This window comes from Marmota flaviventris, chromosome 11 (assembly GCF_047511675.1).
Source record: "Marmota flaviventris isolate mMarFla1 chromosome 11, mMarFla1.hap1, whole genome shotgun sequence".
NCBI classification, from domain to species: Eukaryota; Metazoa; Chordata; class Mammalia; order Rodentia; family Sciuridae; genus Marmota; species Marmota flaviventris.
The window spans coordinates 27309872-27454050 of NC_092508.1; the positions used below are offsets into that span (position 1 = coordinate 27309872).

Genomic DNA, 144179 nt, shown 5'->3' on the forward strand with positions numbered 1-144179 from the left:
CATTTTGTAAGATTGGGGAATATGGCAAACAGTTTCCTCTTGCCATGTCTACTCAACAGTGTTGACACACATTTTTTATGTTTAGACTGGTTCATTCACATCAAATATTAGGCTATATTTCATAATTTACACAGTTGGATTTACTTGTCACATGTCATGCTGAATTGCCTTTTGGAGAACTGCAGGCTATCTATTTCTTCTGAACACCATAATTTTTCATTGTGATATGTATATTTATGCTGTGCCCCGCATGTGTTCATGCTATTCTATTAGAATAAAGAATAAGGAAAGTGGCATTTTAAATAAAAGAATGATTCATTAAATACATCTATCTATTTACATATGAAATTCATAAATATATAGCTACATGATGACATTTTCTTAGGTATCCAGGGAAAATTAAATAATACTTGAGGGAAATAAAGTGTAGTTAATTAGGTGCATGTATTCATTTTCCCACTTGGCAATGGTTAGGGTTGATGTGAAATACTTGTTTTGCCATTCTGAATGGCTGAATTAAATGAACTTTGTTATATCTGAGCCACATTCTCAGAAAGAGCCCTTCCCTGAGGGCATCTCCTCCAGCTTTACCCTCTAGAGAATCAACCTATTAATTTTCTTCAAAGCAGCAAACTACATCTGAAATTACCTCATCGCAGCACACTGCATTTGCTTACTGTCTCACTGTCTTTGCTCAGAGAATACAACTATCTGAAAACAAAGTCCTATCTTGTTCACTACTTTAATCCCAGCTCCTTGAACACAGCCTGGCACATGTTACATATCTGTTGAACAAATAAATTCCTCAAACTGTGACATATTTTTATATCAATACCCTTTTTGGCTGCAAATATCAGGAAAACTGCAACTAATAAGAGAGAGAAGTTTACTGGCTTCATCATTTAAATATATATATATATATATATATATATATATATATATATATATATATATATATACACATATATATATATATATATATAATGGAAGGATTCATACCCCAAACAATGTCAACGGATGCATGTATCAGCTTTGCCTCCTCAGGGATGGCTCCATTGTCAAGCTCTGTTTGGTGACAGCTCCAGGAACATATCCTGACAATTAGTCCAGGAGAGAGCTACTCTATTGTTCTGTGGTCATACACTCACCACTAGCCCAGTAATTGACCAGAGAGAAAGAGTAAGTTCACCTGCGAATTACAAGTGGCCCAATCCCACCCAAACTGCACAGCTGAGAACGGAGCACAAGTGATTTTCCAAAGTAGATTTAGACTATTGTTACCATGAGAAGGGACAGGTGCTGTGTAGTAAACATAAGATGCCCTCTACAGTATCTTTCTTCTAATCCTTTAATTGCCATCAATCACAGCTTGATCCAAACCTATCCTTAGCTTCTTAGCTAAGGATAAAGCACTTCTTAGATTTACAAAATTCAAATATATCTGATCAGAATAAGGAAACAGAAAGACCTGCAATGGCTGTGTTATTTAATATTCCTTCACTGTTATGAATATTTCTACAGCTTCTAAGGGCTGGTTCCTATTCTTCCTGAATGCCTCCAAAGTCAGGGAGAGGACCACCCCGACCCAGGCTCATTCCAGTCTTTAACAGCCTCAGACCAGACTTTTTTCTTTAAACTGAAACCTAGTAGCTAATACTTAGGAAAGTCTCAGTGGTATAGCCTGCAGAGCTCTGGAGGGAGGCCGGCTCAGTGAGTAGGGAAGGTCACTACTGGAGTTATCAGCAGGCCAGAGCCATAGCAGAGAGTCTCCCCTCGAAGGTAATGTTCTTTCTGTCATCTCCCATTCTTGGGTGCCTTAACTTAAACAATATTTCTAGCCAAATTTTCCCAGTTGGAGAGTTTTGCTTTATTGATTAAGGAAATCTTTATTGTAAAGACTACTTTACATCTCTCTGCCTCAATTTTCTTATTTGTAAAATAGGGATAATAATGATATTTACCACATAAAGTTGTAACAAGAATTAAGTGTTTTGTGTACACATATATACTCAAATAATGTATATGTAATTAAAATATGCACTGTGTGGGCTAACTAGTATCACAAACTGATTTATCCATACAGAGGCCATCACAGACATTTTGTAGGAAAATAGGAATTGGTTTTTTGCATGGGTCATTTCAAAAGTAAGGAAGATTCCCAGTCAGCTCACACATGGTGAATACTAGTAATTCAAAAGATTGTTTCAGTAGAGTTATTATTGCTCCTAAGGTGAATAAATAGACTTTCTAAATCATAGTTTTTGTACCCAATGAGCTTATCATCTGATAATACCAGATACCAGAAACTCAATTAGCAAATTTGTCCCACAAGAGATAATCAGGTCTAGGCTGAAACTTCAGTTATTGAATAGCATTATTACTGAGTTATGACAAAATTCTGAAAAACCAAGTGTAAAAGTTGAGCAGTCTTGTAAAGGCTCAATTCTTGTTAGTGTGTAGCTGTTCTCTTCAATAAAGAGTAGTCTGCTGGCCCAAAGCAGGGGTGTGGACACAGTGAATGTGTACAGTGTCTATGGACACATAGCACCATATTAAGATAGTAACTAAGTAACACCTTCATGTTTACTTATTGTCAAATAAGCTAAAAGGCTCCTGTCTGTATTTTATTCACAATATTAATAGGAATATGGATAAATGCCCTCCAAGAAGGATTATAATGAAGAACTTCACAGTCATATCAGGGCTTTTGTCATTTCAGATCTCTGAGGAAATGTCTCTCTACAAGTAGTAACCATTTACAAAGGAACTGAAACCAAAATCCTGGCAGCACCCACCTCTCTCCTGTGCTCCAGAATATCTAGACACCTTTAAGATCAGAACACCAGAACTTTCTACAGGCATCTCAAGTTCAACATGCCCCAAACCAAATCACCAGCTTTTCCTTAGTTATTCTACCTTCCTCCATGTTTCAAACACCTTCTCCTATCTACTCCAACTGCCTTTCTTGTAATTGACTATCCTAATTGCTGTGGCATCCTAACAGCTTTCCTCACTTCTATTTAAATCTTTTCTAGCTCATTCTTAGCCAGCTTGAGAGTTATTCAAAAGTGCATCTTACACCAGAAGCGACATGCACACCTGTAATCCCAGGGTCTCAGGAGGATGAGGCAGGAGTTCAAAGTTCAAAGTTCAAAATTGCAAGTTCAAAGCCACCCTCAGCAATTTAATGAAGATCTGAGCAACTTAGCAAGACCCTGACTCAAAATTTTAAATAATAATAATAATAAAAGGGCTGGAGATGTGGTTTAGTGATTAGGTGCCCCTAGGTTTAATCCCTGGTACTAAAAAAAAAAAAAAAAAAAAGTGCATATCATCTTTCAGTGTCCAGTCCCACATGTAAGAAGCTTTTCCCACTCTGTGTTATCAGGTAAAACACTGACCGGAAAATCAACAATTTTCTTAGATCTGTAAGAGAAGTGAGGTCACAGGGCAAACCATAGTCCCAAACTGGGACAGATAGCTTTAATCAATAGATGAATATGTGTATGAAAATTATAATAGAAGGAGAACAAAGGAATGATTGTGACTATTCTTTCACAAAGGGAATTACATAATAGGGATTTCACTTTAGAAACTGATACCCTCTTGGGGCTGGAACTGTGGCTCAGTGGTAGAGCACTCCCCTAGCATGTGTGAGGCACTGGGTTCAAACCTCTGCACCACATAAAGATAAAAAAAGGTACTGTCCATCAACAACTAAAAAATAAAGATATTAAAAAGAAGAAGAAGAAGAAGAAAAGAAACTGATACCTTCTCAAAAGGAAAGTGTCAAAAAGGAAATATTCAGAGAGGCGAGTGTTAGATGCCTGATGATTTTACAGTTGATACAGCAAAGCCCCAGGCCTGCAATTAGACTATTACACCTATATTTATTTCCTAAATTTATACCTAAATTGCTTTTAAAAATTTAAATAGACTTTTTATTTTGGAATAGTTTTGGATTCACAGAAAAGTTCCAAGGATAATACAGGATTTCTGTACACCTGACATATGGTTTCTCCACTGTTAACATCTTACAATATCAGGGCTCAAATACCAACAATGGCACAGTGCTACCAATTAAACTCCAGACTGTATTTGGATTTACCAGCTGTAACATTAATCTCTTTCTGTCTCATGAGTACACACTGAATTTAGTAATCACATCTCCCCAGTCTCTTCCGACCTGTGAAAGCTCCTCAGTCTCCCTCTTTTTTCATAACCTTGACAGTCTTGAGGAGCACTGGCCAAGAATCCTGTAAACTGTCCCTCAATCTAGGTTTTCTTTTTAAAGGGAAAAAACACTTGGTTAAATAGTTCTATTTTAAGTAGTCATTTTCCTTGTGTGCAAAAAGAAAGAGAGAGAGAGAGAGAAAAGAAACCTGTGAAAATCTTCTTGGTTTATTCTGCCATGTTCAGACTCCAAAAAAAGATACAGCAAGATTATGTCACATGGTGCATGTGCTGATTTTTTTTTTTTTTTTTTGATGCATGTACTGATTTTCAAGAGTTCTTAGAGTTGGTGAAGCATTCTCTCCAAGTTATTCCAGCTTTGAAAACATTAAGTGCCCTAATAGTCAATTAAAATGGAGTTGAAAGGGAATATCTCCAGTGCCCCTTAAATTAAGCTAAACTGGGGTGGCTTTCCTGCTCAGATTAGCATTTTTCTGGGGCACAGTTCTCTTTTGCCATGCTTTGGGGTGCTCAATGTGAGCCTGCTATACATTCTAATGATGTGAATAAAAGTAATGCAAACTCATAGTTTCAAGTACAAATTTGTTTTCCTATTTAGCTATTTAAATCTTAATTAAATGAGCTACATAAACTGCTAAACTAAAATGTGGCTTTAAAAGAGATTAGAATTCTAAGGAGGAGCTGAAATTAAATGTTAATTGCATTAATTTAAGACTCATTGGGAATTAAGAATGTTTATTCCTTTTACCTGGCTTCTGCACCACTTATAGATACTTCCATTGCTCTGGGTAGTTTTGATAATAGTGAATAAGTGGAAATCAACAAAAACGGCTATGTTTGAATGCAATAGAGGGGAGGAAAGATGGCTGTGCAGTCATTTTGCAAAAATATGTGGGCAAATTTCTCATGTTCTTGTGAGGCAACTTAAGAAGAGGATATAGATCTTTATGTCTAATTATAGACTTTGGATGCGATTAAAAGGAAAATTTAGATTCAAAAGTTATTTTTTGTTCTGATAGACATAAAATACTGGGAGGTAAAAATGCTTTTATTCCAAACTATCATCGTGTTTTTATTGTTTTTCATATTCCCATAATTATTGGTAATCCTACCATTAACATAGTTTAAACTAATTCTTATTTATTCCCTTTTTGACCTGGCTTACTATTAGGCATTGATAAATAAAGTAAAACAGACCACATGAGTGAAAGATCAGGGGCCTTGGAATCAAACAGAACTAGGTTCAGACCCTAACTCAGTCACTTTGATCTGGAGCAAATCACCTAATTGTTTCTACATCTTTAAAATGAGAATAACAACACCATAGTGTGTCACAATGATTATAGGTAGCCCTAACTTGATGGTTCAACTAACAATACATTAGACTCTATGATGGTTGGAAAACAAACGTATATAACTATGCTGTTTTTCATTTTCAGTACAGTATTCAAAAAATTACATGAGGTATTCAAGAGTCTATAATAAAGTAGGATTTGTGTTAGAAGATTTTGCCCAATTACAGGAAAATGTAAGTATTCTGGACATATTTAAGGTATGCTAGGCTAAGCTATGCTCTTCCAGTGGGTGAAGTGTATTAAATGTATTTTCAACTTGTAAAAGGTATACCAGAACGTGACCTCATTGTAAATTGAGGAGCATTGTACATGATAAAATATACCAAAAACACTATGCTCGATTCTTCAAAGAAGGCAGGTGTACATTAATAGCTTATCTACATTATTCCTAAGCACCTTTATGAGGCCATCTTTGTAGCCTAGAATTTCTCTAGATGCACAGGAAAGAGCTTTCCTGAAAACCTGATTCCCTGCAAACCAATGTCTTAGAAGGCCTAAGACTGGAGAAACAGCCAGAGCAGATCTAAAGAGAGAAAAGATGAATATCCAACCCATAAAACAAGATGTTTAAAACTCTAGAGGAAAAGAGAATGCCTTCTACAGATTTTGAACAAAATCAACAATATAAATATTTATACTTCCAAGATAAAACAATTGTTGATACACAGAGGTTACAAATGACAGACTAGATAGCTTTTTTCCTTGTAAATGCAGCACATAACTTACCACGAGGACTGGCAAAATAATTGATCTCCATGAAGTAACCCAGCAAATAACAGTAATACAGCCTAAATCTAATAAACCACTGGAATTCTTTCCATACTAGAAACTGACATGAATCTGTGTAATAGTTTTCTATGTCTGCCATAACAAACTTCCACAAACTTGGTACCTTGAAACAACACAGATTTTGATTTTAAAGTTCTATAGACTAGAAGTCCACTGGAGTCTCACTGGAATATGTCAGCAGGGCTGTCTTCCTTTTTCAAGGCTCAAAGAGAGAATCCGTTTCTTTGTCTTGTCCAGCTTCTACAGGCTACTGTCTTTCCTTCCTTGGGGTACCTTCTTCCATCTTCCAAGGCAGCAACAAGAGTCAGAGACCTTACATCACATAAGTCTGCTTCCTCTTCTGCCTTTCTTTCCACTTGAAAGGACTTTTGTGACTAAATTGGACTTGCCCACATAATCTAGGATAATCTCCTTATTCTAAAGTCAACTGACAAGCAATTCTTAAGTCCACTTGCAAACTTTATCTGCCTTTGCCATAGAACCTAACACAATCATAGCCTCTGACGATTAGGATGTGGGCATCTTTAAGGGCCACACAAAGATGCCTATGGCAATATCTAAGAGAGATCATTTCTGGGTTATGTAATATTAATCCCTGAGTGTAACATTATGCATCTCACTCTTATTCACTTTTTCCAAAAGTTTGAAAACTTTTTTTGGGGGTTTGTTTGTTTGTTTGTGACAAACTTAAAACATGCAAACCAAAGGTATTTCCATGTTATTTAACCAGAGTAAAGTTATATGACCAAAACTTTTTCTGTTTATACATTGGGCAATAAAAATTGGTTATCTCTAGTGTATAGTATTAATGTCTCTGTCAATAAGTCATACAAGATTATCATCACAAACTCCTGTAACCTATCCTACCATTTAAATCTCTTGCATCTAGAACTTGCTATATTTCCAGAAAGAAAAATATATGTCACATTAGCATTAAGTACCTTGGTGTCATGACTTAGAAAGTGAAGATTCAAATAATGTGGTTGGGATCTGAAGTATGAATATAGAAATTGTGATGGGTTTTCCTCTTACTGGGCTCATTTAAACAGAGCATTGATATTTAAAGCTTCAATTCAAGAGCATTACATCTAAAACTATCTGGTTACTTGATTTTATTAGAAAAAAATAAAAACTACATAGGCTACCACTCCTCAAGAATATTTTTGAAAACCATTGCTTATTTCTATGCAAGTTCATCATCTACATTAAGAGACACATGTCAAATGTGTCCAAAGCCCAGGAATGTAATGGAAATAAATAGACAAGTCTAAGTAAACACTGGGCAAATGTGGGCCTTGCCCTGTCTGAAGAGGCTGCTAGCCAATTCTAACCTCCACTCTCAGGAGATCCTCTGGCACTTTAATTGTTCAGAGATTATGTGATATCATACAAATTTTAGATGTTGGCAACTAAATAATATGTTTTCAAACTTCTTGGATGAGCAAATAAAGCATAGGTATGAAGCAAAGTTACCTTATGGGCCAGTAGTTTGTGACTTTGCATCTAGATCAGCCACTTGTTTGTAACTGCCCAGTATTTTACCTGATGAAAAGGCTGACTATTTGAATACAAGCACCTTGAAAACCTGGACAGATAAGTGCACACTTAGACGAGACAAAGAGCCCTCACAACTCAGGGGTTCTTTGTTCCTAGAGGGAATAAGTTGTACCTCATTCTCTATTGTAGCCTCAGCACAGAGCAGAGTATCTGTCGATTCTAAGTGTTTCTTGAATCAGTGAATAAATAAAATTGAAGAGAACTTGGAAAGTCTGAAGGTTCTACTCACAGCTGTTAAAAATGTAAAGAAGTAGTGATCTAGCTTTAGAATTTGGAATTGACTCAGAAGCAATAACTTGGTATTTTCCTTATCAACAAAATATATCTATTACAATTCCTTAAAATACTGCAATGACCATTGAGGACTTTTATAGTATAAAGAGACAAAAAATAATAATTTGAAATGATAATAAACAATTACCTAATCTTACTATCTATACAAAATGTTCATGTTAGAAAATATTTTAATATATGACTTCTCTTATTAATCAGAACATTTCTTGGAAGTAGACTAATACTATCTTCTTTTATTTTTGTGGGTGCTGGGGATTGAACTCAGGGGCACGCAACCACTGAGCCACATCCCCAGCCCTATTTTGTATTTTATTTAGAGACAGGGTCTCACTGAGTTGCTTAGCGCCTCACAGTTGCTGAGACTGGCTTTGAACTCATGATCCTCCTGCCTCACTCAGCCTCCCAAGCTGCTGGGATTACAGACATGCTCCACTGCACCTGGCTCTATCTTCATTTTTTTAAAAAATGGTGAAATTGAATTATAAAAGAAGTTAGGCAGTTTTATAAAAACTTGCAGAAAATTATCAAAGAACTGAAGTTAATCTCTGACTCAGCTCATGACGGTTTCCTCCTGACTAGGGTGTGACAACATAGAATTGAATCAGATGAATTAAATACCCACAATAGCACCTTCATAAACAGGAAGGGAAGTAAATGATCTATACTATAGAACAGAGAATGAAGAAGGAAAATGCATGGAAAAGAAGTAGAGTATTTTCAAAAAGGTATGTAGACATCAGAGCACCTCGTTCATTATGACATTATTGCAAATTGGTTAAATCATTCCATAGAACAGATGAGACATTCTGTTGCAACTGTGTCATTTTGCCTGGGTATATGTTGCTCTGTGATCCTTTTCATTTCCTATATGTGTTTCATGAGGGGACAGAAATTTCATGAGGGAACAGAAGCTAAAAATATATTACAAGTTCCTATAACACTCTCTACCCAGAAGGGATTTGTTGAATTATTTGGTTGGCCAATGAGCTACATATATATTGGTGACAGTATAGCACAATGGCTATAAGCACCTGAGACTTAAAGTGAATGAATCTGTGTCAATGACTAGTTAGGTAACTCCGGGCAAGTTGCTCTACTCTGTGAGTCTTCTGTGGAAATGATGACAGTGGTAAGACTTATTCCTAAGTTTGTAGTGAAGATCAACCAGGTTGAAGTTGTAAAAACCTAACAGAATGTCTGCTTCATGGCATGCGCTCCAAAAAATATTTTCATAACTTCCATGCTTATTGACATTTCAAGCTCGGTAAAGCACAAGAGCTAAATACTAATGACTGCAGATCTGGAGAAGAAAAGTTTGGTTAGTTCTCAAAAATACTGTGAGAGGATGAAAAGAAATTTTTTAAAGGGACCCAAAATGCATTTTTAAAACAAACTTTTAATTTATCCAAAATGCCATCTGTAATAGAACAAAAAATAAAAAGATATAGATGCAGTGTAATTTACTAACATAAGTGAGTACAAACAAAACCAGTTTGCAGATCCAAGCTTACAGATGAGCAAAACACTTGATATGTTGTGGTTTACAAAGAAAGAGGAGGGAAGACCTGAGGTTTGGCTGGTCATGAGGAGCATATTCAAAAGAAGGGATATATGAAATATTCTTTTTTGAAATATTTCCCTTGTTTCTAGGAAAGAATCTATCATTACTGTTATAAATTTATTATTTGATCCATGTCCAGCCAACTAAATTTCCAGTGCATACATGTTCTTAGATCTTTAATCTTTCAACATGCATTTTTCAGATCCTAGCTGCTCCCATGCACAGGCAGAACGAATGTAATGACAGAAGTACAATAAAGTGAGAAAGAGAAAAGAGAGTATTAATTTCTCACAAGGAAAATAATGATACACATCAAATGATCTCTATCATATTTAGGGTGATATTTATGAGAGAAAGCTAGTGCTAAGCAATTGAAACCTTTTATATGCAAACGTAGCAGAAAAATGAACGACTACAGGGCAAGTACCACACATTAATTTAGAAAAGAATTTGATGCCAAAATAAAGTAACTACCTCCCTGGCACTTCATCTTTTGCGCCCATAGGAGACACCTCACAGAGCCTGAAAGCATTAAGTAACACCTTAACCCTGAACCTTTCAGCCCAGGCTCAGGCAGAGGAATTTTGTTAGGGGTTGTACCAGGGATCTAACTCAGGGGCACTCGACCACTGAACCACATCCCCAGACCTATTCTGTATTTTATATAGCGAAAGGGTCTCACTGAGTTCCTTAGCAAGCCTCCCTTTTTTGAGGTTGACCTTGAACTCATGATCCTCCTGCATCAGCCTCCTGAGCTGCTGGGATTATAGGTGTGCACCACCATGCCCAGCTGCCACAATCATTGACTCAGAAAACATCCTTGGTTTCTCCTTGGCGTACTTCTGTGACTAGACTAAATTCCATTGGTCTGGAAGACTCCGCTGGAATATCATCTCCCTGCCTCTCAATACCTTCCTTAGTCTCCTCTTGGATGCAGTGTGGCAGGCAGTCCTGGTCCGAGTTACTCCACACATAGCCGGGTAAAGTTACATGGCTGTCAGGCTGTTGGGTGGCTGTCTTGGCCGTTTTGCCAGAGAGGAGCACCAGGCGAGTGCTGGCAGCCACCTGGGAATGGCTGCTGGTGCTATGAGTCACAGTGGTGAGCACGGAGCCGTATCTGTGGCTGCCACATGGTGGCGTCCTTTTCCAGTCCATGGACAGATTCCACCGACTCCACATCTTCTTCACCTCACCCTGAACCTGAACGACAGGAAACATGTATCAGAAACAAGAGAACCTGCAGTCTTGTTACAAGGATGTATGACTTGATTTCAATTATAATAATCATTATCGAGCTTCCTCTATGCACCTGGGACTTTAGAGATACATTCCCTCTCAACCACAAAATAATGTTCAAGAGGGCTGGTGTTGTAGCTCAGGGGTAGAGCGCTTGCCTAGCATGTGGGACACTGGGTTCAATCCTCAGCACCACATAAAAACAAAATAGAAGTATTGTGTCCATCTACGACTTTAAAAAAATACTTTTAAAAAGATACAATGTTATTTAAAAAAAATCTTCAGAATAGGGGCTATTTTTGGAGATGAGCAAACTGAGGCATAGGGAGAAATAAAGGGACTTGTCCAAGACTAGTATTTAACTAGTAGTTGCAATGCAGCTAATAGAAGTATCTGATTTGGAGAGGAAAGCAGACTTTTGTCTGGAAGAGAAATAAGCTACAAATAGTGACATTGAGGACTGCAGAACCCTTTGCACTTGGCTACTCCATTCAAACCCCTGACCAAACTCTTGTGACTTCTAGCAGCACAGAGTAGACCCTATGGATGATCACATCCCTGCTTAAAGTGCCTGCCTGAAAAAGCTTAATGCTGCCAGAAGATTTGTCCTGGTAAATACACCAGATAACAGTTCCCTGACCTCTTAGAACATTTACTAACAAGGGCTCACAGTTGTAAATATCCTGGCCTCTCAGAAGCCTCTCTCTGAAGGACCTGAGAACCACTCCTTCAAGTTCAAATCATCAAGAAGGATAAGGCCTCTGTCTCCCAGTCTCTGTGGGAGGATAAAACCCTGCCTTTGAGAACTGCAGCCAGCAGGCACAGCTGGCCTATCACATCCACACTGGCCAACTTTATACTTTTTCATCCTCTGACTCTACTGAGCTCCTGAGCACCCCTTTCCTCATTCTCCTTTTAAAATGCTCCTGCCCTAATTAGATGGAGTTCAGATCTTTCCCCTACTCTCAGTAGTTACTGAGTAAAATCTGTTTCCACCACTTTAATGACTGACGACTGAGGAATGGCAGGGAGGTCCTCAGCTTGGAGTGGAACTGCCACGCTAGCAATCTATAGGCAAAATGAAGAAAGAAAAATGAGGAAAGAAGGACATTCCATGGAAAAGCAGTCACTGCAAACACATTTCCAAGAAGGCAGGGCTTTTGTTTCCATTTCTGCTACTGAAGATTCAATTGTCCTGCTACTGCCCATTTCCAGAGGAGCTTACTTGCAAGTTCTAAGGGAAGCAGTAGAAACGTGGTAAGTTGACATCACCTAAATCAACAAGCTCCTCTCTGTTCATCGTGGCAAAAAATAAGCACCTGATTTACTCGCCCTTCCTGCAAAATGAGGTAAAAATGGTACAGAAGTAAATCAGGGAATTAATGAATTGTTACTTAAGAGACTGACCTAGCATCCCACAATGTCCAAACCCCAGATGTGGTCAGAAGCATTAGCTGATCTATAGCAATTGGAAATATCTTTGCACTTCTGAAACTTGCAGCAAGTTGCAAATTTGAAAGAAGAAAGGTAGCAACTCATCCAACATGTTAAAAGTGAAAAGGTGAAATCTATCATTCAATGTGCTGACATCTCCCTGGTCAACTCCCAGCTCGTAGTTTTTTAAAAAAAAAATATTGAAGTATTTTAATGGATGTGCCCACGAAAACTTATATTTGAATTTTTGATAGAACTTGAAATGGAGTATGTTTCGGTATTTACTGGAATTTGAAGTTCACTGTCGATGCAAATATCAATCTACATTTCAACAAGTTGCTTTTAATATGAGGGTTTGCAACTGAGTTGTCATTTCAAAGTGCTTAGAAAAGGAATACCGTAGTTAATTTACATCACTGCTTATCTTCTTGAAAGAATATATGATTAAATCGCCTTCATTCTCCCTATCCATCTGTCTTGTAAATCTTGGGAATCCTCCAAAGAGATTCAGCTCACATTGTGATGACCATTTATATGCTGCTCTGGTTTGAATGTATTGCCCCAACTTAGGTTGCACATTTAATCTTCAAGAGAACAGTTTTTCTGAGGTGGGGCCTAGTAGAGATGTTTAGGTCCTGAAGGCTCCACCCTCATGAATAGATGAATGCCAGTTAGGAAAGAACTTGAGGTTTTAAGTTTTATCTTTCTCAGTGCAATCTCTCTTGTCCCATTTCCTTCCACTGCAATGATGCAGCAAGAACACCTCTGCCAGAGGCGGGCCCCCAACTTGGACTGTCCAGCTTTTAGAACTGTAAGAAATTTCTGTTCTTTTTAAATGATGCACTCTCAGGTATTCTGTTATAGCAACATACAATGGACTAAAGTACAAGCTTATCTGGGGCTAGTTCTGTTGACTTTTAGGGGTTCCTTCAGACCTACCTCTCCATTGCAGTAACAGTAGATGATGGACACAAAGAAACCCTGCAGAACAAAGACACTGTTAGCCCACTGACAACTCAATTACTTTTTCTTAATGTTTCCAAACCCTTACATTTACACTAAATTTGTTACGATTCTCTCCTTGGTGTTCACTAACTGAGTGGAATAACTAACTGAATACAATGCTCCAAGACAGCAAAAATCTGATTTCTTTTCTTTTTTTTTTGGGGGGGGGGGTACTAGGATTTAACCCAGAGGTACTTAACTGCTGAGCTACGATCTCCCCAGCCCATTTTTTATTCTTATTCTTTTTATTTTGAGATAGGGACTTGCTAATTTGTTTAAGGCCTCGCTAAGTTGCTGAGGCTGACTTTGAACTTGCAATCCTCCTGCCTCAGTCTCCCAAGTCACTGGGATTACAGGCATGCACCACCACACTCAGCTACAACTGATTGCTATTAACTAGTTTCATCTATATTGCCACTCAAGGAGCACATCTTCCCATCCCCAGGTTGGTAAAAGATATGTATAGACTATGAATGCTAGAAACCAGAGACATAAAATAGTATATGATAAGACTAAAAAGAATCTGTTCATTTACTCAAAAATATCTATTGAGCTTATACAGTGTGTTAGGATTGGCTCAGCAAGACAATGCAAATATAAACAAAACAGTTCTGGAAAAGAAGAAACATGGATAAAACACAAACAAATAACCATATGAGGAAAAAAAGATGATAAGCATTTGCAGGTAATATAAATGGTGTTAGAGAGACCAATAGGTATAGCAGATGAGGAACCAATATATAACTGAAGACGTGACATCTAAGTTGGTTTGAATGATAAGAACAAGAAGCCAGCTGTATGAAGCCTTCCAGGCAAAAAGAACAGCAAGTGTGCGCCTCTTGAGGAACAGAAGTGTGGCAATGATAGCACACTGGGGTGCCTACAACATCCTGGGCTACCTCATACCATCTCCATCCAGGCAGGACTGTGGATGCCAGAAAATGGCATTTCAACTTTAAATATGTGGATATTCCTGGCAAGTTAAGTACCATGGTCAAATTTATATATTTCAAGATTCTTCAGACTATTACGTATAGACTAGACTCAAGGAGGTAGGAGGTGGCAAGGTGAAGAGTAATCAGCGCAAGGGATCATGGCCATCCTATTTCAAAGGAGATAAAACATGTAGTGGCAAGCTTTTCCTCTTTTTTTTCCCTTTTAAACCTCCCCATCCCCTTTTTTCACTTTTCCCTGCCAGAGCCTTCTTTGGCTTCCCTTTATTTTCCACACACAAAAGCTCTGCAGGAGTTACATATTTTATAACAATATACTTGCTTATCTTGCTGCCTAGGCTTGTTCCTGTGAGAAACAGCTCCAGGGCTGCTTCTGCTGGGGTCAGGGAATTAACCAGACCTCTAGGATGGAAAACCACAAGTGCCATTGAACACTGTGCCCTGAAGGCCTCAGAAGACAGCACTTCAAAGTGATGGGTGGAGGAGGAGGTTGCATGGGAGCAGGAAAAGTGAAGGATAAGACCCGAGTGACTAGATGGCCCCCTTTACCTGGAAGGAGTTGAAGAAGAGCTCACAGTGCATGCGGATCTCCCACCAGAGCCCTGTGAAGGAGTGGGGCTGGCAGATGAACACGATGTAATGTACTCCAAAGACCAGCACGAGGACCAGCGTGGACTTGGCAAGTTTCCTGAAAGACAGCAGCAAGCCTTTTTATTCATCAGCCTAACATTCTTTCAGCAGAGGCAGCTTGCTGGAAAAAATTAGGTTAAGCATTGCTAACAGAAGCCACCTGTCTTTGGATTCCACCACTCCTGCTAGGCCCACCACCACCACCTTCCTTCTCTTCCTGTCAATTTTATACTGAATCAGGTAGTTGATTCTCACTTCCGATGATTAATATCCCCTAAATAGCTCCACTCATTTCACTCTTCTTGATTATAGGAGGCTATTTTTACAAAGTTGTTAAGTGCTTTTCTTCTGTCCTAAGTCCTCTTATGTTTGAGATTTAAAGACACATCTCCTCCATCCACATTAACTGCCTTCATGTTCCTAGGCAGGATTTGGCTGCTTTGTTCATCTTAAAATCAACTACTCTTGGAGACTTTTGTATTTCTTTATGAGCGACATGCACTTATTTCCACCTGCCTCCTCAGAATATTCTCTGTCATACACTACTCTATCTTAAACTTTATTACCTATATAGTTCTATTTGTCTACTTTTTGTTCTATCTTCAGACTAGGTGATTTCATGATATTATTTCCCTTAATGGGATCATCATACACATTTTCTTCTGTTTTTAGAGTAATCCTTCCTGGGTTTTTCCAAGAGGATGGTATGGTGGTTGATTGTAGGTTTTGACATGCTTGGATGAAGGGAAACCCTGAGAAGTGGCAGAGGATTCTCCAGGGTGTTTATGAAGGTGCTTGCAGGGGAGACTGCAGGGGGCCATCTAGTCACTGGGGTCTTATCCTTGCTTTCCTGCTCCCATGCAACCTCCTCTTTCATCCCTCTCTGTGGCTTTGAAGTGCAGTGTGTCAGTGAACTGAGAGGGGAAGACCTGCCCTGAATGTGAGCAGGCCCCATCCTATCAGCTGGGGACCCAGCTAGAACAAAAAGGCAGAGGAAAGGTGAATTTGTCCTTTCTCTTCTGGACAGCTCTCTTTTTCTCCTGTAGTTGGACATGACAACGCCAGTTTCTCCAGCTGTTGTTCTCTGGCACTTGAACCAGCAGCCCCTTAGGTTTTCCAGCCTTTGCCCTGGACTGAGGGTTCTATCATTTGCTCCCCTTGTTCTAAACCTTTTGGACTTGAACTGAACCATGCTACTGGTGTCCCTGGTATTACAGGGGGACAGTAATTATACAAGGCATGTACACCTGTCATGGGATCTCTCAACCTCCATTATCACATGTGCCAACTCTCCCCAAAAGCCCCCTCTAGTATATTTCTATCTAACTATCTACCTACCACCTACCTATCTATCTATATCTGTCCTATTGGTTCTGTCTCCCTGGATGGGCTTATTCTAAATGTCTCTTGATGACCCTACCTCTTGTTATTTATGTCCTTGTCAGTCCCTTCTTCCTGATGTGGGCAGCACCAGCAACTTGCTTTTAACCAATAGACTTTAACAAAGATAAGAGGATGCCACATATGTGATTATGTTGCATAAGACTATAACTTTCCTCTTCCTAGCAGACTCTTTCTCTCCCTTGCTTCTTCAGTGAAGGATGCTGCCACATTGTGAATTGCTGTCAGGAGGCCCAAGTGGTGAGAAAAAATGACATCTAGACAATATCCAGCAAGTAACTGAATCCTACTAACAGTCATGTGAACTTCCCCAGTCCAACCCTGACATAAAATCACTGCCCCAACTGGCCTCTCAACTGCAGCCTTGTAAGAGACTGAAGTGGAGGACCTAGACCTGGATTCCTGAGCTACAGAAACAGAAATGGCAAGTATATTTTTTAAGCCACTTGGTGTGGTCATTCATTTTGCAGCCATAGCTAGCTAGCACATCCAAGTGCACCACTTTCTGCTTGTTGGTTGGTTTTGTTTTGTTTGCACTTTTTTACCCAAGAAATTGCCAAATGTGTCTTCATTCTTACTTGTTTCTCATATTGCCCTCTTTCTCTATGAATTTGTTTCTCATATTACCCTCTTTCTCTATGAATCATTTACACCCAATAATCTCAACCTTCTTCTGTTCTCACTAGTCTTGTGTCCAGCTGCTTTATCTATTAATTTAATTTTCTTCTTGGAAAGAAATTGTGTAGGTGAGTTGAGGCCACACTGGACTAAGACTAAAAAGAACTGGATTCAGATTCTAGACCTTCCTAAATACTTGTGCCGACCGTGGTTCAGTTTCCTCATCTCTGCAATGACAGAAGAGGGCACAGAAGTCTACAGAGCTTAATATTATGATGCTTTACCAGGGATCAAATTGTGTGTGCACATGTATACTTTTCTATCACATCTTTCTTACCAACTCCTATAGAAGATGAAGTGTCTCACAAAAGCATATTGTAATACCTATTGAGATGTCTGGAGTTGCACATTTGCTCTACCTCATTCTCTGCTGTCTGTCTTTTCTATCAGGAGTGCATGGACCACATGTTCCTCTAGGCTCAGTGCCATCCACCTGTCCCTCAAGCCCCTGGTTTCCTCTGCTGCTCCTAGTGCAAATATCTCATACCTTGCATTACCTACAGTCCATTCAATTTGAAAATTCTACATTAAGTCCATTTAATTCAAGACAGTATTCCTGAGGAGCAATGGGTTTCTCCGACCTGTAGCTTTCAGAGATCTTTGCATGTGCTTGTCTTCCTGAACCTGATCCATAAACCCTGTCTTCCCATGTGACAAAACTACAGGACACTTTGAATACCTGAAAGCCATTTTAACTCCAGCTAATCATATACAAAGTGGCAATGTCAACTTTACTTGCAGAAGCTTAAATGTTTTGTCTAACATCACTCAGAAAAGAAAATTATATTTCCCTCTTCAAGAGGAAGAGTAAATCCCCCTGGGAATTGTTCTCAAAATCAAGCTAACTCTGTTCTTACTATGTGTGGCTAAGAGCCCAAAACTAGATTAAAACAAAGAAATAGAGAAAAGCAATAGATAGTGAAATGGTCACAAACATCAAAGTTTAGGAAAGTTGCATTAGGCAACAGAATATAGGAAATACCCTTTTACCTGAATCCTCTGGATTTTTCCCTCTTTGTCTGACTTTTTTTTTTAATCTCTGTGTAAAGCTAAAAGTTGATATGCAGAAAATTGATAGTAATTATATTTGTTTTCTATTACTATATAATAAATTGCCACAAAACTACTGCCTTAAAGCAATACCCATTTATTATTGCTCTGTTTTTATGTAGTACCGGGAGTTCAGGCATGGTATACTTGAGTTTTATGCTCAGGGTCTCTCAAGGTTGAAATCACAGCGTCAGCCAGAGCTGCAATCTCCTGTGGACCTCAGGGTTCTCTTGTACACTCATTTAGATTTCTAGAAGACCTTCTTTTCTTACAATGGTAGAGAGGTCTGCTGGATGCAAACAGGGTCACTCAATTCCTACAGGCTGCCCTCAGGTCCTGGTCACAGGCCCTCACAGCATGTCAGATTACTTTTTTAAAACCAGCAGGAGAATCTCTCCAGGCTTCCAGGGTGGAATCTATATAACACTTCAGAGGAGTGACTAGCCCACTTCCTTTGTCATACAATGTAACCTAACTAAGGGGATAGCAACTGTCTCATCATGAGTCTTGCTCAAACTCCAGGTGAGTGGGGGAACAGTAATTATACAAGGCTTGTACACCTGGGGCTAGGAATCTTAGGAGCTACCTTAGAAACCAGCCTACTACAGAAATGCAAAGGATGCCTGAGAAGGCCACTAACTGTGTAGCTCTGTAGTTATTGACAAGTTTTTCTGGTGTGCATCCATTTGTAAATTCATTTCAGCATCCATTATCTGAATCTATCTTCTCTTCTGAACCATTTGCAATTATACCACTTCCCTCATTGATGAATGAGTTAAATATTTAAAGTGTGTTCATTTATCTCTGTGTAAACTGTGATCACATCCTCTTTTGGAATGTATTGTGCAATGGAAATAAATGAATTAAAGCAGGGGTATGTGCAAGCAAATGTACACACATCATCATCTGTCTACATTAAGATCGGGCATCCAGCAATTCTGGACACTAATATTTTTTTCAGTGTCCATCTGGTCACCCGTGTATACTGTACATCTTCACGGCTTGGCTGTTTGCAAAGGCACAGCTGTCTAAGGAGATGATTTAGGGATTATTCACTAATGGTGGTCTTCTGGCTTGCTGGAAATGGGTGATGGTCTGTGTTCATAGGGAAAGCCACGAGAAGAAAACAAAGGAGTCAAATGGTTTTTGAGAACTCAGTGTACTGCCTAGAAAATAGATGCCCATTTTTTGTGCTATCAATCCCTAAGTGATGTCTCCCAATGAAGTGCTCTGGAAAATCTTTACATGTCTTTAGAAAAATCACATATGTCAAAATACATTCTGCTGTCATGTATGACTAAAAAAAAAAATAAAAATAAACCGTACGGTTAAAAAAAAAAAGAAAAGAAAATCACATTTTCCTTAAAAAAAAGAAGGAAGAAAGGAAGGAAGGAAAGAAAGAAAGGAAGGAAGGAAGGAAGGAAAAGAAAAGAAAAGAAAACGAATTTCCTTGATCCTTTCTGGTTTTTAATTAATTTTTGTTCTCTTTCTGTGCACATAGCATCTCATAGATACATGCCTACTGGTATCTTCCTCCTTTAGGGGGGAGATTAAATTAATCTCTCACTCTCTCTCTCTCCCTTCCTTCCCCTCCTTTTCTCCCTCCCACTAGATTGTGGTTTCAAGGTCACACCATGTCCCTATTGCATCTTGCACTGGCTGCATCATGTTATTCTGACAGCATCCATGTGAGAGAGCTATCATTACCCCCTTTCCAGGTCAGGTTAGAGGTTCAGAGAAAAGTACTCACCCAGATTATACAGTAAGTGATGTTTCAGTCTTAAAACCTGTCCTCTTTACTATCATTGTGCATGTAAGTATTGGTTGAATTTATTCTAAAAACAAACATGAAATATGATTTTTGTTTGTCATTGAGTGGAAAAATCATATTAATCAAAATATTGAAATATTCTTTCTCATTGAATCTTGCATATGTAATCCTTCATGGTTAAAATGTTTTTCCAATCCCAGCAACTTTTCTTACTTTGCAAAGGAATCAAATTGTGATTTAAAAGGGGAAAAATATAAGAATTTGCCATTAAATCTGAGAGATTAATTTTTTCACATCAATCTTGTTTTAAAATAACTGTAAACTATACACAGTATGTCACCACTGGGGGAAACTCGGAGAAAGATATATATGAGTCCTCTCTCAATTATTTCTGCAACTACATGTGAATCTATGATTATCTTTAAATGAAGTTATTTTAAAAACTGATTGTATTCATTCATTTCCATTTTAATTCACTTTATCAACAAAGGAGTCTTATGTACTTTTCAAAAGTCTTTTTAAAAAGACTGTGTGTAAAGGATGTGTGTAACCACATCCTCACCTGGAGAGGATCTTAGCTCTAAGGTGTTTTTAGTCTTTCATAGTATTATGCATTGAAATGTGCTGTTTTAGATGTCACCACTGGACACTTTATATTTTGTACTGTTTTATTTTATCAAGAATAGTTGAACATTTGTTAGAGAAAGCTAATAACAAAATGAAATATGCTTTAAAGTACAAAAATGAATTAATATAAATTTAAATACTCAACCACTGTGGATATAAATTTGAATAACCAAAAAGCCTCATTGAGACAGGGACACAAATTTCATTTTTTTAAGTCTACTTAAAAGGTGAAACTTTATAATCTAAGGCCTCAGAAACTGAATACCGAATTGAATTTCCAAATTGCTGCCAAGTAGTTTTCCATATTTTTTCCTTAAAAAATAAAGTTTTCTTTTTCTACTACATTTTTATATGTGGTTTAACTCTGGACATTATTAAGATTATCAAATATGTTTCAGCTATGAAAAAAAAAAGATATATATAGCTGAAAATAAACTTTCCCTGACTTCTATTAGTCATTAACAACTTCAAACTTTAAAAACTTCTGAGCACCAGATTATTAAAAACTTATTCTGAATTCTGAATAGTAGCTAAATTATTCTTCTCAATTATTCTGAGAAATAATTTTCCCATGAATTAACTCTAAATATTTTCTCTTCAATTAATATTAAAGATAAGCCAACCTTTGTTCCCGTCAGTTTCTCAAATATCTTGGGCAATTTTTTTCCTAAGAACACAAGCTCACATCATTCAGAACTATAGAATTATCAGCTTATATTCAGAACTAGAGAAATAAGTAGTTTCCAAATACCAATGCACATTTTTAGTTTATGAAGATTGAAAGGCTATTTATACCTTCCATTGTTCTAGCATCCTTTAGCCCCTGCCTTCACCAATGGGACCTAACACATGACAAAATAGTGTAGCCTAGGTTCTTTGCTATAAACTCTTATGCACAATTTATATTACAATACCACCATTTGCAGCATTGGAAATATCTGGAGCTGGGAGCTGGTGATTAATCCCAAACCATGCATCCTGTCTAGACTCCAGGTCATACCTGCAGTCATTGCTGCTCAGCAACAAATGCTGCCTAAATATAATCAGCAAAGGGCTTAAAGAACATAAGTGAAAGAGAATCAAAATGTTGACCATGGATTATTCCTTTCTGTAATTGAGATAACACTTCATAACAACCTGAGGCAGAAAGAAATAGTTACCTGTTTAGGAATCGAAAGACTAATCCACATCCACCTGGTTATGTGCATGTTTAGTTGGATAGAGGCCACTATTACTCAGAATATCCAAAATGATCATTGGGAGAAATGGATATACTCCTAAGATAGTTTGATGTGATTCTTATTAATACTCAATTTGCCCTTTTTTTTCATGAAAGGCTAAATAACGGATCTCCTTCAATCAGGACATTTGAAAGTTCTTGAAAGTTTATATTGGTAGGTGCCGATTCAATAAAAGGATCGGACACAAAACAAGAAGTCTTCTTTCTTGATTATTGCCAGTTATGACACATTTTTAAATGCAGACAAAATTCTCTAAATCATCAATAAGAGATTGTCCAAGAGTTCATATGATTTATAGAAAAATACCAACCTACTAAAAACAGATTAAAAATATACTTAAAATTTAAGCATGAAGGAAGGTTTGGGATTATTTACATGTTGAAAATATGCATATATCTAAAATTACATAAATGATACACAAACACATATTGATAAATTTAATCCCTTAAATACATTTCAAATCAATTGATATTTGTTTTTTAAATAGTAACTAAAATATTTCCTCTGATAGAGACCTATTCTGGAGTTACCTGTATTGTTTTCTCATGTCATGCCCGACTGCATTAGTCTCCCAAATTTTAGTAGCCAGAACTCTAACAGTGTTCAGAAACAGAATAAAATTCAGCTGAAAGAGAAAGTAACATTATGAAGAATTATTAAATTAGTCATCAACATTTTTATAGAAATGTACATAAAATTGAACCTCTTTGTATGCAAAGACTAAAATTTACCCATTCCATAAATATAAATGAGCCTGAGACAAGACATTGGAAGGTTAGTGATTCTTGATTTGCCTTCATAAAACCACAAAGAAAAATACAAAGAAAAATAAAAAGTTTCAACAGTACTAGAAACCACAAATTCCAGAAAGGAATCTGCCAGGATTCAATTTCTAATTCCCAAACCAAAGTTCAAACTATGTTCTGTGGCAAATTGGTAGAAAAACAACAACAAATTATTTTATTATAAATGTGATTGCCCCTTTTAATGAATTAATACTTAGCTTCTGTCTCTAAGGTTAATTTGAGGATACTGTCTCTCCTATAATGTATGCAAAGCATTGGGGAATGTATATTAAAGTTTAAAACAAAAAGAAGAAGGAAAGGTCACAGGTATAGAAAAACAAATTAGATTTGAAATGTTATGGGTGATGGGCACCAATAGAAATAAGCAAGTTCTGTCTTCAAAAAAGAGAAACAGGGCTTTGAGATTGGTGAAGAGATCCAACATGAAGAAGAAAAGGTCTCTACATCAAGGGTCATAAAGAGATGGGAAGCCTGAACCCCTTGGGTCCCTTCATTCAGGGAGGCAGCTAATGTCCACAAAGTGCTAGTCCTAGGAATAATGAGAATGTAGCTTGCCCACAGCAGTCATTGCATCAACACCAAAGCAGGGGACAGGAAAGAGGACCATCAAGTTCTGCATACATGAGATAGGCCGTGTTGCAGAGACATTTCTCAATTGTTTCTGGAATTTGGAGAATTTGGCTATTGGGTGATTCATATGCGTCAGTCTCCAAGTCAGCTGACTGCATCAGCCCTGAGCCCTCTGCAACCCTGTTTGCTATCACCCTACCATTGACAGCCCTGTAGGCACCTGTCCATAATTTCAGCTTTCTATACAAATGGTGGTGGGGGTTGGGGGGTGAGTGAATGGAAGGATGTTTCCAGGTTAATCATAACTGCCATTTCTTGAATTCTCTAAAACTTCACATGAACCTGGAGCACTTTCATTATGTCCATTTATTATGGATGAAAAAACTCCAGTTCAAAGAGATGAGCTGATTTGACCTGGGCTACCCAGCTACCAGCTAGAATTTGAACCGGGTCTGTGTGAGTTCACACAGTGAATTCTCAACCACAATCTCCTACTTCCTTTTCAGGTGGATAAAAAGATGCAAACCATGAGACTTGAGGATTTCCATCTTCACCCACTACACAACCTGCTCATAGACACAACCTTTATCAAAAAGAAGGTAGGAAGTTGTTTATCACATGGGTACTACTTTATGAATACTAAATTTATTGCATGCACCATTAATTTCTCTCTCCCCTCTCTCTCCCCAAGACAATCAGTTCCCTGGTGGTGCAGGATGGCTGGAGTGAAGACACTGGGAAGGGCTAAGGAGGAAGTGTGTAAAGGACTAAGTGTTAGGAACTGAAGCTGGAAGAACTGTGGAAGCAATGCCAGCTATGGACTGTAATTCCCTCTTCCTTGAAAAGAAAGAATAATAAATGGCTTCTCCAGTAGGCCAACCTTCAGCTCCACCATATTTTTTATATTGGTGCTTTATAATTATACATAATGGTGGGATTCGTTGTTAAATACTTATATGTGCATGTGACATAATGATATAATTTGATTATTTTTTTCCAGTATTTCCTCTTTCTTTTCCCTCCTCCCTTCCCTAGTCCCCTTTCTCTGTTCTATTGGTCTTTGGTCTGTTTCATGAGATCCCTCCCCACTTTTTTTTTTCTTTTCCCTTTTTTTTCTCTCAGTTAGCTCCACCATATTTAAAATGCCTAGAACAGAGGGCTCTGTCCTCAGATGACTAGACCACAGATAAATACTGCAACCCCCAAGAAAGTTGACTGGAAGAAATACACACCAATTAATCCATCCATTTAATAACTGAGAAGATACATTTAAGGACATCCAAATGAATTATGGAAAGAATCAAGAATTAGGGGGAACTAAGATTGAATAGAACTTGCTGCCTCAAAAGATTGGGAAACAAGCCTGTAATCCCAGTGGCTCAGGAGGCTGAGACAGGAGGATCCAAAGTTCAAAGCCAGCCTCAGCAAAAGTGAGGCACTAAGCAACTCAGTGAGACCCTGTCTCTAAATAAAATACAAAATAGGGCTGGGGGATGTGGCTCAGTGGTTGAGTGCTCCTGAGTTCAATCCCGAGTATCCCCCCCCAAAAAAGATTGGGAAACACAGACATATTGATGCATGTAACAATTATTTAGATGAAATTATTCTGAATAATTTAGTAAAACACAGAATGTAGGGTAATTAGAAATTAAGGTATTAACTACTTAATATTCTAAATGTTTTATATGAATTGACTATTCTTCACACAGCTCTGTAAGACATGCATATTATCATCCTTGTTTGACAGATGAGGTATCTGAGGCACAGGTTGGTTACACAAATAACACAGAACAACAAACTAGAGTCCTAGTACAGTCCCTGCAGCCTGGATCCACAGAGTGTATTTTTAGCCACTGCACATTTTTCTGCCCATCAAATGAGTGGACATAATAGAGTTTTAAAACAGAGACACCTTTTATTTTAAGAGCAGAACAGATTAACAAAAGACTGTAAAGAAATATAACTAAGGTTTGAAATCCATATTTGGAACAACAGTAGACCTAACAGAGCAGGAAATAGATCCCACGACTTAGAAGATTCCCAGAGAGTCCTCTCAGACTTGTGTGATAAGAGAGGACATGGAACTGAGAGCCAACAGGCAGAGTATTCTCTTTTTTAAGAAAAGCTCATTAAAATATAGAATCAATCAATAAAGACACAAGAGAAATTCTAAAGAAAGACAAGAGTTTGCATATGGAAAAGTAACAGATGGAGTAGGAGAACTTACAGGGAACAAGACCAAGAAGAGGAGGCTACTCATTGTTTTATTATTATTATTATTATTATTATTATTATCTACAATAATAAGTAAATTTATTATTATCATTATTATAAGAGAAAATCATTCGGAATGCCCTTGCCTTTCTCATGTAAACCTTCTTAGAGGTCAAATTTTGCTTGACAAACTATGACAAGCAAAGTACAGATAAAGAAAACAAAACCAAAAAAAGGTACAGAATAAAATGACTATTAATAGCATTAAAGCCAGTAACAAAAAGAATTAATGTTTTGTAAATCGGGCTTTTAAATAGTGCAAATATAGAAATGGGATTCTTTCTCAGAGATTTATATAAATTTAAAGATTTGTTCCAAGTGAACCACAGATGAATTAAAATAGAGAACGCAAAATTTCAGCCACGAAATCTCTGGCTCCTCCAACTATCCTTCTGCTGAGACTTTGCCCCAAGTTCCCCGCTCCTCCACACTTCTCCCCTCACTCATACTCACCAGATCAGCTCATTCCAGGCCTCCAGCTGAATGTCACTCTGTGTCAGCAGCTACTCCCAAGACCCCAGCCCCAGCAAAGCATGCCACACATTTAAATGTCTACTTTACTGACTAAGTTTAAGTTATGTGAAGATAAATGGGCGTCCAACTCCCTACCCTCTCATCTCCACTGCCTCAGAGTGCCTGCAGTGTTCTTGGTGTTTAATTAAGATTTGTTAGATGAGCAAGTGAATAAATGAGTAAACAAGATATGCACACTCTGATATTGGGTAAAATCAGCATGTCCCCTTCCATGTAGATTTTAACCTGTAGGTATCTCTAAGAGAAAGAAATCAAAATTTAGGTATAGAAGAGCTGACTGTTACAAAAGGCCTACAAAATCATTGCTCTACATTTGTAAGTTTCATCTGGGTCTTTGGATACATGCTGGGGAGGGCTACGTCTCCCCAGTTGCAATTCTTCCCTTCAGGGGAGGAGATTCAACTGATATGCATTTCCTTTCTCTCCCCCTTGCTTTCTGCAGAAAAGATGGACTGAATCATTTGGTGAGTGAATGTGGGAAGAGGTACCAAATTTGTTTGAGGCAGCTCATCCTTCTGTGTTGGGAGCTTGCAGTGAGCCCACTCCAGCATCTCCCAGGATCAGAGCCCCTCTCACTCCCAGCATCCTGTACCTGGGTGGGCGATCCTCATTAATTAGGGGGAGCCCAGCCACCAACTGCAAGAGGGTTTTGTGTTGGTTCTCCTTTCCCCCTTTGCTGTATAACTAGACTCGTTTAAAATCAGGGCAGCAAAGACAGATGCAATGTATTAGTGCCGCTCAGAGACACTGAATACATCTCATCTATTCACCTCAAAGTTTTTCAGTATCATGAACATAAGAAATGTTTTTGCTTTGTTTATATGCATATTAGTACTAAATATTGAACCGAACTTTTAAATGTAGGTGAGAAATTCTCTGATCTTTATTAAGCACTATAATTAATTATCTATGAGACAGGTATAAAAACAAAATATGTCGCTCATTTCTTATCAGTTGGAATTCATATTACAACTTAGGACATCATCTATGGTAAGTCTTAAGAACTTTCATTTGAAGTTCTATTTCTATCTCATTTAGGGTTCTGGAAGGGAGATTTTTCTCTTGGTTAAAAAAAATCATTTGGTATTTGCAATTCTGTCAAAGATTAGAGGTTAGTTTCTATCCATTTTTCTTAAAAGTTCTTCTCTACCTATCATCCCTGTCCTCCCTATCCCTTGTTTTTGGAGTGTGAGCCTCCTTTAATCACAACTGGGGAAAATGAATCATGAACAACAGAGAGGAGCTTGAACCTTTTGTGTCTGCTTCTGTTCATATCTTAAAAAAAAAAAAGCACTGGATGTGATATTTTTAAAACTTATCACTTCAAATTTCTCCAAAGGCTTTTATGAGAGGTACCATCTTATTCCTTCTGCCAGAATTCTCTGAGATATCCTTTGACAGGTATGTGGAACAAAACATATTTTGAGAGGGAAAAGAAAAGAAAATCTGGCGCTGTCTATTTAATGTGCTCTAAGTATTATGCAGCCTCCTCAAGAGTCACTGCTTGGTTAGTCATTCCAACTAGATCATTGCTCACACACTGAGCAAGGCCTGTGACAAATACCACGGACTATTTGTTGAACACAGAGATTAGTTCTTAGCTTGGATCCACAATGGTGCTGTGAAGTACACATCTAAAATCATGCAAATACATGCCATTAAAAAGTGGCTCGAAAGAGAGATTGTCAAAAAAGCCATCTGTAATTTTGCGACACTCACTGCTATAATGTAAACTATCAGTTTCCATGGTTGCATCCATTCTCTGTGGGGTTAAAGGTCAAAAATATCGGCAATGTTGTTGTCAGATTAACATCAGGCAAAATATCCCCAAGTGTTCTCCAGCTCGAGTTTTCTTTGATTCTATGACTTGTGTTTGAGCAGTTACCAGAAAACAAACTACTGCCTGCAGAAAAACAAGCATCTAAATTCAAATGTCTCAATGAATAACTGACCCTGAGTTCCACTTTCAGCTTTTGGTTCCTTTTGTTAATGCCAGATGGGGGTTGCTCAAAGACTTGAATATTAGATTTTCTATTTTGTTACTACCATTCCATAAATACTGCTTAAATGTATCAACTAAAAGAAAAGTGATCCTGGAAGACTTTTCTGTCCTTCTGGTATAAAAGACATGTCATTAAATTAAGTATACATATATATTTTATTGATGGCAATGTTTACCTTTTCTTGATTCCTTAAAAAATCTTTTTCCTTATCACATATTCACATTTCTACTTAGCTAAGATGAAGCAACACATGGCACAAGCAAATCTGTTAAGGCTTCATGTCTTCTCCAAAGGAACCAGTTTAATGAACTGATTGAACTCCATGAAAACAGTAAAATCCATGGACTGTGGTCACAAGCTGCTGCAGTATTTGTGCCTCTTAACAGTTTACAGTCATTTGTGGTTGTCTCCATTTTAATGCAACTCTGTAAGCCCTGTCTCTTTCTCCAGAAGGCTGCATCAAGAGTACAATCGCTCACATAGAAATATCAAAATATCATAATTGATGTCAGAGTCAACCAGATAGGACCATGCACTTAAAGGTAAGTAATCACTTTCTCTCTTAAACAGATACCACTTCTCCAAACAAGTTCATCTGATCTGTCCATCATAATGCTTCCAGAATTTTCTTTTCAAAACTCAAATCCAGTCAAATCTGCTTTAAATATCTTCATGCCTCACCATAATTTTAAGGAAAACTCAAATGTACTTAGCCTAGAATAGTAATCCCATCACGATTCCATTTCCATCCAACTTACAGTCAGATCTCCCACATTTTCTGCAGACGCACCCTCGTTCCACAGGAAACAGGGTCCTTTCATTTTTACCTGGACAGATATTAATCTCTAGGCTGGGAAACCCTTCTCTACTCTGTCCCTTGGATGATTTCAACTTTTCTTTTGTTCTTTTCATTCAGATATCACTTACTTGATGTTTGCTTTTCGAAGTCTTCCCCTTATTCGTAACTTTATGGTTGACATAGACAGACTTCAACAAGATTGCCAGACCACTGTATATACCCCCATTTCTGTCATTACCAAACCTGCTATCCTCATGCTACTTCTACTGGTATTAGTTGTTGTTGCTACAGGCTTCTATTAATAGAATGCTTCTCATAGGCTACACTAAGCACTTTCATTATCTTATTTAGTCCCCATAATAAGCCTCTGAAGTCAACATTAGAATATCTAATTTCCTTTTTAGAAAGCAAAAGCTATGAAGGGCTAAATCATAACAAAGTCAGCTTATAAGAATTAGAACTAGGATTCATATAGTTGCTCACACTTTGAAACAGTCTACACAAACTATTATGAGCTGAACCTCTTTCAATAATAAACTGTATGACCTTGGTCATAAATTTTATGCTTGTAGACTAGTAAGTCTAGTGAAACTCAACAAAATCTAAGATCCCTAAAGTTCCAAAGCCCTGTGATTCTAAGTCAAATATTTCTCTGTGTAAGAGTATTCCAGTCATAGTGAAAACTGTAACATTATTAATATACTCATTTTAGTTAAGGAAACTCATTTTGTGAAGGAAACTACATGTTAAATGATAGTAGGTAAGTACCTAATACAATGGCAAATGTTTCAGACTTTTGGCATGCTTATAAAATATAACTTCATAGGATCAAACTATAACTTCATAGGATCCACTAGAAGTAACCTTGTTAAACATATTTGTGCGTTTTTCATTCATTCAATGTTTCTGTGTACCAACAAGTAGCAGGCACTCTAGGAAAATAAAAAGAAACAGGAGCTGTTCCTGTCCTAGAAGAGCACATGGGGAGACAGAGGCAATAACTAAAATGTGATACAGTTCAATTTTATGGAGCCTGATCCCACAAAACACAACCCACATCCTACCACCATGGACACTTCCTGATTACAATGGTCAGATCTTTTAGAGAAATTTCAGATTTTGTTGTTAAATAAATTTATCTAGTTCAGTGTTCCCCAAATAAATCACTTAGGATACCACCACCATGATTTTGTCATATCAATATTATTCACCCACTAATATTTACTAAATACCTTTCACTTGCATTAAATTATTAAAATTTAAGTCCCATACCATTAACTACATAGGGAGAAGCAAGAAAAGACAACTGTAAAATCAGTACAGTGAAAACAAAATGCCTTGTAGAATTTTATCTAGATTATGTTACCTGTCTTGCTGCCCCCATCCCCCTGAAAAAGACACCATTCATGTTAAAGTTGTGTTAAAGACAAGTACCAAAAAGACACCTTGATGTGTTTAGAATGGCTGGAAAGGGACCAACATTTTCCATATTTGACTCAGTGTTTTTAACCACTTTGCCTGTACCACCTAAATCCTCTTGTACACCATGCTTCAAACCCCTCCTTCACATATACTGATCCAGCTTAAATCCTGTCACTACAAAGAGCAAAAACTATTGACTCTGGATCCACATTGCCTAAATTTGACTCTGGCTTCAGCACTGTCTAACAGTGTAACCTCAGGCAAGTTATATAATCCTTCCTGGACTCTAACTGGGAATCACTGAATACCTCCCTAAAAGTCAATTGCAGTTTAATGTAAAAAGGGATTCTGAGACAGATACTCCTGAAACAAAAAGCAAAATATTTATTCATGAAATGATTAATAAGACATAGGTGAGTAATTCTGTCAAGGGAGAAAATAATTTTGGTCAAGTTAAACTATAAGCAGGGCCTAGAAAGGCAGTAGGATCACTTGTCAATGGACGTAGATGAAGAGATGGATAGTAGATGACACAGGATAAAGCAATAGTTAAATAAACACAAATACTGGAGAGTCTTCTGTTTCTTTTCCCTGACCTGTAAATTTAAGATCTCAAGTGTCTGCTAGTACCAAATGGCTCTCCACCCTATATTACTGGTGTCCTCAAGGCTAGCTCATAAGTGTCCCAAAGCAAGTCTGTTTAATTTCTCAGTCTGTATTTCCATGTCAATGGTTTTATTCTTTTTGCTATTTCAGACCCTAAATGTGGGGGCAGTGCCCTGGCATGGTGGGCTTATTCCGTCTGCCAACTTTACCTTGGACTTTGTTACCCTGTCTGCTGCTTCACCTGCTTCCTGGGCTGAGCATCATTGTTCCTTCCAATAATGCTCTGGATGGCCCAGGACCAATGCCAGGCTTTGTCCTCCACTAGGAAACATCCCTTTTATTTTGATGGTATATAGAAGAATTTAAAAATCATCTTTAAATCAACATCAAGATGGTGCAGGTGAAAAATAAATCGTTACATTCTGAGACACTTATTTCCACAATAAATTTATTATTTTTCAATGATCCGAGTTATCTAAAAAATAATTTTAACACATGTAAACAAAAAGAAACATAGAAACAATGATATAATTTTAGATCCCACAATTCCAAAAGTAAGTGGTTCCTTCCAAATTTCTACTGAAGTTTTGCTGTGTTTAAAACTTATTCACTTATCTGACCACCTCTTCCGATCATAAGACCACCTCAGGAACTCAGGCCCATCCCAGATCTGCCCACACTGACACACACAGGTCCCAGGCCCAGGGTAGGTCCGAGTTCACCCCCTGCCCAACCTGGGAGCCCAAGCCTAACCCACTTCCATCTTGGGACACTGCAGTCATCTCTATAGCCTTCCCCACGCAGTAGCCCCTACCTTTTTGACAACAGACAGGGCTTAGGAGCAGCTGATCTCAGAGCAGGCATCCCACAGACAGTGTGAAGCCCACCCTTTCAGCCCCATCTCTGTAAGACATTGCATCCATCTTGGGGCACCTCCACTATTATCTCGAGTTACATTGGCTATTGTCGACTCTACCTTTAGTTGCAGTAGCATACACTGAGGGACACCAGCAGGGACTGGAAGCCCAACACCAAGGTGAGGTACAGACAATCTGCACGGATACTACAAGAATCTAGGGAAGAAACTGTAATACCTCAGATCCACACTGCAACAAAGGAAAACACATAGACAACATGAAAAAACAAGGGAAGAAAGTGCCCCAAACAAACCAGGATACTACAATAACAGAACCCATGGAGAGTGAAGTCAATGAAATGTCAGAGAAGGAGTTCAGAAGGTTCATAATTAAAATGATCTGTGAATTAAAGAATGACCTAAATGAGCAAATACAAGCAAAAATTGATCACTCTAACAAATAGATAAGAGAACAAATACAGGTAGCAAAATATTACTTCAAGAAAGAGATAGAAATTTTGAAAAAAAAAAGTCAGAAATCTTTGAAATGAAGGAAACAATAAACCAAATAAAAAAACTCAATAGAAAGCATAACCAACAGACTAGATCATTTGGAAGAAAGAATGTCAGATAATGAAGACAAAGTATACAATCTGAAAAATAAAGTTGACTACACAGTGAAGATAGTAGGGAACCATGAATAGAACATCCAAGAATTATAGGACAGCATCAAAAGACCAAATCTAAGAGTAAGATAGAGGAAGGCACAGAGATTCAAACCAAAGGAATGTACAATCTCTTCAGTGAGATAATATCAGAAAATTTCCCAAACATGAAGAATGAATTGGGATTCATTTCAGGGATACAAGGTTGGTTCAACACATGAAAATCAATAAATGTAATTCATCACATCAATAAACTTAAAGATAAGAACCATATGATCATCTCAACAGATACAGAAAAAGCTTTCAACAAAATACAGCACCCTTTCATGTTCAAAACACTATAAAAACTAGGGATAACAGGAACATATCTCAACATCATAAAAGCAATATATGCTAAGCCCCAGGCCAACATCATTCTAAATGTAGAAAAATTGAAAGCATTTCCTCTAAAATCTGGAATGAGACAAGGATGCCCTCTTTCACCATTTCTATTTAACATAGTTCTTAAAACACTGGCCAGAGAAATCAGACAGATGAAAGAAATTAAAAGGATATGGATAGGTAAAGAAGAACTGAAATTAGCACTATTTGCTGATGATATGATTCTATACCTAGAAGATCCAAAAAATTCCACCAGAAAACTTCTAGAACTAGTAAATGAATTCAGCAAAGTAGCAGTATACAAAATCAAACCCATAAATCAAAGGCATTTCTGTATATCAGGGACAAATCCTCTGAAAGGGAAACAAGGAAAACAACCCCATTTATAACAGCCTCAAAAAATAAAATAAAATATTTGTCAATCAACCTAATGAAAGAGTTGAAAGACCTATACAACAAAAACTACAGAAGGCTAAAGAAAGAAATTAAAGAAGACCTTAGAAGATGGAAAGATCTCCCTTATTCTTGGATAGGCAGAATTAATATTGTCAAAATGACCATACTACCAAAAACACTATACAGATTTAATGCAATTCCAATCAAAATCCCAGTGACATTCCTCATAGAAATAAAAAAGCAGTCATGAAATTCATCTAGAAAAATAAGAGACCCAGAATAGCTAAAGCAATCCTTAGCAAGAAGAGTGAAGCAGGTGGCATCACTATACCAGACCTCAAACTATACTACAGAGCAATAGTAACAAAAACAGCATAATATTGGCACCAAAATAGACTGGTAGACCAATAGTACAGAATAGAGGACACAGAGACTAACCCACATAATTATAGTTATCTTATATTTGACAAAGGTGCCAAGAACACGCATTGGAGAAAAGATAGCCTCTTCAACAAATGGTGCTGGGAAAATTGGAAATTCATATGCAACAAAATGAAATTAAACCCCTCTCTCTCACCATGCACAAAACTCAAAATTCAAAGTGGATCAAGGACCTAGGAATTAAACCAGAGATAATGAATCTATTAGAAGAAAAATTAGGCCCAGATATCCATCATGTCATGTTAGGCCCCAACTTCCTAAATAAGACTCCTATAGCACAAGAATTAATATCAAGAATCAATAAATGTGATGGATTGAAACTAAAAGCTGCTTCTCAGCAAAAGAAACAATCAATGAGGTGAATAGAGAGCCTACTAATTGGGAACAAATTCTTAACCACACACACGTCAGCTAGAACACTAATCTCTAGGATATATAAAGAAATAAAAAAACTTCACACCAAAAAAACAAATAACCCAATCAATAAATGGGCCAAGGAACTGAACAGACATTTTTCAGAAGATGATATACAATTAATTAAAAAATACATTAAAAATGTTAAACATCTCTAGCAATTAGAGAAATGTAAATCAAAACTACTCTAAGATTTCATCTCACTCCAACAGAAGGGCAGCTATTAAGAATACAAACAACAATAAGAGTTGGCGAGGATGTGGGGGAAAAGGCACATTCATACATTGCTGGTGGGACTGCAAATTGGTGCAGCCAATATAGAAAGCAGTATGGAGAATCCTTGGAAAACTTGGAATGGAACCACCATTTGCCCCAGCTATCCCACTCCTCAGTCTATACCCAAAGGACTTAAAAACAGCATACTACAGGGACACAACCATATCAATGTTTATAGCAGCATAATTCACAATAGCGAAACTGTGGAACCAACCTAGATGCCCTTCAGCAGATAAATGGATAAAAAAATGTGGTACATATACACAATGGAATATTATTCAGCATTAGAGAATAAAATCATGGTATTCACAGGTAAATGGATAGAGCTGGAGAATATAATGCTAAGAGAAATTAGCCAATCACAAAAAATCAAATGCTGAAAAATTTCTCTGATTTAAGGATGCTGATTCATAATATGCTGGGGGGTGGGGAGGATTAAGTAAATTCTAGATAGGGCAAAGGGGAGGGAGGGGAAGAGAGGAGGCACAGGGGTAGAAAAGACAGTGGAATTCGATGGTCATCATTACCCTTAGTATGTGTATGAAGACACAAAGGATGTGACTCTATTTTGTATACAACCAGAGATATGAAAATGTGCTCTATATATGTAATATGAATTGTAATGCATCCTATTGTCATATATAACAAATTAAAATTTAAGTAAAAGTAAATAAATAAAAATATCACTATAGTCGTTAAAAAAAAAAAAAAGAGGAATAGTGCTTGCCCTATAGAACTGCTGTGAGAATTAAAAGAACTATAAGGTGAAGTGTTTGGCCCAGTGCCCACAGCAAGCTTTCAATAAGGTGTGTTCTTATTATCATTATTCATTACCCAACCTGTCAGAAGTTCCATGAGCTCGAGGTAACTGCAGAAATCAAGATTTCTGATAAACTTATAATTATGTTGGCTGCTTTAAATGTATTTTAATTAAATGATAATATCTTAGCATTAGATTTTTTGTGTTAAATTTTCAGTATTAGACATATGTAATTAACAATAAAAAAAAACTTATCCTCTTGATATGACTTCTGATGGCTCAGACTTCCTTTTCTCTCCTAAATTTAGTTTGCCTCACATCATTTAGAAATTCTGACTACATTTTATCAGATTTTACTTTCAGATATACAAACATCCAATGAATAGATCTACATTATTATAATAACCAAAGCCAGAATTAAGTAAGGGACACAATTTAAATTTAAAATTCTAGGCAAAAAATAAAAATTGGGGTACAGAACCTATCTATTTGTATAAGACCATGTTATATGCAAATATAACACTAAAAACCAAACAAATTTTCTATCTTATAGTTAATATATTATTTTAAAGTGTAAATATAGGCATATAAGTGGATAGATTTTTTTCCCATAAATTCAAGAAACAGTCTGACATGTTTTTAAATACAAGTGAAAAGAACATAGTTAAAAACTGCAGATAGTAGTCTGTATTTTGTCACACTAGCTGTGTGACCTTTATCTGCTTGGGTTATAGTTTACTTCTCTAGAAAATGAAACAGTTGCCTAAAACAGACTCAGAAGTTCTGTGATTTTACTTGCATTATGCTCTTATTTCATCTCATCTCTGTTCCCAGTTCCCTAGGATGTCTACTTTGTATACATATTTTACTTTTTCAACAAGTATTGATTGAGTGGCCACTATGTGCCTTGAAAATCTTGCTAGACACTAGGAATGTAGAGGTTTAGAGGTTTAGGGGGAAACATGGTTTCTATTCTGTCAGGCTTTTGTTTTATTTTATTTGTTTGTTTTTTGTTTTGTTTTGTTTTTTGTTTGTTTTCTGTGAGTAAAATACCCAACAAGAACAACCTAGAGAAAGAAGTTTATTTAGGGACCACGGTTTGGGGGGCTTCTGTCCATAGATGGCCAACTCCATTATTCTGGGTCCAAAGCAAGGCAGCACATTATGGCAGAAGGGCATGGTGGAGGAGTGCTGCTCCTTCATGGTACCAGGAAGGAGAGGGGGTTGGGAGGGGTAAGGGAAAAGGTAAGATGAAACCTTCCAGCGGCTCCTCTCCTCCAGTTACCACCCTGTTAGTCCAGTCAAATGAAGATGGATTGATCAAGTTACAGCTCTCAAAATCCAATAATCTCATTTCCAAACATTCCTGCATGAACACAGGAGCTCTGGGGGGGGACACCTCATCCAAACCATAACATATTCATATAAACCTTGCAGTTTAGTGGATAAAGATGGATATCGACAGACAATCAGAAATGCTATACACAGTGATAACATCAAGAAGGACAAAAACCACACTGTGCTCTGAAAATCCAAAAAGGTGATCTCTTTTAGACTGAGAAGCATCAAAGAGGCCACAAGGAAGAGATGGCATTCAAAGCAAGAAAGAGAAGGAAGCACACCCCAGCCTTCCAGAGTGACTACAAGACAAGTGGAACAGCCCTGAGTTGGCAGAGGTGAATGAGTTCAAGGAACTGGCAGGGGAACAATGCACTGGGGCAGTGTGTATAGGAATGTGAGAAGGAGTGGTGGGCAGGGGTTTGCTGCATTATCAGGACGCTTTTAGGAGTGCATGGAGCTCAGTAGTGGGGACACAGATCCTGAAATTAGGATCCCAGCCTCGCCATTATTAGCTACATGGCCTTCATCAGTTTCCTTATTTAGAGTTGTTTGGGAATTAGGTAAATCAATATAAATAAAAGATGCTTAAAACAGTACCTAGCACAAGGTGAGCAGTATCTTGCATTGGCTGTAATTTATGATCTCTATCCTTTCTGGCTTCACAACACAGAGGAACCAAGAGGAAGGAGGATCACACTGTAGACATTGAGCTCTTCTTCACACACTGGCTGTACAGTAAACTATGGGTTATGGGCTTCACGATTCTAAACTCCCTTAAAGGTCTGAAATCCCAAGAGAAAATAGATATGAAAATTTCCCTGGAAATCACTGCAAAACAATTTCACATTCAAATTAGCCCAGAGACTTCAGCTTCTGATTGGGAGATAGTGTATGGACAAACACAAATCAAAAATCAGAAGTTTCACTCTCCCTGTTGAAAGCAGATATTTCCCTCCTTTTCTTTTTCTCAGAGTTTCTCTCTGATTTGTAGATTAGATAGGCTTTTTGTCAGCCTTACGACTAAGGAATGTCTTTCTCAAAAACCTGGAACCACCTCCTTAAAATATAAACTTTAAGGGAGATATCACCAGCTCCTGGCTTTGGGGGGATGGCAGGAGTCAACTTCTACAGTGACCTATCTTCAAATTGCAAAATTACCTCTTGCCGCAAAGAGGTGACAAATTTATTTTTCCTCCACATAAAGACAATTAGCTCACAGGTAATTATCACAATTACCGGGTAGTTCGTATGAATCATGTGTAACAAATGGTGTTGTCATGTCCTCTTACTTGAGAACTAGTTACCCATTCCTCTTGAAAGCAAGTATACAAAGGGTTGTTTTTGCTTGACTTAAGAAAGGAATATAACCCACTTGAATCAAATGTATGAAAGATGATATGTCATGAGCTTTGTGATGTTTTGAACAACCAATAAAAAAAGATAATCTCATGTGAAGAAAAAAAAAGAAAGGAATATGATTTCTTTGTCTTTGCAATCTTAACAGATTGCCTGTGATGCACATTTCATTCTGGTTTAATCATTTTTAATACTAAAAGCATTTTCTTTCTCTACTACCTTTGTAGAAAGGATTTCAAGGATTGGGGAAGATTTTGTTTTTAATTACATTTCCCCAATAGTAGAAAACTAGAAGAAGCCTTGCTCACATCCTTATACAAAGAAATGTTAGATAATCTGCAATACAAACAACAACAACAAAAAATTAAACTTTTTAAAAATTCATCAGAAAGAAAAGTTGCAGGACAACCAATTGACCTGAAATCCAAGACTGGTACCATTAAGAAGATATGGAGGATGAATGCTTGCTTCCCTAGGGAAGATGTTAAAAGCTGCCAAAACACTCAAAAAATTTCATAAACAATAAACTATCCAAAAGGAAACTAAGAAAACAATCCAATTTAAAATAATAGCAAAGGAAATATGATCCTTAGGAATCAAATTAACCACAGAGGTAAAAGACTTATGAACTAAAAATTATAAATATTGATGAAGGGAACTAAAGAAGACATAGATAAATGAGAATATTCCCCACATTTATGGGTCAGATGAATTAATTTGTCCATACGACCCCAAAAGATTTATAGATGTGGTGCAATCCTTATCAAAATCCTAATTACATTCTTCAGAGTAGAAAACAATTCAAAAATTCACTTGAAACCACAAAAGGCCCTGAATAGCCAAAGCAATTTTAAGCAAGACCAAAGCTGGCAGCACCACCTTACCTGACTCCAAATATATTACAAAGCTATAGAGACCAAAACAGTATGGTACTGACATAAATACAGACATATAGACCAATGGAACAGAATAGAGAGCCCAGAAGTCAACTCACACATCCATGGTCAACTAAAAGGAGCCAAGAACACACATGGGAAAGTACAGTCCCTTCAATAAAGAGTTCTAGGGATGCTGGGGATACTAGATATCACGCAGAGAAGAGTAAAATTGAACCTTTAACTCACACCAAATACAACACTGACTCAAAATGGACTTCAATGTAAGACCTGGCACTATAAAACAACTAGAAGAAAACACAGTGGAAATGCTTCCTGATATTATGACATTGGTCTGGGAAATGATTTTTTTTTTTACTTGAGATCAAAACTACACACACACACACACACACACACAGGCAACAAAATAAAAAATGAATAAGAGGAATCCTAATAAGGGGAGTCTGGCCAAGAGTCCAGGCTCAAAACTCCTGGCATATTTGGCTTCAAACCCAAGAAAGACCAGACTGCAGTGTGGAGAACTAAGGAGCGATTTCTGAGCATATACAAAAATTGGTGGTTAGACCAGTCCTGCACCAGAGTTACACAGCTTTCCATCTCCACACAGACCCAGAGAAAACAGACCCAGGGTGCCAGGCAGGCTCAGCACAGCGGTGTCTGCCTGGTTTGCCAGCAAGTCACTGGGAAGACCATGGGATGGTTTCTTTTTAATCAAATATTTATTGAATTCAATAACAAGACCTCGCATAGGAAGCAAAAAGTGAAAGTGAAAATAAGATTATGGCATTATACTTTTCTCACCTCGTGTTTTTTTGAACAGGAGAATCATGGAATTATTTACCTGCAAAGTTACAAAATTAAGAGTTTAATGACTTTATCAAAATCTAAATATCTATTTGGTTTCAAAAGAAAACCTTCCAGTTGCAAAAACAGATAATACTAAAAGTCTTAATAACAACGGTTAAAAAATAACCTTTAATCCTATAAGAGATAAATACATTATTTTTAAGAAATGAATTAATGGTCTTATAAATAATAGTCAAAGAAATGTCATGCTAGCCCTCACGGATAAGGAAGAGAGGACATTCCCAATCAGAAGGACAGATGGCCAGAAGAATCCTCACGTGTCATCATGACTGTGGAGTCAGGAAGCCAGATGGTTCCTGGGAGACCTGTCGAATCTAAGAGATACTTACAGATATACGCAAGGCACAAGTATGAGCATTATTGTTGTCCAGAAAGTGACAGTATTTCTATTACTTTATTTTTATGCTAATGGGGGGAAGAGAGTCTACCTGGGCTGTGAGCAAGTCATTAACACATAACAAATAAAAACAATGGTACTTAAAATGCTCATAGTGTAACATATGCCAGTCACTGTTCTAAGGCTGTCCAATTATTCACTCACCTCACCTGTACTATTATCCCTATTTTACAAATTGCAAAGTGGACCCTGAGTTTGAATAACTTGGCCAAGACCAGCCTGCACAACAATTTCCAACTTATATACCCTACAAAAGGGCAGCCCTGGGAGTCTTAACAAAGGCAGCCTGGCCCAGAGACTGTGCTCTTAACTACTGTGACACTCATCGGTCAGATGGAGAGAAGGCCTGTCTGGGGAGGTTATCTTGAAGCTGGGACCTGAAGGGAGGAAGGACAGCAGGCAGGTGACAAGTAGGAGGAACAGCATACCAGGCAGACAGCATAGCCCAGACAAAGGCCCCGGGGTGAGAAACAGTGCAGTGGGTTCACAGAAGTTACAGGGGAGCATTGTATGGAGCTGAGGCAGCACAAACAGATGGTGACATGACAGGGGGTGAGGGGAGGTACAAGGGACTTGGTCCTCGAAATGAGGAAAATAAAGTCCAAGTGTAAAAGCAAAGCACTCAGAACTATAAACCCCAGTTCTTGGTTTTCTTTGCCTCCCAGCTCTCAGATCCCTGTCCTGACAATTCATGGCCATTAGGCAGGTAGTTAAACTACCCACACCCAGCAGGCACCCTTTTTTGCCTGACTACCCACCGCTGGTCTCCACCAAGTTCTGGTACTTTCTGAATGAGAAATCTAATCCCTTTTTTTATTTTAATATTTATCCATTCATTCATTCATTTGCAGAAGTAGGGGTAGAACCCAGGGCCTCCATAGGTCTCAGTTCTTTAGTGAGGTGTATGAGCCCCTTCAGAGTCTGGCCCCTGTTCTCAATGCAGCCTCATCTCTTGACACTTCCTTCCACACAGCCTTAGGTCAGACCTATCAAAAATCTCTTATGACTTCTCCTGATCAAAAAATAATAATAATTAATTAACAAATCTGCCCTATGAATCACTACTTTCTTTGCTCATGATTTTATCTTCATTACTAATGCCCACTTACTTCCCAAGTAGATGCTAAGTGACCTTATTCTTTCTCAATGCCATTCTTGCTTATAAAGCCCTTTGGAATTCCTAGTAAACACATCAGTGTCCTTGGAATCCAGGTTTAAAAACAGTCCCACTTGGGGTCCTTGCATGTCCTCTAATTACTGGCTCTCTGGGACTTCTGTGCATGCTCTGAGCCATTGCCCTGGCAGTCTCACTACCTGGCATATCATCACCCACAGGATTCTTCCACGTCCCAAAGGCCAAATCTGCCTCAGGAGCTCTCTGTTCATCAGGTTTATCTTCTTGTCTCTCGAGATGTTTCCCTGACTTTATTGCTAACTCCACCTTAGTGCTTCTCTTTGTAATTCTATTGTTTATTTCCCTCAGGATTCCACTTGCCTTTTTAATTTTTCTTTCATAACTCAACCTCTTCTAACTTGTTGGTAAAACCAAGTGAGATATTGATTTCAAGCCCAATTTTTGACATTTTATGAGACATTTCAGATACATTAGCAGACTGTGTGTAAATTAAAAATCTTCAAGGGAATTCTTACATCCCTGAATTATAATAAAGAGAAGAAAAGGTAACTCTAGGTAAACAGAAAGGTGCCCCTGTGATTGTTGATTAAATGGACTTTGTAATACTGGAATGTATTTTGGAATTCCTACTTTAGAGCTGTTATAACTTTAGTTCAAGGTGAAAATGGACGTCCACTTAAGTTTTCTTCAAACGTACCGAGTATACCACCACATCTGATTCCCTTCACCAATGGTGAAGCTTTTAGCACTCTTGGATCACCTAACTTCACGACAATTTAGAAACCTCATCAAATAAACTTTTCATTCATGTTGATGATGTGAGTCACTTATATTTATAAACACAGCTTTGGATAAACATCGATTGTTACAGTGGAAAATGTCCTGTGATTGGCTTTTCTTCACTGCCTTTGCTTTATTTCCTAATAATGTTGTAAGGATCCCTTGGATTTTAATAGGTATTTCCTTTTCATCAAATAAAAAAAGCAAAATTAATCATTACATTAGAATGTAGGTAAATTTAAGAGCATTAAATGAGCATCTCTCATTTAGTAGTACCAGTACTGAGCAGTGAAGATACAAAAATAAATAAATAAATAATAAGATGTAAGTTTTCTCCCTAAAAAGGAGAACCTAGAAAGTCAGAAAATGAAAGTCATGGAAATATAGATAAGGAAGAGTTCCAGAGGATGAAAGGGAAATCGAAGTGGTAAACACCAGACCCTACTTTATAAAGTTAAATTTTCAAATTTAGTGATGTTCTCTCTGGAATACAGTTGTAGTTCTGGGATGGCTTATCACTAGATTAGCATAGTAGCATGTCATTACATTAAAAATTAAAATGAAGAGAGTTGATAATTTTAAGTTATTCTTTTGTCCCTAATCCATTTTTTAACTTCTCCTTAAACAGAATTGGGTCTAATTTGGCAACAGGATATTTAGCAAAGATACAAACTGGTTTTCTCCAAAAATGTTCTATATTTTATTTCCACTTCTAAATATTATATCAATGGGTCTATAAAATACAGATTCTTTTGGTTTCTTTTATTTTTCTTTTAGCATATTTCCTGTGAAGCAAATAAGCTTTTAACTAACTCCCTGGATGATCCTACAAAACCTCAGCCATATTAATCACTACCCATCTTGGTTCCACCTGCAATGTGCTGACAAACTGGGTGACACTTTGTCCAAAAGAAAAGAAAATACGAAAAATAAGAAAGTGAAGAATGAGGACCCCCCACACACACACACACATACCCCCAAAAAAATCAGTTAATAACCAGATTGTTAAATTATTTTTAATGACTAAACTTTTAGGACTGGAACAAAAGTCCTGTTTTTAAGAGGCTCATAATCCTGCATTACATACATGAACATCAGGAAACCACATGACAGTGTAACTTCTTCATCAAACCACAGCGAAACTGATGCTATAAAGTCTCAAGGAAGGTCAAGAGTAAACGTTTTGGTGAGTTTGTTGGATGCAAAAATTGTGCAGTTTTGTTTTCCTTAGTAACACAGATGCAATAGACAGCAGAAATATTACAAGTATATAAGGTCCTGTGTAAGATGCATTGGCAACTCTAATCTTTTTCCCTATTACCTACTAGCAGGATTCTTCAGGATATTTCTTAGTATAAAATCCACTTAACTCACTGGGCATGATAAGGCATTCTATAATCTCAGCAGCTCAAGAGGCTAAGGCAAGAGAATTGCAAGTTCAAAGTCAGCCTCAGCAACTTAGCAAGGCCCTAAGCAACTCTGCAAGACCCTGTCTCGAAATAAAAAGCAGAAAAGGGCTGGGGATGTAGCTCAATGGTTAAGCACCCCTGGGTTTATTCCTGATGCCAAAAAAAAGAAAGAAAGAAAGAAAGAAAACCCCCAAAATCCACTGAACTCCTTGGGAAAAATACATCAAATAAAAGTTTTAGGTTCCTAGCACGTGTGAAGGCCAGAGTGTGATCCTCAGCAGAAAAAAATACAATACAAGCTTTAGGTAATGCTTTATAATGGATCATATTATTGTCCTCTTCCAGAAATTTCTCTGGTCTCCTGCTATTCCAACTTTCTCTCTCCATCATCCCAAATCATTACTAGGTCATCAGAAAACTTGAAGTGGAGATATAATAGCTAAAAAGGGGAAAGAGAATTACAATCTTCTGAAAAAATATATGTATATATTCATATAATGAATATATATATATATTCATTATTATGAATATATATATATTCATATAATGAATATATATATATATATTCATATAATGAATATATATATATATATTCATTATAATAATATATATATTCATATAATGAATATATATATTTTCATTATATGAATATATATATATATATTCATTATATGAATATATATATATATATTCATAAATATTTTGAAGTCTTGGAACTGTTCCCAAATGCTACCTGATTAAAAGGACCCATGATTTCTGTATGGGTCTCAATGTTATCCACAAATCAGGGTCTGATCCCCAACCCAACTCTTCCAAAAGATATTGTTATACATGAGAGAGTTTCCCAAACCTATTATAGACTATCAGGACAGACAAACTTTCTCTGGGTTTTAGCAGCAGTTTAATTATTCACCTTTAAAAAAAAATTATACAAGCTTTTCAACTTACCCCAATAGCTGCTAAGATTGGAGCTTGATAAATCCACCTGTCTCCCGCACTAAGTTCCCAGCACCTGAAATATTAAAAGGGATTTTCATGAATGAATTTGGCAAAGCAAAAGGTAATGAAAATTAAGTAACATTTCAGTTTTACCAAAATCTCTAGCCCTAAGCTTCTGATTAAGGAGACAAAGAGATGAAAAAAATCTTGAAACATCCAAACTAGTGAAAGAACGTGTCCCGACAGTCCCGATTTCATGCTTTAAATGGCCCTTATATAAGCAGGGTATTCTAAATATTAACATATTACTTTCATAGTGACCAGAGCCACATCAAGTACAGTCTTCTAAATGTGGTACAATTTATACTTTGCTTTTACTACCATTGAAATGAGATATAATATTACATTTTGTTGAGAAATTTTTCATTCTATCAGAAGTTATTTATTTTGTGAGTTCATAAATTGTAGGACACTGACAAGAAAACAAATCATTCTTATCCAGGAAAATGTAATAAAAAGCTGAATGCTGACTATTCTTGCCATAGAAATAAAAATTAGCTTATTCAGTGAAATGGAGTTGATGAGTGCCGCAGTCCGGCTGCAGCAAAATAACCGGGGGGTGACGAACAACTTGTGTACATTGATACAGCAGGAGTGGGAGCCGAGCCGTTTATTGTAGGACAGGAGCAGTGTTTATACATTCCACACAGCTTATCTAATTAACATAAACTAGATACAGCAGCCAACCAATAAGGAATCTCCACACTCAATGACTCGCTAGCGTTACTTCACAAACCACTCCCTTTGGCAAAATGCCAGGCGCCATCCAGACTTGTTTACAGACTCTAACAGATGAGTTTTTGTATTTATTTGTAAATTTTCGGCATTTGTTTTCCTGAATATGAACATGTTGTTCTTTGTAATACCTCACTACACAAAAGCAGTAACGATGCCTACCCGTATAGAACTTAAATTTTAGTTAGGAATCATAAAGTAAGTATAAGAAATAGATAAATTATGTGGTATTTTTATTAAGTACTGCTAAAATAATTTTTAAAAAATTCAATATAAAAATTATGGATGATATACAAAATAAAGTAAACATTGTCAAAGCTTTTTAAAATCCTCATTAAATGAAGGAGCTCATAACATGTCGTAATTGGTTCAAAAGAGAAATCAAAGTGTAATTCTGGTCCACTCTAGTGGAAATCTGCAAAGTTGATGAAGTTAAAGTTTGAATGACATGGAAACCTGAGGCACAGAAATTTCACGTTATTGAACATTTCCTTCCATTTGTACAGACATCTACTTTTCACATTACTCAACCAGATCAAAAAGACAAAAGATATTGTTAGACTTGTGCAAAATATGTATCATACTACCCTAAAAAGCTTTTTTTCTATAAGGAAAGTGGTAAATGTACTGTCTGAATAATAAACTAAACACTGATTTACTAGCTATAAGGCTTTTGGATGCCATATATTTCTTGACATTTGATAATAACTTCATAGTCCTTTCTTCACTTGGATGACACTTCAGAATGTCTCCGAACACAATGAGATTCAATTATACAATTCTAGTTCTTAAAAAATACTTGTATTTAGAAAGTCAAAATCAGCTACCTTGAAAACCTTGATTTTGATGGTTTTCAGTGTCAACGTTTCAAACTTACCCTTTGATAGGCAACTGAGATTTTATACCTTTTAAAGAAACTGCTACAAATACTTGTTTTTAATTAGTTTTTCAATGCCCTACCTCACACTATGTTCGTTCACATAAATCTCTGTTCAGAGTTTTTAAAATACACTTTAGCTGGAAAGTGCCATTCTGAAGGATGGGGTACGAAGCACAAATGTATGACTAGAAAAAATAATTTTCTACATCAGGGTTGGAAATAGATGCACTGATTCTGCCAGAGGAACCCAGTGAATTGACTTAATTGAATACTGCATTCTCTCCACAACTGACAATCAGTAAGAGTAGAGAAGGCAAGAGGAGTCCAGCACCCCAAACTGGATATCCATTGTAGAAGAATGAAACTAACTCCCTATCTCTTACCTTGAATGAAAACCAACTTACAGTGTATCAAACACCTAGGAAGTAGAACAGACACAGTGAAACTGCTAGAAGAAAACACAGGTGCAACACTCCAATATATTGGCACACATACTGACTTCCTTAATTAATAAGACTTCAAAAGCTCAAGAAATAAATCCAAGAATCAACAAGTGGGATGGCATCAAATTGAAAAGCTTCGGTACAGCAAAGAAAACAAGAGCATCAAGAGAGAACCTACAGAATGGAAGAAATTCTTTGCCACTAGAGGATTAATATCCGGAATGTATGAAGAATTCAAAAAACTTAACATCAAAACACACACACACACACACACACACACACACACACACACGCCGGGTGGGTGCGATGGCACACACCTGTAATCCCAGCAGCTCTGGAGGCTGAGGGAGGAGGATTGTGAATTCAAAGCCAGCCTTAGCAACTTAGCAAAGTGCTAAGCAACTCAGTGAGATCCTGTCTCTAAATAAAAAATACTAAAAAATGTGGAGCTGGGGATGTGGCTCACAGGTTAAGTGCCCCTGGGTTAAATCCCTGGTTAAAAAAAGAAAAGAAAAGAAAGGAAGGAAGGAAGGAAAGAGGAAAAAGGAAGGAAGGAAAGAGGAAAAAGGAAGGAAGGAAGGGAGGGAGGGAGGGAGGAATAGCCTTACAACCCACTCACTCAATAAATGACAAAAGGTCTAAATTGGCATTTCTCAAAAGAAGAAATACAAATTGCCAACAAATATATGTTAAAAAAATGTTCAACATCCTAAGTGATCAGGAAGATGCAAATCAAAACTACACTCAGATTTCATCTCACCCCAGTTGGAATGACAATCACCCCAAGAATACAAATGATTCCTGACAAGGATGTGGGAGCCAGAATTAAAAGAGGCAGTCAGTATAAATAGGGAAATCAGTTTAAATGGATCAAGGAGGCCAATTTGGGTCCAGGAAATTGGAGGCCATCCCTGAGGGATTGACATATTAATGCCTTCAGGGCCCTTCCTCTACCCTAAGATAACCTGCCTCTGCTCCAATCCATTGCTAAGGTAACAGGTCTCAGGAATTGTCCCTCCCCAGAGAGAGTTGTAAAAGTTGTTAGTTAATGTGTCCTGGGCTGTTCCATCTGGCCCTTCCCCCTGTCCATCTGCTTCTCACCTTTTGGCCATCCCACCCCTGAGCATCTCCTGGGCCTCTATGCAGGAAGGAGAAAGATAAGGGGAAGAGAGCAGGTAACAAAGGAAGCCTAGGACATATAGAAAAGGCAGAACACCCTCACTTCTTGGAATACCAGGATAACAGCTATGACCCCCTTCTCCCTCCTGGGAGAAGTCTATGTAACCCCTTTTTAAATAAATCCTACTTTATACGCTTGCCTTGGCGTGCTACTCTAATGTTATACTTCAACATGTGAGGGAGCAGAACTCGTCACCAGTAACCTCTCCTCCTGAATGGTAAAACAAAAATACAGCAAAGAAGCTCCAGGTGTCCCCATTCATTAGTGTTATTGTCTCCTTTGAAGGAGGCAAGGAGAAGGCAATAAGGCATCTGTATGGTGTTGTTGCTTTCATAAGAAAAAAGAAAGAGTGTCAAATTATTCACTCTAAGTTTATTGTCCTGCCTAAGCTACTGAATTATCTCACCCTCCCTCAGCTAAGTCTCACTCTCAATAGCATTTTAGAATGGGAAGAAACTTCTACATATATTCAATAGCATTTTTAGTATCTTTTAGAACTGGGTTCAATCTGCTTATCTCTGAATGGCCACAATGTGGACAAAACCAGAGTTCTAGCTTTGAAAAGCTAAGCCAGAAGAAGTTGAGTCTCAAATGCACAAGTCATGAAGATGAACCCATCCATTCTTTGGAGAGATGTGAAGTCTGTTCTCTTCAGCTGAGCTTTATGACATGCTCTTTATGTAAGTCAAATTTCACCCAAAGAAAACTAAAAAGCTTTCTTTTCTTTTTGAAATCATGAAATAAATAGTAATATAGTTTATGTGCAAAATAAAATATAAAATGATCCCTTCAACTCATTTATCTCAAATGAAAGTACTGTAGAATTCAAGATTTATTCTGAGTAAGGAAGAAGAAAAGTGAAATATTCTGCACAGCAGAGTCACATGATCTAACTTATATTTAACATTCACTTGTTTTAAAGAAATATTTAGCATCAGTTATATTTTGCAACATTTATGTGCTTAATGAATTGTGATCTCAAAAAAAATAAATTTATATTGCATCTTTTTCAGTAAAGACTTGTGATTTTAATGTTTCAAAATTAATCTGTAACCTTTAAGGAAGAAAATGAGAAAAAAAGAAAGCTAATTATCTAATTCAATATAAAATGAATTGTGAGTATACATGCTTTCCTGTGGTAAAGGCCTAGAATACAAGTTAAATGAACGAATAAGTCAAAATTCTGCTTCACAACTGGTGGTGTGCTCTGAGAAGGTGTCATGATGTCTCTGGGTCTCATTTTATTTATGTCTAAAATTAGTGTTGTACCAGAAAATACTTTGGATCCTACCATCTCTAAGACACAATTACACAGTTACACATCTCAGAATATGATTATTGTAGCCTCAATAGTACCTACTTACTGACTCAACCCTCCCTCCCTTAAAAATCAAATAACAGATGCTGCGAGTTGTCTTTGAGATTTCTCACATCCCTGTGTAAACATAGCAATAATAGTAACAACATAGAAAATATTAACCCAATTTGCCCATGGTAGACAAATCCAAATAGTATAACGAGGCCAGGTATGCCTGTAATCCCAGCAGCTTGGAAGGCTGGAGACAGGAAGATCATGAGTTCAAAGCCAGCCTCAACAACTTAGTGAGGGTCTAAGCAATTCAGTGAGACCCTGTCTCTAAATAAAATACAAAACAAGGCTGAGGATGTGGCTCAGTGTTTAAGCACCCCTGAGTTCAATCCCAAGTACCAAAAAGAAAAATGAAGCCAATAAGTCCTGGAATTGAGAGAAGCTACACCTAAGACAGTGGCCAGGAGTGTTCAGATCTTCAGGAGCAAATCATGGCACGTTCTTTAAAATGCTCAGGTGCTCTCATAATGTGGCTTTTTTTTTTCCAGTACATAGCAGAAAAACTAATTTCTGAAGGAAATAGCTGGCAATCCAAAACAAACACATTGGTTCAAATTAAAGAAAAGCTCCCAAAGAGCTGAAGCTGGAACTGCTATCATGAAATATATACAACACGTACAATCCATGGATGTTAAACTGTGTTCTGTTACCAAGGCTTCCACTATTAGAAGAGAACAGATGAGATGGATGAAACTTATAATTTTCATTAAATATAGATAAGTGATTAGTACACAGAGCATTTATGTGTCACCGTCAGGTACTAAGGACATATAAGACAACAGGGCACTCAACGTTCATGATATTAAACAGACAAGAGACACCAACCATTCCTGGTAGACAGGAAGTACTCAATATTCTTGAGGTCTTAATTTAGCCACTGATGGGTGAAAAACATTCTCATATGTCCTTTGCCCCCAAAATAAAAATAAATCCCAGAGCTGCTCAGAGGTCAATTGGGAAGGGATAGCTATGGCCAGTGTCCTTGGCCCGTGTCTCTGACACCGTAAGTATGTGTCACTGGCCCAGAGCACTTTCTCTCTGGGTGCCCTTGCCACATCTCATCGCCTTATTTCTGGTCCTCATAACAACCTCATCTGTGAGGAAGGCCGAGGAAGCATGAACCTTGCCTCTCCCACAACTCAGGTAGTGGGATCCCTCCACCTGCTCACCCCATATGCTAAGTGTGTCCCCCTTAACCTTCTTTCCCTTTGCTTCTCACAGTATGTTTTAACTGACTTCATAAACCATGGAGTTTTAGCATCTAATCTGATCTGTGACCTGCGGGATGGACAGTTTGTGAGTACTGTATTGGGGACTACCATTGGGTCAAGGCAACTTCCCACAGGACATCCCTAAAGGACAATGACATGAAGAAGAGCAGCCAGTGTGGATTCTAAGCAGAACATCTGAGTCGGGAGGAAACCTGAGGTCCTCCTCCTCCTCCTCCTCCTCCTCCTCCTCCTCCTCCTCCTCTTCTTTTTTTGGTTGTTGTTCTTTTTAGTTATACATGACAGTAGAATGTATTTTGACATATTATACATACAAGGAGTCTAACTTCCCATTCTTGTGGAACTTTTTTTTTTTTTTTTTTACTCACCTGGCATCAGCCAGAGTTGCTCGCACCACAGCCCAGGCCACAACAAATACCACTGGAAACCCTGTAACCAGAAAAGGATTCAGAGACCACATTTCTCTTAAGATTAAGAATATATTTTTTCACATTCATCACACACAGGAATATACCATTAGCAGTTGAAAAAGAAAAAAAAAGACACAAAAAAATGTTGACATGTGAATAAGAAAAGTCCACCTAATTTTCATCTTGTCAATTTGAGAAATGAGTGAGAACAATGACGTTATTTATCCCTGGGAGTCTGAAGATGATGGTTGGTCGTGTTTTCATTTGAGGGACTTAGGGCCAAGACACATTTGGAGGGGACTGAAGTTCTTGGGGTCAGAAGGAGACAGGGTTGAACACTTTGATTTCAGGCACACTGGGAGCCATCTGCTTTTAAGAAGAGATGCAACCAAAGAGACTCATGAGAAGCTGAGATAAATTGCTGTTTTAAAAGCAGTGGAGGGGCTGGGGTTGTGGCTCAGTGGTAGAGAGCTCACCTAGCATGTGTGAGGCACTGGGTTTGATCCTCAGCACCACATAAAAATAAATAATTAAAAATACTAGCAGATGGAGTAAAAACAACAACAACAACAAAAGCAGTGGAATTGGAGAATATGATGCTAAGTGAAATAAGCCAAACTCAGAACCTCAAAGGTCAAATGTTTTATCTTAAATGCAGAAGCTAGAGTAAAATAAAGGAAAGGGGGAGGGAATGATAGGATAACACAAAGAACCAACCCAATGCTAATTAATAGATAAGTGAAAGGAAGTCTAATAGAGTGGAGAGAGGAGAGGGAAGAGAGGAGGGGGGACAGGAAGTAAAATGGGGAGAGAGAAGAGGATACTCATAACCTGAAATCAATTTCCGTGTGTATGTTTGTCAGGATGAACCCAACTGCTATGTATAACTATAAAGCTCTAATTCTTTTTTTAAGTATTAGAACATTCTTTTTATTCTTGAAGTACAGTGCATGAACATGGCAAGTTATAAAATCAGGAAATTACAACCACTGTGGCCTTTTCCTTTCTTTGACTCCCAAATTGTCTCAAGACAAAGCATTTGCATGCGTTAATGGCTCAACAAAGGTGACCCTTATGATATTTTGATGCTCTGAGCATGTGACATTTGTCTTCATAAGTGATAACCATCTATGAGCTTGCAATATCAAATCCATTATAATGACTTTGCGTGAGTCCTTTGCTCCCCGGTAAAGGATGACCCTTCAGTTCATGCTGTAGCTAATTAAATTCCAACATCACAAAAAAAAAGAAAAAAAAAAAAACAACTGAAACCAAAACTTTTACAAATATGTCAGTAGGAAAATAAGAATTTTAATGTGGGAGTATTAATTTTATGGCCTTTGAAAGAGGTTTAGGTAAAGTAAATAAAGAGAACATAATTAAAAGACTGCAGATGCTAGGAAGTACCATACAAGGCAAGAAAAAAAATTTTTAATCTAGCTATGAACTTTTTAAATCAAGCATACTACTAAATTCTTTATCTTGTAAGAACATATTTGTAATTTTTTAAGATTTCTTTCTAAGCAACTGAGTGAAAACAGAAATAGCCTCAGACAAGAAATATTTCACAAATTGAAAATAAGCTCATACCCATTATAGAGAATTTCTTTGGTCTCCTTAGTGACCAACTAACCAATTAAATTTAACCTCAGCCTGTCTATATGACTATTGAATTTTATGATTCTACACTTTAATTTTACTTGTTTGCATATAATTCTTTTTTAATCTGCTCAAATGCTGTGCTTTAAGATATTTTTGTTATTTCTTTGGTTTAGCTTGCATATTCTTTCTTCCTATCTAACCATCTATCTATCCATCCATCCAACTATTCATCCATGAAGCACTAAGTGCCTATTTATATGTTAAAGATTATTCTAGTCTCTGAAGAAGAAACATTGATCAAATAGATGATCCATGTTTTCTTCAAAGGTGTATATTGATGAGAGAGAAAAATTAATAAAAACAAACTTGGTTCTCAATTAATGCTTATTTTAGAAAAACAAGAATGATTCCATGCAATGGAAAAGGCATGGATGCTTCTGATGGGATGGTTAGAAACCCTGACGTAGATTGCTTCGGTGTTTTGCTGTTTGCTACCTTTAAAGTGTCTATCTTTGGTCCAAATGTTTGCATCTTCTCATTCTCAGATATGCATCAACATTCTCCTGGTCAAGCAATTTCCTGAATGATGCCCTACACAATATTGGTTAATGACGTTTGGGTGACCATTGTGTTTTAGATGATAATTATAACAAATATATCAGGCCCAATGTCTTAATGAAGTTTCTTTTCTCATACTCTCAACACACCCGTATTTATAAGACTAGTATAGAGATAATCACAGAGGAATAAAGAACAGAAAACTGCTTTGGTATTCTTTGAGGATTTTTGATCACCAATTTCAATATCACATTATTACATATTTTAGAACACATAAATATAGGAAAATATATTCAAAATTTAAGTGTTATTTTAAATTTAACTTTATTTAAATAAATTTAATGTTAATTTAAATAAACACTTATTTATATGTTAAATTTAAATATCAATATATGCATTTACTGAAAATTGATTAGATTTCATAATGTCTGTAAAAATAACTTCTGAAATAACGGTACTTATTAATTAAAGTTTTGAATATAATACATATGATCAGAATAGTCAAAAGGACAAACAATGTAACCTAAAGTGTCAGACATGTTTCTTGTATGGGATATGAATTGGCTCCAAAGGTGCTGAAACTTTTTGATTCACAACATGGCAGTATTAAGAGATGATAGAATCTTTAAGAGGCAGAGACTAATAAATGGTGATTTTGTCACTGGGGGAACCACCTTAAAAGAGATTAACACTCATCTCATGGGAATAGGTTGGGTCCACAGGAATAAATCAGTTACTAAAAGAATGAGTTGTTATCAAATGAGTCTGACATTATTGGCTCAGTCTCTTGCTCCATCTTTACCATATAAACTCTCTCAAATGTACTCACTGCCATATGATGCTATCTACCACAAGGCCCTTACCAGAAGCCCATGCTCTTGGGCCTGTAGAACTATGAGCTAACTAAGCTTCTTTTTTTAACAAATTATTCAGCTTCTGGTATTTTGTGATAGTAACACAAGATGGACTTAATCACATTTCTGTATTTAAATTATATTTACTAACAAATGATGATGAAAAAAAAATGTTTGCTAGGTTAAGAACATTTACACATAGATAATAAAACTGGAAGTGCCTTCTTGACTATTTTCAGAGAACATAGAATGTGAAAACATTGGACATGAAAGCTTGGCAACAGGGACATGACTATGATCTAGGAACAGAGAGAGTGTTGAAGTAAATTACTATTCTTTTTATTATGAAAGCCCTAGACTAAATTATTTTTAAAAGAATGAAGTTGTAAAAAGAAAGTCAGAATGGAATTACCAGAAGAGATACTTTTATATGATAATATTCACATACTGGCGTCTCATCTGACAGTTGAAAATTAAGGATGGCTCCTGATATAAAAGTTAATCACCATATTCAGTAAAGATGAAAAATAAGACCTAAAACTTTAAGATACTGAATTAAGATAAAGAAAAAATATGTAGATAAAAGAAGATATGGAACCAAGAATAAAGTGTCTTATTTATGAGAGAACTGAGAAAGGGAGAGAGAAAAGTAAGTATATGTTTGGTTGGGAGAAAAAAATCAATATTTGCCTTTATTCCTCTGTACATTTTCTTTGTGATAAAAAAAAATGTGTAAAAAAGTCACTTTAAATATCTGTCTTCATTTTAGTAAAGGTCAGCTATGGGTCCTCTTCTTCAGATTGTAATTTTCCTTTTCTTCCAGTTTATTACTAAGAATCATCAAAATCAATATAAATAATGTAACCACATCTCACTACAATGTGAATAATAGGTTTCTAAGTATTTAAGTATGAAGAGAATGTGAAGCTATAATAATTGGGTCCAAATGAGCAATAAAAGAAGCAAAGCAAGTTCTCTTTTTTAGTGAAACCAATAAAAAGAAAATATCTTTGGGAGAAAAAGTGTGAAATTTGGTTTACTCTGAATTATTCCAACAAAGAATCCTGCAAAGCAGCTATAGTTTTGATCATGTGGAAAACAAATGTGGAAAAATGAGTCAGATGTAAAGTAAAAAAAAAAAAATTGGGGTGGGAGGGGATAGCAGGGATTGAACTCACAGGCACTCAACAACTGAGCCACATCCCCAGCCCAATTTTGTATTTTATTTAGAGACAGGGTCTTACCAACTTGCTTAGCACCTAGCTTTTGCTGAGACTGGCTTTGAACTCATGATCCTCCTGCCTCAGCCACCCAACCCGCTGGGATTAAGGTGTGCATCACCAAACCCGGCAAAGAAAATATTCTTAAATCAGGCACTCATATTAAGGTAGGAGAAAAATAATCTATTAATCAAAAAGATTTGGATATGTCCTTCATTAAATGGAAGCTATGATTTGGAAGGAGAGAAATAGTTTAAGTACTATTAGTATTCTTTTGATTGTATATGACCTAGACTGTTAATTTTTAAAAGGATGAAGTTGCAAAGAGAGAAAGTGAATATAGATAAACTAGCCATGGAACTATAATTCTATGAAGAGTGGGTATCATAGTCTTTTGAGACTATGACTAATTAAATGAGCATAATAGAACATGGAAAATGCTCTCACAGTGAGCTGTCATGAAAATCTTACTTGCTTTTGTGTGCATTCTCAAGCTAGTCCATGAAATGAAGATTTCAGATAACAATGCTTACCTATTTTAGTTGTCATTTCTATGCCAAAATTTTTGTGGACAAATTGATAAAAGTTGTAAAGGAAGACCATACTTACATAGAAATTCACCAGCACCATGGCGATTTTTTGTTCTTTTTTTTATAGACGGATTGGAAAACTAGTTTCCTAAGTTTCATTATGACAAAATCCTCACTTTAATTAAGAAGGGAGAGACTGAGGGATATTACACAAATAGAGTTGGTCAAAGGTCTGCACCAGTTAGCTGTCAGGTCAGTAATAGAGGAAAAAAAAAATCATTACACATGTGACCACTGATGTAGACATTCAAGAAACAAAATATAACTCAGATAAACTTCCACATTCATTACTGAATTTTCTACCAAAGCCTTTATCAACGTCTAGTAATTATGTGGGTACACAGATAATTTTGATTCAAAGACAAACTATCAAAAACTGTCAAGAAATTATTTCCTAAGTGTTCTAAAAAAGGAGACTCTTTTTTTTTTCTTTTTTAGTAACTTCTATCTAAAAGAGCCTTAATCAGATGAGCTGGCTGGCTTCAGAAATAAAAAATTCTTATTTTATTATTTTGTAATAAATGAAGTGTTGCTGTGAATTGATCTTTGTCTTTTCAAAGCTTAGCAGGAAATTTCATATATGTCACATTTTCAAGTAATATTAAGGCAAAGGAATGTTCCTATTTTGAAGGGAGGGGAAAGAAACACCTTCAAATTAATCTTGAGCCACTTAGTGACTTTTTATCCTTATGCTGAGCACCTCATAATTTGAACATTAAAATAGCAATTGAGATCTGCAGTTGTTAACCTCCAGACCCTTCTCTATTTTAACCACATATGAACTTTCATTTCCCTCAAATTTTAACAAACAACATCTTTTTCTCTGTGTCATGCTGAATTAGTGCCTAACCCACTAATTGCTCCAGTACTAAGTCATTTGGGGGATGGTAGCTGAATATCATTTTTTTAAAAAAATTACTCTGCCAAAAGTAATTTGAATAATCTCCTAAAAGACATGGTAAGTCCTCATAATTAGTTTGTAATTTGTGTATGTTAAATGCAGTCCTGATGGTCCTATGGTCCTTTCTGGCATTCTTATTACATGACTTAGAAATACAAATCAAAAAACATATTATTATCACTTAGAAATTCACAAATAAAAAATTGGGGGAGAAATTATTGATAACACAGAACACTGACACAGGGCATGAGTCAAGCAGTTCTAAGTGCACATGGCTAACAATGCATTCTCTTAAATGTCCTCCAAAGAACTTTCATGAGATTCTTGGCCTAAGAATACTGAACATAAATTAAGCTTGAAAAGTTGGTTACTGCTGGGAGGATTATAGAATTGATCTTAATAATTTTCATTTTAGAATAGGACCATGAAAGAAAAAGCAGAGGGGATAATGACAAGATGAGGAGGGAATATTTCAGGAAAAGGGTTAATAAATCCATAACCTGTTTAAAGGAAAGGAGATATAAATGCTTACCCCAGCCAATCAAGATGAAGCCCCACAGGTATTTGGTGTCCGAAAAGAAAGACACAAAGATCAAATTATGCAGGTAGAGACCTTCCACGAGGATCCAATAGTAGTTTGTTGCCAAGAAGTAAATAAACATCACAACAGCAATCTTGCACCCGATCTGTTATAAATAAGAATGGCATCATCTTAGAACTCTCAATTGTACGTGAGACTACTAAAAAATACTTCTTCAGTTGCTTTCTCATAGTCTGCTATTTTTCTGTGCATAGAAAAATCAAGAACATCGAAACAAACCAGAACAAAGTTATTTCAACACAGCATTTTTAAGACTATGAGACTAGATTCTATTATTAAAATTAAAATTTTATTAAAAGTTAGGAAAAAATCACTTTTTCATTATTTTTTCTCTTAAGAAAAATAATATATGATCATCATAAAAAATGAGAAGTATAGAAATGTATATAGAAGAAAATATGATCCATCTCTCTACTAGGAATTTTATTCTGGTCTTTCTGATGCCTATGGCAGCAAAACAAACTGCCCCCAAAGTGGATGACCTAAAACAATAACCATTTAATATGTCTAAAGTCTGTGGTTTGGTGAGTGGGTCTGCTGATCTGGGATGACCTCTGCCCATCTCATTCAGGCTCGCTCATGGAAGTCTACCTCCATCTGCCTCACTATCACTGCCATTTCCTGCTAGGGGGTAAAGCAAGTCACAAGGCCAGTCAAGAACCAGATTAGAAGGGACTACCAACTACTGCCTTACTGAGTAAAGGCAGAGATGCAGACGGGGCTTTAATCTGTATCATCAAGATGACCCATCTACTATAAATCATTTCCAGATACATTGATTCTGTAATCAAATTTGCTGGATTATTGAGTGACTACTTACTAATTTAAGAGGAGACTTAAGTACCATGGAATTTTATATGGGAATGAGACTCCAAGTATATAATAAAGGAACTAAATGTCGTAGGCTTTTACATCCCAAGGTTCTGGTTTTGCTGATGAGTCTTTACTTTTAAAAGCAGTACCCATGGCCGTTGCTATGCTCCATGTATCATATGCCATTTGAATCACATGCTTTTGCAGTTTCCATTCCAGAATGTCTTGGAGAAAACCACTTTTGATAATTCAAAATAAGTGATTAGATTTGAGAGGACAGAATTGAGGAAATAGATATTAGAAGTCTAACTTAATTACTTTAGAGATCATATAAAATAAGCCCAAACAAGTTAACATTTAGTGGGCTATGAAATTTGACGCACTTACATATTGTGATTTGTCCACAGAAGGTGCTCCAATGGAATTGTGTAGGTCATCCTGCATTATCAGGGACTGCAGCTCTTCTACTCCCAAGTGAGCCTGGGCCACTCTGTCCTTGACAAAAATGCTTATAGCTCTCAGCATAAAAGACACAAATAAGTGCAGGTGGATATAGTTCCTAGTGCAATGCAATCGTCTGTGCAGAGAAATAGCCAGTATTTAGAATTGGACAAAATGAGAACTAGGGAAATAAAATGCCCAAAGGATCCCAACCTCTTCCCCCCCCCCAAAAAAAGTATGGTGAACTCAAAGACAGAAACAATATTAAATAGCTCTGGGTTATATTTCATAATATAAGAGAGAAAGTTCAAATGAAAATGAGCTAAATTTAGATGCTTAGGAAATGATTACATTATTAATATTACATTATTAACGTATTGTGGACATGGATTTATTCATGTCCTGGCTCCTCATCAGGAGTGTCTTCACAGGACATCAGTACGTGGCCAGATAGCATTATCAGGCGTGTATGGCAATTATTTACTGTACATATTGCTATTACAATGCATAAATAGGTTTTGACTTTCAAGAGATTCAACACTATCTACTAATAAAGGAGTATTTTATACAACCAAAACAAATTCTATATAACCTTTTATTTTAGAATATATCAATTCTATTGAAAATAATTGTTTAGCAATTATAAAGAATCTATAATTAAATACTGTAATGAGTTCTTATGTAAATCAAAGGACTATTGCTGAGTTCTGAGAAATTCTTTCTGAATTTCTAGTCATCTGTTTTCCTCACAAAAGTTTATCCATTGTTCTGAACAACTAGAGCCAAGCTTGGAGTAGGGGAACAAACCCTGGATGAAGAAACAGAAGACAAAGTTTCCATTTCCAGAAAACTTGGAATGGAACCATCATTTGACCCAGCTATCCCACTCCTTGGACATTGTACTTCAGTCTCTTGGTCTTTAAAATTTAACAAGAACTGCCAGGCCAAATTCCCAAGGCCATTTTCAGGAAGCCCTTTATAATCCCACAGATCTGATCATATGACTCTTCCATTTAAAAAAAAATCACATTTTTTTCTGCTTCCTTCTGTTGAATCTCTTCATTGATTCGCATATGTTGAAACATCCTTGCCTCCCTGGGACGAATTCCACTTGGTCATGATAAGTCATCTTTTTAACGTGCTATTAGATTCAGTTTGCTATTATTTTGTTTTTGCTTTTGTTTTTTGTTGTTGTTGTCGTCCTTCTCCTTCTCCTTCTCCTTCTCCTTCTCCTTCTCCTTCTTCTTCTTCGTTATACATTATAGTCGAAAGCATTTTGACACATCATACTAAATTGAGTATAACTTCTCACTCTTCTAGTTGTATGTGATGTAGAATTACACCGGTCCAGTAGTCATTTATATATATATATATATATATATATATATATATATATATATATATATATGGTAATAATATCCCATTCATTCTACTAACTTTCCTACACTTACACTCAAACCTCCTCCCCTCCCTTTACTCTCCTCTGTCTAATACAAAGTTCCTCTATTCTTCCCTAGCTCCCACCCCCTTATTGTGAATTAGCATCCACATATCAGAGAAAACATTTGGTCTTTGGTTTTGGGGGGGTTGGCTTATTTCGCTTAGCATGATATTCTCCAGCTCCATGCATTTACAGGCAAATGCCATAATTTCAATCTTCTTTAAGGCTGAGTAGTATTCCATTGTGTATATATAACACATTTTCCTTAGCCATTCATCTGCTAAAGGGCACCTAAGTTGGTTCCATAATTTATCTATTGTAAATTGAGCTGCTATAAACGCTGATATGGCTGTATCACTATAGTATGCTGATTTTAAGTCCTTTGAGTATAAACTGAGGAGTGGGATAGCTGGGTCAAATGATGGTTCCATTCCAAGTTTTCTGAGGAATCTCCACACTGTTTTCCATAATGGTTGCACCAATTTGCAGTCCCACCAGCAATGTATCTGTATACTTTTTTCCCCTACATCCTTGCCAACTTTTAATGTTGCTTGTATTCTTAATAATTGCCATTCTGACTAGAATGAGATGAAATCTTAGTTTTGATTTGCACTTCTCTAATTGCTAGAGATGTTGAACATTTTTTCCTATATTTGTCTCAAAAATGAATCAAATAATATAATTAACATCAGGTTTAATTTAAAAATCTTCTGGTAAAATATTTGGTGGCACAGATTATGAGACCCATGTTTTCTGTGGATAGGAATCAGAGCACGTCACTTCATGGAGAAAGTGGCTGAGAATAACTCACCTGAAGTAACCAATGATGAGGATGGCCACAGCCAAGGAACCCAAGGAAATGGAGTAGCCCACAGTGTACAAGATGTGGAGGCTTTTGAAGAACTCCTGCTGCAGGGGAGGAGATAGTCACATGTGTAATAGGGCCATTTTACCAAAACACTGGTAAGAACAATATGTCATTTGGGGGATGTTATTTCTAATTCTCTTTAGTTTTTCTGAGCTGTAATTCACACACAATAAAATATACAGATCTTCAATGAGCAGTTTGATGGGTTTTGATAAACCCAGTTCATTTATGCCTCTTGCTAGTAGAAACCTGCCCCCTAACACCCCACACACACACCCCGTAACCACTACTCCAATTCTGTCACCATGAATGAGCTTTCTCTGTTCACATGCTTCATATACTTCTGGACTGTTCTTAAACTTCTTAGAATTATATAGTATATATTCTTTGTGTTGATGTGCTGCTTTTGATAACCACCAATAATGTTATGTGTGTTAGTACTTCATTCCTTTTTAATTTTCTTTAATTTTAAAGAAATGATAGATGCACAAGAAGTGAAAAATATACTAAGGAAGGTCCTGCAATGGTTTAGATCATTCATAATTATAGTAAATATCAGAACAAGGAATATGAGAGTGGTCCCACATGCTTATTTGTAGTTCTCTGTCATTTGATCACATATGTATATGTATGCAATCATCATTGGAATTAAATTGTAGAAATACTCCATCAGCTCAAAGTTATACCTTGCGATAGCCCTACACATCATATCTACCATTCTTCTCCCACCGTTCCAAACACCTGACAATGATTGATTTGTTTTCCATCTTCATAGTTTTGTCATTTTGTAGTGTTATAAAAGTAGAATCATATGAGACCTTTTGAAATTGGCCATAATGTCCTTGAGTTCCATCCAAGTTGTTGTCCCTATCAAATAGTTTGCTGTTTTTTATTGTTGAATAGAATTCCACCGTATGTATATAATCATTACATTTTAATGAGTTTCTTGTAGATGGTATGTAGTTTAGTCGTGTTTTAATTAGTGTATTTATACCATATACTTTTAATATAATACTGATATGTTAAGGCTAAGTGCATCCTTTTATTTTTTTTATTTTATGTTGTACTATTTCTCATTTCTGTTTTATTTTTCTTGCAATCCTGTGTGTTGCTTGAATAGTTTTTAGAATTCCATTTGGTGTATCTTTTGGTAGAGTTTTAAGCGGTCACTCTAGGAATTACTTTTTTAAAATATGTTTTTAGTTGTAGATGGGCACAATGTCTTTATTTGTATTTATTTACTTTTATATGGTGCTGAGGATCGAACCCAGGGCCTCATGTGTGCAAAGCAAGCATTCTACCACTGAGCTACAACTCCAGCCCTCTAGGAATTACTTTATATAGTTTAATGTGAAATATTTGATCATTAAATCTTTACCTTTCTTCTTTTCTAATTAAGTTCTCAAAATTATACATTTACTTCTAAGCTCTGCTTATGGTATTTTCCACACTTTTTTATATTTTGGGCTTTGATTGATTCAGTTTGAACTTGTACCCTGAGTCATATAATTTCCAACTACTTATAAATTATATAAATACTATAATTGATTTTTAATTAACACTTTTATAGTCAGAAATCATGCTCTGATTTCAATGTTGAAATTCGCTGAAACTTACTCTGTAAACCAATAAATATTTGTGAAACTTTGGTGTGTACTTTAAAAGAATGTGAATCTTGTAGTTATTGGGTATAGTGTTCTATAAATGTCCATTTAATCATTGTTTGAAAGATATGGAAATTTTTGTCTAATGGTTCTATGAGAATGATGAGTTCTCATGACTCCTACATGCTGAGATTTAACTATCTCTCCTCTTAATTCGGACTAGGTTTCCTTCCTGACAACACTGAGGTTGTTTCCATATCTTGGCAACCGTAATTACACTGCAATGATCACGGGAGTGCGAATGTCTTCAACATATGATTTCTTTTCTTTTGACAAATTTCCAGCAGTGGGATTGCTGGATTGCTGGATAATATGATAATTATTAATGTTTTGAGGACTCTCCACCCTGTTTTCCGTAATGGTTATACTCATTTACCTTCCCTTTCTCTATAGCCTCTCCATCACTTGATATCTTTTGTCTTTTTGATAAAGCCATTCTGGCAAGTGTAAAGTGATATCTCTCATTGTGGCTTTAATTTACATTTTTCTGATGATTAGTGATGCTGAGCATTTTTTTTTCATATCCACTGACCATTTGTATGTCCTCTTTTGAGAAATGTCTGTTCATATCCTTTGTCAGTTTTATAAATGGGTTGTTTTATTGCTCTTGAGTTTTCTGGATTCCTTAAATATTTTGGAGATTAGCCCCTTATCAGCTTATGCTTTGTGAGTATTTTCTCCCAGTCTATAGGTTTTTTCTTCATTCTGTTGATTGCTTTTCTGGTTGTCTTGAAGCTCTTTATTTAAGGAAAATCCATTTGTCTATTTGTTTTTATTTTCTGAGTTTGAGGGACCATATCCAAAAAACTCATTGCCCAGACTAATTTCATCAAGAGTTCCTCCTATGTTTTCCTCTTGTTGTTTTACAATGTCAAGTCTTACATTTATCCACTCCAAGTTGAGTTTTGTACATAAGGGCCTAATTTCATTCTTCTACCTGTAAATATCCAGTTTTCCTAGTACTCTTTACTGAAAACACTACCCTTTCTTCACTGTGTGTTCTTGGCATCTTTGTTGAAAATCAGTTGGTCATTAATGTATGGATTTATTTCTGGGCTCTCTATACTGTTTATTGGTTTATGTGTACATTTTTATGCTAGCACCATGCTGTTTTGAATATTACAGCTTTGTAGCACATTCTGAAACCAGATAATATGAACACTCCAGCTTTGTTGCTTTTTGCTCAAGATAGCTTTGGCTATTCAGGGTCTTTCATGGTTCAATACATATTTCAAAATTATTTTTCTATTTTTGGTAAAAAAAAAATCAGAATTTTGATAAGGGCTTCATTGAATCTGTAAATCATTTTAGGTAGTATAGACATTTTAACAATATTAATTCTCCCAATCTGCAAACACAGAAAAGATATTTCCACTTATTTGTTTCTTCAGTTTCTTTCATCATTGTTTTATAGTTTTCAGTATCCAGGTCTTTCACTTGCTTTGTTAAATAATAATTTTTTTATTTATTTAAGAATTTTATTTAACTATTATAAACAGTATTTTTTCTTGATTTATTTTTTCTTGATAGTTTATTGTCAGTTTATGAAAACACAACTGATTTTTTATAGAGATTTCGTTCCTGCAACTTTAATGAATTCATTGATTAGTTCTAATAGATTTTTGGTGGCATCTTTAGGGTTTCCTATATATAAGATCATCTCATCTGCAAACAGGCAACTTTGCTTCTTCCTTTTCAATTTGGAGACCTAACTTTTCTGGTTAGGACCATGTTAAACAGAAGTGGCTTCAGTGAACAGGCCAGCTGGTTTCCTGAGTCCAGGAGATTTTGTTCCAGCTGCTGCCCTACCAGTCTTCAGCCAACACTGTCTTGCCTGAGATGAAGGCCCTATGTGCCTAGCAGGTCTTCCTCAGCTTCCTTTGTCAGACTACTGCCTTGTAGACCTGCACATCTGGGGGGATAAAAGTGGGGGTTCTCTTGCTCTGTGTTAGAGTCTGTAAACAAGTCAAAATAACACCTGGCATTTTGCCAGGGGAATGTTAGAGTTCCTAAACAAGTCTGGATGGTGCCTGGCAAAATGCCAGAGGGAGTGGTTTGAGAAGTAACAAAAGCGAGCCATTAAGTGTGGAGATTCCTTATTGGTTGACTGATGTATCTAGTTTATGCTAATTAGATAAGCTGTGTGGCATGTATAAATACTGCTCCTGTCCTGCAATAAATGGCTCCCACTCCTGCTGTATCAATGTACACAAGTTGTTCGTCACCCCCGGTTATTTTGCCCAGCCAGCCGGGCTCCGGCAGCTCTGGCCCTTGGGCTACAGCAGTCCTGCACTCAGTGAGGGCTCCATGCACCTCAAGGGATGTCTCCCAGCTCCTCTGTTCTGTGCCACGCCCTCAGCTTAGGTTCTCTTTCACTCTGTGAAGGTCCTGGGCACATCCTGAGAGATTTATCTTACTCTGCTGTATTGCCCCAGCCTTTGGCATAGTGCCATTCTGTGAAGGCTCCATGGGACTTCACTGTGACTAGAGCTTGCTGCTTTGAATTCTATGCCCTTATGCTAGCCCTTGTCTGTTAGAATGTGATTAAAAAGCTTTCCTCCTTTCTTTTCTTCTCAATCTATGGTTACTCTTCTTTTGCTATGGACCCAGCCTTTAGATTTTTTGAAATCCTCATTTTACTGGTGAATTTTTACAGATTATTAATTTTGCATCTCATACAACTTAATCTTATCATTATACCTGCCTATATTCTGGCTGGAAGCAAAGGACTTTACCTCTTATTCCTTTTCTTTTAAATATTATTCATTGCATATTATTTTTATTAATAAAACATTAACATGTTTATAGAAAATACTGGATAATATGTAAAATATATAATGAAGACAAAAAGGCCTTCCAAGTTTTCACCAAACGAAAGAAACACTGCTAGCACCTTAGGTATTTTTGTTTTTCTTTTTCTATATACCCTATCCTATCTTTTTAAGGATCTGAATCCTAAACTTATACTCAAGTTTTTTCCAAATAATTACATGACAAAAGAATTTTCCAATGCCACAAACTCTTTATAAAAATACATATTTGGGCATACTTAACCAGTTCCTCTCTTGAAATTTAAATTCTTCAAAATATTCACTGTAATGACTTATTATTCAATGAACATTTTTTTTCATTCAGTTTCTCCACCCCAAATCTTTATACTTAACCATAGAAGTGAAATTATAAAATCAAAGGTTATGACCTCTTTGAGGTTTTTAAATATGTATTGCTAAATTGCATTCAAAAGTACCTATAGCCTTTAGACATAAGATATATTATATGATAATTTCTACAGTATGCTGTTGTTTCAAATATCATACTCTAAAGAATTTAGTAACCTGTGGCCTATCATTAGAGTTCCTTCTCTTCTTTTATTAAAAATAATTACCTCATTTGGCCAACCAATGATATGGAAATTATTTAGAATTTTAAAAAATTCATGCTAAAAATAGCTTAGTATTTTCCCAATAGTGATGTGGCACTTATTCTTCCATCAAATTATGGGTCATTTATTCTCAATACATACTTTTTCAGTTTTATACATTTCCTTGCTTACAAAAATTTTTATATTAACCATTAATAATTTATATCTCATAAATAAGGAACATCATTTTGCCTGACAGAGCATTAAAACTTCGGGAGCCATCTAGTTTTCTTATTAGAGAATATTTGGTGTGGCTTTCTTCTTTTTATGAGTCTTCTTAAATTATACCTTAAGGTTGGTAAACAATTGAAAATATGGTTTTCATTAAGGAGATAAAATTAATTTATGTTAACAAAATTCTTAAAGTTTTAGTTAGCCTTTAAGTCATTTTTATAGAAACAGTATATATCTTAGGTTTATTAACCATTTTTTATTATTTTGATACTTAGAATATGCATTAATCACAAAGAAATGGTTGTAAGATTCGAGTTCTGGCTGGGCGGTTGGTGAACACCTGTTATCCTAGCAACTCAAGAGGCTGAGGAAGGAGGATCACAAGTTGAGGCCAGTATCAGCCACTCAGCAAGATCCTGTTTCAAAATAAATAATTTTTAAAAAAAGGACGGGGGATGTAGCTCAGTGGTAAAGTGCCCCTGGGTTCAATCTCAGTTCTAAACAAATAAATAAATAAGATTAGAATTCTGTGTGAATAAAACCATGATTTAATTTAACAGCCAATTGAAAGCTGTCAAAGAACTACCTTTGTCATCATTTAACACACAACTAAAGATCATCACCGAGTACACTAAATACCCGGAAGTGCGTGTTTTCATCAGTGAGACTCCAATCATTCTGAAGTATTTATATTAACTCAAAATTAGCCTGAGTTGTATCATGGAATCTATAAGAATCTCCTCATATTGACTATTTTTATATAAAAAATTTCAAACCTTGAAGTACAAAACTGAAGGTCTTTAAACAAGCTATCAAAGAGCTCATTAAGGTTTTAGTACTTGATGACAGAAAAGAAAGTTAAGAAAGAAAATTCAGCCTATTTGCAAAACTGAACAAAGAAACCTTCAACTCATCACTTCTCTCTACTGTTCTCTCTCCACTCCCTCCAAAAATCAATAGGCACTAAAAAAAAAAAAAGTAAAATGTGAGGGAGTTTATGTACAATGGGCTGTTCTTAGGGCCCTCTTAAAAATTACTTATCCATCAATTTATCATATTCATTCCTAGCATCACAAGCATTCTCATCCCATATCTCTACTCATAGGTCAAAGGGATAGGAATTTGAGGATGACTTTTAAATTCTCTAACATAACTTAAAAGTAACTCTAGAAGTTTTTGAAGTTCACATATGATTGCTATACTGCACACAATGCTGATGTGAAGTTAGGACACCAGGGCTCTGCTCTAGACCCTTCCACCAGCAAGCTTTAACCAATACTGAATCTCTGGATCTCAGTAGACTCACATCTGTGAAATAAAGGTATTGTGCTGCAAAACTCAGATGATGCTCTTGTTCCTCTTGAATTCTACTGCTCTAACCTTTCATCTACTAATGAAATCACCTTCAGGCAAATCTTATGAGATGGAAAATACCTCTCTAAAATGCAAAGATCCTTCAGGATATAGAGAGTGGAATGAGATGTAGTCATCCATAAGTAACTAAGAATAAATCATGAATCATGCTGCTGGCTACCTATGTAGATTTTTATATACAACATAATATTGTATATATAATATTAAGATAAAATAATGTGACAAAAAATATACACACAGTTATTTATAAGTATATACGTATATATCTCAGGTAGGAACCTCTAGCTTAAGGAAAATACCACAATGGTTCAGATGCATCTAAAAGGATTCCAATATTGCTTTTACCTTTTATGATATGTGTGTCATAGAATTAAATGGTTTTATATGTAATGGTTGACAATCAAGAATTACATAAAAGTATTATTCTGCTTTTTCTTAGGGATTCACAAATTCAAAAATATGATTACCTTTCCTATGCTGACATCTGGTTGCAGAAAGCAATCTGAATAATTAGCCCATGTTTTATTTGAGCTGTGAATAAAATCCCATGTTCCGTTGGGAGTGCAGTGTCGGAAGGCGGTTCCTGTAAAGACATGGAGGGTACTGAGATGCTCAGTTTCAGTTCCCATAGAGTCTGTTACCAAAAGGAGGCAGAGGAGGAGAAAGATAATTTCTTTTTCAAATTAATAGTTTCAGAAAAACTCAATACCTTTATGATTGAAGTCATAAATATAAGGAGGGCATGGGACAGCTGATATTTTCCCCACTGTTCCTCTGGGCCAACAAATGAGTCCATCCCATTCTGGGAAACAATTACCTTCTGATGAGAAAAAAAATAGAAAGCAGATAAATAAAAATTAGAGAACAAATGCATTCAAAATGCAAAATTTCAGATCACTGCCTGTGGCAAAAAGTAAAACAAACTGGTAACTAACATGTAAATGTCCCAAAATTCACCTACCTTGTCTCTTCATAGACCCATTAATAGGAAACTTTGATTAGCAAAATTAAAATATTCAGACTATTCCAGTATATCCACTATAGTAGTTATAGCAATTGGTATATAGAAAACACTGGAAACCACTGTGAACAACTATAGTATAGTTCTTCCACCTGTCATACATAGCAGCTACATTTTTACTCTAGATTTTTTTAAAATGCTGTTAAAGAACATGACACACAAAACAAATTTAAGATTCAGGTTTATCTTTTTTACCTATAATTTCTTTGAGTCTAATATTCATCTCAAACAAAATTCTCATAAGTTCTGTGCTTCTCAAGATGAATCCAGAGCCTTGTCTTTCTTATAACCTCCACTGCCACCATGACAGTCCACAGCCACCATATGTCCAGCCAGAATTACAGAGATAGTCTTCAGCAGGTCTCCCTGATATTCATATTCTTCTCTCTCTCTCTCTCTCTCTCTCTCTCTCTCTCTCTCTCTCTCTCTCTCTCTCTCTCTCTCTCTCTCTCTCCAGGAGTCTTTTAGGTAGACTGGAGCCATCCAGTCCTCCCCCACCCCCCTTTTGCTTGCAGTTCTCAAGATTAACTATGTAGAATGTGCTAGGGAGACTGGCTAGAACAGACCATTCTCCCACCCAAAAAAAAAAAAAAAGATGTCTTCCAACATGTGAGCCTAATAGCATCAGATGTTCGCTGGGGTATACAACCTACTGTGGGTGGTTTTCCTGAGCGACTCAGCTGCAGTGCAAGTGGGATAAGAGCAATGGAGATTCCATCCACCCAGGATAACTTTCCCGAGCCTGGAGAACTGGCTCAGAATAAATCTTAGGCTGCTGTTAATCTTTGCAGCCTGTCTGTAAGCAATGAACCCACTTCCTGAAACTTGTTGTACATACATACATATGAGTGCTCCATCTTACCCAACTCAAAAAAGTTGGTAACCAATGACACACACTCATTTAACACAACAGCCCCAAGTCTTCCAAAAACTCCCCATCTCACTCAGAGGCAAAACCTAGGTCTAAGCAATGTGTGAAGGGCTTGCAGACCTACTCTCTGCCCTCACCTCTCACTGACCTTAGCTCCTGCCTCAGCTCTCACATCCACAATGCCACTTGCTCTTCCTGGGTTCCAGGGCCATTTCCCCACGTTGCCCCCAGACTCATTTCCTTACCTCCTCTGGATTTTTGCTCAAAGGTCAACTTCTTAGTAAATTCTCCAACTTAAAACTGCATTCCAAAATACTCCCTATCCCCTTTTCTCCTTTCCCTGACACCTGAGTTCTCACTGCCTTCCGTATCATTCTCTTAATTATTGCTTTCTAAAGTCATAGGATTTAAAAAAATGTGAGAGTGGAGATTTTTGACTGTTTTGTCTCCTATGTTAACTACCTTCCTGGAATAGCCTCTGGCACTTGGTGGGGCCTAAGGAACATTCAGTGTCAATATTCTGTGTTCTGCTGGGCTTCTTTCTACTAGTTATATATTGAACATCCAAGAATAGAGCCTGCCAGTCATGTCAGATCCCAACAAGGCAAAAAGACATACTTTCAATAAGTGCCAGATTAATTTTCTACCACAAATTTAGCAGCTTAAAATCAAATTTATTTTCTCACTATAGTTTTGTAGGTCAAAAGTCTGGCAGGCTCAGAGGGACCTCTGCTGATAGATTCCCAAGACCAAAATCGAGGGCTGAGCAGGGCTACATTACTCTCCAGAGGCTCTTGAGGGAAATCCATCTCCTTGTTCATGTCAGCTGTTGGTAGAATTCAGTTCCTTGAAGTTGCAGAACTGAGGTTAATTGTTCGCTGTCATCTAAGATTCATGCCAAGTTCTAGAAGCTGTCAGCATCCTTTATCTCATGGTCTCCTTCCTCCATCTTCAAAATCAGCAAGACAGACTAAGTTCTTCTCACATTTTGGATCTCTCCTCTGCTCTCCTTTTCTGCCACAATTCAAACTCATTCATTTGCCTTATCTTCCTCTTTTAAGGGCACAGGTGATTGATTACATTGGGCCCATCCAGATAATCCAGAATCATCTCCCCACTTTAAGATCCATAACCTTCCAGTTGGTCATGTGTGTAGCACGCACAGCTTAATAGCAGGTACTAGGGGATGGGTGTCTTCAGGGTTCATTATTCTGCTACCAGAAATGCTATACATTCTAATTCTCCCAGATGGGTTGTAACCACAGTGTTGTTACACTAACTGCCGTTGAAGATTTCTGTTCTAGCCAGTGTCATGGTATCACACTATTTGTTGGGTTTTGAATCGTCAGCCTAACACAATCTCACACAAACACCCATTTCTGTGAAAAAAAAAAATAAGAAAAACCTGAAATTAACTTCTTAGCGTCCACCTATCACACAAAAACAAATATCAATTTGCTCTGTGCACTGCTGAAGAGAAAAGAAAAACGTCTTCCTCACCCACACTGTTGTTAGAAAAGAACATTTTCTTGGAAACGGCCTCACTTTGTTCACACAATGAAAACCTGGGCTTCACATATCACAGGCAACCCAGGAGCTCATCCCACGGCCTCCTGCTTCAGGAGCACAGCACCACCTGCCTCTCTTTGCAGCACTATCAGGTCTTTTTGTTGGTTGATTTTCCTTCTTGCTGATACAGGGTAGAATGAATCAATCTTACCCATCAACTTTGCCCAAGATTGTCTTCTATATCTGGACAGAATTCCATGCACCTTGCCATCCATTTACTTTGCCATTTGTGTATCTCTTCTATCAACTGCTTATTAACTATTATTAGTTTGGAACTTAATGCCCTCTGCCCAAGGCTCATGGATTAAAGCTTTAGTCACCAACTTGGCATTATTGGAAAATGGGAGAAACGTTAAGAGGCAGGGCCTAATGGGGGGTCTTCGGGTCATTGGGAATGTGCCCTTGAAGGAGAGTGGGATCTCCATCCTGTCCTCTTTCTTCCTTTCATGTCCAGCCATGAGTTGAATAGCTTTGCTCCACCACATACTTTTGTCATGATGAGCTGCCATGAACCCAAAGCAACAGGCCCAATCAGTCATAAATTAAAATCTCCAAAACTGTGAGCCAAAATAAACCTTGTCTCTTTCTAAGGTGATGTATCTCAGGTATTTGTTATAGAAATGGAAATTTTACGACTGTGCAATAGATTGTACCCAATATCTACTATACAAACTGCATAAACTGGAGCTGGACATGTGTTCTTACCTTTCTATAACTAACTGTCCCTCTAAAATGCATACTGTGATGTCATGTACTATTTTCTGCCAAGAGTTAGTCCCATGATAGAATACGGTCTTCATATAAAAGTAAAATCTAGTGACCAGTTTATTCTATAAATACTTGCTTTTAAAACAGCTATGGAAAAATATTTTTCCTCATGCTCTTTAAGGGAGATTTTTCTAGTGCCCTGTGAGACACCAGCCCACCCACACATGTACTCAAATACACCCTCCAAAATTCAGAAAACCAACCTCCCCCAGAATAATGGATGTTCAGATCAGGTTAATTTTTTGTGGTTCTTTGACAACAAGAATGATAAATAGAGGGATAGGAAGATGGCGGCGAGGGGAGTGCATTGTCCCCATGTGCTGCTTCACTGTGTGGGAGTATGACAAGTCAGGACGGCTAAAGGATATCTTGTTAGGAATTTCCAGCAATAGTGGGGTGCTCCGGAACCTGGAGGAAGGATTTCCATCGCACGAGGATCAGCTACGGGGACTCAAACGCGAGAGGTTTGTCGCACGGAGGGTAAAACTGCTTATTCAGCAAATCGCCCCGCGGCTAGAATCTGCAGCGTGCGCTGGGATAGAGACGCAGGGTTACAGCGCTGCAGTTTCTGCCAGCCGCGCAAGCACCGTACTCAGGGCTGAATTCTGGGTTTGAGACGGGGGAAGGAAGCGGTCCATCTCGGTTCTCCACACCGGTCAGACCACAGAGGAGGCCAGCAGCCACCATGTTGGTAAACTGACGTCACCACCCCTGTTTTCGACTGACCGCAGCTCATTCAGCCATAGAACAGGTAATTTCAGGCTGCAATTCGCCTGCGGCTTGCAGACAGATTGCTAGGGCTCAGCGCCTGGGTGCTTCTTAGAACCTGATCTTATCGGAGTGAATACCGAGCGCGGGGTGGCCGAGTTCCGGCTCCCGGAACCGCCCTGGCCCAGGGCTGCTGAGCCTGCGGAGGCTGCTTGTTGGACCCTGCTCCTACCAGAGCATACAACAAGCACTAAGCAGCCGAATTACGGCTCCCGGAACTGAGCCCGCGGGGACTGCTTCTTGGAGCTTACATCTATAGGAGCTTACACCGAGCACGGAGCGGCCGAGTTCCGGCTCCCGGAACTTCCCTGGCCCGGGGCTAGGAGCCCGCGGAAACTGCTTCTCGGTCGTTTCCTGCTGAGGGCCGGTCAGGACTCACCCGGTGCTTTGGTTGCCCGGCAAGGGGAACGAAATGCTGCCATTCGCATAGGATACCAACATGGCAGAGATCTGATGTCTGCAGAAAGCGGCGGAGGAGGGAACTTCATCAATACCAGTGGTGACATAAGCAGTTGGTCTCCTGGTAGGGGGGGTGAGGCACAGTCACCCGAGTCTCCTCAATTTGTCGTCGAGCCAGAGGGAAGGAGCCGGGCCGCCGCCAGCGCCCGGAGCAGGCCCAGCGGCTCGCCAGCGTGGTGACCGCATGACCCCAATTGGAGAGGGGGCGGAGTGGAGCCGCCACCCGCAACCGCAAGGTGGGCAGACCCGCGACCCAGTGGTACAGGGGCGTGGTAGGAGGGGCAGGGCAGAGCCGCGGTTCGCGCTGTGACGAATGAGCGTGCAAGGTAAACAGACTTGTGACAGCCTGGCGGGTCAGGCCCAGTGGCCTCCCAGTGTGGTACACACGTCACCCCAACTGGAGTAGGGGCAGAGCAGATCCTTCTCCCACGCCCGGATCAGGCCCTGCCGGTGTGGTGGTCACGTGACCCCAATCGGAGTGGGGGCGGAGCGGAACCGCCACCCGTGCCCGTAGGGTGAGCAGACCAGTGATCAACCTGCAGATCAAGCCCAGGGGTCCGCAGGCGTGGTAGGAGGGGCAGGGCAGATCCGCCGCCCGCGCCTCCAAGGTAGGCAGACCTACAACAGACCGGCGGATCAGGCCCAGGAGCCTGCCGGCGTGGTACAAACACCACCCTAATTGGAGTAGTGGCAGAGCAGAGTCGCCGCCCGAGCCAGGAACAGGCCCAGTGTCCTGCAGGCGGGGTAGTCACGACACCCCAATTGGAGTAGGGGCAGAGCAGAGCCTCCACCCGTGCCCGAAAGGTGGGCAGATCTGCGACCGACCAGCGGGACAGGCCCAGTGGCCTGCCACTACGACAGACACGTCACCCCATTTGCAGTAGGGGCAGAGTAGAGCCGCCGCCCGCGCCTGCAGGGTAGGCAAACCTGCAACCGACCGGCGGATCAGGCCCGGTGGCCTGCCGGCGTGGTACACTCGTCACCCCAATTGGAGTAGGGGCAGAACAGAGCCGCCGCCAGCTCCCAGAACAGCCCCAGTGACCTGCCGGCGTGGTAGCCACGACACCCCAATTGGAATAAGGAGAGAGCAGAGCCGCCGCCCGCACCTGCAGGAAAGATACGCAAGCAGTATGAAAAGACAAGGAAAGAAAGGACCACAAGCAATGCAGGTCAACGCAACTTTAGAAGAGGTAACAGCTGCAGCAGATGGAATGTCAGATAAAGAATTCAGGATATACATGCTTCAGATGATCTGGAGTATCAAGGAAGACATTAAACAGCAAAATCAGACAATGAAAGATCACTTCGACAATGAATTACGCAAACAAATCCAGGAAGCAAAGGATCAACTATACAGGGAGATAGAGGTTATAAAAAACAAACAAACAGAAATCCTAGAAATGCAGGAAGCAATAAACCAACTTAAAAACTCAATGGAGAATACTACCAGCAGAGTAGAACACTTAGAAGATAGAACATCAGACAATGAAGACAAAGTATTTCAACTGGAAAAGAACATAGACAGCTCAGCAAGACTGTTAAGAAACCATGAGCAGAACATCCAAGAAATATGGGATAACATTAAGAGACCAAACTTAAGAGTCATTGGGATACAGGAAGGTACAGAGCTCCAAACCAAAGGAATGAGCAGTCTATTCAATGAAATAATACAAGAAAACTTCCCAGACTTGAAGAATGAGACAGAATCCCAAATCCTAGAAGCCTACAGGACGCCGAATGTGCAAAATCATAAGAGATCCACACCTAGACACATTATAATGAAGATGCCCAACATACAGAATAAGGAGAGAATTTTAAAAGCTACAAGAGAAAGGAAGCAGATTACATTTAGGGGTAAGCCAATCAGGATAACAGCTGATCTTTCAACACAGACTCTGAAAGCTAGAAGATCCTGGAATAACATATTTCAAACACTGAAAGAAAATGGGTTCCAACCAAGAATTGTGTATCCAGCGAAATTAAGCTTCAGGATGGAGGATGAAATTAAAACCTTCCACGATAAACAAAAGTTTAAAGAATTCGCAGCTAGAAAACCATCTCTTCAAGACATCCTCGCCAAAGCATTACAGGAAGAGGAAATGGAAAATAACAATGAAAACCAACAGTGGGAGGTAGGACAGTAAAGGGGGGGGGAATAATCAAAGAGGAAAACAAACCATGTTTAGTAACAGAAATAAACAAATATGGCTGGAAGAACAACCCATATCTCAATAATAACCCTAAAGGTTAATGGCTTAAACTCACCAATTAAGAGACACAGGCTAGTAGAATGGATCACAAAACAAGACCCAACAATATGCTGCCTACAGGAGATGCATTTGATAGGAAAGGACATACATAGGCTGAAGGTGAAAGGTTGGGAAAAATCATATCACTCATATGGACTTCGGAAACAAGCAGGAGTGTCCATACTCATATCAAATAAAATAGATTTCAAGCCAAAGTTAATCAAAAGAGATAAAGAGGGACACTACATACTGCTTAAGGGAACCATACACCAACAAGACATAACAATCATAAATATTTATGCCCCAAACAATGGTGCAGCTATGTTCGTCAAACAAACTCTTCTCAAGTTCAAGAGTCTAATAGACCACCATACCATAATCATGGGAGACTTCAACACACCTCTCTCACCACTGAACAGATCTTCCAAACAAAAGTTGAATAAGGAAACTATAGAACTCAATAACACTATTAATAACCTAGACCTAATTGACATATATAGAATATACCACCCAACATCAAGCAGTTACACTTTTTTCTCAGCAGCACATGGATCCTTCTCAAAAATAGATCATATATTATGTCACAGGGCAACTCTTAGACAATATAAAGGAGTAGAGATAATACCATGCATCTTATCTGATCATAATGGAATGAAACTGAAAATCAACGATAAAAGAAGGAAGGAAAAAGCATACATCACTTGGAGAATGAACAATAGGTTACTGAATGATCAATGGGTTATAGAAGACATCAAGAAGGAAATCAAAAAATTCTTAGAGATAAATGAAAACACAGACACAACATATCGGAATCTATGGGACACATTGAAAGCAGTTCTAAGAGGAAAATTCATTGCTTGGAGTTCATTCCTTAAAAAAAGAAAAAACCAACAAATAAATGATCTCATACTTCATCTCAAAATCCTTGAAAAAGAAGAGCAAAACAACAGCAAAAGAAGTAGAAGGCAAGAAATAATTAAAATCAGAGCTGAAATTAATGAAATCGAAACAAAGGAAACAATTGAAAAAATTGACAAAACTAAAAGTTGGTTCTTTGAAAAAATAAACAAAATCGACAGACCCTTAGCGATGCTAGCGAAGAGAAGAAGAGAGAGAACTCAAATTACTAGCATACGGGATGAAAAAGGCAATATCACAACAGACACTTCAGAAATACAGAAGATAATCAAAAACTATTTTGAATCCTTATACTCCAATAAATTAGAAGATAGTGAAGGCATAGATAAATTTCTTAAGTCATATGATCTGCCCAGATTGAGTCAGGAGGATATAGAAAACCTAAACAGACCAATATCAATTGAGGAAATAGAAGAAACCATAAAAAGACTACCAACTAAGAAAAGCCCAGGTCCAGATGGGTATACAGCAGAATTTTACAAAACCTTTAAAGAAGAACTAATACCAATACTTTTCAAGCTACTTCAGGAAATAGAAAAGGAGGGAGAACTTCCAAATTCATTCTATGAGGCCAACATCACCCTGATACCTAAACCAGACAAAGACACTTCAAAGAAAGAAAACTACAGACCAATATCTCTAATGAACCTAGATGCAAAAATCCTCAATAAAATTCTGGCGAATCGGATACAAAAACATACCAAAAAAATTGTACACCATGATCAAGTAGGATTCATCCCTGGGATGCAAGGCTGGTTCAATATACGGAAATCAATAAATGTTATTCACCACATCAATAGACTTAAAAATAAGAACCATATGATCATCTCGATAGATGCGGAAAAAGCATCCGACAAAGTACAGCATCCCTTTATGTTCAAAACTCTAGAAAAACTAGGGATAACAGGAACATACCTCAATATTGTAAAAGCAATCTATGCTAAGCCTCAGGCTAGCATCATTCTGAATGGAGAAAAACTGAAGGCATTCCCTCTAAAATCTGGAACTAGACAGGGATGCCCTCTCTCTCCACTTCTGTTCAACATAGTTCTCGAAACACTGGCCAGAGCAATTAGACAGACGAAAGAAATTAAAGGCATAAAAATAGGAAAAGAAGAACTTAAATTATCACTATTTGCAGATGATATGATTCTATACCTAGCAGACCCAAAAGGCTCTACAAAGAAACTATTAGAGCTAATAAATGAATTCAGCAAAGTGGCAGGATATAAAATCAACACGCATAAATCAAAGGCATTCCTGTATATCAGCGACAAATCCTCTGAAATGGAAATGAGGACAACCACTCCATTCAAAATATCTTCAAAAAAAATAAAATACTTGGGAATCAACCTAACAAAAGACGTGAAAGACTTATACAATGAAAACTACAGAACCCTAAAGAGAGAAATAGAAGAAGATCTTAGAAGATGGAAAAATATACCCTGTTCATGGATAGGCAGAACTAACATCATCAAAATGGCGATATTACCAAAAGTTCTCTATAGGTTTAATGCAATGCCAATCAAAATCCCAACGGCATTTCTTGTAGAAATAGAGAAAGCAATCATGAAATTCATATGGAAAAATAAAAGAACCAGAATAGCAAAAACAATGCTAAGCAGGAAGTGTGAATCAGGCGGTATAGCGATACCAGACTTCAAACTATACTACAGAGCAATAGTAACAAAAACAGCATGGTACTGGTACCAAAACAGGCGGGTGGACCAATGGTACAGAATAGAGGACACAGAAACCAATCCACAAAACTACAACTATCTTATATTTGATAAAGGGGCTAAAAGCATGCAATGGAGGAAGGATAGCATCTTCAACAAATGGTGCTGGGAAAACTGGAAATCTATATGCAACAAAATGAAACTGAATCCCTTTCTCTCGCCATGCACAAAAGTTAATTCAAAATGGATCAAGGAGCTTGATATCAAATCAGAGACGCGCCGTCTGATAGAAGAAAAAGTTGGCTACGATCTACAGTCGGTGGGGTCGGGCTCCAAATTCCTCAATAGGACACCCATAGCACAAAAGTTAATAACTAGAATCAACAAATGGGACTTACTCAAACTAAAAAGTTTTTTCTCAGCAAAAGAAACAATAAGAGAGGTAAATAGGGAGCCTACACCCTGGGAACAAATCTTTACTCCTCACACTTCAGATAGAGCCCTAATATCCAGAGTATACAAAGAACTCAAAAAATTAGACAATAAGAAAACAAACAACCCAATCAACAAATGGGCCAAGGACCTGAACAGACACTTCTCAGAGGAGGACATACAGTCAATCAACAAGTACATGAAAAAATGCTCAACATCTCTAGCTGTCAGAGAAATGCAAATCAAAACCACCCTAAGATACCATCTCACTCCAGTAAGATTGGCAGCCATTATGAAGTCAAACAACAACAAGTGCTGGCGAGGATGTGGGGAAAAGGGTACACTTGTACATTGCTGGTGGGACTGCAGATTGGTGCAGCCAATTTGGAAAGCAGTATGGAGATTTCTTGGAAAGCTGGGAATGGAGCCACCATTTGACCCAGCTATTCCCCTTCTTGGTCTATTCCCTAAAGACCTAAAAAGAGCATGCTACAGGGACACTGCTACATCGATGTTCATAGCTGCACAGTTCACAATAGCAAGACTGTGGAACCAACCTAGATGCCCTTCAATAGACGAATGGATAAAAAAAAATGTGGCATTTATACACAATGGAGTATTACTCTGCATTAAAAAATGACAAAATCATAGAATTTACAGGGAAATGGATGGCATTAGAGCAGATTATGCTAAGTGAAGCTAGCCAATCCCTAAAAAACAAATGCCAAATGTCTTCTTTGATATAAGGAGAGTAACTAAGAACAGTGTAGGGACGAAGAGCAGGAGAAGAAGATTAACATTTAACAGGGATGAGAGGTGGGAGGGAAAGGGAGAGAGAAGGAAAATTGCATGGTAATGGAAGGAGACCCTCAGGGTTATACAGTGGAGGAGGTAGAGAGAGAAGAGGGGAGGGGAGGGGAGAGGTGGGGAGGGGGGAGGGTGGAGGATGGGAAAGGCAGTGGAGCACAGCAGACACTAGTATGGCAATTTGTAAATCAATGGATGTGTAACTGATGTGATTCTGCAATTTGTGTATGGGGTGAAGGTGGGAGTTCATAACCCACTTGAATCAAAGTGTGGAATATGATATGTCAAGAAATTTGTAATGTTTTGAACAACCCACAATAAAAAATTAAAAAAAAAAGAATGATAAATAGTCACAAAAGGATGAAAAGATTGAGAAAGCCATGACCTAGCTAGAAAATACAGAGATGGTAATTAGCATCTTCTCCTTGATCATCACGTGAGTAAATAACTTTCATTATTTGGCAAGAAACTAATTAATTGCCTAATGAGTCACCAATCTTTCTTTATAAATTAACACCATTAATTATAGCTCTATAATCCTTTGTGTGTGCCAGGAAAAACTAATTATTAGTGAAGCTTGTTCAACCGTGATATTTACACAGAACAGCCTAAAATTTGGAGACTCTAGCTTTTTCTCTTTTTAGTTCTTCAGTTACTCATAACAAAATACAACCACCCTTGGAAGAAGAACCAGGATGAATAATATTTCACTTTTTATTTTTAAATATGTGAATAGTTTTATAATGAGGTATTCATGTTTACATTGTCATTTCTGTCTTTCATAAACTTTAGGAAAATTTTATGATCAGTTTATTACAAAAAAATTTCAGAAATATAACAGAAAATACATACCCTTAATTTAGAATGGACAGTTTTAATAGTTTCTGATATTTATTTCATCTAATTTATTTTTAGTATAATTTCAAAATAAATTATAGGCACAACAAGAGCTTATTCTTAAATATTTTGATGTGCAATGCTCAATTTTAAGAGCATTTTAAAATGAAAATTTCCTAAATTAATCAGTGAACTCAAAAATGCCACTCTAAGTTTTAAGACTTCAAGTAAAGAGATGATTATTCTTCCAATAAGTCTTTGCTAATCCCTCCCAGATTACATGTTTTGTAGTACATAGTTGTGAATACCCTTGTTGTTAAAATTACACACCAGCCTAAAACATGTCTACCATCCCTGTGCAGCCATCAAGCCCATGGGGCAAGGACAGAATCTTATTCAGGCTTTTCAGTGCTTACTACAGAAGCAACACACTGTGGGTACATGTGTGTTGACTATTAAAGGAACATCAAAGATACTGTTGGCCCAGGTAATTGCCAGGTATTTTCCAGCTCAAAAGTTCATGAGGCTTCATGGGAAATAGTTTTTTCAGCCCTTATAGATAATTATCAAATTCCTTCATGATGAAGCTGGTCCTTGTCAGTAGATTTACATGTCTAGGATGAATGTCAGTGTTATTTAAAGGTAAAATGAGTGATTTCCTGTTTGGACACTATTAGACAGGTTATTCAGAAAACTCCCTCCTGGCACAAGATACCTACAAAGGATGGATGAATAGAAAAGTCTTCTGTGAAAACATGATTTAGCAGGTTGTAAAGTAAAGGAATAAATCTAAAGCCAGAAATTATTCTATGGGGGCAACAAGTACTACAATTAGGGCTTACCTTACAGATCACTACGAATCTTTTGGCTTCGGGCTTGTGCTTTGATAAAGTCAGGTGATGAAAATTGAGCCTGGGCCCTAATAACTTGGGAAAATTAGATGGGAGACCCCTCTATAAAATCAGTATCCCCCAAAGATGACACCCCCCCCCCTCCTTAGTGGGTGAACAAGAGACAAAAACATCCTTCAGAAACAGATTGACTCATTTCATTTTTGGCGATATTTAGAGGTAAAATAGGAAATAGTGACCCCCCCAAAAAAATTGTTCTCTAGAAGCTTCTAATCAAATCCCACACTCCTACATTATCTAAACTCAGTTAAGATAGACTTACATCAATAAATCCTCTAGGCACCTTCCATAAGCAAACACAAATTTTCCCTGGAGGAAGATGCTTTAAACCAAAAGTTCCTCATCATAAATCATTAGACACATAAGGAAATAAGCTATCAGGTGTGATAATCATCATGAACCGGCAAAATCTGTGGATATTAGAATTATCAAGTGCAGAATATAAAATATATGTCTAAGAAAATAAAAAGAAATTGAAAGATTGCTGAAGGTACAAAAGACCATCAAAATTAAATATGAAATCCAGGCACTGTGGCTCACACCTGTAATCCTAGCAACTCAGGAGGCTGAGGCAGAAGAATCACAACACTCACAACTCAGCCTCAGCAATTTAGCAAAGCCTTAAGCAATTTAGTGAGACTGTCTCAAAATAAAAATAAAAAGGGTGGGTATGTGGCTCAGTAGTAAAGCACCTCTGGGTTCAAGCTCCAGTTCAAAAACATAAAAAACAAAAATGAAGATATCAGAAAGTAAAAAACAAAATTAACTAATGAATAGATTAAAGAGCTGTAAGACAAAGCTGAACAAAGAGTTAAAAAACTAGAAAACATATTTGAAGAATTTACCAAAACAGCCGTAGAGAAACAAACAAACAAAAAAAAACAAACGAAAATATATAAGACATGGACAACCTGAGGGTAGTATGAGAAGGTTTCACATTTGTCTACTTAAAAGTTCCTGAGGGAGATAACAGAGAGAATGGAGGACAGCAAGTTTCAAGGACAAAATAACTAAATAAAGACAGATCCTTAGATTCAGGAAATCCAGTGAATTCAGAGTAAAATTATAGAACATCAAAGCCAAAGAGAAGCTCTTAAGAAGAGCCAGAGAGAAAAGGCCAATCGCCAACAAAGACAGAACTGATCTGTCAATAGTAGTAATGGAAGTTAGGGTGGAAAATGAAATAATATCCTCACGGACTAAAAATAAATAATTTTCAATAACAAAGGTTACATATTCAGAAAAAAATATTGCTCAGGATTGCAACTCAAGATATTTTCAGATAAAAACTGAAGGCACAATGAGCACATTCTCATGTAAAAAAATTCAAAAAAGAAAGAAATAAAAGATATTTCCTGGAAGAAGAAAAATTAAAATAACATAAAACAACAATCCTATATGACAGCAGCATATACTTTGGAAATAAATAAAGTATCCTAAACTGCTTATATTATTTATTAAAAGGAAGTTCGCAATAGCTAAACTGTGGAGACAAACTTGATGTCCTTCAGTATATGAATGGATAAAAAAAATGTATATATACATATATACACAATGGCATATATACACAATGGAATTCTACTCAGCACTAAAAACAAAAAATCATGGTATTTGCAGGTAAATGGATGGCGTTGGAGAAGATAATGCTAAGTGAAGTCAGCCAATCCCAAAAAAACAAGTGCCGAATGTTTTCTCTGATATAAGGAAGTTGACTCATAGTGGAGTATGGAGGGAGAGCATGGGAGGAATAGATGAATTCTAGATAGGGCAGAGGGGTGGAAGGGAAAGGAAGGGGGCAGGGGATTAGCAAGGATGGTGGAATGTGATGGACATCATTATACAAAGTACATGTATGAAGACTTGAATTAGGTGTCAACATACTTTAAAACAGAGATACAAAAATTGTGGTATATATGTGTATTAAGAATTGTAATGCAAAAAAAATAAAAGTACATGTATAAAGGCAAAAAATAAATATATTAAAGTGATTTGAGAGAAAAGAAAGAAAGAAAATAGACCAGTAGTGTAGGGGAAGGAGATCGGGGGAGGGAGGAAGGAAGGCAAGGGGAAGTACTGGGAAAGAAATTGATCAGATTATGTTATGTGCCTGTATAAATATGTCTCAATGAATCCACTATTCTGTATAATAAATATGCAACAATAAAAATTTTTTCTTCAATTAAAACTGTATGAAAAAGCCTCCAGGGTGATCACTAAGAGAATTAAATACAATAAACGTCTTCCAAACTAGTTATGGCAAAGGTAGAATAAAATAAGCAAAAAAAGCCTCAGTTAGTCCAAAAGCAGATTGGAAATGGGGGAATGGGAGGGACACATAGGAAGAGCTGATGAAATAAAGAATCCAAATTAGATGGCAGAGTGAAATTCAAATACTGTACATCAGTTCTCACAATTAATATAAGTGGAGTGAACTCTTCACTTAATAGACAAAGGTTATCAGAACAACAAGAAAATGTATCCTATTTATAAAAGATACTCCAATCAAAGTTATCGGGGCAAAGGGGAGGGAGGGATGGGTGGCGACCAGGGGGCAGGAAAGATAGTGGAATGAGATGGACATCATTACCCTAGGTATGTGTGTGACTGCACATATGGTGCACTGCTACATCGTGTACAACCAGAGAAATGAAAAGTTGTGCTGCAATTGTGTACAATGAATCAAAATGCATTCTGCTGTCCTATATACCAAACTAAAATAAATAAATAAATTTTAAAAAAGATATTCTCAAAACATAAGTATATGGAAATTTTAATAAAAGAATGGAGAAATATAAGGAGGTGCTGTTTAGTGGACTTAGAGTGTCAATTTTGTAAGATGAAAAGCTTGTGGAGATTGGCTGCCCAATAATGTGAACATACTTAACATAGCTGAACATTAAAAATGGCTAGAATGATCAATTTAAAGTTATGTGTACTTTATCACAGCACATTTCTTTTTTGGTAAAGTTTTTACTAGGCAAATGCTAACCAAGAGACAAAGAAACTATGTCATTTGTTTAATACTGTTATTTTAATAGAATAATTTACATTATATTTTAATAACTGAAAGCAAAATTATCCTAGTGACAAAGAAGACTACTTTTAAATTGATAAAAAATTTAATTCACCAGGAAATACGTTTTTAAACTTGTATATACCAATAACACACTTTCAAAATATATGAAGGAAAAAAATTCAATGACTTTTTTATTGAAAAATTCACCATAATAGTATAATTTAAGGTACATATCTCAATAAACAATAGATCAAGCATATAAAAATCATTATGGATACAAAATTCATAAACCACATTAACTAAAAAGCTTAGCCTAGTGAACATTCTAAAACAAAACTTGAGAACATATATTCTTTTGAAGATCACTTGGAACATTTATCAAAATCAGCTACAATGTAAGCCATTAAGCCTCAACATATTTTTCAAAATAGATATCTTGAAAGCTGCATTCTTTGATCATAACCAATTAATAAATAAGTCACAATTTAAAAAAAAAATTTAAAGACCAATATGAAGCAGATATTGAACTGTACATTTTATTAGAGAGGCATAACTTTAAGGACACTCTAATTTAGGAAGCTTGATAAATGTCATCCCACTTCTCACTTGAATTTAGAACTAAATAAAGAGTCAGGCAGATGAAAATAAAAGTGGCATTTTATTAGCAAAATAGGCTTTTTGGAGAACATGGCTTTGGTGTGTATAAATGAGCTGGTTTATTGAATTGAGTTTATCTGAATTGAGTTTGCCCTTTAAAACTTCAGGTAATATCCCCAGGGACAGAGCCTCCCCCTCCAAGCTCGCAATCTGGTGCCTGTTCCCTACAGGCAGACAGATCCCAGGGAGGTGATGTGCGCATGCCCAGTTGCTTTTCCCAAACCTGCTAATCAGACAAGCCACTCCTTCCACAGGGAGTGAAGAGCAAGTGGGGTGGAAAGGAGAAAAGAGTTAGTCGGCTACCAAACCTGCCACATGGGAACAGGCAATGACACTGAGGATCTTGCCAACACCAAATACCAAGGCAAACTTGCAATCTTTGTGAGGACTGGGGTGGGGGCACAAGAGGAATGCAGTTCTGTCAGGGTCTTTACCTCCCTCCTGGAGCTGGGCTGTGATGTTGAGCTCACATTGCACTTTCGCTTTCATAACCAGGATGATCTGCTCCTCGATGGTAACGGTGCCATCAGAATCCAGCTGTGGAAATGAACAAAATGCAAACATTCCCATCACCTTTTTTTTTTAAAAAAAAAAAAGCCATGATACAAGCATTCATTATTCCATCTTCTAATATAATTGGAAATTAATTTTAACATCAAGCTACCTGAGCAGTTCTTTATCAGAGACAAAACTCAAAATCCATCAGTGTATAATAGTTTATGATAATTTTACCTGATTGGCCTAAAGAAAAAAAAAGTCATAGCAGAAAATATGGATTAAATATGATTAGATAATTATATAACTAATAGTTAAAGATAATTTTACCTGATTGGCCTAAAGAAAAAAAAGTCATAGCAGAAAATATGGATTAAATATGATTAGATAATTATATAACAAAAAATATACCTAGAAAAAATAATAAATGAAAATTTCTTGGAAAGTCATGAAGACTTGATATTGTTTTTTTCACAATATGTCAGAAATTGAAATGGACTAAGGACCAAATTTAGCTCTACCAAAAAATTATAGGTGAAATATGAACAAAACATTCAACATCTTTAGGCTTTGGATTATTTATCTACTAAATGGATTAGTCCAAAAGGCCTCCAGTCATCCTTTTGCCTTAATGTTGAGTCTCTTCCCATGAATTTAGTTCTAGAGAGAAGGCAAGGGAGAAGCCACAATGTTTTGATGACCTACTCTCAGATGTTACTTGTGGTTAGTTGCACCACATTCTATATGTTAAAAGTGAGTCATCATCTTAGGCCACAAAGCAACTCTTACCAAATACAAAAAAAAAAAAAAAAAAGGGAGAGAGAGAGAGAGAGAGAGAAAGATAATACCTTGTATTCTCTCAGACTGTAATGGAATGAAATTAGAAATCAATGTTAAAAAAAAAACAGAAGCTACTCTAACATCTGGAGAATAAAGAATACACTATTTGAATGACCAATGAACCAATGGATACCAGAAGAAATCAGAAATGAAATTTAAAAAAAAAAATACTTAGAGGTAAAGGAGAATAGCAACACAACATATCAAAATCATGAAGGCAGTGCTAAGAGAAAAAAAGTTCACTGCATTGAGCTCATTCATTAAAAGAATAAACAGTTAACAAATAAATAACATAACATCTCAAAGCCCCAGAAAAAGAAGAACAAATCATTGCCAAATGCAAGTGAAGACAGGAAATATTTAAAATCAGAGCTGAAATCAATGAAACTGAAACAAAGGAAATAATCCAAAAGCTCAACAAAACAAAAATTTGGTTCTTTGAAAAAATAAATAAAAGTGATACATCCTTAGCCATGCTAAAAAATAGAGTGAGAATTTGCAAATTAATAAATTATGGTAGGCGGGCCTGCGACCCACCTGCAGAACAGGTGCAGTGGCCTGCTGAGGGGCAGAGCCGCCGCCTCCCCCCCGCGCCTGCAAGGTAGGCGGAACTGGGACCACCGGCAGAACAGGCCCAGCGGCCTGCTGAGGGGCAGAGCCGCCCCCTCCCCCCGAGCCTGCAAGGTAGGTGGAACTGTGACCACCGACAGAAAAGGCCCAGTGGCCCGCAGAGAGGCAGAGCTGCCAACCACGCCTGCAAGGTAGGCGGGCCTACGACCAACCGGCAGAACAGGCCCAGCGGCCTGCTGAGGGGCAGAGCCACCCCCTCCCCCCTTGCAAGGTAGGCGGACCTGTGACCCACCGGCAGAACAGACCCAGAATTCCGCGGAGGGGCAGAGCTGCCCCAAGCGCCTGCAAGGTAGGCGGACCTGCGACCACCAACAGAACAGGCCAGACCTACAACCGACAGACAGAACAGGCCCAGCGGCCTGCGGAAGGGTAGAGCCGCCCCCCCCCCCCGCACCTGCAAGGTAGGCGGACCTGCGACCCACCAGCAGAACAGGCTCAGAGGCCTGCAGAGGGGCAGTGCCGCTACCTGCGCCTGCAAAGTAGGCAGAACTGCGACCACCGACAGAACAAGCCTAGCGGCCCGCAGAGGGGCAGAGCCGCTGCCCGCGCCTGCGAGGGAGACTTTGCAACTATACAAGACCAATATAAATATATAGGGGGAAAATTCAATAGCACAACAGTTTCACCAAGCAGAAAGAAACGCGAACAGTATGAAGAGACAAGGAAAGAAAGGACCACAAGCAATGCAGGTCAACTCAACGTTAGAAGAGGTAATAGCTGCAGCAGATGGGATGTCAGATAAAGAATTCAGGATATACATGCTTCAGATGATCTGGAGTCTCAAGGAAGACATCAGACAGCAAAATCAGACAATGAAAGATCACTTCAACAATGAATTACATAAACAAATCCAAGAAGCAAAAGATCAACTATACAGGGAGATAGAGGTTATAAAAAACAAACAAACAGAAATCCTAGAAATGCAGGAAGCAATAAACCAACTTAAAAACTCAATTGAGAATACTACCAGCAGAGTAGAACACTTAGAAGATAGAACATCAGACAATGAAGATAAAGTATTTCAACTTGAAAAGAACATAGACAGCTCAGCAAGACTGTTAAGAAACCATGAGCAGAACATCCAAGAAATATGGGATAACATCAAGAGACCAAATTTAAGAGTCATTGGGATACAGGAAAGGATAGAGTTTCAAACCAAAGGAATGAGCAATCTATTCAATGAAATAATACGAGAAAACTTCCCAGACTTGAAGAATGAGACAGAATCCCAAATCCTAGAAGCCTACAGGACACCGAATGTGCAAAATCATAAGAGATCCACACCTAGACACATTATAATGAAGATGCCCAACATACAGAATAAGGAGAGAATTTTAAAAGCTACAAGAGAAAGGAAGCAGATTACATTTAGGGGTAAGCCAATCAGGATAACAGCTGATCTTTCAACACAGACTCTGAAAGCTAGAAGATCCTGGAATAACATATTTCAAACACTGAAAGAAAATGGGTTCCAACCAAGAATTGTGTATCCAGCGAAATTAAGCTTCAGGATGGAAGATGAAATTAAAACCTTCCACGATAAACAAAAGTTTAAAGAATTTGCAGCTAGAAAACCATCTCTTCAAAACATCCTCGGCAAAACATTACAGGAAGAGGAAATGGAAAATAACAATGAAAACCAACAGTGGGAAGTAGGACAGTAAAGAGGGGGGGAAATAATCAAAGACGAAAACAAACCATGTTTAGTAACAGAAATAAACAAATATGGCTGGAAGAACAACCCATATCTCAATAATAACCCTAAATGTTAATGGCTTAAACTCACCAATTAAGAGACACAGGCTAGTAGAATGGATCACAAAACAAGACCCAACAATATGCTGCCTACAGGAGACGCATTTGATAGGAAAAGACATACATAGGCTGAAGGTGAAAGGTTGGGAAAAATCATATCACTCATATGGACTTCGGAAACAAGCAGGAGTGTCCATACTCATATCAAATAAAATAGATTTCAAGCCAAAGTTAATCAAAAGGGATAAAGAGGGACACTACATACTGCTTAAGGGAACTATACACCAACAAGACATAACAATCATAAATATATGTGCCCCAAACAATGGTGCAGCTATGTTCATCAAACAAACTCTTCTCAAGTTCAAGAGTCTAATAGACCACCATACCATAATCATGGGAGACTTCAACACACCTCTCTCGCCACTGGACAGATCTTCCAAACAAAAGTTGAATAAGGAAACTATAGAACTCAATAACACAATTAATAACCTAGACTTAATTGACATATATAGAATATACTACCCAACATCAAGCAGTTACACTTTTTTCTCAGCAGCACATGGATCCTTCTCAAAAATAGATCATATATTATGTCACAGGGCAACTCTTAGACAATATAAAGGAGTAGAGATAATACCATGCATCTTATCTGATCATAATGGAATGAAACTGAAAATCAACGATAAAAGAAGGAAGGAAAAAGCATACATCACTTGGAGAATGAACAATAGGTTACTGAATGATCAATGGGTTATAGAAGACATCAAGGAGGAAATCAAAAAATTCTTAGAGATAAATGAAAACACAGACACAACATATCGGAATCTATGGGACACATTGAAAGCAGTTCTAAGAGGAAAATTCATTGCTTGGAGTTCATTCCTTAAAAAAAGAAAAAACCAACAAATAAATGATCTCATACTTCATCTCAAAATCCTAGAAAAAGAAGAGCAAAACAACAGCAAAAGAAGTAGAAGGCAAGAAATAATGAAAATCAGAGCTGAAATTAATGAAATCGAAACAAAAGAAACAATTGAAAAAATTGACAAAACTAAAAGTTGGTTCTTTGAAAACATAAACAAAATCGACAGACCCTTAGCCATGCTAGCAAAGAGAAGAAGAGAGAGAACTCAAATTACTAGCATACGGGATGAAAAAGGCAATATCACAACAGACACTTCAGAAATACAGAAGATAATCAAAAATTATTTTGAATCCTTATACTCCAATAAATTAGAAGATAGTGAAGGCATAGATAAATTTCTTAAGTCATATGATCTGCCCAGATTGAGTCAGGAAGATATAAACAACCTAAACAGACCAATATCAATTGAGGAAATAGAAGAAACCATCAAAAGACTACCAACTAAGAAAAGCCCAGGACCGGATGGGTATACAGCAGAGTTTTACAAAACCTTTAAAGAGGAACTAATACCAATACTTTTCAAGCTACTTCAGGAAATAGAAAAAGAGGGAGAACTTCCAAATTCATTCTACGAGGCCAACATCACCCTGATACCTAAACCAGACAAAGACACTTCAAAGAAAGAAAACTACAGACCAATATCTCTAATGAACCTAGATGCAAAAATCCTCAATAAAATTCTGGCGAATCGGATACAAAAACATATCAAAAAAATTGTGCACCATGATCAAGTAGGATTCATCCCTGGGATGCAAGGCTGGTTCAATATACGGAAATCAATAAATGTTATACACCACATCAATAGACTTAAAAATAAGAACCATATGATCATCTCGATAGATGCGGAAAAAGCATTCGACAAAGTACAGCATCCCTTTATGTTCAAAACTCTAGAAAAACTAGGGATAACAGGAACATACCTCAATATTGTAAAAGCAATCTATGCTAAGCCTCAGGCTAGCATCATTCTGAATGGAGAAAAATTGAAGGCATTCCCTCTAAAATCTGGAACAAGACACGGATGCCCTCTCTCACCACTTCTGTTCAACATAGTTCTCGAAACACTGGCCAGAGCAATTAGACAGACGAAAGAAATTAAAGGCATAAAAATAGGAAAAGAAGAACTTAAATTATCACTATTTGCAGATGATATGATTCTATACCTAGCAGACCCAAAAGGCTCTACAAAGAAACTATTAGAGCTAATAAATGAATTCAGCAAAGTGGCAGGATATAAAATCAACACTCATAAATCAAAGGCATTCCTGTATATCAGCGACAAATCCTCTGAAATGGAAATGAGGACAACCACTCCATTCAAAATATCTTCAAAAAAAATAAAATACTTGGGAATCAACCTAACAAAAGAGGTGAAAGACTTATACAATGAAAACTACAGAACCCTAAAGAGAGAAATAGAAGAAGATCTTAGAAGATGGAAAAATATACCCTGTTCATGGATAGGCAGAACTAACATCATCAAAATGGCGATATTACCAAAAGTTCTCTATAGGTTTAATGCAATGCCAATCAAAATCCCAACGGCATTTCTTGTAGAAATAGAGAAAGCAATCATGAAATTCATATGGAAAAATAAAAGACCCAGAATAGCAAAAACAATGCTAAGCAGGAAGTGTGAATCAGGCGGTATAGCGATACCAGACTTCAAACTATACTACAGAGCAATAGTAACAAAAACAGCATGGTACTGGTACCAAAACAGGCGGGTGGACCAATGGTACAGAATAGAGGACACAGAAACCAATCCACAAAACTACAACTATCTTATATTTGATAAAGGGGCTAAAAGCATGCAATGGAGGAAGGATAGCATCTTCAACAAATGGTGCTGGGAAAACTGGAAATCCATATGCAACAAAATGAAACTGAATCCCTTTCTCTTGCCATGCACAAAAGTTAATTCAAAATGGATCAAGGAGCTTGATATCAAATCAGAGACACACCGTCTGATAGAAGAAAAAGTTGGCTACGATCTACATTCGGTGGGGTCGGGCTCCAAATTCCTCAATAGGACACCCATAGCACAAAAGTTAATTACTAGAATCAACAAATGGGACTTACTCAAACTAAAAAGTTTTTTCTCAGCAAAAGAAACAATAAGAGAGGTAAATAGGGAGCCTACATCCTGGGAACAAATCTTTACTCCTCACACTTCAGATAGAGCCCTAATATCCAGAGTATACAAAGAACTCAAAAAATTAGACAATAAGAGAACAAACAACCCAATCAACAAATGGGCCAAGGAACTGAACAGACACTTCTCAGAGGAGGACACACAATCAATCAACAAGTACATGAAAAAATGCTCACCATCTCTAGCTGTCAGAGAAATGCAAATCAAAACCACCCTAAGATACCATCTCACTCCAGTAAGATTGGCAGCCATTATGAAGTCAAACAACAACAAGTGCTGGCGAGGATGTGGGGAAAAGGGTACACTTGTACATTGCTGGTGGGACTGCAAATTGGTGCAGCCAATTTGGAAAGCAGTATGGAGATTTCTTGGAAAGCTGGGAATGGAGCCACCATTTGACCCAGCTATTCCCCTTCTCGGTCTATTCCCTAAAGACCTAAAAAGAGCATGCTACAGGGACACTGCTACATCGATGTTCATAGCAGCACAATTCACAATAGCAAGACTGTGGAACCAACCTAGATGCCCTTCAATAGACGAATGGATAAAAAAAATGTGGCATTTATACACAATGGAGTATTACTCTGCATTAAAAAATGACAAAAATCATAGAATGTGCAGGGAAATGGATGGCATTAGAGCAGATTATGCTAAGTGAAGCTAGCCAATCCCTAAAAAACAAATGCCAAATGTCTTCTTTGATATAAGGAGAGTAACTAAGAACAGAGTAGGGTCGAAGAGCATGAGAAGAAGATTAACATTAAACAGGGATGAGAGGTGGGAGGGAAAGGGAGAGAGAAGGGAAATTGCATGGAAATGGAAGGAGACCCTCAGGGTTATACAAAAGTACATACAAGAGGTAGTGAGGGGAAAGGGAAAAATAATACAAGGGGGACAAATGAATGACAGTAGAGGGGGTAGAGAGAGAAGAGGGGAGGGGAGGGGAGGGGAGGGGGAATAGTAGAGGATAGGAAAGGCAGCAGAACACAACAGACACTAGTATGGCAATATGTAAATCAATGGATGTGTAACTGATGTAATTCTGCAATCTGTATATGGGGTAAAAATGGGAGTTCATAACCCACTTGAATCAAAGTGTGAAATATGATATATCAAGAACTATGTAATGTTTTGAACAACCAACAATAAAAAATTAAAAAAAAAATAAATAAATGCAATACGGCAAAAAAAATAAATAAATTATGGAAAAGAAAATCACAAAAGACACTACTGAAATATAAGTGATAATCAGAAACTATTTTGAAAATTTATACTCTAATAAAATAGAAAATCTTGAAGATTTTGGAAAATTTCTACAGACATATGACCTACCCAAATTGAATCCGGAGAACATGGAAAATTTAACCAGATCGAATTTAAGCAATGAAATTGAAGACATCATTAAAAGCCCACCAAGAAAGAAAAGCCCAGGACCAGACAGATTCTCAGCTGAGATTTACCAGACCTTCAAAGAAGAACTAACACCTATCCTCCTCTATTCTATGAAATAGAAAAGGAGGGAACCCTTCCAAACTCATTCTATGAAGTTAGTATCACCCTACTACCAAAACCAGACAAAGGTACATCAAGGAAAGAAAATTTCAGACCAATGTCCCTGATGAACATAAACGCAAAAATTCCTAATAAAATACTGGCAAATTGCATACAAAAACATATTAAAAAGATAGTGTACCATGATCAAGTGGATTTCATCCCATGGATACAAAGTTGATTCAACAAATGGAAATCAGTAAGTGTAATTCACCACATCAATAGACTTAAAGACAAGAATCACATGATTATCTCAATAGATGCAGAAAAAGCATTTGACAAATTCAGCATCCATTCATGTTCAAAACACTAGAAAAAACTAGGGATAGTAGGTACATATCTCAACATTGTAAAAGCTATACATGCTAAACCCAAGGCCAACATCATTCAAAATGAAGGAAAAATGGAAGCATTCCCTCCAAACAGGAACAAGACAGAGATGCCTTCTTTCACCGTTTCTATTCAACATAGTCCTGGAAACTCTACCCAGAAATTAGAGAAAGAAATTAAAGGGATAGGAATAGGAAAAGAAGAACTCAAACTATCCCTATTTGCTGATGACATGATTCTATATTTAGAAGACTCCCAAAAAAAATCCACTAGAAAATTTCTAGGACTCAGCAAAGTAGGAGGATATAAAATTAACACCAATAAATCAATTGCATTGCTATACATCAGTGATGGGATCAGTTGAAAGAGAAGTTAGAAAAACTATTCCATTCATAATAGCCTCAAAAAATAAAATATTTAGTAATCAATCTAATAAAGAAGTGAAGGACCTCTACAATGAAAACTACAGGACCCTAAAGAAAGAAACTGAAGAAGACCTTAGAGGATGGAAAGTTATCTCAAGTTTTTAGATAAGCATAATTAATATTGTCAAAATGGCCATATTACTAAAAGTGCTATACAGATTTAATGCAATTTCTATTAAGTTCCCAATGACATTCTTTATAGAAATAGAAAAAGCAATCATGAAATTCATTTGGAAAAATAAGAGGCCCGGAATAACCAAAACAATCCTTAGCGAGAAAAGTGAAGCAGCAGGCATCACAATACCAGACCTTAAATTACACTACAGAGCTATAGTAACAAAAACAGCATAGTATTGGCTCAAAAACAGACATGAAGACCAACGAAATAGAATATAAGACACAGAGACAAGTTATCTCATACTAGACAAAGGTGCCCTAAACATACATTGGAGAAAGGATAGCCTCTTAACAAATGGTGCTGGGAAAAGTGGAAATCCTTATGTAACAAAATGAAATTAAACCTTTATCTCTCACCCTGCACAAAACTCAACTCAGAGTGGATCAAGGACCTAGGCATTAGACCAGAGACCCTTCACATAAAAGAAGGCAATGTAGGCCCAACTCTCCATCATGTCATCTTAGGAACCAAATTCCTCAATAAGACTCCTAAAGCACAAGAGGTAAAATCAAGAATCAATAAATGGGATGAATCAAATTAAAAGCTTCTTCACAGCAAAGAAAACAATCAATATCGTGAAGAGAGAGCCTACCTGATGGTAGAAAATCTTTACCACATGTACCTCAGATAGAGCATTAATCTCCAGGATGTATGAAGAACTCCAAAGACTTAATACCAAAGAAATAAATAGTCCAATCAATAAATGGGCCAAGAAACTAAACAAACAGTCCACAGAAGAAGATATATAATCAATCAACAAATACATGCAAAAATGTTCGACATCTCTAGCAATTACAGAAATGCAAATCAAAACTACTCTAAGATTTTACCTCACTCCAGTCAGAATGGCAATTATGAAGAATACAAGGAACAATAAATGTTGGTGAGGATGTGTGGAAAAGGTAAACTCACTGTCGGTGGGACTGCAAATTGGTGCAGCCACTCTGGAAAGCAGTACAGAGAGTCCACAGAAAACATGGAATGAAATTACCATTTGACCCAGCTATTCCACTCCTAGGTTTATACCCAAAGGACTTAAAATCAGCATACTACAGTGATGCAGCCACATCAATGTTTTCAGCAGTGCAGTTTACAATATCTAAACTATAGAACCAACCTAGGTACCCTTCAACAGACAAATGGGTAAAGAAAATGTGTTATATATACACATGGAATATTACTCAGCCATAAAGAAGAATTAAATTATGGCATTTGCCAGTAAATGTATGCAAGTGGAAACTATCATGCTAAGTGTTCTCTTTGATATGTGGATGCCGACTCACAATAGGCTGGGAGGTTGGGGGCCGGGTAAAGGGGAGGGAGTTTCACCAAATTGGACAGAGTGGAATGGGGGGAAGAGAGAGAGGATGGGAATGGGAAAGACAGTAGAATGAATCAGACATAAAATTCCTATGTTCATGTATAAATAAATGACTAGTCTAACTCCATATCATGTACACCACAAAAATGGGAAGTTATACTCCATGTATGTGTGATATGTCAAAATATGTTCTATTGTCATGTATAACTAAAAAGAACAAGTTTTTTTTTTTTTTAAAAAAAAAGTGAGTCATCAATGCTCATTTGAGAGGAGGGAATTTATCTCTCCCTCTTAATGGGACACATCCAAAATTTCATAAGTATATTTTTAAACAACCACAATTTTATGCTGGTAGTCTTTGCTCTAGATTTATTAATAATAATAGGATCGAAAGCTTTACATCTCTGTCTACTGGGGAATTCAAGATTCTTGAATCAAAGCAGATTATAAAGCCAATTGATTTACCTAAATAACAACTCCCAATAATATAATAATTTACAAATCCCAAAGCTTTCATTTCAGCTGCAAATATACTCATTCTCTAGAACTATTCTTTACGTGAGGAAACAAGCCTTTTGATATTGTGCAATAAGACATTATAAGCTGAACAGCAGAAATACATGCTCATGTCACTGGCCATACAAAGTATACATAGAGATTATTGATAATCATGATTTTAAATGATACATAAAGTGATATACTGGTAAAATGAAGAATACAGAAAGAAAACCTAAGGTAAAAATTATTTTGAGCCTGAACAAATTATTATTTCTGAACATTATTAGTTTGTTATTTTCTATTATAATTATAGGACAAAGTGAAGCTCAGTCAACAGATATCTAGTGTGAGGATTATCTAGTTCTCAATTATATTCATAGCACAATATCTACATTTATGTTAATTGTTTTCAGAAAGGATGAGAATAAGCAAAAATTAATTTGGGGAGTTAAAAAACACACCAGAGTCTTTGGCTGTCAGGGTAATACAACATTTTCTAAGTCACTACACTAAAGTGAATCAGAAAATCTCAGATTTCAAAAAGAGAGAATGAAATGACAACAGATGAGTCATCTGAATGGGCATGACAGGGAAAAAAAAAAAAAGACTCCTTACCATTCATTCTTGAGGAGTAGTCAGGCGCCATTCAAGCATTCAAGTTGGGTTTTTGTTTTGTTTTTCTGCCTTTTATCCAGTTGAATAATTAAGTCTTTTCCTTCAATGCTGGAAATATTGGGTAAGCTCTAACCAAGTTTCAGAACTATAAATTTGATTCAGAGAAAGTGACTTTATTTATCAAACATGAATCTTTCAGATCACCCCTTGGACCATTTTTACTTGAACGTATTAATTTTTGTTTCTCTTTGGGCAGATGCAGCCTTTTCTGGTGGGGGTAAGCATTTCAGTAATATAAACATTTTGTAGTATACAGCTTCTAATGATACTTTGTTCTGAAAAATGTCATAGCTTAGTCAGAAGTAAGTTTGATTAGAATTGTCTAATTCGTAGTCTATTACATTCATCTTTAGTCATTTCTACTGAGAGCACAAATATACTTCATGTCCTCAGCATTGTATTCTCTTCTTCCTTTGTTACCAGTGTTCCTTACTATGGAGTGACATGAAAATGATAATGTACTTAAAACACAAAAGAAGTTTTCCAAGTCAATGTCTATTAATACAAAAGCAACAATTGCATCCAAAACAAAACACAACATTTAGAAAAGCAGATGTTAGTCATTTGTCCTGGACAATGATCATTTATGATTTGAAATAAAACACTGAGTTCCAACATCACACATATAATGGCTAAAAGAAGCCCTAATTTGATAATGTGTATGTCATTGGAAATCTCTAAAGTTGTCATTAGAGATACCAATTGTTAATGTCAGAATATGAAAATCATCATAATTATAATGTTTATTCCATTTTCAAGCAAACATGAATCCATAAATTAGATGAATTTAAAAGGAAGCATTCTGAACTTCCACTTCTGGCACCATGGAGTAGACATATTTCTACTATTCTTCCCAGAAAGTATAACAAAAAATGCCCTTGGTATTCAATATAAAATGAACATTAAGATAATTCTGAAAGGGGAGAGGAGAAAGCAGACCAGGTAGGGAACTCAGATCCAGACCAGGTAGGGAACTCAGACCCAATGGTAGGCTCCCTGGGTTGTTGAAGTAGTTGGAAACTCTGAACAGTAACAGGTACAGAAAAATCAGCCTCAAGGGAAGCCTGTTCTCTACAGAAAAGAAGGAAAGGGCAGCCTGACTGCACAGAAAATCATGAACATTAATAGCTGACCCAAGCCAAATACCACAAAAAAAATAACTATAGTCCTATACACAACGCACACTGGCAAAGGCCAAGCAGGAAGCCTAGACTTCCACCCAGCAAGGCTGTAAGGAGGCACCCCTGCCACCTCCCAGAAAGGTTTGAGAGAAAGTAGAAAACCAGGACACTCACCCACACTGTCCTACCCCTCACCACCCCCCGCCTTTCCACACCATAGCCCGCATGTCAGTAGAGACCATGTGGGGAGCCAGGACTTCCACCTCCACCAGCCAGAAACAAGGGTGGGGCCAGAAAAAGCCCAGTGGGGAGTCAGCCTGGCAGGAACAAGGCTACCCTGATTGTGTGTCAGGAGAAACCACCTTAGGTGCAGAACTCATTCCCCCACTCATCTGGTACCAGTGAGTGCTGCCTGGGGACCTAAACTTCCATGTGTACTGAGCAGTAACAACGTGGCACCCCCATTTCAACAGCTATTTTAATACCAGATAAGACAGACTTCAGAGCAAACAAAATTACTAGAGACCAAGAGGAACATTATGTAATAATAAAGGGGTCGCTCCACCAGGAAGACATAGCTATACTAAATCTGTATGCACCAAAAAGTTACAAAATAGGTGAAGCAAAAACTGATGGAACTGAAAAAGAGCTAAATCCACTATTACAGCTTCAACAGCCCTCTCTCAACTGTCGATAGAACAACTTAGATAACCAGCAAGGATACAGAACTCAGCAAGGCTGTCAACCAATAGGATCTAACAACCAACAGGATTTAACAAACACTTACAGAACACACAGCAATGGAGAATGCATTTTCATTCCAAGTACACTTACACCAAGGTAGACCATATCCTGAGTTTGCAGATAGCAGATCCTGGTACTACTTAGCCTCCATAATGTGTCAGTCACTCCCTCATAATATATGTAACATATTATGTAATATAAATCATATATTATACAATATATATTATACATAATCTATATTATATATTACATATATTATGAGGAAATGACTGATACATATAATAGATATTATATGAGATAATGATTGTATATATATATATATATATATATATATATATATATACACACACACACAAACACACACACACACACACACATATTTAATCTCCTACTGGTTCTGTTTCTCTGAAGAGCTCTAAGTAATATTGTTAGACATACTATTTTCCATAGTCCATGAGAAAGGTAAAGTGGTCTATAATAAGAAATTTGGTGTGGAATTCAGGGGTTTTCATATGTAATAGGATTGATGGGCCAAATCATAAATCAGTTTTATTAACTCTCTACTCCATGCTTTCATTTGGACCTCAAGAGTTCATATAGACTTAGGATTATTTTGATTTAACTTTCCTAAATGCTAATGTCACTGTCAAGATTGTGATTCCTTTGGGGATAGCCAAACAAAAGGAATTTGAAAATGAAAATAAGTTTTTAACTATTCTGAATTTGTTGTCTGTAATATTGGATTAAAATAGAGTAAAAGAATATGTTCTAATAAACTGAGAGCTTTAGGGGTATTATTGAATCATCCATCTTTAACTAAAGCACTATGAAAGTATTTCCATTTTTCCTTCTTTTTAATTCAACATAAAACAAGCAAACAGATGAAATACACAGCATAAATTTGTTAACAAATGCACAAACATGCACACATACAGATATAAATATCAGGGCTCCAAATTTTTTTAATCCTTTCACAAAGTGACATTGTTGCATACATTTGGCTGTTTTTAAAAAAAATTCCAATGCCTTGTTCATGCAAGAAATAAATTGAAAAGTAGTTAAAAATAAATATCTATAGTGTGTCTCAGAAAGACTTAAATGACAACATTAGATATGAGATCACATTGAGCTGCCACCCTTTCAACCTATTACTCATTCCTTTCTCTTTCATTTTAACTACCCGTGAATTTATTGTAGATATTTGTAGAGCTCCAATTACCAGTTAGAGATGAAGCATGGTTATTTTCTAAGAGTCATATAATGGTTATAGAGATGGAGAATAAATCAGCAGTTGCCATGTGTTGGAAGGGAGCGGGAAAGGAAGTGGTTATGGCTATAAAAAGATAGTAGAAGACATTCCTGTGCTGGAATGCCTCTGTATTGGAACCAAGATGGGCCATCACATGCAACTACACGTGTGATAAAACTACATAGAGTTAAACACACACATGCACACACATACATGGATAGCCTTTGGAATCTGAATGAGGTAGGTAAGTCCTATCAATATCAATTTCCTGAATAAGATATTGTACTACACTTATGAAAGATGTGACCACGGAGAGAAACTAGGTGCAATGAATTCGGTACCTCTATATGCTTTCTTATGTTGCATGTGAATCTATAATTCTCTTGAAATAGCTTTTTTCAAACTCATGAAGTTTTTAATGAATTGTTTAGTTTAACTATAAACAAGAGAAACAACGACCACATTTTAAATTAAGCACAAGATAGTCTCCTAGTGATATGGTTAAGATCTGAGGTGTCCCCCCAAAACTCTTGTGTTACTTCAGGAATATTCAAAAGTGAAATGATTAGAGTGTGAGAACTGTAGCCTATTTAGTCCATCCTAGTTTGAATGGACTGACTTGGTAGTAGCTGTGGACAGGTGGGACATGACTGGAGGAGGTGAGTCACCTCACCGGGAACGTTCCCTGGAAGGATTCATCCTGAGCCCTTTCCCCTCATGCTTTCTTTCCCTCTGCTTCCCGGCTGCCATGAATGGGCAGTGCTCATCCCCCAGAACCTTCCACCATAATGTCCTGCCTCATTCTGGGCCCAGAACAATGGGCATGGCCAAACATGGACTAAACCTCTGGAACTACAAGCTAAAAATATATTTTTATGCCATTCCTGGCCATATTGGTGTACTTCTAGATTCAATGGTTTTTAATAAATTCTCGTAGTTTTTTCATAAAAGAATTACCAAATGCTGTAAATGCTTTTGTCTAAAAATGAGGGAACCCACAGAAAGTCCAAAGTGTTCGTTAGGAATGTGTATTCATATAGAGCTGGAATTGATTTTTCATGTTTGCCAAGACGGTAAGACTGATCTATCTTTGTGATACTTGACTTCTCTACCTTCAAGAATGGCTGACCTACATAGTTACTCCTGGATTTACTATTCAACTCCTCTTACTTTATCCAGCTCATTCTAATAACCTTCCATTCCTATTAGACCATAGATTTCTACCATGAATGGTACTTCTTTCTCAACAAGTACTTGTGTTTAATGAGCAGATTTATTGAGAGAAATGGATCTGGAATTTGGTTAAATACATAAATCTGTGTCTTGTCAACATCACTTAAGACAGAAAACAAATAGCTACCCTCCAATTTCAAACTTCTACTTCAGATTGATATGGCAATATCATGCTCCTCTTTCTGCCTTCCTTATGCACATCCCTAGTTCTCAACTTCCAAGATAGAGCAAAAAAGGACTAATTTTACAATTAAGTAAAAAGATCTAGGAAAGACTTTAACAATGTCCACGATTTTCTTGAAACTTTATGGGAGTCACTTGTCATTACTAAAAAGCCTTTTCTTAAAAAAAAAAAAAAAAAAAAAGTACCAAAACTTAAGAATCTCTTGTTAGATAGTTAAAATTGAACTTTTTTTACATTATCCTTTTTTTCTTTCTTTCTCAACCTTTGTTCTGAGGGGTACATGTGTCAGATACCTTGAAAAAGCAATTCACCTACTTTCAACATTTTAACCCTGAGCTCAGATAAATCAATGTAAGATGTTACCAGGACTAAGACATGGCAGGGAAGTCAAAGTATTCAACTTCTATCTCAGACAAAAATTTAACCATAGTTAAGTCCACAAGAGTGAACAAAATTGTCTATTAACATTATTGGTCCAATGCCATGATAGATTTAAATACTTTCCACAAAGTACTTGCCAATAAATCGTACAACAAATAACACTTTACATTTTCCCAAGCTTTGAATTTGTCCAGCTATTTTGTTTTAGAAAAGAGGTTAAGCAAGTAGAACTTTCTTTCTACTCCACAGAAGTTATTAACACCATCACTTATAACACATATTAGGAGCTTCTACTTCAGATTGAAGTAAATTAGTGTTTTTTCTCAACTTATTTGGAAAAGTTCACAGAGAGAGACAATTCATAAAGGCAAATCCTTCAGTAACACCAAACTCAGCACTGACTCCTCAAATAAACCTCTAACCAATATCAGTAACATTTGTTAACTCATCAAAAGCCCAGGAAAATCCCTTAACATCATTTGCTTTGCTTTCTAATTGACTCTTAATATTGTTACAACATACTCAACCAACTCTAAGCAACTATTCTCTCCAAAAGATAAGTAGTCTTAAACTAGCTCCTTTCTCAGGATACATTTCTTTAGCTGCTACAATCAAACATGATTTAAATAGTTCGTCTTTGGTAAATGTCCTTCCTTGATTGGATTACTTCAGTTGGAGCCTCATTTATTAAAGAAATTTTGCAATTCAATATCCCATCTTAAATCATCAAATTTTTCTGACTCAGTGCTACACTATGAGTTGGGAACATTGTAAAGACTGCTTAGTCTGGTGATAACATATATTGCATTCTATTAGCACAATTACAGTATCATTAAATAACAAGACTTTTTAATTTTATTTGATAACAAAAGCATCTGCATTACACTGTGTCTTAGAAACAAAATATTCATTCTTTTTTCCTCCTCTTATTGACCTGATGGGTTTGCTTTGGTCATGTTTTAAATAGTAAAGCAAAAATGTATAGCAACACATGCAGCAGCACTGAAAAAGTATTGACTTAAAACCACATCACTGCAAAACATAATGCACCAACCAGCCGTGAAAGCAATGTTCTGTCATGACTTCTCAACTCTGCCAGGCCACATGAAAGCAGCTATAGACAATAAGTAAGCAAATTAATGTGTATTCATATAAAACATTTTAGGAACACTGAAATTTTCATATCTATAAAATAAACTTTTAACTTAAAATTTTTTAAATTTTAGAACGTTTTTAGCTTAACAGAAAAATTACAAATGATGGGAGATGGTACAGGGAATTCTCAGACATCTCCATACTCAATTTCCTCTCTTAACATCATATGTAGCTAGACATAGTGCACATACCTGTAATCCCTACGACACAGGAAGCTGGGGCAGGAGGATCCTAAGTTCCAATCCAGCCTCAGCAACTTAGCAAAACCCTCAGTAACTAAGCAAGACCCTGTCTGAAAATAAAAAGGGCTGGGGATATAGCTCAGTGAGTTCAATCCTCAGTATCCCCCCCCCACCAAAAAAATATGTTAATGTGGCACATTTGTTATAAATGATAAGCCAATATTGATACATTATTGTTAACTAAAGCTTATACTTTGTTGAGATTTCCTTATCTTTAACCAAAATACTTTTTTGTTCTGAGACCCCACCAGGATACCTGACTGTGTTAAGACACCGTGTGTCCCCGAGTTCTTGATTGAGACAGTTTCTCCAAATATCCTTGTTTTTAATTATCTTGACAGTTCTTAGGAGCACTGATCAGATATTTTTTTATAATGTCCCTCTTCTGGACATTATATTGGTTTTATTATAATTGAAATGGGGTAATGCTTTAGGAAAGAAAGTCATAGAGGTAAAGCAACATTCATAAAAAGTCATATCAAAAGTACATATAACTATTTTTTTTAGTGTTATATTAACCTAGGTTCTTCTTTTGATTTTGATTAATTTGTTTATTTTTATTTACTTTTTTTTTCCTTTGGTAGTGCTGGGGATGAAACCCAGGGGCTCATGCTGTTGAGCAAGTGCTCTACCACTGAGCTACGTCTTCAGCCCTGCTTCTTCTGATTTTTATTCAAACATTTAAAAATGTGAAAACCATTCTTAGTTCACAAGGCATATAAAAATAGGTGATGGGCCAGATTCAAATAACAGACTATAGTTTGCCAATTCTTGTTTTAGTGGGTAAAAATTCTGGAATAAAATTTGCACAAACTCAAAATTACCTATTCTAATGAGAATAATTGAAAGAAATGAGACTCCACCCCATTAGCTGACAAAAGATTCATAAGATAATCAGAAAAAGAAGCTATCTACTGGCTGTTGCTTCAGAGGACTTAAAGGAATCTGATGAGTGATGTATCTATACAGGATATTTATCTATATATAGACAAGATTCAATTTAAAATATCAGTAAGTATGACTATCACCACCTACATCAAGCTTGTAGGTTATGAAGTGAACATTACCTTGGTTTTAATTGTGAAATTACTCAAGGTAGCTAATTAGGTAATACGGATCAATAAAAGATTTTAATGATCAATAAAAGATTTTATTCAATAATAGAACATTTTAGAAATGTGAAAATAATACAGGACCAATTTCATCAATATCTTACATTCCCATGTCAAATATGCTGAATGCAGGAATATTTAAGTATACTTCTTTTACCACTGAAATCATAACAAAACTCAAATCCATTCTGAAATGACTCACTTTAATATTCCCAAGCTCAGAATCTTCTGGATGCCCTCATTCCTTTAAGCCTAATTTTTCTTTCTGCACATCAGCAACACTGGATAGTGCCCATTGGCTCTGTGGCTGGGTCTGAAAAAGTTATGTTGGTGTCACAAGGAGAGCATGTGAGAAGATACAACCAAGATCCCAAATGGCAGCTCTCTTCTCTTTTGTAACATAACTTAAAATTCTAATTACCAGTCTTACATTTTTGTAAACATTGTGCATGTGTGCGTGTGCACATATGCACACATATGCGCACACATGTTTGCTTGGTGGTAACTTTTTAAACAAGCAAGACTAGAATACGGCTTATACTTTATATTTTGTTTTCAAATGAGCTCGAGAGAAAGGGACAGAAGGTCATACCTTACAATCTAAGTGGAACTGGGAAGTGACGGAACAGCAAGAGAGGGGAAGAAAATTAATCTATAAAACAGGATAGTAGTTGCAGGAACATGAAAAAATTGATTGCATCATGGGAAAATGTAATATACAAAATTTCACTTATGATACAATGAAAAGTATGCATGTTGAATATGCATAGAGCTAAGGACTAAAGGGAGATGTGGGTGTTTTTTTTTCTTGAACTCCCATTATATTTATATTTATAATTATATTATATTATAATGCCAAAAAATATATCATATGCAAAAAATTATATTATGTTATAATGTATTATAATTACATTATAATGTGAAAAGTTCTCTTTAAAGCTAATGCTGTGTTGATAACCTAAAGAAATCTGAATCCTCTGTATATTAGACTTCAAAATATTTTTTTCTTCATAAAAAAATAAAAAATAAATTAAAAAAGGGAAGAGTTTGGCCCCTTATCAGTGGCTGTCCAGTTAATTTTTACTAAAACATGGACAACAAGCCAGGTTCCCTATCTCCCAGTAGAATTTTCATTCACTCCTTTTGTCATTCAAGACAATTCTACAGAAGCACAGTTCTCTAATGGAGAATGAAAGCAGACAGTGATAATCACTATCCACACAGTGTTGACCTGCTTTTGGACATGACAGATGATCAAGAAGATCATTTCCTTCAGGCAGTTGGCTATCAGAATTCAAAATTATACAAAATCAGGCTTTAAGCCAATTACAGGTCAATACATAATAGTAGCAGTGGCCAAAGTTATACCCATTTGTAATTAGCATCACACCCGAGGCAACATATCTGTCATACAGCACAGCTTTGCCAACCTGGAGAAGAGTAGGGACTGGGAAAAGTAATATGGTTGATATCCATCAGCAATGAGAAGGCCATATTTGAGCAAAAGCAATGAGGTAAAATCACCATTCACAATAAGGTCAACAAACTATAACATAAATTTATACACAGTAGAAACTGTGTGCATCCATGTTTTAACAACTATGCATACAGATTAGGAGCATAAAGGAAATTTACTATGAGGACTTATCAATTAAACAATTTTCTATGGTCTTTCAAAAAAAGGCTTATACTGGAACTCAGCCTCAGTTTCCCTAAATTTTGATATAAAGTTATGGTTATTCATCAGACAACAGTCATATTTACAGGTGAAAGGGAGGAAGCCAAGGAGAAACTATTTCTTTATTTTTTAAAAAGTAGCTTTATTGAATCACATACATACAAACAAGTATATATATATATATATATATATATATATATATATATATATATATATTGCATCCCTGGGGAAGCACTAGTGCTCTGCAAGCACTTGACTCAACCACTGAGCCACATCCACAGCCAGAGAAATTATTCTCAGTTGAGTGAATATATTGGGAAAAAAATAAGAAGTAAGATGTCCTGAGGCAATTTAAAAAACAGATCTGGGAACAGTGGCACATGCCTGTAATTCCAGCAACTCAGGAGACTGAGGCAGGAGGAATGCAAATTGGAGACCAGCCCTAGCAACCTAGCAAGGCCCTAAGCAACTTAGGCAGACCTTTTTCAAGATAAAAAGAAAAAATTAAAAGGGTTAGAGATGTGGCTCAGTGGTTGAGCATCCTTGGGTTCAATCCCTAGTACCAAACATGCATGCACACATACATAACAGATCTGGGAACAATTAAGGGTTTCTGAAAGAGTTAAGAGTTTGTATGTTGTTACTGGAAGCAAAGTAAAACCCAATGAGAGCCAAAAAAAAAAAAGTTATATATGACAAGATCATGAGATCTAAGTGTAATATGGGGACAAACTTTTAGACAGACAAGGAGGAGAAACACAAGAGGTAGCAATTTAGGAGCTGATTAGATTGACTTCCTCTCCTACAGAAACCATTATCACTCAAAGCTTATTTCAAACATCATTTCCAACTTAGAAGCATTTCTAAAACGACTGCATGATGCTTTTGAAAATGTGGGCATGTGTTTCATTGTATTGTCATTTCCAGTGACTCTCAAGAGTGTCTGGCCCAGGAGAGGCCCTTGGACCCTGGGCTGAGTTGAAGGGCCAAGAGTTATTGTTTGCATGTTTGTTGGGGAAAGCAATCTTGGTTTTCCAGAACTCATATAAAGAGCAAAACTTATTTGCTTTTGATGTTAAATTGTCCCTATTATACATTTATCTATTAAGAAATTTCTTGGTAGATATATTTGAATTCACAGGTAGGACAGGCTTCTAGAAAAGGAGAGAATGCAAACTTAATGAGGGACAGGAATTTTCAGTTTTGCAGTTTTTTCAATAAATCCTTACTTTATCACTTATCTTTTTTGTTGTTGTTGTTGTTGTTTGTTTATTTATTTATTTTAGTTGTAGTTGAACACAATACCTTTATTTTATTTATTTTCATGTGGTGCTGAGCATTGAACCCAGGGCTTTGCACATACTAGGCAAGCGCTCTACCGTTGAACCACAACCCCAGCTCTTTTTTTTTTTTTAACTGAACATTAATTGGTGAGGAATGGAAGGATGTAGTGGGATGTGGTAATCAAAAGATCAAAAGGTACATTTACCTTCCTTATAGATTGTTTTTGAGGGTCACAGAAAATAAGGCATACAGAACACCTAAGTAAGTACTTTTTCATATAGCAAACACTGCATAAATGTGGCCTATTATTATTGCTATTATCATCAGATTTGTACTTTTATCACTGCCTAACTATAATTGACTAAAATAAATATGATGGAGGAGCAAAATGGGAAAAAAAAATGTTGCTGAACGTGAGGAAGCTGTGGCAGAGATCAGGTAGTTTTTCTTTGCTCTAATTGAGGAGATAACACGCACACTGCATATATATGAAAGTAAAGGACAGAGAAATACATCAGGAAAATAAAATTCCCTTCTACTGAGGAAGGGAGATGGAAGTCCAGAGCAGATGCAAAGAGCTCATCTTATACAGTATTGGAAGTCTGTCTCTTTCTCTGGAGTGGAAATTCTTTGAGGATTGATACATGTCTTCCTCACTCCAAGACCTTGCACAGTAAGTGTAAAACTCAGCAGTCCAGTGCAATTTTATTTTAAAGACCTAGAAAAGAAGAATTTTAACTGAAGGGCACCTCCATATTTACATACATACACACACACACACACACACACACAAGATTTTAGCTGATCATTTCCTTATTCTACATTGATTGGCTGGTTTAGTAGTGAGGCATCATAAGTATATTTAATCTACAAGTATTTGTTGAGACCTAACATGGACAAAACACTATCTTAGTGTTAAGTTAGGAGATAGATATAAAGAAATACAAACTATGGATTTGGCCCTTAGTAGGCCAGGAAGTGCTATATGGACATTGGGCTTTTACAACACAATTATCATGAGTGACAAAAATTCAGTATACTCACATACAAAAAGTCATTACTGATATATTCCTAATATGGTGGGAAATAGAAGGATACTGTCTCTAAGATTGATTTTAAGGAGATATTTTTTTGAGGCTGCAAAAAAGCCCCGTGAGTCTACCCGAAGTTTCTTTCAGCCTTTACAGAACTCCGAGCTCAATTAATCAACATGAAAATTGTGCTTAAGTTTTATTCACATAACTACTGAAAACTCTAGATATGATGTTACACATGCTAATCCATCCAGAAAATAAGACATTAGAATACACGTTGAGTGGAATTCACTTTGATATTCATTATATGCACCGTGCCTTCCTGGAAGCATTTTCTCCAGCAGTCTAGGCAGGGGGCGATGCAAACGTAGACCTAACTCATGCCCACAAAATTGTTTAAAATGCATTATGAAATCATTGCTCTCAGAGGAAAAGAACTATTTAAAAACATAAATTAAAAAACAGCCATCTCAGAAAACAGAGGTAGTCTCATTACAAAAGTAAAGAAAGTAACAAGTAGTATAAATTATTCTCATTCAGGAAATGTCAGCCAATTTGCAATCAGATACAAGCAGTTTCATAAAGGAGGGCAGAAATTTACCTTCAGGGACATTACACATATAAGTGTATTCCAATCTTATCACCTCTATATTTGGCTAGAAAGAATTAGGCAATTTGGGAGTTACTGAATATTTTCATTTGTTATCAAGCTGTATCTTATTAACAAAAGTATTTTACATATTTGCTAATTCAAGTAGTAATATATAATTGGCCACCTTCCTATGCTCATGCAAATATTTAACAATATTTAATGAGCATTTTCTAGGTACTACACACTGTGGAAAAATGATTGTGAATCTGGTTTTCTCTCAAGTAGTTCAATATCCATGGCAGACACTCAGTATAACTAATATGACCTTGTGCTTTGTTTTTTGGTACCCAGGATTGAACCCAGGGGCATTTAACCACTGAACCACATTCCCAGCCCTTTTTCAATTTTTATTTTGACACATTGTCTTGCTAAATTCTTAGGGCCTCACTAAGTTGCTAAGGCTGGTCTCAAACTTGTAATTCTTCTGCCTCAGCCTCCCAAGTCGCTGGGATTATAGGCATGCACCACCGTGCCTGGCTAATGTGATCTGTTTTTTAAAAAATAACATGCTTAATGTCATTTTGATTAACACAGCAAATATCATGCTTAATGATAAATCTCTAGAAGCAATCCCATTGAAGGAGGAAGCATAAGGTGCTCACAGTAATTAATACCATTCAATGTTGTACTGAAAATTCTAGTTAATGCAATACGATAAGGTAAATGACAAAAAGAAATAACAGGTGCAGATATGGGAGAAAAGTGTTGCTGTTCAGGAATAAACTTGGCATATATAATAAATCAATCAATAAAAGTAACAGAGATTTTGTATACCAGCAATAACTGACTAGAAAATATAATAGAATTTATGACAACATTGATTATGGCAACAATGACAACCCTGATAGCCAGCACTTACAGAGAACAAACTCAGTTATAGGCAGTGTGTTAAATACTGCTCCTGAGAAGCAATGAATTTGGTATTAGACCATCTCCACTTTTAAATGAAGAAGCTAAGTCTTTTTGAGATATTAAGTACTAGCTAGAGAGGAGAAAACAGACTACAGATTCAGTTCTGATATCACAGTCCCTAACTTTTCCTATTTTGTATAGTCCCCTTTCTCCTCAGAGAGCTACAACTTTTCTTTCTTCAAAAGTCTATAAAACTCTATCAATCCATAGAATACCAACCTCGCTAGACACAGCCTGCTCCTTTATCAGTTACTAAGGCAAGAGAATTCCAGAAACATCAAACTCTCCAAGAGTCATGCATTACCAGGCCAGCAGCACTCACCTCTCTGTATGTCATTGTGACCAGATGCAGGTTCAGTCGCATCATTAGTAACCCACTTCTGCCCCAGAAGAGAGGGACCCTTTCTAAAATTAAAACTGGAGCAAATGGTTAGAGATTTGAGTTCCAAGATGAGATCAAAGAAGACGAATTTTCTTGGAATCAAAGAAATACAAATGAGCATATTCAAACACTTATGGGGAACCTGTAAACCAAAGGCACTATGGTAATTGTCACAAGGAGTTCCAAATGGTTTATTATATAGTCCTTTGCCCTTGTGAGTTTACAATCCAATAAGAATCTTATTTAAAAAAAAAAAAAAGAAAAGAAAAAGAAAAAAACAATTACATGTCCCTTTTAAGCAACTTGGCCAGTCCTTTTAATTCTAGTATATTGTCATTGTGCATGTGGACTCAGGGATTTTCTACAGGCTAATGATGCGGAATACCTTTTCTGCATTCTTTCTTAAGCTCTATAATCCAACATCTAGACATCTACTAACAATTTCTTCCTTGCATCTCAGCTTCTACAAGGTTACACCAGGAATTATTAGGACTAAGGCAAAGAGCTTCTGATAGTTACTCTACCTTCAGAATGAAAGAGGGAGGGAGCTATCAATCAAGTATTCATATTAATGGATCTATTCTAAGTCATCCACTTTATGAATAAAACGTACAATTGCTATCAAAAAGAAATTAGGAAGGAGAAACCATAAGGAATAAAAGAAAGTGCACAGCTGGGCAGAGGAAATAGCCTTGCAAAATTCTCACACACGCACCTCCATTGAAAACCTTCAGCAGCTCCCAATCAGATTTAGAAATACTCTCTAAAGAATCACCTAATTAAAATGAAATCTTGACTAATCTGCTAGGGAAAAAAAAGAGAAAAGGACTGGCATATTAATTCTCAAAAAGCTTAAGGCTTCTGCTTGTTCGTATATATTTTTAAATTCAAGACCCTTAGATTTTATAGGCAGATGCTATTATTGCCTCTGTTTCCAGCGGAGGAAATAAGAGTAAAGAGATGAAATGCACTTTCCAAAATCACACAGGCATTACAAATTTTAAAGACTAAGCCAGGTGCAGTGGTGCAGGCCTGTAATCCCAGCAGTCTGGAGGCTGAGGCAAGAGGATCACAAGTTCAAAGCCAGCTTCAGCAACTTAGCAAGGACCTTAGCAACTTAGCACAACCCTGTCTCTAAATAAAAAATAAAAAGGACTGGAGATGTGCTCAGTGGTTAGGCACCCCTGGATTTGATCCCCAGTATATAAAAAAAAATTAAAGAATAGCTCAGAGAAAGACAAAAAAAAAAAACAAAACAATACAGAGAGGGAAGAAAGAAGGACATGGATGTGTTCTGGCAGATGACAAATGAGGCCAGATGGAAAATAAACAGAATGCATGGATGTTGGTTGGAAAGTCGTAGTTTTATTCACGAAGAATTGAGGACATTCTGGAGAAATTAAGTCTACTTTGTGTGTACTGCCAAGAAAAAAAAAAACACATCTGGCTCCCTTTGATCCCACTGCCTGTGGGCTACTGGGACTGAAGAGACTACTCGCAATTAGTGCAGCTACTGAGAAGTCCACCCCTTCAGGAAGAGAATGCTGCCGTGTAACTAAAGGACAAATGGAAACAGTCTGGCTGTCAACAGGAAAGAAAAAGAACAATCCAAGTATGGGATGTGCAGCTATAACCGTGCTGGTAGTAATAAGCACAATAGAGTGACAGCAGTCATGTTTCCATTTAACTGTGCTAAGGATGGTCTCCCAGCTTAGCTAACCATGGAGGACATGCCCATGTCCTGTGACTGTCCTCGTGCTTAATTCTACCAGTCATGACCTGTTGGTAATTCCATCTATAACCACATTTTCCAATTAACACAAGAAACTCAGAGAGGTTCAGAGTGTAAGTTTATTTGGTTGATTGATTTGCCCCCTTTTATCTCTATCCCCCTCCTTCTCTACAAACATTTAGGTGAGACACACACACCTTTGATATGGGTATACACAACATGTATTCCTGTTTTGTGTGCATATATTTTAAGGTATAGAAATGATGTTATACATGTCATTGTTTCTCTGTCACATCTTATCGTGTTCTTACAATCTCACCATGCTGGTTTGCATACATTTAATGCATTGCTTTTTATTGCTGCATAATAAACCGTTAAAACACTCAGACTGTGCCCAATTTTCTAACATCATAGAATTGCCACAATGATCATTGCCTGTGTGAGAAATTCCAAAGGCTAGATTCCCAGGGGTGGGTATTGCTGTGATAGAATGTGTTATACATACTTAAGCTAAACAGTGCCAAACTGACCCCACGGCAAGGGCACCCCTAGTGGGGTTAGGCTCTGAAGACAGAAGCAAGAGCATAAATCATGGCTCCACTACTGTTAGGCATGTGAGTTGAGTATACTAACATCTCTTAGCACAGTAATCTCATTTTAAAAAGTATAAGTAATTATAGTACATGCCTCACAAAGCTACTACAAGAATCCAGTAAGAGAATAAAGTACTGGGTATAGCATTTGGCACTTGGTAAGTAAATAAATGGCATGAAGAATTGCCCTTTTTTTCTACCCAGTAAGAGATTTTTTTTTTTTTACTTTCTAGTAGACGCTGAATCTTCTTTCTAGAGGTCATTAGAGCTCACCCTCCTTGCTGCACATAAGAGGAGGCTGGGTATTACCTGGGCAGGAATCTAAATGCAGCTTTCTGGGTTTCCAGTCCAAAGCCCCTTCTCCTGCACCAGAATGCTCATGGCAGCACTGGGACTCCATGCAGGAAAAATTAGTAAGAACTAGGAACCAAAATCTGCCCATTGGGATCTGCCCACACCAAGTACCATGAGAAAATCACATACTTCGACTCCACATCATGAGCTTCTGGTGCTTTTTTCCAGTCATAGTGATGATTTGCATCCATTTCCCAACACTCACGCTGTCTCAGAGCCACAGTAGGCAACCAAGTCATGCAGCAACCATCCCACTCTCAAACCCAGCAAAACCAAGGTTATTTCTTGATAATTTTGTAATGGAGGCAGTCAAGAAGGGATGGTCCTTCCAAAAAGAACAAGTCATTCATCTGTAAAGAGAGCATTTCCCAGAGAGCTTCCAGCTGAGGTGCTTTAAAGCATCTGTCTCAGCTTTTGAGCTAAGTCTCTGATCTTTTAAACAAACTCCAGCTGATGACTGAGCTCAGGAACTAGAACCTGGCCATTTTTCATAACCTGGGACTCCCCATGGGCAACCTTTGCCCCCAGGACTCTCCATTCGTGGCTGAAACTGTCCCAGTTTGCTAGCTATAACTGCTTCATCCCGCTTCCTCACTTTTTTATCTTTCATGGGCATTATCCCCTCCCCCAACAAACTTCTTGCACCCCTAACTCCATCTCAATGTCTGTTACCAGAGGGACCCACTCGCACAACAATGAAAGTACCAAGCACATTTATATAATGGTCCTCATTCCCATGCGATAACTTGACTTCAGGAAATGCATTGCTAGGCTCTGTACTGACACACAACGAATGAAGGCTTGGGTTTTGAACTGGGCATTGAGGCAAAGGCAGCATCTTTACCACCCAAAACCTACAGAGGTCTTGCAAACAATTGATGAGCACTAGTCTATCATCTATTTTGTCATATGATCTGATGTTTCTTATACTAAGTATTTATTCTACACAGATTCATTCTGCTTTGGTGAGTTCCCTTTGGTGTTCTATCATTATAATTTAAGCTAGGAGAATATTCATCAATAACTAGGTGCTTTTAAAAAGCAAATTGAAACATTTTCATAAATGCCTGTCTCTCATACTTGGGCTAATAAAATCAGCAACTAAATCTTGGAGTAAATAATACACAGAATGTGTTTGGTCGCTATTGAATTTCAAAGCAGATAATGACTATAACTTAATGTAATAAACCAAAAATTATAGAATTAAAAGAATCTTAGTCCAATGTGACTCTTTTGAAGATGAAGAAACTGAAGGTCAGAGAATGTATAAACATGTCTGCAAGTTTTGTTTAAAGCCCCCAAAATTGATGAATGAAACATTATCACAAATTGCCATTTTATATAATTCTTTACCTATAAACATAATTAAATACCAATCAGTGTAAGGTAATGATTCTCAACCAGGAGTGATTTTGCTACCCAAGGACATTTGGCAACATCTACAAACACTTCTGGTTGTCACTGGGTGGCAGGGGAGAGATGCCACTAGCATTTAGTGGATAGAGGACAAGGATACTACTAAATATCCTACAATATACAAGACAAACCCCAAAACAAGGAATTGCATGGCCCAAAATGTCAATAGTATCAAAGTTAAGAAACGGATCTAAAGTTATTATAAGATGTTCAGTGTTTGTTTTATTGAAAGCAAAAAGAAAAGGAAATATTCTATATGTGGTTCCATAGTGTTTTTAATTGCACCATGTAATATTTCCCCCATTTCCTTAGAAATGATCTAGAACTTTGAAATAAATAAATGGTTAGAATTAATTTGCCCCTTATACTAAGAGGTGGTGGTTTCAAGCATATTTTCCAAATATGAGAGGAAATGTAGTACATTAGAGATGTAGTACATTAGAGATCACCAGAGTTTAAATAGCTGTAATGAAAATGTATCACCAAATCCTTGGGGACTTTTTCCAAATTCATATTCCTTCTGTTAACTTGATGACTTTTGAATGTACCCTCCTTTTAAGCAGCCTTTGCTAATATTATTAATCAATGTATGAGACACAAATTGTTTTATTTTTAACAAAATAAATTTACATGAAATATCCTGCTTATGATAGGTAAATCCCAGTAAATCCCAAGACATTTATTTCCTAGAAACTCCTGAGTTTTACTTTATGTGATTTTTGACTATGATGGGTCAATTTTTAACTACCATTTATAATGATTAAAATTTAAACCAGTTATTTGAAATTCAATAACATAGTTTTAAGTTTAGAAAAATACCAGAACATACATTGATCCCTCAACGCCTTCATTTTGTAACGAAAGATTTTTTTAAATAAAAGTTGGGACTTCATTTGACGGTCAAATGCGCCCTCTACCGAATCGGACAGAAATAACCTTGAGTCCGTTTAAATTCACAGGTCTCACACTGCGTAACACCCACAACCACATGCATTTCTTTCTAGCTCATCTGAAAAGCTGTAAACCTTACATTGGGTTTGACTCAAAAAGGGAAAAAAAGTGCCGATGAATCGTGCCTTGTGCATTAAAGAGGCTCCGTTGTGAAAGATCACTCAGCAAACCCCTAAACAATAATACGGGAGGAAAATGACAACCACCACTTACTCCTAACAGGAACAACCGAGCTGCTTGTTAACATTTAACACTATAGTTTTATTCTATCTAGTCTCTTTGCTTTAATGGTACGTGATCCTGTATCAGGGCTAGTTATCCTTTCAGACAGTGGCACAATCGGATCTAGAAGTTTTAAGTTCTCAAAAGCGATGGTAAATTTCCAGCAGCCAAACCTCATGTGGATTATTTAAACGAGTACCATGGTCTAGGAGAAAGAAAAGTTCCTTCACCTTCCATCTGCGCATTCTGATGCAGAACTCCGCTGTTCAAAAATACCCCTTAGTTTGCAGATGCCAAGATGCTGATCCCATCAGTGCGCGCCCCTGGACAGCACTCGCCCTGCAGCTCCACTAAACTGCCTGTCAAACCTGCCGGGTGCGGGTGTGTGGATGTGTGAGCGGGAGAGCCCGCGTGCGCCTTCTGGGTCTTGGTAACGCGGGAGGCTCCGGAAGCAGGTGCCGCGGGTACCGCGCTTACCTGGGCTTGGGCGAGGAGACTGCTGCCGAGAATCAGCCACCAGCACATGTAGGGTGAAGCCCCTAGCCCGGCCATGCCCGGAACCGCAGGAGCCAGAAGCGGGGAGCTTCTTCCTGGAGCTTCCAGACTCTCCAACTTGGCCGGCGCGTGGCAAACTTCTGGCCGGGAGAGAGACGCGCTGGGGCGGCGGAGCCTGGCGCCACCGATCAGGATGCCCGAGATCGCACCGCCAGCGCCCCGAGCGTTTCAGAGGTCCGTTTCCCAGGTCCTGCCGCCCCGCGGCTCCGGGAGGTCGCGTCCTCCAGGTGGAACCGCTCGCGTCCCGCGCCGCCCCCTGCGGGAAAGGGCGGCCCCAGCGCCCCCACCGCTACCCGCGCTCCTCAGAATCACTCGGTCCCGCAGCCCAGGAGCCTCGAGAGCAACAGATCCAGAGATGCTGCTGCCGCCACCGTCCACTGCCACCGTCTCCGTTTCCCTCCACTAGGTCCTGTGTCCTAGAGCAGTCTCTAGGGGCGCCCTGGGTCCCCGAGGAGTGATCGAAAAGTTCCCTCCTGCACAAATGCGCGCTAACCAGCTATCAGCCAAGGGACCTCCCAACCGTGTAGATAAAGGCTTCTGAGGCCAGGCGGGTCAGGGTCTGGCTGTTCGCTGAACAATGTACAGCCCTCTAAAGTTCTCTGATTTCCTCCTAACCCCTATACTACAGTATGTGTATGGCACGTGATATAATCATCCCCAAGTACAAACGAAATACAGAATTTTGATAACAAAGGAACTCAATCCTGAGAAGATCACAGTGCCGAGGATATGATCCGGTATGCCTGGCAAAGTTTTGTTTTGTTTTGTTGCTGTTATTCGTAGGTTGTTTTGTTTTTGTTCTGTTTGGGGGTTTTTTGTTTGTTTTTAACTTTTGCAGGTCCACTATGTCACAGTCTGACCTCCAACACCAGAGTTAGCTGGCAAGTTTATCAAAATGCATATTCCCGAGCTTTTCCTCAGGCTCACTGCATGCTGTAATGATTATCCTTGAACATGTAGTTTTATGTAAATCACTGAATATTGTCTGCAGTAAATTTTTTAAATTAAAACTGTAAAAAAGGTATGCTTAAACTGAAGGTTTATTGTGAACTTTTAAAAACTTGAACCCATTCTATTTCTGGTGAAGCATTTCCCTGCACTCTTGCCTTGTTTGCTAGTTTGTGTGTTTGTTTTTTTCAGAAACTTGATAATTTAGCAAAGATTACATCTCATTATTGCTTTAATTTTTAGTTTATTAGTATGGTTGACCATACATCTATACATTTATTAGCCCATTGATTATTTTTTTAAGGCTTCTGTTCTTGCCTCTTAAGGGAAGAAATGAAGTGGCCCACCCTCTGAAGCTGGAGACTCTGAGTCTGAATCCTAACTCTGCCATTTCCTGGCCACATAATGCTGGGCAAATTAGATGACGACCTCTTTTTGTTTTAATCTCCAATTTGTAATTACAAAATAGGGAAAATAAGAGAGCCCTTGCCTGATGAGGGTCCACTGAACTGCCACCATCTTCCCACAGTACCTCAGGTGGCAGAAGAGGTAGGGGATCTCCCTAGGGTCTTATATGAGATCATGTCTTGACCAAAGCACCTGCCAAAGGCTCCACCTCCTAATAATATCACCTGAGAGGTTAGGATTTTAACATACACATTTGGGGAGAGCATAAACATTCAGTCCATTGTACTCTCTCAAGAGTTTCTTGGAAAAATTAAATGAGTTCACAGAGTACTTAGAACAATGCCAGGTCAAGGGCACATGTCCAGTGTCAGCTGTGATGGATTAGTATTGCTGCTGCCGATGATGATGACGACTTTGGTCTTGTGACCATAGGCTGCGATGGTCAAAGGACTATGGTGAATTTAAATGTTTCCTGTTTGTGTAGAAAAGTACTGAGTATATTTAGAATATTAATTTTTTTCTGACATAAATGAAGAGATGTTTTTCCAACTTTATTTTTGCATTAATTTTTTTTGGGGGGGAGGCAGCACTATGGATTTAACCCAGGGATGATTTACCACTGAGTCACATCTCCAGTCATATTTTTTAAATTTTGAGATAGGGCCTCACTAAGTTTCATAGGGCCTCACTAAATTTCTGAGGCTGACCTTGAACTTGCAATCCTCCTGCCTTAGTCTCCCAAGTCACTGGAGTTACAGGTATGCACAACTGCTCCCAGCTGTACTAATTTTTAATACCTTGTTCAGTGTTGAATTTTTTAAAGAATTTATAAATCTAAATCAGTCGATCCTTTTTATAGTTTCTTCCTTAGCTTTTATGCCAAGAAATCACTAAAACACTAAATAATTACTAAACTTTTAAAAATACTAAATACTAAAAATTAGAATCTTTTCATCAGATTGTTTTTCTAATTTTTTCCTAGTTTCATAATTTGATATTTAACATTTTAGAGTGTCAACTTTTAATGGTTCTCTAACAATTTCTCCAAATACCAGTTAACATGGCATAGAAAGAATCCATCTTTTTAATAGGAAAGATTTTAGAGGGAGGTGGAGGAAGAAAGTTTGCTCATGTCTCTAAAATTGCAACTTCAGCTCCACGTTAGGTTCCTCTGCTAGAGTGGTTTGGGAATTAAATTCGTGTTTGCAGATGATTTGACTGATCCTCTCCATTTCACTCAGGGTGGAATCCCATTCATCAAGCCCAGATGTCAAAGGCCCCTATCAAATTGGTGATAATGTTCCCTCTAAGTTTCCAACTATCAGATTGGGAAAGCTATAAAAAAAATTAGGCCTCTGAGACAGTTCTGAGCATTTCCTGGCTGAAACACAGGAATAAGAGCAATAAAAGCAGGGGAAAAATCCTGGCCATTTAAATGTGATATTATTCATCAGGTATATCAGAAGGGAAAATGCACATCACCAGGTGAGGACCTCTATCTTACTCCAAACTAATGTGCATGGTTCACGTGCAAGTGGTTTTCTCTCCATTTAATCTGGAAAGACTGTTATTAATGAAAACAACTCACCTCACAATGACTGTATGAGAATTAAGTGAGATGATTACAATGTCAAAGAAACTTTCATCTGTATAGAATTATACAAATGGACAGGAAGCTTGGTATTTGCAGAATACTTTCATATAGCAATCACATTCAATTTATAATTATTAATATGCAAAATCTATTGTAAAACACTCAGTAATTAATTTGTAGGGTAAGAAAAATAATGAAAAGGAAGCAACAGAAAATCTTAAAATTTCCCTAGGATTAAAGAACATAATTAATAAACCCAGGACCCACCTTGGTCAAGATAAAACCAAATAAAATTCAAAAGTTGTACAATTATGTGTTTGGTGCCATCCCATTTCCTCTCTCCTAAATCTACATTGGCCCTAACTTGTTCAATTGTTAATGTTTTGAATTTGTTTCTTGGAAAATTAGATGAGAACGTCTCCTCAGCTAATGGCACCAACTCATATTTGTCCTCCAAAACTTAATGTTCTTTTACCCTCTGTTCCCTCTTGCATTATCTGCAGAGGTTTTAAAAATATGTTCCCAAGGGGCTAGGGTGTAGCTTAGTGGTAAAGTGCTTGCCTAGCATGTGAGGCACTGGACTTGATTCTAAGCACCACATATAAATAAATAAACAACTTTAAAACATGAACAACTTTAAAAAGTCCCCAAATTCTTTGGCATACACTTCATATTGAGAGGGGGAGGAGGGTTATGTCTCTTTCCCATGATTCTGAGCTTCATGGCTGCTTGATACAATAGAAGTGAACAGTGGTCTTAGAGACTGCCACCTTCTACTTCTAAGCTCTAGGACTCACTTTGATTCTGGCAATTCCACCATAACGCTGTGAGGGAAGTCTTCTTATAAGCTTATAGGAAATTCCCATGGAGACCACTGAGGATCTCAGGACTCCCCTCTAACTGATATTGCAGGCAACAGCTCAATAGCCATAAGAGAGAGAGAGTTGAAAATGGGAGGTAACCCAAGTTGAGTTGCATCAGCTGACACCAAGTAAAGCATCAGCCCTGTCCAAGTCACAAATATAAATAGCTATATTTACTTCCTATTGTTAAGTTTGGAGGTAGCATGAACCCCATCCCTATCAAACGCCTATTCTTATGCTGTGAAGATTTTATCTAGCTGCAAATATAGAATATGAGAACAGTTTGTTTTTATTAACTGTTAGACACTTGTGACTGGGATCAATCCTGTCCCAATGCTGACTGAATAAGAAAACCCTTCTGCCCTCATGACTTCATTTGGCTTTTTCAGAGCTGACACATTCTTCTGTCAGAATTTCTGGGGGATGTGTATTCTTCTCCAGAAATGCCATAGGATCATAGAATATTTGGAAAATCTTTAAACTTCTTTCCAATATGTAAATCATCCCTGCATATCTATGACCATAATCTCCTCAATAAAAGCAGCTCTAGTTATGAGAATCTTACCTCTTCTTGGGTAGTGGGGTTCACATGGAAACCATCTGTTTGAATGAGCCAGTGCAATGGATTAAATGGTTGCAAATGGTTGACTACATCTCATATTTTATACTATGCCATTTTACAAATTCCTTTAATTAATAAATATTTATCCTGCAAAATATTTGAATCAATAAAGTATCCCAATCTCCCAAACAGCCTTAACAAACAAGTAAATTACAATTCCCATTTTAGTGGTGGTACCTACTTTGAAAGAAGCTGCGGGACTTGCAGGGGGACACACAGCAGCAAGTGGACTTCAGCGTGGGCTTCCTGTCTCCACACATGTCACTCTATATGTGTCACTCCACACGTGTCATTCTCCTCTCCTGTCCTTATACAGTGTCCATCAACATTCACAGAGGCCTGATGGGATACAAAGTGCCTCCTCATTCATTTTCTCCTTTCCCCACGGAGATAACTTTCTAGTCGATTCACACTTTAAAAAGAGATTATTGTTAAAGGATTAGTCACATTTCAAGCAGTATGACATATCTATGGGTGATTTATTTTGAGTCTTTGGGCAGCAGGGAGACATTTACTGCTAAGAATATACCAAATAATATAAGAAGAGAAATTTAACCCAGATAAGAAAAGTAATGATTCTTTAATTTGGAGGTGGATGAAGAAAGAACATTGAACATCTTCATCTACTTGTTTATCTCTTTAAAAAAAAAAGAGAGAGAGAGAACAAGAAGCCTTGATAATTTAAGACATAAAGAACCATGATGCTTTGGGAACAATTTATACTAGGTACTTTCTACACATAAAAACTACTATATAAAGTAGATATTGATAAAAACAAAGAAATAGGGCTGAGGTTGTGGCTCAGTGGTAGAGCATTTGCCTAGCATGTGTGAGGCACTGGGTCTGATTCTCAGTACCACATATAAATAAATGAATAAAATAAAGGTCCATCAACAATATATATATATATATATATATATATATATATATATATATATACACACATATATATTAGTTAATTAGTTTATATATATATATATTAGTTGTTGATGGACCTTTATTATTTTTAACATGTATATCTTAAAAAAATTTTTTAAAGAAATAGAGCACATTGGTCTTGACCTCAAGAATGCATATGACAAAGAAGAATATCAACATAGACAAACTATTGTATTATAAAAACAGCTACAGGGTACAGAGTGAAGGACTGATGAGTTTGGGCCTTCTAGGATGGTGGAAAGATTTGCAAAGCTTCTTAGATGATGTGACAAATGGAGAAAATGTATTTTATGTGTTTTGAATGGCATAAGCTGGGTGTGTTATATAAGGTGCAAAAATAGGAAGAAAACTGTCTTATGGGTAAGAATGTGAAGGTGAGGGAAGTGGAAAGAGCCGGAGGTTCCTTTTTGCCTAAGAGATGGAATTTGAAATGCCACTGTAGCCAGTCATGCACCACTGGAAAGTTTGAGATACAAAAATATTTGTGAAGAAAAAGGTGTTTCTTTGCTCTTATAGAACAGAAGCAGTGAAGAGGTACCAGATGTGAGAGAATAGCTTGCACTAACTGCAACACACCAGGCTCTCTGCTGGGCCACAGCAAAGAGAACAAACTAAGAGGGATCCCTGGAAATAACAGAAGTCCTCTTCCCTGGGGTGAGTGAGAGGGGATTTCCACAGGAAACCCCAGGACTGAATGTGAAAAATGGGCTACTTGTGAACCAATAGACACTGATGAGGGCATTCAAGGCAGAGGGAAGAATATTCCCAAAGGGAAGGAGACACGGCGGAACATGATGGATTCTGGAATATCACCTGTGCAGAAAAGGAAGAAGGGCAGATGCAAACCAGAGGGTGAAAATGATAAGTAGGAAAACGTTTAGGAAGGGACAGAGCTAAGGGACACTGGGAAAGAAAATAGTTACAGGACTGGTCTGAATGGCATGGGGAAGTAAAAGGATAATGGAATAGAAAAAATAATTTTTTGCAAGTCTTGGAGACCAAAAATGTTAGTAGTAATGGGAAAGATAGTGTTGCAGGAAAAGGCACTGTTTTCACAAGAGACAGATGTCAACCTTAACTCTCCTCGCATTGGAACATACAAGAGACATGTGGGGGAGGATTTAGAGACTGAAAAGGATGAGAAATGGAAGAGTGGGGCTAAAAATAAGTGCTATACAACACACATAAGTCATATTCCTAATGAAAATAAATAGGCTTTAGAAATTAAAGAAATTATTCTTGGCAATTTATATATTAAACTCTTGCTGACCTAATCTATGAAACATTTAGATAAAATTCGATTGTCTGCTTTTTCCATGTCTAAAATAATTTTCCCTGAATTTAAATAAATGGAATCTGCTTAAAAAGTTAATAGATAATACACCAAACCTAAAACCAAAATAATCATTAATATAATTTATTCCAAAACATCCCTTAGTGTGCTGGGTAATGTTGCTATTTTTACTAGGTTACCAGGTTAAGGTAGACATCTAAAAAAGATATCCTGGTGAGAAATACAAATAGCTCTTGCATGGAAATTTAAGAATACTCCCATTGAAGAAGATATAGACATATGCTTTCATTATAGATAGTCCTAAAGAAAGTTACTGATGACTGATTTAATAACTGAGGAGATATTTTTGGTGAGTATTTCTCCGGATATTATAACAACATATTATAAAAGAGAAAAGTCTACTAAAGTCAATTCTATCACTTACATTTAGAAGAATGGAAACATTACTATTTAAAATTCATATTTTATTTTGTTTTTAATAAACAAGCACTCTACTAGCCTCTGGACATATAACTACAGTATAATATTTTATTAAGCTATAAATAACAGCATTATCTGCAAAAACAAAACAGATCAAATAGCTAAAGGAAGTAGCTTGGGTTTTAGGAAGAATTTCATTTTCCAGGTGATATAAATAGAAACCTATTGAAAAGTTTTATTTGCTACAGGGCTATTCGTGGAGATTTAAAGCCTCAGAGATGGTGAATATGAATACAAAAGGCTGAAAGGATTCTAGTTGTTCCACTCCACAGGGTAGGAGAGGAAAGATGAGCAATAGGCCTGCAAACTTTTCTCTGTCAGGAAGTAGAGGAAATGCTGCATTGAGGGTCCCCCAGGGCCACCACCTTCAGACTGGGTAACTTGCTAGGAAGATTCACAGAATTCAGAAGCTATTATAGTCACAGTTATGGCTCATTTCAGTGAAAGCATCCAGATGAAACTTAACAGGGAAGTGCACACAGAATGAAGTACAGGAGAAACCAGGCACAGTTTCTGGGTGTCCTCTCCCAGCAGATTCACACGGAGGTGCTTAATTCTCCCAGCAATGATGCACGTCAATTAGTGCAAAGTGTTACCAACTGGGGAAGCTCACCTGAGCCTTGGTTTCCAGCTGTTTTTAACTACTCAGATTCCAATCCCACCCCCTCCCACCCCACCCCAAACAAACATACACACTCACTGTGCATCACATTATTCAATTAAACCACATGGAACAAACAACATGGCAAGGCTTCAGGCCTACAAAAACACTCTTATCCAGCAAAGCATGCCATGGACCCTGAGTTCCACTCTTAGGAGTAGCCAAGGGCCTATCCTGAAGAAAGGCCTTTCTTAGGAATGTGCAGGGTTTGAGCAACACAGTCCTGCTTGGGTCAACCCTTTCCTGCATACATGCAAATGACCAGATGTCATGCATGCTAAAGGCTTTTATTAGGAACAGAAAGAATAGACAGTCAATATATATTCAATGTGTTTAGGAGGGAAAACAAATATATGAGTTATTTAAAATAATCTGGATTTACAGATTTATGGGTGGTATGATTTGCTAGAAAATGGCAGGGAGGGGCAAGTGGTAATTATGCAAACAGTTAATTATGGGGTATGAAGAAGAGATTTTCTATAACCAAAGTTATTCCTTTTGTTTGAACAATTTCTCTGCATGTATTACTTAGAAAGAAACTTGTCTGATATATTTAATACCCAAACTCATCAAACAGCGTGAGGATAGGGATGAGGGGTGTGGGGGAAGATATGCCAAATGTTCTCAGTCTTCTCCAAGAAAAAGTGGTTTTATTTATGCATGGTATTTGCCTAATCCCTTGAATCTTTATTCAAGTTTGGTGATGGTAAGGAGTAGAATTCAAAAGCATTTAATTTGATAATTCAAGCCTTGTGTTATCTCAGGGACACAAGTAGATAAAACAACTTTTCTCAGCCTAAGGCTCAAATTATTTACATATATATCAAATAGTGTAAGGGACCGGCGAACAACGGAGGAAGAGACCACCAAGAGACCGACTCATGCAACCACAAAAGGGGGTTTATTGAGAATCCAGTGCGCTGGGGCTCCGTGCCCACTCAAGAAGGGAGAGCGGCCAAGAGCCCCAAGCAGGGGTTAAGCAGTGCTTAAGTACACTTTTTGGGGAGGGCAGGGGCTTTGCATACATCAGAGCAAATCATCATGAGGCGCGGGAAAATCAAACAACAACTCTCAAACATGATTAGCACATTCATTGGCTGGAACAGGTCGGGCAGGGGTGATAGGTTAGTCCTAAGGCGGGGTATACATTCAAACTGATTGGTTTGGGCCCTGAGGTGCCTACATGCCGAGCTGCACAGGGTCCAGGTTGTTAAGCAACTAAGTGGTCAGGGGGGATTTCGACACATATCTAATGGGCAGTTCCGGGAATTGTCTTTACTGCCACAGGAATTTCAGGTTCTGAGTGCAGTTTAGAAACTTTATAATACATGGTCCTTTACATTTTAACTCAGGCTTTGCAGCTTAGAAGCTTTACAATACCTAGTCCTTTACATTTTAACTTTCAGTTTCTTTTATCCTTTCAATAGCACACTTTCAATATAATAAATAATTGGTAATACAGTAACTGTTAGGAAGAGAGAAGTCCCTTTAAGTAGTTTTAATAGAATAATCTAAAAATTACATTTCAAAGAACATCCACACATGCCATACATAGGCTCTAAATTGACCAAGGAATGACATAATGTCCCTAAAGCTTTTCATTTTTAGCACAAGTCTGTGATTGTCTCTTTTCTCCCCCTTGGAAGCTTCTGTAAAATCCGAAAACCCATCTCACTTGTTCACACAATCACCATGGTCATTGGAAATGGCTGGAGCATTGACAATGGCTGCTAAGAAGGTAAACACTTCCAATGAAAACACATCCCACCAACCATTACCATAAACCCACAGGGAACGTGCAGGTGCTTTTCTTACACGAGATGTGCTGGGAGCCATTAGCCAAGTAGGTATGACAATTTCCTTGCCAGCGTACCCCATGTTGCTGACATGTTGCAGCGACATTGAATGTAGGTGACCTTGCTCAAGGACCAAGGCAGATTAGGGTGTTCCCGGTTTTAAGATAATCCTGTTTAGGGCGTTCCCAGTTTAGGTTCCAGGTTTAAGGTTTAAGATTATTCCTGCTGGGAATAGGGCGTATCCTGCTGCCTGAGTTCCCCTTGAGTTCTCACGGGATTCAGACAGTATATTTTGGAGATAGAAGCCCAGAGAACGTGAATTTGGGCAGAGAACGTGGATTTGGGCAGAGAACGTGGATTTCCCCAGAACGTGATTGTAGACGGCTGGTGTGAGTTCGGGAATAAAGAGTTGCTGTTTGAATCTACAAGCTGTGTGGTGGCTCGTGATTGTGTGCCCAGCCAGACTGCGGCAATTGGCGGCCCGTATGGGGAACTTCTGAAGCTTAGAGGTAAGTGAAATTTCTCACCTTTGAGGAAGAGCAAAAGAATGGGTGACCATTTCAAAAAACAATATGTTCTTGTTTTGACTTATTTTGTTTTTATTTCAAGTTGCCTGTTCCTAGAACTTTCTCAGGCAAACTGGGGGAAATGGTTGACTCAAGATTTGAAGTTGTTCACCTCCGAGCAAGAAAAATTGTTAGAGGAAAAAGGCACCCCAGTAAGACCAAGAACAGTTAGAACATATGTTGATACAATACAAAAATGTAGCACATGGCTTTTTAAAGACAAGTTATTAAGTATATTAATGGGACCATCATGGTATCCTGTAGAAGGATTTTTCTTCAAGAAAGAGATGACTAGTTCTGTTTACTACATTTGTCTAAGATCTTGGTTTTTACAGACATCTGATTAATTTACAAAGGTAAAGTGTTAAATCAACCACTAAATATGAAATCAAATACTCTTTACTTATTAAGTTCCATAAGGTAATATATTTAAACATTATGTGTGTTTTCATAAATTGGTAAATGGAAAAAGGTTTAATATTGCTTTGTGTCTGTGTCTTTGCTAAAACAAGGTTACTAAGAGTTAAGATTCTATCGTGTAATTTATATACAAAGAGTAGAAAAATTTTCAGTTGGGTTTCAATTATAGTATCATAGTATCATAAAAAACATGAAAGTCTTTCATCTTATTAAAGTGGAGTAATTTGTCTAAATCAGAAATTTTATAAGAGTTGTTTCAAAATGTGAATAAAAAGGGTTAACGGTTAAAAAAGAGATAGAAAAAGATTCAAGATGTGGAAATATATTTTAATATAAAAGGTTAAAGGAGAAAGAAATGTTTCTAGATGAGATAATCTCTGTGTGGTAAAGTAAAAAGTTGTAAAATGTCATTTAAAGAGATTTTGAGGAAACTAGACTTACTTTATAAGCTTGAGAAAGGAAAAAAGAAGAAAAAAGGTATTTGTACATGGCAGATTGAGACAAAGCTTCTCAATGGAGTTAAAAAAAAAAAAAGCCTTTGGTTGAAGGGCAGCCATGTAAACTAACATTGAAGCGATTTAAACAAAATCTAAGCCTCATTTAAAAGAGTGAAGTTGTAGGTGGTGAAAAAGTACATTTAAAAGTACAGTATACATGATAATTAAAAGGCTTTAAAAGGTTAAATTGAAGGTGGTCGAGATACCTTCATGGCGGAAAAAAGATTGCTTTATTGCATCATTCGAAGCCTAGTTAATCTTAAAGGCATTACTTAAAAAAAAATGGGAAGATAATAGGATAAAAGATATTTAGATAAAGAAGATTAAAAATTTAAAGTGAAAAACTTTAAAGACAGAAGTATAGAAAGTTAAAAAGAAAAAAAGATGAAGATATAGAAAGATAGAAAAGATGTAGGAAGACAAGAATTTTAAACCCACAAAATAGGAAAAAAAAAAAAACTAGGAGGAAAATAAGCAACTAAGGGTAAAAATACAAACCTTAGGGAAAAAAAAAACTAGAAGATAGAAATAAGATAAAAAATGGTTGAAAATGTCAAGTAAGGTATTTCAAATAGAAAAATGCAAAAAGCTAGACAACTATTAGATACAGACATATACTTATTAAAGCAAAAAGAGGGAATTTGAAAGGGGTATATATCCCCCAAAGATAAACTTAAAATAACGCTTTTTACTCTAAACTTTTTAAATTTGGATTCATCAGGACTTAGTGCTGCGGAAAGGCATATGTATCCAAAAAATGTACATAAGCCTAAAGTACTTTGGAAAGATATTCTAACAGGACAATGGAAAGGTCCTGACCCAGTGATTGTCTGGAGTCGGGGGTCTGTTTGTGTTTTTCCACAGGGAGAACAGCAGCCCATTTGGATTCCAGAAAGATTAACTAAAACAGTCTCTACAGATTGAAAAGAAGATGATTTGACTCAAATCCATAACAGCTGATATCCAGAACTCCAGCTTGGCCATTCTTACATCTGTGACAGTGATTAACCAGGATGCTTTTTTCAATAGCTATTTTATTATTGCATTTTTCCACATCATAAGGTTCTATTTTTATTTTTTGAGCTCATACAAACCTAGGTTAATGTTTTTCTGATCAGTTTTATTTTTTGACTGTGGAGTTTTTAAACATTGCAATGGAGATTTCACCTAGGTAAAGCTACAAGGCCTTTACTATTTTCTTATGTGTTGTACGTTTATGTACACTCTTGTGTTTTGTGTTGTATGTCTGTATGTGCGTATGTCCATATTTCTTATATGAGGAGCGCTCATGAAAAAATGGATCCGAATTATTATTATTTTTTTTATTCACGTGATTTAAATGGTTTAATTTAAATTAGGTAAACAGCTGTTAAGGATTGTTTTTAAAGGTGGTTAACAGATCTGTTTGTTTACTAGTTTAAATTAGGTAAAAGGCTGTTAAGGATTGTTTTTAAAGTAGGTTAACAGATCTGTTTGTTTACTTTCACCTTTCCTTTTCATTATATTTAATAATTCTTTTCAGGATAATGTCTCTTTAGCATCATTGCCAGAATTCCTATCTCCATCCCAGTGCCGGTGAAGAACTCAACAAGTAATGCTCAATCAAAGAGTCAACTTACTTTGGGAGGAAACTTACTTTGGGAGGAAATGGACATATTGATAGATTCCTCCGCTTTGAACTGCTTGCAGAACTTGCCTGGACTATGTAACTATCGTTTGGTGCAGCGAATTGTGGTAATGCTGGCATATCTTTGCTGATGGTGTCACTAGTGATGCAATTTTTATTTCCTTGCCAGCGCACCCCATGTTAATTGTGGTAGTGCTGACATATCTTTGCTGATGGTGTCACCAGTGATGCAATTTTTTCCCAAGGAGCCGTCAATTGGCTTGGTGTCGTGGCATTTCTGTATCCTCCTCCCTTCTGCTAGTGATGGTCTAAAATTTGGGGGCCAATGGCTTATGCTGGACCGGTAGTCAGTGACGGGTATGATCCAATTGCAGTGGTATCAACCTAAGACAGGAGGCTGACGCCTAAAGGTCAGTTTTCCGATGACGGGTAAGAACCATATGTTGAATTGGACAACCTACCAGGCACGGTCCATAAGCCACATTAACCTCACTCCCCCACTGGCACCAAGGCCAAATTTGGGGGCCAACAGAGGTGAGGCAAAGAACCTCACCCCCCCACTGGTGCATAGACCTATCCACAAGTATGGCTGTATGCTGGACCGGTAGTCAGTGACGGGTATGATTCAATTGCAGTGGTATCAACCTAAGACAGGAGGCTGACGCCTAAAGGTCAGTTTTCCGATGACGGGTAAGAACCATATGTTGAATTGGACAACCTACCAGGCACGGTCCTTAAGCCACATTGCTTGTTGTTTAATTAATCAGAAGGGGGGAGATGCTGGGAGCCATTAGCCAAGTAGGTATGACAATTTCCTTGCCAGCGTACCCCATGTTGCTGACATGTTGCAGCGACATTGAATGTAGGTGACCTTGCTCAAGGACCAAGGCAGATTAGGGTGTTCCCGGTTTTAAGATAATCCTGTTTAGGGCGTTCCCAGTTTAGGTTCCAGGTTTAAGGTTTAAGATTATTCCTGCTGGGAATAGGGCGTATCCTGCTGCCTGAGTTCCCCTTGAGTTCTCACGGGATTCAGACAGTATATTTTGGAGATAGAAGCCCAGAGAACGTGAATTTGGGCAGAGAACGTGGATTTGGGCAGAGAACGTGGATTTCCCCAGAACGTGATTGTAGACGGCTGGTGTGAGTTCGGGAATAAAGAGTTGCTGTTTGAATCTACAAGCTGTGTGGTGGCTCGTGATTGTGTGCCCAGCCAGACTGCGGCATTTGTGCCCAGACAGACTGCGGCAGAGATGTATGTTGGACTTCCACAGCCAACGTGGAATCAGACTTTTGAAGAAAATGACCAAGAGTGTCAAGTGTGACATAGACTTTATTCATACATTGAAAATTAAGTAAAAAAAAAATCACCATTTCATTAAGCATAATGAACATATATCTTCTCTGGGATCTTTTCATTCAGGGAGGAAAAAGTAATTTTTTTTTAATGAAATAGCAAAAGACAGCAATTTAGTCTTTTCATTGATTTTTGCGGCTTCAGGAATGTTAAGAATCTAAGATCTAATAATTTCCTATTTATTTTATTTTTAGGGTGTATGAATAAATTTCTTTACTTTCAATAAGTATCTTCTGGTATGTGATATTTGGAGACCCAGAAAATATGAGCTCATAGGCATCTTTTCAACAAATTGAACACCTACTATGTAGCAGATACTTTTCTAGGCTGTGGCAGAACCATGGTTAAAACTTTTAAGAAACAACAAAACAGAAAAAAAAAAAAGAAAAAAAAACCCTTCCTTCAAGGACCTTAAAATTTTGCTCATTAGTGGTTTGTCATAAAACATCACATGTATGTCACAGTATGTGGAAGTCAGCTTGGCCATAATTCATTACTTCCCCTATGGGTCACATGCAGCCTAGACATGGGGGAAGAACTATCCCAGAGTCTACACATTGATACAAACCTTTAAACTAACATGAGCTAAATTGAATTTATAGGCTAGAAATGTAAAAGATGCATTTAATTATCAGGCCTCCAGTGCTTCTGTTATCTTTTGGCATTTATGAGAGTTAATAAAGTGCCATGGTTTCTGCAAATATAACTGGCAGTAATCCATAATTGATTGAGTTAATTAAGCATAACAATTGTAGAGAGCTAAAAATAATGAAAAGGAAGAATTTTAATGAAATGTGCGTAATACCGCAGAGCTGTACCAAGAACTGCAGACAAACTGCTTGGAGATTTTCTCTAATAGATTTTATGTGTGTTTGCTTTTAATGTGTCATTTTATAAAGTATTGTATGTTCAGAATAATGGACAATAAACTATTAGAATCTTGGTCCTTTCCAATATCTTCAATGAATACCCTCTAATGCTGACATTCAGACACAATGAAAGCATCTTCACAATATGAACACACAAATTTTTGTTAGAGCATTACAGTTACACATCATAATTGGATTCATTGTGACAAAAATCATAAACAAAAATGGCATTTGATTTACTCCATTTCAGTCCCTGTTTTCCATCTATCCTCCCCTCTCTCCTTCTACTCTATGGATCTTCCTTCCACTCATTTTTCTTTTTTATTGTACCAGGGATTGAACTCAGCTGCGCTCAACAACTGAGCCACATCACCAGCCCTATTTTGTATTTTATTTAGAGACAGGGTCTCACTGAGTTGCTTAGCACCTTGCTGTTGCTGAGGCTGGCTTTGAACTCACGATCTTCCTGTCTCAGCCTCCAGAGCCGCTGGGATTACAGGTGTGCTACACCGTGCCCCGCCTTCCACTCATTTTTGAATGATGCTTTCTACATATAGATAAAAGTGAAATTTATGTACATAATGTGATTTTGTTAAATTCATTCTGAATTTCCTTCCCTTTCCCGTCCCACCTCCCTCCCTCTCGATCTTCTACTCCACTTCCCTACAGGTGTGTGATATCCGACTCCCCACCCCTTCTTTCCCTTATTTTGCTCTAGCATCCACATAGAAAACATTTCAACCCTTGCTTTTCTGAGTCTGGCTTATTTCACTTATCATGAGGTTCTCCATTTCCAGCCATTATCAGCAAATAAAATAATTTCATCTTTATGGCTGAGTAAAACTCCATTATGTATAAAACCATTTTCTTAATCCATTCATCCATTGACTGGCATTGGACTGATTCCATAATTTGACTATTGTAAATTGTGCTGCTATAAACATTGAAGCGTCTGTATTTCTATAGTATGCTAATTTTAGTTCTTTAGGATACATATGGAGGAGTGGGATATCTGGGTCATGTGGTGGATGAACACACCATTAATCAACTCTTTTAATTCTAAGAAAGGAACCAGATAATGGTGCTAAAGTTACTTTTTTAAATTCAATATATTCATGAAAGGTTTAAATAATCTTGCATTGCTTTCTTATGTCTGTGCTATGGCCCAAGGAGTCTGGACTGCAGGATATTTGATGCTTACATACATAAGTTCTTACTGAGCACCATACCCTGGGGTATTAACCTGTCCCCTGGTATAGGTACCAGCTAACTATTGCTCTTGTAGCTCCTGAGGGCAATTATAATCAAATACCAGGAGAATCAGGAGTTAGAGGACATGGACAGTGAACTAGTAGGCCTCACATCCTAATAGTTTAGCTATGATCTTTGACAGTTTTCTTTCTAAAGTTATATTTATTTCTCTACTTCTACTGTGCCTTATAATGACTGCTATCTCAACATAACTATTCCAGAGTGATTACTTTTACTAGGTATTTCAAGACATACAGTTCATAAAGGTATATTTTATACAAAGATGGAGGGTTTGGGGACTAACAATACCTCTGTTGGAGTAGGCAGATAGGGAAATAAATATGGTCTAACAGGCTATTTCCAAGTCTTCATGGAACGGAGTTCAAGAGTGGACCAAGTAGAAGAAAGAGATCTCATTGTAATGTGGAAGTGTGACAGAGAATGTTGCAGGAGAAATTGTATGTGGAATTAAATTCCTGAAATAGGTACAGTCCAGATGTACATGAAACACAGATGCAATTATGCAACTGTACTATATCTACAGCCATCTGCATGGTATATGTACATGTACATCTTAAACCCATCTAGCATAAAATAGACAAGAAGTGACATATGTATCCACGGACTGATGTGAGTTATGCAAGCACATCTCCTCAGGGCTTAAAATGATATAAAGAACCTGAGAGTAATGATGAGCATAAGTCTAAATCTGACTAGCTCCTGAACTAAAAACATGGGACAATTTTTTAAGTGGAAATGTGGAATTAAAGATTTGATGATTCAAATGTTTTCTGAAACTATCTATATCTTAAAAGACAGAAAATGGAGAGTGAGGAACAATTATCTAGCTCCTTACAATAACTCCCAGAGAACATGGTGAAGACGAATGCCCGGATGCTGGGATTCTGTGTCAGGAGGGGGACGGGCAGTTCCTTCTGTGTTTCAGTTGGGCAGGGTTGCCTCATTTGATAACACTTCCTTGAGGTTTTTCTTCAATCTACCTAGTAGTTAGTAATTTGGGCAATAGGTTCTCTCTTGGGCTTTTGTTTTTGTTTTCTTCTGTGTTTTATTATGGGGCTGGGTCTTCACAAGTTTTTTACTATGAATTTGAGAGAAGCCACATCAAGACCGAAAGCCTGATCCCATTTCAAATTCAGAGTCCTACAAATATATTTGACTTAGAGATTGACATAATATTTGATTTAAAATTAGAGAATGAACTACTGGGCGGAGACGGGGGGAACCCAGGACAGACTTCCAGCACCTCCCTGACTTAACTGGTTGCTCTGAAACCTCAAGATAGGTCTGCCTTCTCCAGGGTGACCACACATCTTCAAGCAGCGAAGTCTGTAAGACCCTTTGTGCTGTCAAAGCACAAGGACACCTCTGGACTTAATAGTATGCACATCAATTGCCAAGAAAGGTGTGTTGATTTGCAGTCTTATCTGTAAGATTTACATAACAATTTTTAAAGTATTAATTGGAGAGGCAAGAAAGGTATCTCATTATTTTAATTTGCATTTCTTTGAATATCATTGAGGGGATCTTTTCAAAATGTGTTTATTAGCCACTTATTGCTTGCTTCTTAAATGACCTGTTCATATTGTTTATTCAAAAGGCCATTTTGGAAATAATCATAGCAAACCTACAATTAAGTTAAAGGACACCATTTCTTGGAACAGACCGTTTCCCAGTATATTTTAAAGAAGCAAAGGCAGTACACAAGTACACAAGGTATTAACACTATCAGGTGGCGAATGCTTGGAAATAACAAGTACAAATAAAATTCCTCCACTTTTAAAAAGCACAAGGCTTTCACTTTGTTTCCAGGAAAGGACTGGTGGAACGGAGATGAATGTTTTTCAAATGTTTGTGCTATTTTGGTCTCTGCTTTTTTATTCCAATTCTAACATGAAAACAGCATTGGTTATACATGCATAACAGCCATTTCTCCCTTTGGAGTTATCACCTAAATGTTTGTTTTATGGGGCCATAAAATTTTTCATCATTTATCTGATAGAAAAATTCTCAAAAGAAAATGTGTGCACACATGTGTGTCTAAAGACACTAGCAGTTAGCTATAGCACTAACTTGACAATATTTTTCACATCTAGTTGTTACCAAGGGCATCATTCCTTGCAGGAGAGGGCATAGACTGGTTAGTGGTTGAGGTTTACCCAGCCTGTATACCAAAATTAGACTAAAAAGAGCTCTCATTTTGTCTCTCCCCAAATCTCCAGAGCCACTAGGTAACACTCTTCCCACTAGATCATCATCTTCTGTAAGCTCCCTCATTTCTCCATACAACCATGCCCCACTCCTATTGACCCTGCTGACACAAATTTTCACATCTCCTCCAATCTACTAGAACAGCCTCTTTTTTTTTTTTTTATTGTGGGTTGTTCAAAACATTACAAATTTCTTGACATATCATATTCCACACTTTGATTCAAGTGGGTTATGAACTCCCACCTTCACCCCATACACAGATTGCAGAATCACATCAGTTACACATCCATTGATTTACAAATTGCCATACTAGTGTCTGTTGTGCTCCACTGCCTTTCCCATCCTCCCCCCTCCCCCCTCCCCACCTCTCCCCTCCCCTCCCCTCTTCTCTCTCTACCTCCTCCACTGTATAACCCTGAGGGTCTCCTTCCATTACCATGCAATTTTCCTTCTCTCTCCCTTTCCCTCCCACCTCTCATCCCTGTTAAATGTTAATCTTCTTCTCCTGCTCTTCGTCCCTACACTGTTCTTAGTTACTCTCCTTATATCAAAGAAGACATTTGGCATTTGTTTTTTAGGGATTGGCTAGCTTCACTTAGCATAATCTGCTCTAATGCCATCCATTTCCCTGTAAATTCTATGATTTTGTCATTTTTTAATGCAGAGTAATACTCCATTGTGTATAAATGCCACATTTTTTTTATCCATTCGTCTATTGAAGGGCATCTAGGTTGGTTCCACAGTCTTGCTATTGTGAACTGTGCTGCTATGAACATCGATGTAGCAGTGTCCCTGTAGCATGCTCTTTTTAGGTCTTTAGGGAATAGACCAAGAAGGGGAATAGCTGGGTCAAATGGTGGCTCCATGCCCAGCTTTCCAAGAAATCTCCATACTGCTTTCCAAATTGGCTGCACCAATCTGCAGTCCCACCAGCAATGTACAAGTGTACCCTTTTCCCCACATCCTCGCCAGCACTTGTTGTTGTTTGACTTCCTAATGGCTGCCAATCTTACTGGAGTGAGATGGTATCTTAGGGTGGTTTTGATTTGCATTTCTCTGACAGCTAGAGATGTTGAGCATTTTTTCATGTACTTGTTGATTGACTGTATGTCCTCCTCTGAGAAGTGTCTGTTCAGGTCCTTGGCCCATTTGTTGATTGGGTTGTTTGTTCTCTTATTGTCTAATTTTTTGAGTTCTTTGTATACTCTGGATATTAGGGCTCTATCTGAAGTGTGAGGAGTAAAGATTTGTTCCCAGGGTGTAGGCTCCCTATTTACCTCTCTTATTGTTTCTTTTGCTGAGAAAAAACTTTTTAGTTTGAGTAAGTACCATTTGTTGATTCTAGTTATTAACTTTTGTGCTATGGGTGTCCTATTGAGGAATTTGGAGCCCGACCCCACAGTATGTAGATCGTAGCCAACTTTTTCTTCTATCAGACGGCGTGTCTCTGATTTGATATCAAGCTCCTTGATCCATTTTGAATTCACTTTTGTGCATGGCGAGAGAAAGGGATTCAGTTTCATTTTGTTGCATATAGATTTCCAGTTTTCCCAGCACCATTTGTTGAAGATGCTATCCTTCCTCCATTGCATGCTTTTAGCCCCTTTATCAAATATAAGATAGTTGTAGTTTTGTGGATTGGTTTCTGTGTCCTCTATTCTGTACCATTGGTCCACCCGCCTGTTTTGGTACCAGTACCATGCTGTTTTTGTTACTATTGCTCTAGAACAGCCTCTTTTTGACATGAAATATTTGTCCATCCTCTCTCCAGCCAATCCAATTCTTAAGGGCCTGGTCAGTCCCCACTTTCACTAAGAAACCTGTCCTAACCAGTCCAGTCTCCCCTGAACTCCCACTTGGCTAAATGCTATTGCACTGGACACATGCCTTTGCCTGGACACATGTTCTCTCATTTGAGTTTTGAACTATTTTGCAAGTGCATATCCTCTCTTCCAAATTAAATATTAGGTGGAAACACTCATCCCTTACCCCTGCTTCTACATGGAAAGTTGTATCCAAAGGGAAAAGCCTGACCTTCCCTCACCTCCCAGTCCCTCACTTGCAACTCCCATGTTGTCTTCATCAGGGCAAACAGACACTTAGCATAGAGATCTGTCTTAACCAGAGCATGCAGATTCCCACTGACACCTGCTGTGCATCAGGATTATACTCTGAGTCTTGACAGAGAAGTGATGTTACACTGTGTTCACTGTGGATCATCAATGCCAGCCCTCACACTAGGACATTAAGTTCAACTACCAGTAATTGGTGTACACCTTATGCATTACTTCAATGAAATATTGTTTCTTGGCTATTTCCTGGGGTCATTTCCAGGCCAAAAGAAATTTAGATAAAGAGACTGAAAGTAGCCAAGTCTTTCTTTGCAGCACAAAACAACCAGAATAAGCCAAACTTTAGAGAATTTTTGGAGTTGTCAATGAATGTTACAAGAGTTTCATGAGAAACTCAGTTATGCACTTGTATCTTTTACAACAATTCTTCCAGAAAATTTAACAAATTCCTTACATCTGCTCATGTACCTCCAGATCCCTCATAATGTTTGTCCTGCTTGGCTGTGTTACACCACCCCCCTAAACTTATGCCTTGTAGCTTCATGTAAGACACTGAGAAGTCAGATACACTCTGATCTTACATCCATGCTCTTTAACAAATTTCTCCCCAAGGTTTGAGAATTAGTTGGTATATGCTATATCAATAATAAAAAGAAAATCACCTTACTTTAGATCCAAATTAGACTTAAAAAATATTTAGCACCTTACAACCTCTGACTAATTACCTTAGTTTTCTCATTGATGAATTCATAGATGACATTATTTTTTTACTATAAAAAGAATTGGTAAAGAAATTAAGGAGTTGGGTCAGGCCTAGATAACCCATGAGGGTAAGATATAAAGACTGAACTGGTTAGTGCACAGGTACAGTACTTAGAGCAGATGAATGATAATGAAAATGTTAAGTCAGATCTCCATCAGAGCAGCAATAGGAAGGCAGAGCTCAGAACTAAGAGGTGGATCAATGCAGCATGTCAAGTTTTATGAACCAGGGCACACTAGCAGCATGAAGTGAACCTTGGAGAATAATGCAGTGTGCTAGTCAATGTGGGGCTAATAAACCCCAATCGAACTGGCATCTGGGGTGATGGGTATTACCATCCAGAGATCCATAAGTATGGAGTGATAGCAGAGCTTCCCTGGAATAGCTCCATCACTATATAAGAAAAGGGCCCAGTAGAAGAAGAATCCACAGCCTACTTTCAAGAGGTAGGAGAGCTGAGACTGGAATGAGGTGGGATGGGGAAGCTGAGGCAAAACTCTCCAAGCCACATCAATATGTACTGGCTCCATCCATACCTTCCATGTATTATGTAGGCAATTCCTACACTGACAGACTGGGAAGCTACTATGAGATTCTCTTATTTTGTAGCCCTAGAGTATTATAGTACTATTTAAAGACAGAGTATGATAGAACCATTTTGGAAAGCAATTCCACTCCTGTATATTTACCCAAGAGAAAGGAAAATCTATTTCTACACAAAGATGTTAAGTGAATGTTTTATAAAAAAAATTTTATCCAGAACAGCTAAAACTGGTAATGCCCAAATGTCCACAACTGTATGGATAAACACAAAAATGTCCATACAGTAATACAAGAACATCCCTTCAATGTAATACTACTCAGCAATAAAAACAAACTACTGACACATATAACAATGTGGATGAACCTCAAAAGCACTATGATCAGTTGGGCGCCATGGTGCATGCCTACCTACAACTTGGGAGGCTGAGGCAGGAAGATGATAAATTCAAAGAGACCCCAAGCAACTCAGCAAGACCCTGTCTCAAAATAATCATAATGCTGTGTGTGCCCTGGTTCATAAAGCTCAACCTGCAGCATTGATTCGCCCCACAAAAAGGTCTGGGGATGTGGTTCAGTGGTTAAGCACCCCTGGGTCCAATCCCTGGTACCAACAACAACAACAAACCCACTATGATCACTGGAAGAAATTAGACTCAAAAGGTTACATACTGTTCCTCCTTGGCTGTGTGTGCCACTCCCCTAAATCTCTGCCTTGTTGTGCATTAGCAGCTGAACAGATGCTGGGTACACCTTCATTTCACATCCACTCACACTCAAGCTCCTGCCCTAGATCTGACAATCAACTGACACACTGTGCAGGGAAGATTCCATGCATGTGACATTCTGATTGTAGGACTGAAGTCCCTGTGTTCTTGTCAGATTCAATTAGTTCCACCCAGGATAATCTCCCTTCTTAGTACCTCAAAGTCAACTGATTAGGGCAAGTGACTCAATGGGGAGGCCACTGGGATGTACAAGGCCATGTGCAAGGGCTTAGGCCACTGGGAGTCACTGCAGAATTCTACCTCCAAAAATGATGAAGCCCTCCATTCCCACACTGCTCTTCCACGTGTTAATTCATGAGTGTGATTTATTCAAAATTTAAGAATATTTAGAATATGTAGAATATTTATTTTGTATTATGAAAATTAATGAAATAAATTATGTATTTTATTACTATCAATTATGCCAAATTCAAGAAAATGTTAAAAATAGGAAATAAAAAAATGCTGTGGAGTTACTGGATTTAATATATTTGGGGGATAAATGGAAATAATTCAGACACTGAAATAGGCACTTCATATATTTTTTATTAATTCTCACAATAACCCAGTGAGATGAACAGTATTAACAGATTAGGTTCTGAGGGGCTAAACAACTCTCCCCATATCACAGAGCAGATAAGTGGTGGCCCAACATATAACAGTTTTAAAATAAATAACATGCGAAAAGGAAATGAGATAGATCATGTGCTATATTGCAAAGTGTACAGGACTTTGTCCAAAGATTCTGGTTTACTAAGTGAACCCAGATCATTTTCTCAATGTTTTTATACTTTAATTTTATTTATTTTTATATGGTGCTGAGGATCAAACCCAGGGCCTCACCACTGAGCCACAACCCCAGCCCCTCAAATTTTTTTTTTAACCTTGATTTTCTTGAGATGTGCTGGGGTTTAAGAAGAAAAGGAGCAGCTTTCTATTCCTCACAATCAAAACATGTACACATGGGTTTAGCAGATGGAGACCATTGTCACCTTTACTACTGATAAAGAGTTGATAGGTGACTTAAGACCACCAGATAACAGTCCCTGCCTGATGAATAGAGGGTTTGGGTCCTTCTGTACAAGGGAAAGAGGATTCTCTGGAACAGGCACACTTCACAAGCCCTGGGTGAAGGAAAGTAGAGAGACCTACCTGCATGTGGAGCTTTTTCTTATTAGACCAGTTCCACACTTGTGAAATTTGACCAGTGGCTGCACCTACCAGCACAGTAACTCACTTTTATCTCCAAAGACATTAAGAGAATCAGGGCAAAAGGCCAGGAGCATTTAGGAAAAGTCTTTGTTTAAGTTGCAAGGGCAGTAACAATGCAATAGCAACTCAAAACACTGAATTATATACATAAAAATCTACTGTTTATTTCCAATAAAATACAAAGTATTTTTCAATCATGAAGATGAAAGTCCTGATGTGTATAACTTGTAGACAGGATTTTTATAAAGCTCAAGATGAGAAGAAAAAGTGATGACTAATTTATAAATATCATCATTTATGTCAGGCACTATCATAATTCACATATAAGCATCTTGTGAATTTAAAGTTTGTCTTATTATCTTCATTTGTTTCCTCTGCTGTGTACCTCCCTGAGGTTTCTTCATACATTTAACATCAATTCTCATGATGTACAGGAACTTGCTAAGGAAAATAACATTGACTGGAAAGTTATTCTGTGCCAGGGAAACTTGATGCACACTGTTCACTGAACCCTCACTACTGTCCTATAAGACATTACAGAATTCTGTGGTCAAATAACTTGTACATGTTCATACAAATCACATTGATGGTATCAGGAAATGCCAATGGGAAACTGGTTTGGGATGAATTTTTTCAATGCTAGAAACTGGGTCTAGAATATTTTGTGTAGAATACTCCTTACCAAAAGTCTCTTTATGTAGAACTTAAGGTCCGTTTTCCATTATTAAACTCCTAATGTGTTAAACATCATTGCTTTGCTGCTTTGACAACTTTCAGCATAGCAAATATCTTTTCAGTGAGCAGAAGGCAACTATTACTAAAGTTTACCTATGAAGAACAATGGCTGAATTAGTTACTAACTAATTCACTTACTCCAGAAGTCTTCCTTTATGAATTATTAGCTAAATAACTATAAGATTCTGGCCACCAACTGTATAAGTGTACATTTAACCCGACTTTTCCTTTTTGTACCAAAATAAAGACATTTCAACAAAGAACATTATCTCTGTACTTTATTAATATACATTTTTCTTGCCATGTGAATAGAAAGCTTAGCACCCAGACTGGGTTCAAATATGGTGAAGTCAACGACTTGGTAATAAGAGTGGTAAAACTGTAGAATGGGAATTTGGATGTTGCCCAAGAAACCATATGATATGTACAACACATGTTTCCCTGGTTAACTCTGGCCTCCAACTACCTCCCCAGATACACCACGTACTGACACCAGGCACTGTCCTGGCCAGTGCATGCACACATTCTCTAATCCTCTCAACCACCTTGAAAGGCAGCTCCACACCTCAAGCAAACTAAGGCTCCTTGGGAGAACTGTCTCCCTTCCCACTACTGTCCATTCAGGCAGCCAAGGACTGCATGACTTAACAAAAATGTTATTCCTCACAGTTCTGGAGGCTGGGAAGCCCATGATCGAGTTGCTAGCAGATTTGGTGTCCGTTGAGGGCCTTGCTTCCTACTTCACAGATAGCTGTCTTCTCATAGTATCTTTGCATGGCCAAAGAGGATAAGAGAGCTCTCTGGGGTCCCTTTTATGATGGCATTAATCCCATTCACAAGAGCTTGACCTTCATGACCTAATTACCTTCCAAAGGCCCTGTTTCCCAACACCATCACATTTGGGGTTAAGATTTCAACATATGGATTGAGTGGGGTGGGTACTGCTGAGGGCAAACATCAGTCTTATCTGAGCTATTTGAAAGAGGCCTTTTCCACTCAAGAGGGTACAAGGGAGCACATTTTGAGAGGCAGGGACTGAAGTACTGCAGAGAAGAGAGGACATAGATAGGAGTATGATCAAGGTTCACTGTTATGAGAACAAGAAATAAAATGATATTACTATTGAGTGGAAACTAGATTTTAATAGATGATTCAGACAAGGACTTTCTTTTTTTCATACTTATTACTTAATTGCCTGTGTGGGTTGTAGAGCAAATAAAAAAATAATAGCTAAACTATGTTAGTACTCTTAAAAATTAATTTACATTTTATAAATGAACTACTGATTGATTCACATGGTAACATGAAATTTTAATCTCGGCAAAGAAAACGTTTTACAAAAATAATCTTCAAACAAAGCATATGGATAAAAATCACATATTTGCTAGCCCAGATTTTATTTATATGTGTAAAACACATTAATATAAAACAGTAGGCACTTTAATTTATATTAGAACTATTCTAAACTAATGTGGATAATAAAATTCCTTCTCAAGCTTACCTGGTTGGTTTTCTTTGTAATATTTTTTTAAAGTACTGGTTTACATATTTAAAAAGCCTAGGATCTCAGCCAATACTATTTAACACTATATTATCTTAGCAAACTCAGCCATTAGCTACTAAAAAACGGTGAACTAACATAAGGCTAATTGTTAATGGCCTGGCAAACTGACCTGCTGTTCACTGATGTGTGGAATGGCAGGGAAGCAGCCATTCACTCCTTTTAGAATTATTGGTGCCTAAATATAGTGCAGATTCTTACAGGCAGTAAGGAGCAGCCGTGCCTCATTATATGACAGGCATTTATCGTTTGTATGTAGGAAGACAGGAAACCCTGAACCTATCGGGCTGTGTCAAGAACTAGAAAGTTCAGTGAAATTCATAAGAGAAGGGTACCTGGGCAACGCACAGAAGTTTCTGCGCCAGGGCAGCGAGTCATCTTTTAAAAGTTGTCTTATTCTCTACTGAGCCCACTATACTTTCAACCCTCTCGGATTCTGTCTCCACCATCTCAGCTTATATACACTGCTTCTACACTCTGGAAATTAAAAAGTCCATGAAAGTGAATTTTATTAGATTCATAGGCACCATCCAATTTAAAGTCTTTTCATTGGACAGAGAACTCAAACTGGATGGCCTCACAGGCTGCCGGTCTCCAGCATATCGGTGTGCAGAGTTGCTTTGGGCTTAGGAAAGGGTTGGATCAACCAGTAATGGTCATTGTAATCAGGAAACATGACAAAAAAAAATGTCTAAGTTATACAAAGAAATTGCTTATGGTCTCTTTATTCTAACAGGAAAACTGCCATGGATAGTCCTAAAGGTCTGTGGCCTAGTCAACTGGCCTACAGTTCAACTACAATTGTAAAAAATAAAAAATAAGTATTTGTTGATCCTGGCCTGCCGTAGTCTGGCTGGGCACAAAATCACGAGCCACTCACAGCCTTGTAGATTCAAACAGCAAGTCTTTATTCCCGACCTCTCACCGGCACTCTACACGCGCAGTTCTGGGGAAAATCCACACCTCCACCAGGCTCTGCATCCCAAAATACTCTCTGAATCCTGCGAGAACTCAACGAGAACTCAAGGAGCGGGTGGGCGCCTGAGGCAGCAGGATATGCCCTATTCCCAGCAGGATACACCCTAAACCTAGACCCACCCTAATCCAGCAGGATCCTCCCTAAACCCGGATCCACCCTGGTCCTTGAGCAGGGTCACCTTTCTCAAACATTCATGCAATGTCACTGCAAATGACCCGGGTCCAAGGCAAGCCCATTTCCACAATGGAGAGTCCTCCCTCTAAGCAACATTGGGTAGGCTGACAAAGAAATTGCCATGCGTCATTCCTACTTGGCTATGGCTCTCAGCACTGGCCTTCATTAAATAGTTTTGAGCTGCTCACAGCAGGTTTTCAGCAAGATTAAGGTAGGTTGTCTTCACAAGGGTTTTGCATTATCCTTCTACCTTAGTTTACATCAGGTTCTGTGAGAGATGCTTGAAATTAGGTATTCAAGTTAAATATATTTTCTTCTTCTCCTTGAAATTTGGGGCAGGAGGAGGAATAGGGGGTATCATCACTTTAAAAGTAGCTGTGTAAAGTTTACATCTATTTAAAAAATCAAAGATTTGAATAACATTATCGTCTGAAATTTAAAATGTGAAAACAAATCTCTAAATTCATTTACAGATAACTTTCTTCAAGTCAACAAATTTGTCATGTTGAAAACGGAACCAACACTCTCTGAAAATGTTTACTGCCATCCAAAACAAAACAAAAACAAAAAACAGACTTTTATCAGTCTTTATCTCACTCATGATTATTTTACAGCTATTGCCACAACTGTTCTGCAAGCTCCTTAAGGGAAGTAGTGGCATCTTTCATTTCTGCAGCACTACTATCTAGCCAAGAGTTTGTAGCCAAGTTTGTTGACTGAATGAGTGCAAGCACTGCCTGGATTTAGTTGCTTAAAAAAAAAAAAAGTCTTTTCGATTAGATTTCACAAGTGTGTTAAATAAAAAATAATCTTCAAAGGAGAAATCAGTAGTGGGTAGAAGGCAATGAGTAGGGGGTTGGGGGGGTTGGTACAAGGTAGCAGTAAATGCGGCATGAGCCTTCTCAAAGTTCTGTAATGAAAAGTGACATAGAAATGAAAAAGCATGGGAAGAATAAGGGCCACTTTTGGGAAAAGAGGCAATAAGACAGGAGAGTAAGGAATCAAAAGCTGAAGAGGGGAGTTGTGAACCCTGGACAGAAGGAACTCTTCCTCCTTCAAGATGCAATTACCAGTAATACAAATGAAGTGAAAATAAACACATCCAGTTCACACAGTGATTTAAAATATATGCAAATATGAATAAACTATTTGTATTACTTGGTATTCTGAGTAATCTGAGGAGACATTAAAAATTTCACCTATTTTATTGCTGCCCTGAAAACAAAAACATTCTTCACTCATACATTTGTATATATTTTTATGGAACAATGGTAGGAACTGTCGATTCTTGTTTACAATATTTAAAATCAGTGAATGCTGTAGCAAATATAATTACCAAAATTAAAGCTTGTAAATCTCATCTATGAGATAATTTAAGCATGAATATCTCAAAATCATCAACTTATTTATATTACTACATGAATCAACATAAAAATAGCTTCCATTATACACAATGTAGGTTTTCCTAGTTAAGTAAATTTGGTTAGAAGCAGAACAAAGTATTTTAGAATTATCCGGCTATGCTGATAATTTTTCCAGTGAATCACATATCCCTGTACACACACACACACACACACACACACACACACAGAGCAATTAGAAAAAAAATGCAAAATCTGAAAGCAAGGGCGGGGGGGGGGGAGAACTTAGTATTAAAATGATATGAAGCAAAACAGCCATGGATGGATTTATTCTAAAGGAATTTCTATCCACCAGGGGGATACAACAAAAGTGTTGCTGAAATAGCATTATGAAGAGCACACACATTAATTGTAAGGGACCGGCGAACGACGGAGGAAGAGACCACCAAGAGACCGACTCATGCAACAGCAAAAGGGGGTTTATTGAAATCCAGCATGCTGGGGCTCTGTGCTCACTCAAGAAGGGAGAGCGGCCAAGAGCCCTGAGCAGGGGTTAAGCAGTGCTTAAGTACACTTTTTGGGGAGGGCGGGGGCTTTGCATACATCAGAGCAAATCATCATGAGGCTCGGGAAAATCGAACAACAACTCTCGAATATGATTAGTACATTCATTGGCGGGAACAGGTAGGGTGGGGGTGATAGGTTAGTCCTAAAGCAGGGTACACATTTAAACTGATTGGT

General features: G+C 37.5%; 1 protein-coding gene across 1 annotated transcript; it reads right to left on the reverse strand.

Annotated features, from left to right (window-relative positions):
• Nucleotides 1–9648: 9648 nt before the first annotated feature.
• Nucleotides 9649–84459, reverse strand: Pth2r (parathyroid hormone 2 receptor). The gene is made up of 12 exons (XM_027941976.2): nucleotides 84324–84459; nucleotides 67637–67747; nucleotides 67395–67510; nucleotides 60238–60335; nucleotides 57932–58121; nucleotides 56663–56816; nucleotides 50364–50424; nucleotides 44109–44172; nucleotides 22307–22401; nucleotides 14928–15066; nucleotides 13360–13401; nucleotides 9649–10950 (listed from the first exon to the last, which is right to left on the reverse strand). Exons 1-12 carry the CDS (start codon nucleotides 84457–84459, stop codon nucleotides 10558–10560), a joined length of 1599 nt encoding a protein of 532 aa, XP_027797777.2. The 3' UTR covers nucleotides 9649–10557.
• Between the last annotated feature and the right edge of the window lie 59720 nt (nucleotides 84460–144179).

What these genes read in the sequence shown, in the direction of transcription:
- Pth2r (XM_027941976.2), bottom strand. Translation starts at nt 84,459, where the DNA reads ATGGGAATGTTTGCATTTTGTTCATTTCCACAGCTGGATTCTGATGGC. An exon ending in CAGATGTCAGCATAGGAAAG is followed by an intron (nt 60,336 to 67,394) that starts GTAATCATATTT and finishes CCTCCCCTGCAG; the next exon opens with CAGGAGTTCTTCAAAAGCCT. An exon ending in GACATGAGAAAACAATACAG is followed by an intron (nt 15,067 to 22,306) that starts GTAACTCCAGAA and finishes GCTGTCTTTCAG; the next exon opens with GAAACTTGCCAAGTCCACGC.